The sequence below is a fragment of the Hibiscus syriacus genome, unplaced genomic scaffold (genome assembly GCF_006381635.1).
Source record: "Hibiscus syriacus cultivar Baekdansim isolate YM2019G1 unplaced genomic scaffold, ASM638163v2 tig00117034_pilon, whole genome shotgun sequence".
Lineage (NCBI taxonomy): Eukaryota > Viridiplantae > Streptophyta > Magnoliopsida > Malvales > Malvaceae > Hibiscus > Hibiscus syriacus.
This window is the reverse complement of record NW_024063533.1, coordinates 1,815,595-1,959,773: the sequence shown is the minus strand read 5'-3', so window position 1 is coordinate 1,959,773 and position 144,179 is coordinate 1,815,595. Positions and strand designations below refer to the sequence as shown.

General features: G+C 33.6%; 6 protein-coding genes, 1 long non-coding RNA gene and 2 pseudogenes across 7 annotated transcripts; 5 read left to right on the top strand and 4 right to left on the bottom strand.

Moving 5' to 3' along the window:
• The first annotated feature begins 45,392 nt into the window (after nt 1–45,392).
• LOC120196749 (O-fucosyltransferase 27) lies at nt 45,393–50,763 on the top strand. Its single transcript, XM_039198477.1, is given in 12 exon segments — nt 45,393–45,465; nt 45,468–45,497; nt 45,500–45,600; nt 45,978–46,062; nt 47,035–47,105; nt 47,194–47,282; nt 47,398–47,641; nt 48,393–48,505; nt 48,576–48,666; nt 48,779–48,907; nt 49,222–49,769; nt 49,957–50,763. Coding segments are annotated over 12 exon segments (2,022 nt in total). The 5' UTR covers nt 45,393–45,407; the 3' UTR covers nt 50,420–50,763.
• Nucleotides 50,764–53,649: 2,886 nt separating this feature from the next.
• Nucleotides 53,650–55,874, bottom strand: LOC120196871 (putative disease resistance protein At3g14460). The gene has a single exon (XM_039198563.1). It carries the CDS (start codon nt 55,819–55,821, stop codon nt 53,650–53,652), a length of 2,172 nt encoding a protein of 723 aa, XP_039054494.1. The 5' UTR covers nt 55,822–55,874.
• A 140-nt stretch (nt 55,875–56,014) lies between these two features.
• Nucleotides 56,015–57,299, bottom strand: LOC120196625 (putative disease resistance RPP13-like protein 1). Its single transcript, XM_039198384.1, has one exon. It carries the CDS (start codon nt 57,136–57,138, stop codon nt 56,044–56,046), a length of 1,095 nt encoding a protein of 364 aa, XP_039054315.1. The 5' UTR covers nt 57,139–57,299; the 3' UTR covers nt 56,015–56,043.
• A 29,682-nt stretch (nt 57,300–86,981) lies between these two features.
• LOC120196738 lies at nt 86,982–116,360 on the top strand. The gene is made up of 4 exons (XR_005523208.1): nt 86,982–87,177; nt 115,226–115,235; nt 115,270–115,594; nt 116,322–116,360. It is a non-coding gene; the product is annotated as an uncharacterized LOC120196738 (long non-coding RNA).
• Nucleotides 115,377–116,667, bottom strand: LOC120196737. Its single transcript, XM_039198470.1, has 3 exons — nt 116,463–116,667; nt 116,330–116,385; nt 115,377–115,602 (listed from the first exon to the last, which is right to left on the bottom strand). Exons 1-3 carry the CDS (start codon nt 116,569–116,571, stop codon nt 115,384–115,386), a joined length of 384 nt encoding a protein of 127 aa, XP_039054401.1. The 5' UTR covers nt 116,572–116,667; the 3' UTR covers nt 115,377–115,383.
• Nucleotides 116,668–120,100: 3,433 nt separating this feature from the next.
• On the top strand, nt 120,101–124,626 carry LOC120196870 (annotated as a pseudogene).
• Nucleotides 124,627–128,324: 3,698 nt separating this feature from the next.
• LOC120196869 lies at nt 128,325–129,956 on the bottom strand (annotated as a pseudogene).
• Nucleotides 129,957–138,460: 8,504 nt separating this feature from the next.
• Nucleotides 138,461–139,057, top strand: LOC120196868. Its single transcript, XM_039198562.1, has one exon. The coding sequence runs from the start codon at nt 138,461–138,463 to the stop codon at nt 139,055–139,057; it is 597 nt and encodes a 198-aa protein (XP_039054493.1).
• Nucleotides 139,058–140,573: 1,516 nt separating this feature from the next.
• On the top strand, nt 140,574–140,933 carry LOC120196866 (uncharacterized mitochondrial protein AtMg00310-like). The gene has a single exon (XM_039198561.1). The coding sequence runs from the start codon at nt 140,574–140,576 to the stop codon at nt 140,931–140,933; it is 360 nt and encodes a 119-aa protein (XP_039054492.1).
• The last annotated feature ends 3,246 nt before the right edge of the window (nt 140,934–144,179 follow it).

The following is a 144,179-nucleotide window of genomic DNA, read 5'->3' as shown; positions in this document are numbered from 1 at the left end:
GGGTCGAGTTCGGGTTTAGGGTGAAAAATACCCGACCCAACCCAAAAAATATATAATTTCATCTTATATATTTAGGAATAATTATAATAATACCCCCTATATATAATTTTTTTTCAATTAAGTCATTGTTTTTATTAAATAAAATAATATTTTATTATTATTTCGGGTCGGGTCAGGTCTCGGGTGGAGGATCCTTTGTTCTCGGGTCGGTCGGGTAAACCAAAAACCCGACCCGACCCATGCCCATCCCTAGTTTATGGTCATATGTCCGTATCGTCGACCCTCATCGTATGCTTACGACCATTGTTCTCGCGGTATTTTCGAAGCCCACCTCCAAACATGCTAATCATCATAAAATACCTTCAAATTCTCCAACCTCTGTCAAAATTTGGTCGGCTTAGTTCGTATCATGTTTCATAATATATATATTGTGTTAAAAATCAACTAAAAACCACATAATCAATACATACATGTCGAAAATAAAACTTACCCATGCTACTATCTTACTACGGATGCGGTGTGTTATGAAACTGATCGATACTATTCTTACCAATATGGTGTATAAAAAATGTGGGATATGCATGTGGAGGTATCCAACGAATTCTCAATCATTCAATTGCCACCAAAATGCCTATTCCTCGATCGGATATCAAGCAAACTCCATCTTCTTTAATGACATATTGACGTAGATTGGTCAAAAAGAAATCTCATGCCTCTGTTGTCTCTCCTTCAACAATGACGAATACAATTGGGAAGATATTTCGTTCACCATCTTGTGCAAATACCATCAACAATACTTGTTTATATTGACCATACAACCATGTACCATCTACTTAAATGCCATCAACAATATATGTTTATATTGACCATACAACCACGTACCATCTACTTGGACCATACGTATGCAAAATAAAAATCCTTCTATGCATGACTTCAATGCCCCAAATAGTTTATGAAATATTTTCTTCCCTGCAACAAGTTGACCTTCTTCTGCATATGCAAGCAAGGTTTGAGACTTCACTATGGTTCCCGAGATGAATCACTTCATTACTTGTAACAAATATGGTAGTTCATTGTACGATGTATCCCAATCTCCATATGTCCGCTTCATTGCCTTCATTTTCACATTTCAAACCTTGCCGTATTTTACACGGTATCCAAATTGGCTTCGAATAGATGCAACTAACACTGAACAAGAGATCATTGGATTCTTTTCAACCAACATCTTCAAGTATTCACATATCACATCGGAGTCTAATAGTTGGTGGTCTTGTTCTATTGAGTTTCACAAACATGTGTGAGGACCATTGTATCTTGTGATGACCCAAGAATCGTGCCTCTAAATTTTGGACACTCCGATCTTCCACTTGCACTCTGGGCCATATTTAACACACTTCACATATATGGGTTTTTGGTTGGACTCTGCAACATGGACATCAACATGACCTTTAATGCAATACTCTTTAATCGCTAGCGTAGCTTCATCTTTTCCTTTAAATTGCATCCCAATTGAAAATTCACCAAAATTTTCGAATGATTCAACCATGTGTGTTGAAAACATTTTGATATTTCGATATAACAAATTAAGTTAAATGAATTTTAAGATTTTCCAAAATGATTTTCTAAGTATATTCGATATAATTATTCGAATATCAAAACATTACTCAAAATATTTCAAAAATCATTTTTAATCCTTACTTAAGTGTAAAATTAAGTTTTAATCTTAAAACAATTTCAAAATAATCTTTCAAAGTATTTCGAACCATTTCAAAGCCAAAAATTCTAGATTGCTCAGAGGGAACCGATTCCCCCCCAAAGGGGTACCGATTACCCCCTGAATGGTTTGGCTCCGAGATTTCCAGAATGCTCGGAGGGAATCGATTCCCCCATAGGGGGTACCGATTACCCCTGTTCAACGGTCGAAATATTTGAATTTTACACTTAGGGAACCGATTCCCCATAGGGGGTACCGATTCCCCCCACGCTCCAAACTGTTTTATTAATTATTTTCACACTAAACGGCTATCTGATCTTCACTAATCATCCCCAACATTCAGAAGAGGTGTATTTAAAAAGTTCTGAAGCCCTTGATCAACAAGAAATCATAGAGAAGACAAGAGAGAAAGCATCAAACACCAAGTTGTGCAAATCAAGCCAATTTCCTTTCAATATTCATTTTGCTTTCAAGAACACCATTTGTGCTCATTTGTAATTATCTTTCAGTGTTCTTTTCTTATTCTAGAATTGTGCAAACATCTTACCTTGTGAGGTTTTCTTGTAAGTTTGCAAATTTGTAATCTTCTCTTTGGGAAAAAAGTGTTCTCAAGAGTTGGGGTATACTCTTGAGGGATTTTGTAAGGTTATCTTTGGCCTCAAAAGAAAGAACAAATTAGTGAATTTGTTGGAAAATCCTTAGTGTGGGATAGCTAAGGTAGTGGACGTAGACTTTGTTTGAGAAAGTCGAACCACTGTAAATCGCTGTGCAAATTACTTTCAATTTTCTGCAAAAGCTTCCACGAAATTTTTAATTGCCAATTCACCCCCCTCTTGGCGATTATGTCGATCGATTAACTCAACAATTAGTATCAGAGCCTCACTCATTTGAAGGTTTAATCTCTGAGAGATCCGAGTGAAGAGTTAAATCGATAAAGATGACGAGACCACTTCCGGTTCATTCCATGGAAGAATCTAGACCAATTGGCGTGCCTCCACACTTCAATGGAACAAATTATCGTCGTTGGAAGAGGTTCATGATGAATTTATTCAAGCACATGATATGGAAGCTTGGATGATAATCGAGAACGGATATTCTTTTCCTACGAAGAAGGTAAAAGTGGAGTAATCAAGAACGGAAGGAAGCTCAACAAACACAAAGGCTATGCATATGTTATGTTGCAATTGATCCTAATGTATATAAAGGAGTTTCTTCTTGTTCAAGTGCTAAGGAAATGTGGGATAAGCTTGAGGAGATCTATGGAGACAAGGAAAAGAAGAACCAATAAAGTGATGTCTCTATTAGCTCTCACAGAGCCAAATGTATCTTCTAACTCAAATAGATTAAATTCAAAATCTTTTAGTGAGTTACAAGATGCTTATGATGAATTATTTTCGGAGTTTGAGACCATGAACTCCAAATACAATAAATTGATTTCTAAATTTATTACTAAAAATGATCTTTGAAAGCTAAAAAGGACTTGGAAAATAAAAATGAAATGTTGAAAAAGGAGTTAGAGCTTTCAAAAAAAAATCAGAAAACTTTGAAAAAGAAATTTTCAAATTAACAAACTTCTTCTTGAAACTAAAATGGATTTTGAAAAACAAAATGAAATTTCGAAGAAGAATTTAGAGCTTTCAAAGATAAAATTTGAAAGTATGGAAAAGGAATTTTCGATTTAGAAGTTAAGCTTGAATGTTTAACAAGAAAAAGAGATCATTTTAAATAATTCATCTAGTTCAATAATGACAATATGCTCACATTGTCATTATCATGGTATAGGAACATACTTGTCCTTTAAAGAAAGGAAAACGATTTAAATTAGACAAGTATGGGTTCCAAAAGGAACAAGAGGCATTGAAACTAATGTTCAAGGATCCAAAGCAATTTGGATACCAAATACACTTAAATGTCTCTTGTAGATGTGTGGGAGCAATGGTGATGAGATGATATTCAAGATGCTCTAGCCACACATGAAAAGGAATGGGTAACCTCTAAACTTAATGTTATTATTTATTTGGTTGCTCATTTAGTTTGTGCATACATGAGGTTTTAAATATTGAATAATTTTTGATTTGTATAATTGTTTTATTCTCATGTATGTTAAATATTGTTATGATGAACATTTTAAGTTATATTATTTTCAGAATTTTAGTTCATCATAATAAAAACTTGGTCAAAATTTTAACGTAATTGATATTTATTTTAAACCTTGATATAAATTTTCAAACAATTTGATTTTTGACCTTAAATTTTGTTTTAATGTTTATGCAAGTAATTTCAAAGTTTCAATGATATCTCTCTAAATCGATATCAATCTTTAATGCATAACATCTTTATAAAACTTTATGCATATGCTCTTAATTTTGATAATCACATTGCATAATGGTTTATATGTGAATGGTGTTAAAGCATAATCTTTTGAATAATGAATTTGACAAAAGATACAATGTCTTATTTTCTTTTAAATTAAAAGTTTGCAAAATTGATTGACATTGCATCTATTTCGATTATGCTTATTGGTCATAAATAGGAAAAATACATGATGCATTTATATTTTATTTACATGACTATTTTTGTGCCTAGTTGCTAAGGATGAGCATGATAGTTGGTTATGGCATAGGAGACTAGGACATGCTAGTATGAGTGTTTGCAACGGTTAATTCAAGGTGATTTAGTTCGAGGGTTGCCTAAGCTTAAATTTGATAATGATAAATCTGTGATGCTTGTGCTAAAGGAAAACAAAAGCGTGTTTCTTTTAAATCCATTAATGACGTATCAACTAGTAGAGTATTACAATTGATCCATGTAGATCTTTTTTGGGCCAACTAGGGACTACTAGCTTGGGTGGAAAACAATATGCATTTGTCTTGTAGATGATATTCTAGATATACTTGGGTTCTATTTTTAAGTACTAAAGATGAAGCATTAGAACAGTTCATCACATTTTCAAAAATAATCCAAAATGAAAAAGGTTACTCTATAACTAGTGTTAGGAGTGATCATGGCACTGAATTTGAAAATCTTGGATTTATTGAATTTTGTAATTAGTAGTCATAATTTTTCAGCACCTAGAACCCCTCAACAAAATGGAGTAGTTGAGAGGAAAAATCGAACTTTAGAAGAAATGGCTAGAACTATGCTTTGTGAAAATAATTTTGCCAAATATTTTTGGGCGGAAGCCACAAATACTGCTGTTATGTTGTTAATTGAGTAATGATTAGGCAAATTTTAAAGAAAACTCCATATGAAATTTTCAAAAATAAAAAGCCTAACATTAGCTATTTCCATCCTTTTGGATGTAAATGTTTTGTTTAAAACAACGTAAAGAAAACCTTGGCAAATTTGATGCTAAAAGTGATGAAGGAATCTTTTTTGGGTTACTCCTTAAATTCTAAAGCTTATCGAGTATTTAATAAAAGAACTTTAGTTGTAGAAGAGTCTATACATGTTGTTTTCGATGATAATCCCCTTCCAAGGAAGGATTCTTGTGTGAATGATGATGTAGGTGTTTATAATACAAATGATGTTAGACATGAAGTTGGGAGAACCATCATCAAAGGAAGAAACGAAAAATGAGGAACTCATGATCCTCTTGAGAATCCAACCATTGAAAAAAGGGAAGTATCTTATCCAAGAGAGTACAACTATGTCAAGGATGGTGAAATTATAGGTGATCCATCAAAAGGGTAACAACTCGATCTTCTTAGAAACATTTGTAATTATGTTGCATTTATCTCATGCATAGAGGCTAAGAATATTAAAGAAGCATTAAATGATGAACATTGGATTATGGCTATGCAAGAAGAGTTAAATCAATTTGAGAGAAGTAAAGTATGGACATTAGTTGAAAGCCTATAATAAATCTACTGTAGGTACTAGATGGGTTTTTAGGAATAAGCTTGATGAGTGGTAATATAGTGAGAAACAAGGCTAGACTTGTTGCTCAAGGTATACTCAAGAAGAGGGCATAGACTATGATGAAACATATGCTCCCGTAGCTAGGATGGAAGCAATTAGAATGTTATTAGCATTTGCATGTTTTCATGAATTTAAATTATATCAATGGATGTTAAAGTGCATTTTTAAATGGTTTTATAAAAGAAAAGTGTATGTGGAACAACCTCCAGGTTTTGAAGATTCAAAATCCAGATCTGTTCTTAAATTGACAAAAGCTCTTTATGGTTTAAAACAGCTCCTAGAGCTTAGTATGAAAGATTGTCAAATTTTTTTAATTGAAAAAGGTTTTTCAAAAGGAAAGGTTGACACTACATTGTTTTTAAAGCATAAAGGTAAAATTTATTAGTAGTTCAATTTATGTGATGATATAATATTTGGTTCTACTAATGATGCTCTTTGCCAAGAATTTTCTAAGCTAATGCAAAGTGAGTTTGAGATGAGCATGATGGGGGAGCTCTCATTTTTCTTGGGACTCCAAATCAAGCAAAGAAAAGATGGCATCTTCATTAATCAAGATAAGTACGTCAAAGATATGCTCAAGAAGTTTGGACTGAAAATGGGAAACCTCATGACACTCCAATGAGCTCTTCAACAAAGCTTGACTTAGATGAAGGAGGTAAATGTGTAGATGTTAAATTATATAGGTCAATGATTGGCCCTTTGCTTTATCTAACTGCAAGTAGATCGGATATTATGTTTAGTGTTTGCTTATGTGCTAGATTTCAATCATGTCCTAAGGAATCACATTTACTAGCTGTTAAGAGAATCTTTATATACCTTAAAGACACTCCTAGTCTAGGAATTTGGTATCCTAGAGACTCTAGCTTTAGCTTGCATGCTTTTTCTGATGCGGATTATGGAGGATGCAAATTAGATAGGAAAAGCACCTCCGGTACTTGCCAATTCCTTGGAAAATAGCTAATTTCTTGGTTTTCAAAGAAACAAAATTGTGTTGCATTATCTACCACTAAAGCTGAACACATTTCAGCTAGTAGTTGTTGTGCACAAGTTTTATGGATGAAACAACAACTTTTTTATTATGGAATTAAAGTAGGTACCATTCCTATCAAGTGTGACAATACTAGTGCTATTTGTCTCACTAAAAATCCCATCCAACACTCTAGAACTAAGCATTGAATAAGACATCACTTCATTAGAGACCATGTCACTAAGGAAGATGTAGTTCTAGAATTTGTTGATACTTTGCACCAATTAGCGGATATCTTTACAAAACCTTTAGACAAGAAATGATTTTGAACACTTAAGAGAGAATTAGGTTGACCAATCTATCTTCACTGAGTGTTTAAAATAATTTTAGCACTTTTAATATAAAATGAAAATGCTATATAGCAATTTTTGATTGCATTCATTGCTATTAGTTAGGGGAGTTTATGATTCGTGATGAAATTAATTTTATGTTCAAATATCGTTTAAAGATTAATTGAATTGTTTGAACATAATTAATTTCAATATATGATTGCCAATACCACTAGAGGAATTATTTAGCATTTTGGGTGTTTAAAATCGGATTTTAGCATTTTGGTGCAGAGGGAATCGATCCCCCCTTGAGGGAACCGATTCCCCCTTGAAGGGGAACCGATTCCCCCACAGAGAATCGATACCCCCATGGGGTTCTGGTTATACATGGGCAGAACCCTTACTTTTGTTCAAAACCCTTTTCTTCCTTGCCATCGTTTCCTCTAAACTCTCTCCCTATCTCCATTCTGCCTCAAATCAACATTCTTAATCGGAATTCACTTCAAATATCATCTTCTAAACCTGTTGGAATCATCAAAAATGTGCAAACTTCATCTAATCTCACTCAAATCCGAATCCTTCAAGGTATTTTTCCAAAACTTCTATTTCATCATTTATAAACATAGAACTAGTTTTAATTATTTCTAGGATGAACTTTAGATCGGGCATTAATTGTGTTTGCTTGAATTATGTTGTTGTTATGAAACTATATTGTTTCTCAAAACCGTATTTTTCAAAAGTTTTCAAAACTTTGCCCATTAGGATTGATTTAGAGAACCTTGAAATATTGAGGACTCAATTGAGTTTTGGGATTGATTGAATTACATTCATGTGTTTTTTTTAAATTTGCAGGTTACATATTCTATTCCGATTCTTAAACCATGTCAAATCCTAACGACCTAGGACATTGTCTAGTCGCTCAAGTCAAAACCGACCTCTTATTCCTCCACCAAATCCAAATAACCCAAATATGACCATTATGAACTCTTGTTTCAACGTACCTGGTTATGGACAAGATCTATACCATATGTATCATACGTGTTTTGAGTCATATAAAATTTGGGAAGAGTGTATCCCTTCGATCCAAGCTATAGAAGATATTGACTTCCAATATCTTCCTACTCTTAAATCCTAGAAGTTTGATAAACTCTTTAAACTCAACCTTTGGTTTATCATCAATTAGTCCGTATTTTTCTATTCCAATGTGGTATGTGTCCAAACGAGCTCCGATCTGAACTATAGGAATTTGATCCTATCTTTTAGGACAATTCATTTTATGACTCCGGCACAATCGCTACCCATTTTGACTAGATACCTCAGGTTTAATGAAAAAGAGACTGTGGATTCACCCTATAAGTCTAAGGATAGTGAGAGTACCCTAAGAACTCATCGTGATAGATTCCTTCATTATTTGATGTCTTGGTGGTTTAGACCATTCGGAGGTAGGTACTCCTCCCTTAGGAACATAGATATGTGGATATATTGTATCCAACATAAAAGAAGATTTATCTGCCACATCATTTTTAGTGAGTTTCCATAAACATTGTTTCTTCCAAGAATATAGAAACCTTGGTTTATGGTTGTCTCCTTAGTTATTTGTTTATCAAACTCGGTCTTTGGGTCAATGGGTTTATCGTCCCGAACTCAGAACTTTTAATTGTGAAACATTTTAATGTTCATGGATTGTTTTATTATGGGTGTTTGAATTTGTTGGATAAATGGATAACTTATATGCTTATATTTGGTTTGATTTTCACTTTCTTTTGAGCTTAATGTTTATTTTTGCATCATTTACATATTAGTTGCATTATGACCAATTTTGCCATTTCACATTATTTATGAATATTGATTACGGAACTAATGGCTAACGTTTCTCTTAATTGTGATCTTAGCAGCTTATGCATACATATACCTAATCAATTGGCTTAATATTTTTCACGTTTATTTGAATCTTTTTGATTTAACAAAAAGGGGGAGAAGTGTGTTTTAAGTGTGTTTTTAAAATGATAAATGGGAGAAGTGTTAAAGTAAGGGGAGTATTTCAAAACTTGATTTCAAAATCTTAAAATTACTAAAATGTTTTGTTATATCAAAAAGGGGAGATTGTTGAAAACATTTTGATATTTCGATATAACAAATTAAGTTAAATGAATTTTAAGATTTCCAAAATGATTTTCTAAGTATATTCGGTATAATTATTCGAATATCAAAACATTACTCAAATATTTCAAAATCATTTTTAATCCTTACTTAAGTGTAAAATTAAGTTTTAATCTTAAAACAATTTCAAAATATCTTTCAAAGTATTTCGAACCATTTCAAAGCCAAAAATTCCAGATTGCTCAGAGGGAACCGATTCCCCCCCAAGGGGGTACCGATTCCCCCCTGAATGGTTTGGCTCCGAGATTTCCAGAATGCTCGGAGGGAACTGATTCCCCCATAGGGGGTACCGATTCCCCCCTATTCACGGTCGAAATATTTGAATTTTACACTTAGGGAACCGATTCCCCATAGGGGGTACCGATTCCCCCCACGCTCCAAACGTTTTATTAATTGTTTTCACATAAAAGGGCTATATGATCTTCACTAATCATCCCCAACGTTCAGAAGAGATTCAAGGTGTATTTAAACAAGTTCTGAAGCCTTGATCAACAAGAAATCATAGAGAAACAAGAGAGAAAGCATCAAACACCAAGTTTGTGCAAATCAAGCCAATTTTCCTTTCAATATTCATTTTGCTTTCAAGAACACCATTTGTGCTCATTTGTAATTATCTTTGAGTGTTCTTTTCTTGTTCTAGAATTGTGCAAACATCTTACCTTGTGAGGTTTTCTTGTAAGTTTGCAAATTTGTAATCTTCTCTTTGGGAAAAAGAGTGTTCTCAAGAGTTGGGGTATACTCTTGAGGGATTTTGTAAGGTTATCTCTTTGGCCTCAAAAGAAAGAACAAATTAGTGAATTTGTTGGAAAATCCTTAGTGTGGATAGCTAAGGTAGTGGACGTAGACTTTGTTTGAGAAAGTAGAACCACTGTAAATCGCTGTGCAATTACTTTCAATTTTTCTGCAAAAGCTTCCACGAAATTTTTAATTGCCAATTCACCCCCCTCTTGGCCGATTCCGTCGATCGATTAACTCAACAATGTGGTATGAATGTATATGTGGCATGTCTAGGAATTTTGGTTCCCTCATCGCATCATAGTCTATCTTGTACATGTGAGGGGTAGGTTGATATGGTGCCCAAACTTCATCAGTGGCCATGTTAGGTGCACCACCATAGCCAAAATTATCATCGTCGGCCAAAATCGGTTCCTCAATTTCTTCATACTCTGCTGCTGCGGATGTTCCACCGGCTTCATTTCCACTTTCCAATAGCGACATTAAATTGTTTATCGATTTGTATGTCGGGTCCTCAAACTCACTTCCGAAATCCATTTAAGATGAATCTCCAGCCACATTTCTTGATGACACAAGAGCATCATCTTACGCACATCAACAAATAACTCAATAACTGAAATATTTGTTGACTCGTGTAATCCAATCATGGTTCCAATATCATCATATTCTTCAATTGGTACTGCAACATATCTAACTGGATTGGGACATACCATGAACCTATACCTCAAACCATCAACTGTAGCTCGAATTTTCCTTTATATCATCTGCTTTATTTATACAAATGTGATGTCCCTTATTAACATCATATTTATAGGTCTTTTAGACTGAAAAACAACTCCGACCTCATTTTCCATAATATGTCCATTATAATGGACAATTGTGAAAAACCTGTTGCTCATTTTCTTTACAAATTCAAAATTTGTATTTAGAATAGTAAATTATGGTACACTATGATCATAAATCGTAAAATTGATATTACAATATAAAAATAATATTAACATAACAACAATCGTAAAAATAACAAATATTATAAGAATAAATTAACGTAATAATCAATAGTCAATACCTCAATAAATTTCGAAAGACAATTAACCAGGTTAATTTGTCGAATAATGTAGCACAGACTGACTCTAACTTTCTTATTTTCCTCTTCTTCTTTCTCCCTCTTTTTTTCTTCTTCTTTCCTCTTCTTCTTCTCTCTTCCTCTTTTTTCTTATTCTTCCTCTTTTCTCTTCTTCATTGCTTCCTTCTTCTTTCTTTCTTTCTTCATTCATTCTCCTGCTTTTCTTTTTTTCTCCCCGGTGCCCCCTCCCTCCCATACATCCTATATATATAACAACCGAACCTCATTATTACCCAACCAACCCACTAAACCCGTGATTGCAACTTATTGCAGCTATTATTTCTCATGCATGTTGTATGCAGACTGGTATCAAGCAGGGGAGCGATGCATGGAGTGCAATGCGTCTTAGGGAAAGGGGGAGACGCATGGAGTGCAATGCTCTTCAGGGGAAAGTGGAGACGCATGGAGTGCAATACTTCTTCGAGGGAAAGGGAGAGACGCATGGAGTGCAATGTGTCTTTCATGTGTATTGTAGCAATCACCTTATTTGAAGGAATAATTCCGACATTATATTATTTAACGAAATAAAATTCTCAGCAACATTATTTAGAAAAATCACCGATTTTGGTCACCGAGTTATTAACTCTTACTACTTTAATGATGTGACATATCAATAAATGGTTAAATTTTAACTTTCTACTAAATTTTAGATAAAATAAAATTTAATCTTTAACTTTATATAAAAGTGTTTAATGGTCACCATTAACTTTCGTCATTGATCATCATTGATGACGACTGTTGAATCACAAAATTTTTAACTTCCGAACGGAATCTCGTTTTACTAAAAAATATCCCGAGTTACTTGTGCTTATTACAGTCCAACAACACTACACCGTGTAATCAAGTCTTAAACAAATTAATACATTGGAATGGGAAGAAATTTTCACCTGAAAATCGTGGGAATAGTTGTTACCAGCAACGTAATTGAAGAAAAGAAAGAGTGAAAAAGACTGCATTACATGATAGTTACGATAATGTATTCTTCCCTTTAAATTTAAGGGTAAATTCTCTATTTGGTAACCCATCTATTACTTAGTTTCTGTTTTGATTATCTAATTATATTTTTCAAAATTATGTCTGATATTATGTTTTAGTTCTATTTTGGTTAATACTATTAAAAAATTAATGGTGATATTGACATAGTATTTTTATTATTTTTCAATGTTGATGTGACATTATCTTACAATGACACACCATCATTACCGTTAATTTTTAACTATAGATGCTTAAAATAAAACTAAATATAATATTATTGATTTTCAAGAAAAAAATAATAGTTGGATGACCAAAACAAAAACTAAGTAATAGGTGGTGATCAAATAGTTAGTTACCATTAAATTTATCTTTTGTAATGCATTATCGTAACTGAACTTTGCATAATTTTCACTCAACTTTGTATTTTTAATTACTCTTTTTTGAAAATTATTTTTTGTCTTTTAATTTAGTCACTCAACTTTGCATAATTTTCTTATTTCTTCAACTATTCCTTTATTTTAAGTCCATTTTAAACCAAATTAAAATGACATGCTCCATTAACACTGCAGAAAATCTTTGTAACTTCAATTCTTATTATTAACAACAAATTTATTAGTTTCTCAATTTAATCCTAATTTATTCATTTTGGTCCTTAGTTTATTATTTATTTTGTAATTTATTTCTTCATATCAATTCCTTTGACTCATTTATACCCTCATCAATAAATTATCATAGAAAATCTTTTATTTAAAAAATTATAAATATATTTTATAATTTTAGATATTATTTAATAAATTAAATAGCAATACAATTCTTTCTAGCACATGCGAAAAAGAATATATAGTAATATATATGTATATCTTATAAGTTTAGAGAAAGTTATTTAAATTTATCCAATATGTATCATAATATTGTAAAAAAATTACAATTAAATTTAAAGAGAAACTCAAACAACTCGACTCAAATTTCATACACTTGATTCACTCGAAATTTTTTTAAATAAAATTTGAATAATAAAATAAGACTCATCAACTCGAGTAATTCAAATTTTTAACTCAAATCAATCTAATACTCACTCCTACCCACAACTAACCCAAACTATATATCCACTCTAAGATTCACCTCAAATCCCATTTTTGTTGACACCGTAGCTATCCCCGACTAAGAGCAACAAAGATGTCGATGAAAACATTAAAATCCTCCAACAACAATTTAGAAAAAATTTGAGTTAAAAGAAATCATTTTTCAACCTCAAAACTATATTCTCCATTTTTGTTTCACAAATTAGTGAATCATTTGCAAATAGATAAAAAAAATTAAATTAAAATTAAAATATTTTGGCAACATCTTTCATTAGGCCACAGTTGGCATTTGCGAAAGCAAGGTACTCCTCGTGGGAAATGTAGCCATCGCCATCGGTATCGATCTCATTCATCATCCTCGTAACTTCATCTGGTGTGACTGATCCGATTTGCTTCAATGCTTCCCCGAGCTCTGCCGGCGAGATCCTGCCATCCTCATTGGTATCGAAGCGCTTGAAATTTGGTCTACATCGGCTTTCTCTGCATCATCCATGTCCTTATTTTTAAACTGTTGTATGTGTTGATGAAAGTTGTTTGTTTTGTTTTTTTTTTTTTTTGGCTTTGGTTTTCCAATGAGATTGAGAGAATACAGTAAAGTTGTGGATTTAAAGGGCATATCGTAGAAGGCATGGAGACTGTCCATTGAAACAGGGACTTCGGCATTAAGAACGGATCACCTGTAAAATACGGGCATCTTCCTAACTGTTTTACTGAAATTAAGGTTAAAAAGGAACACTTGTTAAGTGTCATCATTTGTGAAATGACCAAATTTTTACGTTTTAATCAAGAGAATAATAAGAAAATAAAAGATTTTTCTCTTTTTAATATTAGATTGTGCATTTGATTATTGGATTGTATGCAATAACAGTTGCAACTGTAATCACATGCAAAAGGTTATTTGAATGAGATCGATATATTTTATCCAAAGTTTGTGCATTTGATTGTTGGATCGTATGCATGGGAAAGAAAAATAATATGTTTCCATGAGTTATTAATGTAGAATCTATTTCATTAAAGAAACTCAACGTAAACCTATCAAGTGACATCAGTGGTAAAATGAAATATTATTCTTTTTAGAGGTCTTAGACAGGGATACCATGATTGAACTACGAGAGAATTCATGATTTATTAGGTATTTAAACTCAAAATTCAGAAGACAATACCTAATTTGTCTAATATAAATTTACAATGACTTAAATTTTTATTATACCAAAAAATTGAGAACATAAGACTATATTTATTTAGTTCAGCCCTTACATGATTAATTATTTAATAATTCTTATATTCTTTTAATTTGAATATTTATTTTTGTAAAAACTTAAATACTATTAGACCAAAATCTATTAAATCTATAAAATCTTTATAGAAGTCGGTGCTCCATCTCTAATGACAATGGTGAGGCAATACCGCTAATTCGAGTAGGAAAACGAATCATTGGATTTGATTTCGATCAAGACATGAGCCATTGTGCTTGGTTTCACAAATGATTAAGAGCGAACGAATAATAAGTGGGTAAATTATCAAATTATCCATGATCCTATTTAATTATGTTTAAGGCCTAAATCAATAAAATGACAAAAATACCCCTATATACTGAAATGATCAAACTACTTTTGTGTGCTGAAAGGACCAAAGTGTCCTTAAGTATGAAAATGAATAAAAAAAACCTTACGATTTAAAATGACAAAAAATCTCAGATATGTGGAAATTACTAAAATGCCTTTATAGTGAAAAATCATCAAAATATCCACAAAATTAGCTAGTTGGGATTGAAGGGCCTAAGTTGGTTGTAAACACATTTGTTGATCTTGTGTTTATCGTCATATGTATATATTTTGACTTTGTGAGATTAGTATGAAATCTTGGGACCTGAAAGGATTGAATTACCCGTATGCAAAATAAATTTATTACATTTATAACCCTAAATTGAAAATAAGCTAAAGAATGGCATGAGGCAATGGTTTGTGCCTAGATCCATTAATTTTATGTGTATTTTTACGATGATATAATGATTGCTTACCCTTAAGCATAGTACATCACAAGTGAAATAAGTTTCGAATCAATCACAAGACTTGAAATAATTTCAATGATGGCTAGTTCACAGTGTGCGGCTTTGCTTTGCATATTGATGATATCGTGAAAAAGACCATGAACACCTTACAACTTAACTAATCCCTTTATAAGATCTCATTAAGGCTTATTAGGGTTGTAGGCTAGTAAATTACTATTATACCCTTGAATACGACTAAAAAAATAAAGTTATAACCAAGAATGAGTTGTGTGTAGGGGTGTAAAAAACTGACCCGACTTGTAAAACTGACTGAAACCGACTCGAGTTAAAACTGTTTTTTACCTGCGCTGTGACGATCCGAAACCGACTTGAGTCGGAACTGGTGTTGACCTGAACCCGAGTTAGATCTAGAAATTGTAGATCTGAACCCGACCTGCATCTGACCTGAGAACGACCTGAACCCGAATTGAACCGAAAATATGATACCCGAACCCGACCTGCATCCGACTGATATGAACTCGAACCCGAGATTGACCTGGTAAATAACTGGTATTACCCGACCTGTTTTCAACCTGACCTGTTATGAACCTGACCTGTAATTTACTCAACCTGTAAATGATCCGACATGTTGTTAAAGTGATATGATATTATCATGACTTATAAGTAAAGTTACAATTAATATAATTATGTTATTTTAAATTTATAATAAACTTATGATAATTAAATTAATATGATTACTATTTGAAATTTTATCATAAATTATTATGATATTCAAATTAATATAATTACTTTTTTGAAATTTATTTTTATATTAATCATAACTTGTATATTATAAATTTGATTTTTATGTTAATTCCAATTCATAAATTTCTTACTATTTCTTATATTATAAATTTTATTTAAAATCACTAAATTAATTTTAAATATTATCTTATTAAACTTGATTTTATTAAATTATATTAACTAAGTTAAAATATTCATAAATATAATTTACTTTAAATGTGAAAATTGAATAATAATTTAAATAAACTTAACTTGATATTTTAAAATCAAAATATATTAATTGAAATAGACTTATTAAATATTAAAAACTTGAATAACATTACAAATACTAAATAAATATTTATAAATGAATGTAATTTTATTACACTTGAAAACACTAAAAATACAATAAAATCAACTAAACAAAATAAATGTATGTTGAAATAAATGTTCTCAGATATTATAGCTAATCTTTACAAGGCTAAAAAGCCTAACTATACTACCAAAAATGTCATCATCGAGCATATACATAAATGTTGCCAACATATTTAATTATGGGCAACTTTATAGCTTGAAAAGCCAAAATGCCACCAACATAATTAAACATGAGTAACTATTTAAATAAAAATTTATAAGGTTCTAAAATTGATTTAAGTTAGACCAACAACAATAATTTACAAGGCATCAGTGAGTAATAGACAACAGAAATCGACAAGTATCATGTACCTATTTCTTTGTGTCAGCTGCTTAGTTTTTTTTGGGATTAAATATGCATTTGATATTGAATTAGGTGTTTTCTTTCAATTTGGTACTTAAAAGAATTTTAATCTTAGATTAATGTTTAAGTACTTTCTGTTAAATTGGCATGTAAAAATTTGTGTTCTCAAACTAATATCTAAACTTTAATTTCATCTATTATTTTTTATATTTTTATTAATAGTGTTAATGTTGAGTTAATCGATTGATGGAATCGGCCAAGAGGGGGGTGAATTGGCAATTAAAATTTTGGTGGAAGCTTTTGCAGAAAATTAAAAAGATTTGCACAGCGATTTAGAGTGGTTCGACTTTCTCAACCAAAGTCTACATCCACTACCTTAGCTATCCACACTAAGGATTTTCCAACAAATTCACTAATTTGTTCTTTCTTTTGAGGCCAAAGATATAACCTTACAATTCCCTCAAGAATATACCCCAATTCTTGAGAACATTGTTTCTCAAAGAGAAGATTACAAATTTGCAAACTTACAAGGAAAACCTCACAAGGCAATATGTTTGCACAATTCTAGAACAAGATAAGAACACTCAAAAATAATTACAATTGAGCACAAATTGTGTTCTTGAAATCAAAATGAATATTGAAGGAAATTTGGCTTGATTTGCACAAACTTGATGTTTGATGCTTTCTCTCTTGTTTCTCAATGATTTCTTGTTTCTTGTTGTTGATCAATAGCTTCAGAACTTGTTTAAATACTCCTTCAACTGATTCTGAATGTTGGGGATGGTTAGTGGAGTCAATAGAGCCGTTTAAGTGTGAAAATAATTAATTAAAGCAGTTGGGAGCGTCAGTACATTGATGCATGCCCATGGTGCATCAGTGCATCAGTGTAAAATTCAAATATTTTGACCGTTAGACCCTTAGTGAGAGTGCATCGATGCACCAAGTGCATTCGATGTTTCAAAATAGCCAGAGTGCATCGATGCATGGCTGGCATCGATGCATCAAATGCATTCGAAGTTTTCATTAAAACTCTCAGTGCATCGATGCATGATATGTGCATCGATGCATGAAATGCATTCGATGTTCAATTTATTCCATGGTGCATCGATGCATGGATTGGTGCATCGGTGCATCACTATGAAAAATTGATTTTAGGCTTGATTTTGGTTCAAAATACTTTGTGAAAATTGTTTCAAAAATAGTTTAAGTATAAAACACAATTTTACACATTTAGTAAGGTTTAAAATTGATCTTAAAAGACTTGGAGTAATATTTTGATATTCGATTAATTAAATCGAATATACTTAGAAAATCATTTGTAAAATCTTAAATTCATTTAACTTAATTGTTATATCGAAACATCAAAATTGTTGAAAAACAATTTTGATGTTTCGATATAACAAATTAAGTTAAATGAATTTTAAGATTTTCCAAATGATTTTCTAAGTATATTCGATATAACTATTCGAATATCAAAACATTACTCCAAATCTTTCAAAAATCATTTTTAATCCTTACTCAAGTGTAAAATTAAGTTTTAATCTTAAAACAATCTCAAAATAATTTTACAAAGTATTTCGAACCATTTCAAAGCCAAAAATTACAGATTGCTCAGAGGGAACCGATTCCCCCCCAAGGGGTACCGATTCCCCCCTGAATGGTTTGGCTCCGAGAATTCCAGTATGCTCGGAGGGAATCGATTCCCCCCCAGGGGGTACCGATTCCCCCTTGTATAACGGTCGAAATATTTGAATTTTAAACTTAGGGAACCGATTCCCCCCACGCTCCAAGCTGTTTTATTAATTGTTTTCACACTAAAACGGCTATATGATCTTCACTAATCATCCCCAATGTTCAGAAGTGATTCAAGGTGTAATTAAACAAGTTCTGAAGCCTTTGATCGATAAGAAATCATAGAGAAACAAGAGTGAAAGCATCAAACACCAAGTTTGTGCAAATCAAGCCAATTTTCCTTTCAATATTCATTTTGCTTTCAAAGAACACCATTTGTGCTCATTTGTAATTATTTGTGAGTGTTCTTTTCTTGTTCTAGAATTGTGCAAACATCTTACCTTGTGAGGTTTTCCTTGTAGTTGCAAATTTGTAATCTTCTCTTTGGGAAAGATTGTTCTCAAGAATTGGGGTATATCTTGAGGGTGTTTGTAAGGTTATCTCTTTAGCCTCAAAAGAAAGAAAAATTAGTGAATTTGTTGGAAAATCCTTAGTGTGATAGCTAAGGTAGTGGACGTAGACTTTGATTGAGAAAGTCGAACCACTCTAAATCGATGTGCAATTACTTTTAATTTTCTGCAAAAACTTCTACCAAATTTTTTAATTGCCAATTCACCCCCCTTTGGCCAATTCGTCAATCGATTAACTCAACAATTAGTATCAGAGCCTAACTCATTTAAGGTTTAATCACCTCTTGAGTCGATTCGGAAGAGTTATATCGATAATCAAAGTCATCAATGGCTCTGCTTCAAACTTTGACTCCAGTCTCGATTCATGTCCGTTGCCTATTGGAAGAATAGAATGATGTATTTTTCATTCAAGAAAGTGACATAGGAGCAGGAATGTCGTAGTAGAAGGATACATCAAGCCTCTCACTCATCCAAGATAGTGGAGTGAAGGAGAGACAAAAATGTTCCAGCTCAACTCCAAAGCCATTCATATTATTTTTTGTGCTCTTGGACCAGATGAATACGGAAGAGTTTCATCGTGTACAACCGCCAAAGAAATATGGGATAAACTTCAAGTCAATCATGAAGGTACCGATGAGGTAAAGAAAGTTAAAATTAGTATTCTAACGCATAGCTATGAAAATTTCAGGATGAAACCAAATGAAGATATCAAAGCTATGACGGATAGATTTTCACGATTGTCAATGGTCTCAAATCATATGGAGAGATCATTCAAATGAAAAGCTTGTGAGGAAGTTAGTTTACTCCCTCCCAAAATCGTGGCAATCAAAGAAGACGACAATCATCGAGTCTAAGGACTTAATGTCCTAACTATTGAAGAGCTAATTGGGTCACTCCTCACTCATGAAATGATACTTGAGATGAGGTGGACCTTGATAAGATTGAAGAGACACCAAAGGAGAAGGATAAGGAGAAGAAGAAAACATTGGAGTTACTCTCAAATCCACAAAAGATGAGTGATTCAGATGAAGATGAGATGACGAGGAAATGACATTGTTGCCAAACAGGTTCAGAAAAATGATGAGACCTTACCGAGAAAGAAAATTCAAACGAATGAAGGCCTCAAAAATGAACCAAAAGAGAATGACCCAATCATTTGATTATGAATGCAAAAATCTGGGGCATGTCAAATATGATTGCCCACAATTGAAGAGAAAGGGTCAATCAAAGAATAAGCACAAGGCTCATGTGGCTACATGGAGCGACGAAGAAGGTTTGATGAAGAGGAACAAGAAGTAGCAAACTTGTGGTTGATGGCATTCGGGGAAGATTCTAAGGTAACCTCTAACTCATATGATTTTGATGATTTATCTATGATGAGCTATTAGAGAAATATAATGGGTTGACTTCGGATTATGAGAAATTGTTTTTAAAATATAAAAATGATGTTTCAAAATTAAAAAAATGAAAATAAACTCATATCCAAAAACCAACAAGATCTTGAAAGTAAAATCAAAGATTTGCAAATCAAACTGGAAGAGTTTGAAAAGAAAAATTTAGATTTGCAAAATTTACTTTCAAAGGTCAATGATGATCATCAAAATAAAATTGATGATCTTAAAGCTTCTTTTGATAAAGTTGGAACAAAACGTTTTGAAAGTGGAGAAAATCAAAATCCAACTTGTTAGAAAAAGTTTTAAAAACTACAATCATAGAGGTCCCCAAAGAACCTCTAATGAAAATCGTTAGAAGTATATGGGTTCCTAAGGAGCTCATTACTACTAAAGATAAGGATATCCTACACAAATGGATACCTAAGGGGACTAGGATTTTGGAAACTAATGAATATGGAACCCAAAAGAATTTGGGTACCAAAATTAGAAATTAATCTGTTTGTAGGAAAATGAGCATTGCTACAAGGACAGGAAACAAATTCAAACTCATGGTACCTTATAGTGGATGCTCAAGACACATGACCGGAGACAAAAGCAGGTTCATTAAGCTTAACGCCAAAAATGGAGGAGAAGTGACTTTTGGTGATGATCAAAAGGTCACATTGAAGGTATTGGTACTATTGGTAATACTCTTCCATACAAATTAAGAATGTTTATATGTGAATGGATTAAAGCATAATCTATTAAGTATTAGTTATTTTTGTGATAAGGGATCAATGTCATTTGATATTAATGGTTGTAAAGTCATTGACATTGCATCTAATCAGATTATGCTTGTTGGTCATAGAATAGGAAACGTATACATGGTGCATTTAGATTCTATTGATATGACTAATTTGTGCCTAGTTGCTAAGGATGAACATGATAGTGGTTATGGCATAGGAGACTAGGACATGTTAGTATGAGTGTTTGCAACGGCTAATTCAAGGTGATTTAGTTCGAGGGTTGCCTAAGCTTAAATTTGATAATGATAAAATTTGTGATGCTTGTGCTAAAGGAAAACAAAAGCGAATTTCTTTTAAATCCATTAATGACGTATCAACTAATAGAGTATTACAATTTATCCATATAGATCTTTTTGGGCCAACTAGGACTACTAGCTTGGGTGGAAAACAATATGCATTTGTCTTGGTAGATGACTATTCTAGATATACTTGGGTTCTATTTTTAAGTACTAAAGATAAAGCATTAGAACAATTCATCACGTTTTCAAAAGTAATCCAAAATGAAAAAGGTTACTCTATAACTAGTGTTAGGAGTGATCATGGAACTGAATTTGAAAATCTTGGATTTACTGAATTTGTAACTCTAACGGTATTAGCCATAATTTTTCAGCACCTAGAACCCTCAACAAAATGGAGTTGTTGAGAGGAAAAATCAAACTTTAGAAGAAATGGCTAGAACCATGATTTATGAAAATAATTTGCCAAAATATTTTTGGGCGGAAGCCACAAATACCGCTTGTTATGTTATAAATCGAGTAATGATTAGGCCAATTTTAAAGAAAACTCCATATGAAATTTTCAAAAATAAAAAGCCTAACATTAGCTATTTTCATCCTTTTGGATGTAAATGTTTTGTTTTAAACAACAGTAAAGAGAACCTTGATAAATTTGATGCTAAAAGTGATGAAGGAATTTTTCTGGGTTATTCCTTAAATTCTAAAGCTTATCGAGTATTTAATAAAAGAAATTTAGTTGTATAAGAGTCTATACATGTTGTTTTCGATGAATCCCCTTCCGAGGAAGGACTCTTTTATGAATGATGATGTAGGTGTTATAAATACAAATGACGTTAGACATGACGTTGGAGAACCATCATCAAAGGAAGAAACAAAAAATGAGGAAACTCATGATCCTTTTGAGAATCCAACCATTGAAGAAAGGGAAGTATTTTATCCAAGAGAGTACAATTATGTCAAGGATGGTGAAATTATAAGTGATCCATCCAAAGAGGTAACAACTTGATCTTCTCTTAGAAATATTTGTAATTATGTTGCATTTATCTCATGCATGGAGCCTAAGAATATTAAAGAAGCATTAAATGATGAACATTGGATTATGGCTATGCAAGAAGAGTTAAATCAATTTGAGAGAAGTAAAGTATGAACATTAGTTGAAAGGCCTAGTAATAAATCTACTGTAAGTACTAGATGGGTATTTAGGAATAAGCTTGATGAGAGTGGTAATATAGTGAGAAACAAGGCTAGACTTGTTGCTCAAGGGTATACTCAAGAAGAGGGAATAGACTATGATGAAACATACGCTCCCGTAGCTAGGATGGAAGCAATTAGAATGTTATTAGCATTTGCATGTTTTCATGAATTTAAATTATATCAAATGGATGTTAAAAGTGCATTTTTAATTGGTTTTATAAAGAAAGAAGTGTATGTGGAGCAACCTCCAGGTTTTGAAGATTCAAAATTTCCGGACCATGTTCTTAAATTGACAAAAGCTCTTTTTGGTTTAAAACAAGCTCCTAGAGCTTGGTATGAAAGATTGTCAATTTTTTTAATTGAAAAATGTTTTTCAAAAGGGAAGGTTGACACTACATTGTTTTTAAAGCATAAAGGTAAAGATTTATTAGTAGTTCAAATTTATGTTGATGATATAATATTTGGTTCTACTAATAATGTTCTTTCCCAAGAATTTTCTAAGCTAATGCAATGTGAGTTTGAGATGAGCATGATCGGGGAGCCCTCATTTTTCTTGGGACTCCAAATCAAGCAAAGAAAAGATGGCATCTTCATCAATCAAGCTAAGTACGTCAAAGATATGCTCAAGAAGTTTGGACTGGAAAATGGCAAACCTCATGACACTCCAATGAGCTCTTCAACAAAGCTTGACTTAGATGAAGGAGGTAAATGGGTAGATGTTAAATTATATAGGTCAATGATTGGATCTCTACTTTATCTAACTGCAAGTAGACCGGACATTATGTTTAGTGTTTGCTTATTTGCTAGATTTCAATCATGCCCTAAGGAATCACATTTACTAGCTGTTAAGAGAATCTTTAGATACCTTAAAAACACTCCTAGTTTAGGACTTTGGTATCCTAGAGACTCTAGCTTTAGCTTGCATGCTTTTTCTGATGCGGATTATGGAGGATGCAAATTAGATAGGAAAAGCACCTCCGATACTTGCCAATTCCTTAGAAATATGTTGATTTCTTGGTTTTCAAAGAAACAAAATTGTGTTGCATTATCTACCACTGAAGCTGAATACATTTCAGCTGATAGTTGTTGTACACAAGTTTTATGGATGAAACAACAACTTTTTGATTATGGAATTGAAGTCGGTACCATTCCTATCAAGTGTGACAATACTAGTGCTATTTGTCTCACTAAAAATCGCATCCAACACTCTAGAACTAAGCACATTGAAATAAGACATCACTTCATTAGAGACCATGTCACTAAGGAAGATGTAGTTCTAGAATTTGTTGATACTTTGCACCAATTAGCGGATATCTTCACAAAACCTTTAGACAAGGAAAGATTTTGGACACTTAGGAGAGAATTAGGTTTGACCAACCTATATTCACTTAGTGTTTAAAATAATTTTAGCACTTTTAAGAATAAATAAAAAATGCTTATAATAGTAATTTTTGATTGCATTCATTGCTATTAGTTAGGGAGAGTTTATGATTCTTGATGAAAAATTAATTTTATGTTCAAATATCGTTTAAAGATTAATTTAATTGTTTGAACATGATTAATTTTCAATATATGAGTTGCCAATACCACTAGAGGAAATTAATTTAGCATTTTGGGTGTTTAAAATCAGATTTTAGCATTTTGGTGCAAAGGGAATCGATCCCCCCATGAGGGAACCGATTCCCCCTTTGAAGGGGAACCGATTCCCCCCACAGGGGAATCGATACCCCCCTGGGGTTCTGGATATACACGGGCAGAACCCTTCAAAACATCAAACCCTCTTCTCTTCTCTTCCTTACCGTCTATCACTCCTCTACTCTCTCAAATCTCTATTTTTGCCTCAAATCAACGTTCTTAATCAGAATTCACTTCAAATATCATCTTCTAAACCTGTTGGAATCATCAAAAACGTGCAAACTTCATTTAATCTCACTCAAATCCGAAATCCTTCAAGGTATTTTTCCAAAACTTCTATTTCATCAATTTATGAACATAGAACTAGTTTTAATTAGTTCTAGGATGAACTTTAGATTGGGCATTGAGTGTTTAGTGATTAGAAACTAGATATCACAACTAATTTCATCAAAAACACAAGAATTTTCCAAAAAAAATTTAAATTTTCGAAATAAAAAAAATGTTGATTTTCAAATTATTGTGTTTTGATTGAATTATGTTGTTGTTATGAAAACTATACATATATTGTTTCTCAAAACCGTATTTTTCAAAAGTTTTCAAAACTTTGCCCATTAGGATTGATTTAGAGAACCTTCAAATATTGAGGACTCAATTGAGTTTTGGGATTGATTGAATTGCATACATGTGTTTTCTAAATTGCAGGTTATCCATTCTATTCCAATTTCCTAAACCATGTCCAATCCTAAACGTGCTAGGTCATCATCTAATCGCTCACACCGTCAACCAAATCCACCTCCAAATCCTCAAAATCCAATTCCTAATCCTAATCCCATTGATCCTAATTTGACTATCCAAAATTCGTGCTTCAATCATCCTGGTCCTAGAAATCATCGTTTTTGGTATTATCAATATTTTGACTCTTACAAAATTAGAGAAGAACGTATTCCTTCTCGTCAAACTATGTTAGATATTAATTTTAAATATCTTCCTCTTTTACAAGAGTGGAAATTTGACAAAATTTTTGATCTTGAACCCATTGTCTACCATCAACTTGTTCGTATTTTCTATTCTAATGTCGTTTGTGTTAAAAACCAAACTGAAACTGAAACCATAGGAATTCGTTCCTACCTCCTAGGAAAATTATTATATATTGACTCGGCTTACATAGCCAATACATTCGGATTAGATAATGATGATATTTCAAATGAAAAACAAATCTTAGGATCTCGTTATAAAAGAAGGGATAGTGCAAGTGTCTTAGACCTTCATGAACGTTTTCTTCATCTAATGATTTCTTGGTGGTTTCGACCATCCGGAGGTCGTTATTCTACTCTTAGAGCCTTAGATCTTTGGTGGTTACATTGTTTCGAAAACAATATTAAAACAAATCTACCTCAGATTATTTTTGCTGAAATTGTTGAAACCGTAAATCTTGTTCCTAACAAGAAGCTATGTTCATCTCTAGTTTACGGTTGCATTTTGAGTAATCTGTTTTCCAAAGCTGGGCTTAGAGTCGGTCTAGATGTCGTTTTTCCCCTTAAGAAACAAATTAATCTTCTTTCCTTAACGAGAGCGGGATGGATAAAGGATAAGGAAACCGGTGAATGGGTTCGATCCTCTGCAAATACTCCGGGAGCTCGTTCTTCACGAGCTCCACCAGAAGCTGATGACGATCTCGAGCTTGAGCAATTAAAGTGAGACATCGATGAAGCTGAAGATGAGCCTGAGCAGCCCGAGGAGCAGCCCGAGGAGCAAGCACAACAAACGCATCAAATGCCTCCATATTTTTAATCCTTTATGGAGACATTCGATTTCCGATATGCTACCATGAATTCGCGCTTTACTTCTATAGAGTCTCATTTATCAACAATGGGAGCTCAATAATTAGAAATTCTTCGGGAGATGCGTGCAAACAACGAAGCAACCAACGCGCGTATTAATGAACTCACTCACGAAATAGCAGCTATGCAAGCTCGTTTTCCTACTCCTGATCCTGATAAGTGATTCTATGTTTTGCTTTGAACTCCAAACTTATTGTTTTAACATTTTGAATATTTTGGAATGTTTGAATTTGTGGATTGATTGATTTTGAATTTGTTTGGATTTATGAATGGTGAGAACTTATCTATTTGGTGTGATTAAATTTATTCATTATTGCATCATTTACATCATGTTAGATATATGACCAATTTTGCCATGTCACATTAATTATGAATATTGATTATGAAACTAATGGCTAACGTTTCTCTTGCTTGTGATCTTAGCAGCTTATATTATATATAATCAATTGACTATATAATTTCAAAACCTTGTTTAAATTCTTTAAAATGTCTTTTTGATTTAACAAAAAGGGGGAGAAGTGTTAAATGTGTTTTAAATTTAAATGATAAATGGGAGAAGTGTTAAAGTAAGGGAGAGTAATTTCAAAACTTGATTTCAAAATCTTAAAATTACTAAAATGTTTTGTTATATCAAAAAGGGGGAGATTGTTGAAAACATTTTGATATTTCGATATAACAAATTAAGTTAAATGAATTTTAAGCTTTTCCAAATTATTTTCTAAGCATATTCGATATAACTATTCGAATATCAAAACATTACTCCAAATCTTTCAAAAATCATTTTTAATCCTTTCTCAAGTGTAAAATTAAGTTTTAATCTTAAAACAATCTCAAAATAATTTTACAAAGTATTTCGAACCATTTCAAAGCCAAAAATTCCAGATTGCTCAGAGGGAACTGATTCCCCCCCCCAAGGGGTACCGATTCCCCCTGAATGGTTTGGCTCAGAGAATTCCAGTATGCTCGGAGGGAACCGATTCCCCCCTTGTATAACGGTCGAAATATTTGAATTTTACACTTAGGGAACCGATTCCCCATAGGGGGTACCGATTCCCCCAACGCTCCAAGCTGTTTTATTAATTGTTTTCACACTAAAACGACTATATGATATTCACTAATCATCCCCAACGTTCAGAAGTGATTCAAGGTGTATTTAAACAAGTTCTGAAGCCTTTGATCGATAAGAAATCATAGAGAAACAAGAGTGAAAGCATCAAACACCAAGTTTGTGCAAATCAAGCCAATTTTCCTTCCAATATTCATTTTGCTTTCAAAGAACACCATTTGTGCTCATTTGTAATTATTTGTGAGTGTTCTTTTCTTGTTCTAGAATTGTGAAAACATCTTACCTTATGAGGTTTTCCTTGTAAGTTTGCAAATTTGTATTCTTTTCTTTGGGAAAGAGTGTTCTCAAGAATTGGGGTATATTCTTGAGGGTGTTGTAAGGTTATCTCTTTGGCCTCAAAAGAAAGAACAAATTAGTGAATTTGTTGGAAAATCCTTAGTGTGGATAGCTAAGGTAGTGGACGTAGACTTTGATTGAGAAAGTCGAACCACTCTAAATCGTTGTGCAATTACTTTCAATTTTTTGCAAAAGCTTCCACCAAATTTTTAATTGCCAATTCACCCCCCTCTTGGCCAATTCCGTCAATCGATTAACTCAACAAAAATGTTTTCAACAATCTCCCCCTTTTTGATATAACAAAACATTTGTGTAGTTTTAAGATTTTCTTTGACAATCAAGTTTGAAAAATTACTCCCCCTTACTTTAACACTTCTCCCCTAAAACACTTTAACATTTCTCCCCTTTTTGTTAAATCAAAAAGACTCTAAAACGTATTAAACAAGGTTTTGAAAAACATAGCCAATTGATTTTAATTATATATAGCTTAAGCTGCTAAGATCACAATCAAAAGAGATATAAGCCATAAGTTCCATAATCAATATTCATAATCAAATGTGAAATGACATAATTGGTCATATAAGTCTAATATGTAAATGATGCAAAAATAAATTAATAAATTAAGCTCATAATGAAAATACAAACCAAACCGAATATATATATATTAAGTTCAAAATCCAATCATCTAAACCATAACAAATGCAAGCATTTAACAATCCAAAACAAACAATCCAGAAACATCAAAAATAATCCAAGTTTGAAATACTAAGAAAGCATGGAGAAAATTGTCTACTCCATCGGAGGGTCGGGAGGAGGAGGATAATGAGCTCGAACTTCAAGAGTGAGCGCGTCCATACGTTCACGCATCTCCCGCTAAAACTCAGTAATCTGAGACTCCATGGAGGCAAACCTCAGATCAAACGACTCTAAGAAAGATCAAAAATATGGTGGCGTTTGATCTTCTTGTCGTGCTGGTTCCAGTGCAGGCTCATCGTTTGGTACATGATCATCGATATCTTGCATAAGCTGTTGGAGCTCAGGATCATCGTCAGCAGCCGGTGCTGGAGGAGGAGGAGGAGCACGAGAAGAGCTAGGAGCAGCTCGTGAAGAACTCGCTCCCGGAGTTTGCTTACCGGGTCGAAATACCCAAAGACCGGTTTCCTCGTCTTGTTTCCAATCTGCTTTCTTCAAGGAGGTAAGATTGATTTGATTTTGGAGTGGGATAGGATTGTCGAGAGAGACGTTTAGACCGAGTTTGATAAACAGGTTACTAAGAAGACATCCATAAATCAATGTTTCAACATGTTTTGAAGGAACAATGTTTATGATATCCACTAGTTGACTAAAAATAATGTGGGCCAGATTTATTTTGATCTTATTTTTAATACAGTGCATCCATCATAAATCCCTAGCACGAAGAGTGGAGTACCTACCTCCGGATGGTCTAAACCACCAAGAGATCATCAAATGAAGAAAACGATCGTGATGAGATCGTAGAGTACTAACACTAGAGTTTGCAACATAGGGATATTCCACATTTTCATTCTCATTATATATCCCATCATCATCTAACCCAAAATGGAAAGCTATAGTCTCGGGGTCAATATTAATATATTGGCCTAAAAGATAGGATCTAATGGCTATAGTCCCACATTGAGTTTCGTTTTGAATACACACCGCATTGGAGTAGAAGATGCGGACTAATTGTTGATAGACGATAGGTTTGAGATGAAACAATTTATCAAACTTCCAAGTTTTAAGAATCAGAAGGTATTCAAAGTCTATATCTATCATGGCTTGAAGAGAAGGAATACGCTCTTCCCAGATTCTATAAGATTTGAAAGAATTTCTGTACCTAGAGAGCAACTCGTCTCTACGACGCTCAGGCATGTTAAAACAAGATCCTAATAGGCTATTACGTGGAGGAGGAACGGGATTAGGAGGATAGTTTTAACGAGAATTACTCGATGAAGTCCTGGGGCGTTTGGGATTTGACATGTTTTAAAGATTCGAAATAAGGAATGTAACCTGCAATTTGAAACACATGTATACACAATAATCAATCCCAAAACTCAATTGAGACCTCAATAATTCAAGGTTCTCTAAACCGAATCCTAATGGCAAGGTTTTTGAAAACTATTTGAAAACAATTTTTGTAAAATCATAATATGTATAGTTTTCATGAAAACAACATAATTAAATCAAAAACATCAAATTAAAAAATTAAATTCATATTTTTGTTTTTTTCGAAAATTCAAAAAAAATTCTTTGAAAATTTGTGAGTTTTTTTTGATGAAATTAGTTGTAAAATCTAGTTTCTAATCATCAAACAATCAATTCCCGATATAATGTTCATCCTAGAACTAATTAAATCTAGTCCTAAGATCAAAAATCAATGAAATAGAGGTTTTTGAAATATTACCTTGAAAAATTCGGATTTGAGAGGAATGAGATGTTATGTTGCACGATTTAATGATAGTAGCGGGATATAGAGATGAAAAACTCAAAGATTCTGACAAATTTTTGTTGATTTTGAGCAAATGGAGATTTAGAGAATAAGAGAGGTGTACGGCTAGAGAGGGTGTAGTTTTAGGGTTTGAAATAAATGAGAAAATAAGCCTTTTAAACCCCAAAACCCGACTGATGCATCGATGTATGGCCTTGTGCATCGATGCACATTCAAGGCGTGTATCGATGCACCTTCATAATGTATCGAAGCACAATCAAGGATGCATGTGCATCGATGCACTGTTAGGTGTATCGATGCATTAAGCACAAAAATGTCAAAAATGTTTTTAAACACTCAAAATGTTAAATTAATTAGCTCTAGTGGTATTGGCAACTCATATATTGAAAATTAATCATGTTCAATCAATCAAATTAATCCTTAAACTACATTTGAACATAAAGTTAATTTTCACCAAAGAACATAAACTCCCCCTAACTAATAGCAAAGAATGCAATCAAAAATTATTATTATAAGCATTTTCCATTTATTCTTCAAATTGCTAAAAATATTTTAAACACTAAGTGAAGATAGGTCAGTTAAACCTAATTCTTTCCTAAGTGTCCAAAATATTTCCTTGTCTAAAGGCTTTGTAAAGATATCCGCTAATTGGTGCAAAGTATCAACGAATTCTAGAACTACATCTCCCTTAGCGACATGGTCTCTAATGAAGTGATGTCTAATTTCAATATGCTTAGTTCTAGAGTGTTGGATGGGATTTTCAGTGAGACAAATAGCACTATTATTGTCACACTTGATAGGAATGGTACCTACTTCAATTCCATAGTCAAAAAGTTGTTGTTTCATCCATAAAACTTGTGCACAACAACTACCAGCTGAAATGTATTCCGCTTCAGTGGTAGATAATGCTACACAATTTTATTTCTTTGAAAACCAAGAAATTTGCATATTTCCAATGAATTGGCAAGTACCGGAGGTGCTTTTCCTATCAAATTTGCATCCTCCATAATCCGCATCAGAGAAGGCATGCAAGCTAAAGCTAGAGTCTCTAGGATACCAAAATCCTAAACTAGGAGTGTCCTTAAGGTATCTAAAGATCCTCTTAACAGCTAGTAAATGTGATTCCTTAGGGCATGATTAAAATCTAGCACATAAGCAAACACTAAACATAATGTCAAGTCTACTTGCAGTTATATAGAGCAAAGAGCAATCATTGACCTATATATTTTAACATCCACACATTTTCCTCCTTCATCTAAGTCAAGCTTTGTTGATGAGCTCATTGGAGTGTTATGAGGTTTCCCATTTTCCAGTCCAAACTTTTTGAGCATATTTTTGACGTACTTAGCTTGATTGATGAAGATGCCATCTTTTTTGCTTGATTTGGAGTCCCAAGAAAAAATTAGAGCTCCACATCATGCTCATCTCGAATTCACTTTGCATTAGCTTATAAATTCTTGGCAAAGAACATCATTAGTATAACCAAATATTATATCATCAACATAAATTTGAACTACTAATAAATCTTTACCTTTATGCTTTAAAAACAATGTAGTGTCAACCTTCCCTTTTGAAAAACCTTTTTCAATTAAAAAGTTTGACAATCTTTCATACCAAGCTCTAGGAGCTTGTTTTAAACCATAAAGCTTTTGTCAATTTAAGAACATGATTTGGAAATTTTAAATCTTCAAAACCAGGAGGTTGTTCCACATACACTTCTTCCTTTATAAACCATTTAAAAATGCACTTTTAACATCCATTTGATATAATTTAAATTCATGAAAACATGCAAATACTAATAACATTATAATTGCTTCTATCCTAGCTACGGGAGCGTGTTTCATCATAGTCTATGCCTTCTTCTTGAGTATAGCCTTGAGCAACAAGTCTAGCCTTGTTTCTCACTATATTACCACTTTCATCAAGCTTATTCCTAAATACCCATCTAGTACCTACAGTAGATTTATTACTAGGCCTTTCAACTAATGTCCATACTTTACTTCTCTCAAATTGATTTAACTCTTCTTGCATAGCCATAATCCAATGTTCATCATTTAATGCTTCTTTAATATTCTTAGGCTCTATGCATGAGATAAATAAAACATAATTACAAATATTTCTAAGAGAAATTGAGTTGTTACCCCTTTGGATGGATCACCTATAATCTCACCATCCTTGACATAGTTGTACTCTCTTGGATAAGATACTTCCCTTTCTTCAATGGTTGGATTCTCGAGAGGATCATGAGTTTCCTCATCTTTCGTTTCTTCTTCTTTGATGATGGTTCTCCAACGTCATGTCTAACGTCATTTGTATTTATAATGCCTACATCATCATTCACACAAGAATCCTTCCTCGGAAGGAGATTATCATCGAAAACAAAATGTATAGACTTAACTAAATTTCTTTTATTAAATACTCGATAAGCTTTAGAATTTAAGGAATAACCCAGAAAATTCCTTCATCACTTTTAGCATCAAATTTGCCAAGATTGTCTTTACCGTTGTTTAAAACAAAACATTTACATCCAAAAGGATGAAAATAGCTAATGTTAGGCTTTTTATTTTTAAAAAGTTCATATGGAGTTTTCTTCAAAATAGGCCTAATTATTACTCGATTAATAACATAACAAGCGGTATTTGTGGCTTCTGCCCAAAAATATTTTGGCAAATTGTTTTCACAAAGCATAGTTCTAGCCATTTCTTCTAAAGTTCATTTTTCCTCTCAACAACTCCATTTTTTGAGGGGTTCTAGGTGCTGAAAAATATGACTAATACCATTAGAATTACAAAATTCAGTAAATTCAAGATTTTCAAATTCAGTTCCATGATCACTCCTAACACTAGTTATAGAGTAACCTTTTTCATTTTGGATTACTTTTGAAAACGTGATGATTTTTTCTAATGCTTCATCTTTAGTACTTAAGAATAGAACCCAAGCATATCTAGAGTAGTCATCTACCAAGACAAATGCATATTGTTTTCCACCCAAGCTAGTAGTCCTAGGTGGCCCAAAAAGATCTATATGGATCAATTGTAATACTCTACTAGTTGATATATCATTAATGGATTTAAAAGAAATTCGCTTTTGTTTTCCTTTAGCACAAGCATCACAGATTTTATCATTATCAAATTTAAGCTTAGGCAACCCTCGAGCTAAATTTCCTTGAATTAGCCGTTGCAAAACACTCATACTAGCATGTCCTAGTCTCTTATGCCATAACCAACTATCATGTTCATCCTTAGCAATTAGGCATAAATTAGTCATATCAATAGAGTCTAAATGCACCATGTAAATGTTTCCTATTCTATGACCAACAAGCATAATCCGATTAGATGCAATGTCAATAACTTTACAACCATTAGTTTCAAACATGACATTGAATCCCTTATCACATAATTGACTAATACTTAAGAGATTATGCTTTAATACATTCACATATAAAACATTTTTAATTTGTATGGAAGAGGTATTACCTATGGTACCTATACGTTCGATGTGACCTTTTGAATTATCACCAAAAGTCACTTCTCCTCTATTTTTGGCGTTAAGCTCTATGAACCTGCTTTTGTCCCCGGTCATGTGTCTTGAGCATCCATTATCAAGGTACCATGAGTCTGAATTTGTTTCCCGTGCCTTGTAGCAATGCTCCTTTTCCTACAAACATAGATTAATTTCTAATTTTTGGTACCCAAATTCTTTTGGGTCCATATTCATTAGTTTTCAAAATCCTAGTCCCCTTAGGTATCCATTTGTGTAGGATATCTTTATCTTTAGTAGTAATGAGTCCTTTAGGAACCCATATACTTCTAACGATTTTTCGATTAGAGGTTCTTCGGGGACCTCTATGATTGTAGTTTTAAAACTTTTTCTAACAAAGTTGGATTTTGAATTTTCTCCATTTTCAAAACGTTTTGTTCCAATTTTATCAAAAGAAGCTTTAAGATCATCAATTTTCTTTTGATGATCATCATTGATATTTGAAAGTAAATTTTGTAAATCTGAATTTTTCCTTTCAAATCTTCTAGTTTGATTTGCAAATCTTTGATTTTACTTTCAAATCATTGTTGGTCTTGGATATGAGCTTATTTTCATTTTTCAATTTTAAGACATCATTTTTATATTTTAAAAACAATTTCTCATAATCCGAAGCCAACCCATTATATTCATCTAATAACTCATCATGTGATAAATCATCTAATTCAGATGAGTTAGAGGTTACCTTAGAACCTTCCCCGAATGCCATTAAGCACAAGTTTGCTACTTCTTGTTCCTCTTCATCGGAACCTTCTTCATCGCTCCATGTAGCCACATGAGTCTTGTGCTTATTCTTTGATTGACCCTTTCTCTTCAATTGTGGGCAATCATATTTGACATGCCCCGGCTTTTTGCATTTATAGCAAATGATAGGGTCATTCTCTTTTGGTTCATTTTTGAGGCCTTCATTTCGTTTGAACTTTCTTCCTCAGTATGGTCTCATCATTTTTATGAACCGTTTGGAAAATAATATCATTTCCTCATCATCTTCATCTGAATCACTCTCATCTTTTGTGGATTTTAGAGCAACTCCAATGTTTTTCTTCTTCTCCTTTAGTGTCTCATCAATCTTATCGAGGTCCACCTCATCTTCAAGCATCATTTCATGAGTGAGGAGGGAACCAATTAGCTCTTCAAGAGTTAAGGACTTTAGGTTCTTAGCCTCGATGATTGCCGTCTTCTTGGATTGCCACGATTTTGGAAGTGAGTAAACTAACTTCCTCACAAGCTTTTCGTTTGGAATAATCTCTCCATATGATTTGAGACCATTGACAATCGTAGAGAATCTATTCGTCATAGCTTTGATATCTTCATTTGGTTTCATCCAGAAATTTTCATAGCTATGTGTTAGAAGACTAATTTTAGATTTTTTTACCTCGTCGGTGCCTTCATGAGTGACTTGTAGTTTATCCCATATTTCTTTGGCGGTTGTACAAAATGAAACTCTTCCATATTCATCTGGTCCAAGAGCACAAAATATGATATGGATGGCTTTGGAGTTGAGTTGGAACATTCTTGTCTCTCTTTCATTCCACAATCTTGGATGAGTGAGAAGCTTGATATATCCGTCTTCTACAACATTACATGCTCTCATGTCACTTGCTTGAATGAAATACATCATTCTATTCTTCCAATAGGCATAGTTAGCACCATTGAAGAAATGAGGCTTGTTGACGGGCATCGAATCGAGACTGGAGTCGACATTTGAAGTAGAGGCCATTGATGACTTGATAATCGATGTAACTCTTCCCGAATCGACTCAAGAGGTGATTAAACCTTCAAATGAGTAAGGCTCTGATACCAATTGTTGAGTTAATCGATTGATGGAATCGGCCAAGAGGGGGGTGAATTGACAATTAAAATTTTGGTGGAAGCTTTTACAGAAAATTGAAAAGATTTGCACAGCGATTTAGAGTGGTTCGACTTTCTCAACCAAAGTCTACGTCCACTACCTTAGCTATCCACACTAAGGATTTCCCAACAAATTCACTAATTTGTTCTTTTTTTAGGCCAAAGAGATAACCTTACAATTCCCTCAAGAATATACCCCAATTCTTGAGAACACTCTTTCTCAAAGAGAAGATTACAAATTTGCAAACTTACAAGGAAAACCTCACAAGACAATATGTTTGCACAATTCTAGAACAAGATAAGAACACTAAAAAATAATTACAATTGAGCACAAATTGTGTTCTTGAAAGCAAAATGAATATTGAAGGAAATTTGGCTTGATTTGCATAAACTTGATGTTTGATGCTTTCTCTCTTGTTTCTCAATGATTTCTTTTTTCTTGTTGTTGATCAATAGCTTCAAAACTTGTTTAAATACTCCTTCAACTGATTCTGAACGTTGGGGATGGTTAGTGGAGTCAATAGAGACGTTTAAGTGTGAAAACAATTAATTAAAGCAGTTGTGAGCGTCAGTGCATCGATGCATACCCATGGTGCATCGGTGCATCAGTGTAAAATTCAAATATTTTGACCATTGGACCCTTAGTGCATCGGTGCACTAAGAGTGCATCGATGCATCAAGTGCATTCGATGTTTCAAAATAGCCAGAGTGCATCGATGCATGGCTGGTGCATCGATGCATGAAATGCATTCGATGTTCAATTTATTCCATGGTGCATCGATGCCTGGATTGGTGCATCGGTGCATCACTATGAAAAAATTGATTTTAGGCTTGATTTTGGTTCAAAATACTTTGTGAAAATTGTTTCAAAAATAGTTTAAGTATAAAACACAATTTTACACATTTAGTAAGGTTTGAAATTGATCTTAAAAGACTTGGAGTAATATTTTGATATCCGATTAATTAAATCAATATACTTAGAAAATCATTTGTAAAATCTTAAAATTCATTTAACTTAATTTGTTATATCGAAACATCAAAATGTTTTCAACAGTTAATTTTTAATGACCCAAAAATATAAAAAAAATAACAAATATTCTTATTTATTTGATTAGTTTTAAAAAATATATACACTCAAATTAAGTACAAAATAAGGAGAAACAAATAAAAGCGATGAAACAAAGAGTGAAATATCATTATTTTACCCACACAGAAAAAATTGTCTCGTGATAAAATGAAGAATATATTAAACATTCGAATAAAAATAAACAAATGAATAAATCTAGACTAGTCAAGTAGAAGGAAATTTATAAACATAGCCAACTATAGTATATAGTTTATATGGTTTTATATATAGTTCATATGTAAATTATACTATAGTATATAGTTTATATATAATATATAGTATATAAATAAACTATAGTATATATATAGGTCATATGTAAACTATATAATATATAAATATCAACTATAGTATATATATATAGGTCATATGTAAACTATAGTTAGTATATAAACTATATAGTTTATATGTAAACTATAGTTCATATAAATATCAACTTTAGTATATATATAATTCATATGTCAACTATATTTTATATATAGTTCATATGTATATGTATATATATATATATAATATAAACTATAGTTTATATAAATAGTATATAAATATAAATTATAATATGTAGTTTATATAAATATAAATATAAATATACACCATAAACCCTAAACCCTAATACCTAAAGCCTAAACCATATATACTATATATATATAAACTATATAGTTTATATTAATAAACTATATAATTTATACAATATATATTATTTATAATTATACATAATATATAAATATAAATTGTATAGTTTATATATAATTCATATATAATTTATATATAAACTATGTAGGTTCTATATAGTTCAATAGTTCATATATAAACTATATAGTATTATAGTTTATACATGGTATATAGTTTATACATAATATATATATAACTACATAGTTTATATATATACATATACTTTATATAAAACTATATAGTTTATATTATATATATATATTAGTTGTTTTAATTTTTTTCTCAACTTTTAAAATGAATGCAATTTAGTCCATTTTACAATATTTTTCATATTTGATCCCTTTTGTGTTGTTTAATTTATTTAAATTTTTACTTGTAATTTCATATTTGTTCAATTTAGTCCTCCACATTTTATTTGCATTACTTATTTCTATTTATTAATTGGCCCATAACTTTTTAAATGAGTATAATTTAGTACATTTTTGTATTAATTTCAACCTCAAAATTTAAAATTATTTAGATTTGATCCCTTTTGTGTTGTTTAGTTTATTTAAATTTTTATTTTGTAATTTTATTTGTTCAATTTAGTCCTCTAAATTTTATTTGCATGTGAAATTGACCCATACTTATTACTTATTTCTATTTTTAAATTGGCTCATAACTTTTTAAATGGTATAATTTAGTACTTTTTTGTATTAATTTCAACATCACAATTTAAATTTATTTCGATTTGATCCCTCATCAACGTGTGTTGTTTAATTAATTTAAATTTTTATTTGTAATTTCATATTTGTTCAATTTAGTCCTCCAAATTTTATTTGCATATGAAATTGATACATACTTTTTACTTAATTCTATTTTTAATTGGCCCATAACTTTTTAAATGGTAATTTAGTACTTTTTGTATTAATTTCAACATCACAATTTAAAATTATTTTGATTTCATCCCTTTTGTGTTGTTTAATTTATTTAAATTTTTTATTTAATTTCATATTTGCTCAATTTAGTCCTCCAAATTTTATTTGCATCTGAAATTGATCCATACTTTTTCCTTAATTCTATTTTTTAATTGGCCCATAAATTTTTAAATGGGTATACTTTAGTATTTTTGTATTAATTTCAACCTCACAATTTAAAATTATTTCGATTTGATCCCTCATCAATGTGTGTTGTTTAATTTATTTAAATTTTTATTTGTAATTTCATATTTGTTCAATTTAGTCCTCCAAATTTTATTTGCATCTGAAATTGATCCATACTTTTTTTAATTCTATTTTTTAATTGGCCCATAAATTTTTAAATGGGTATACTTTAGTACTTTTTTGTAATAATTTCAACCTCACAATTTAAAATTATTTCGATTTGATCCCTCATCAATGTGTGTTGTTTAATTTATTTAAATTTTTATTTTTAATTTCATATTTGTTCAATTTAATTCTTAAATTGTATTTTTTCATAAATTGAACCATGATTATTTATATTTTACTAATTTACTATAATCATATACAATTACAAATTGCAATTCAACGTTCGCGAAAGACGAAAATAATTAATCCAAAAATAAAAATTAACCCGATTTGAACTCAATCTGTATCTGATAGAGATCGACCTGAATTTTATCTGCCAATGATGTGACCCGATCTGAACGAGATCCGCCTGAAGTCCATCCGAACCTGAATTAATCTGCTTTTTAACTGCTTCGGACCTGAACTGTCTTGACCTGAACTGACAACGATCCGAATTGAAACTACCCGACCTGAACCCGAACTGTATCTGGTGTCAAATCAACCTGAAAATGACTCGATCTGATTTGACTTGCACCCGACCTGATCCGAGTCGAAGCATCAAATTTACCTGGCTTGACCTGTATCCGATTACCCGACCTGTCAGGATCCGACTGAAACCTGAACGATTACTCGATTTTACAACCCTAGTTGTGTGACAATTGTGAGAGATCCACGTGTAGCTCATGAATAATTGTTGTAATTGTGTAGTACGCTATAATGTTTGATCTTAAAAAAATTATGTGTGACATATGAGCACTTATCTATTTATATAATTGCATTTGGTAGGTGATTATCTGAATACCTGAATAGTGTGGTCTAATGCTTAGTACATGTACCTATATATATATATATATAATATATATATATATATGCTATATAGAATGTAGTGTCTGATGCTTAGTGGTTCTAGGTCCAACCCGAATACATGATGCTCAGTGATTGTTTTATACAAATACTACTTGATATAGGGTGTTGTGTGATAGTAGATATTAATAATATTGGATTACCGGGTCGGTCGGATTTTTTGTCAACCGACCCGATAATTATACATTCTTCACCGAATTCGATCCGACTCGAAAAATATACACCCTCCACTCGATCCGAATTGATCTGACTTTTTGAGATAAAGTTGAACCCAACATGAAATATTATATTTATTAAAAGAATATTATTTTTATTCAATAAAAATGGGGATTTAATTGAAAAAAATAATATATAGAGAGACATTATTGTAATTATCCCAAATAAAGGTATAAGTATATGTTTTTCTCGGGTCAGTATTTTTCACCTAACCTGAACCCGGCCCGATCTGAACACAACCTCTAAAAAATGACCTGACCCGACCCAACCCGAACCTAATTTTTTTTTTAAAAGATCTGACCGATCAGATCAAATCTGGTAAAAAACTGGTCGGATTTAGATTCATACCATCCCAAGACTGGACATGTACGGCTAACATACTCTAGTTGCGTGGTCAATAGTACTTCTAAGTTCATGTATGTTCAACTAATGTTATAAATAAGGTAATGTATCATAATTTGATATATTTTAGTCCATAGACTCGTGTAAATATGTGAGCCTTGATAATCAGCTAGAGAAGATAACTGTTTATACTTAATGTCTCTGTACTTATTTGGTTATATATTTATATTTTATGAACCTCGTAAAATATAATAGGATATTTATGTACCACTGAACTTTATAAACTTAACGTTCAAATTGTTTCCGTGCATAAATTACAAGTTTTTTTAGTTCACGATGTGACCCCAACATCATAAAAAAAAGGCACGCCTGCTTAGCAATTTCAAAAAATCAATTTGATTAGTAAAAGTTAGTTTCCTTTTAATTTTCTAAGTATTCAAATTAATTTGAATTTAAAACTTTCAAAATAATTAAAAAAAATAGAAATTAAAATTGCATCATTTGATCTCTTCAATTCATATTTGTTTTAAGTCTATTTTTACAAAAATCGAATCACATGCTCATTAATCACTTTAAATATATGTGTAGCTTCTATTCCTTTTTTTGTCAACATTTTTTAATTTAGTCCCTTAAATTTATATGATATTTTGTTTCTTCAATTTCTAATTCGTTTAAATATTTTAACTAAATTTGAACCACATGATCATCTACGACTATAATCTATAACTATAATATTTTTTGAATATTATTTATAATATTCCTCATTTGTTTTAAATATATTTTGACCAAATTAGATATGAACTACACATTCGTCTTATTATAGTCTAGAACTATCGTTTATGTTAAAAATAAGGACAATATTGAAAAGTTATAAAGTGCTAGAGTAACATTTCAATAACTAGCTACCAAGGGATGTTATTCTAGCACTTTTATAATATTTTTTGAATATTTTTTTATTTTAGCATAAATAATTTTTTTATCCGATTAATATCATAAATTGTAAAGTATTTCTTGATTTATGAAATATCCTACCATAAGAGGAGTCATTCGCAAAACTACATTTGGTTGATAGAAATAACTTTGTTTTATTAATTGTTGGTAATTTCTCTCTTTAGATTTTGACAAAAAATTATAACCGGTGAGAACGATCAACGATATTTTTCAGTAAGAAAAATGAAAGCATAAAGAGAGAAGATGGGAGTGAAGGATGAGAAAAAAGTTGAGAGAATCCCCTTCCAGTTGTGACGAGGGATTTATAATATTATAGTTGATAATGCCAGACATAGGGTCATTATAACTACTCGTAGGTTATGAGACTAAATAGATTTAGTTCGAATTTTGGATTTTATCCTAGTAGGCTATATGAGCCCGTCAGATATATTATCTACGCATTATAGCTTATTTAGAGACTACAATACTCGTGTGCTTGGAGGATATGAACTCCTTAAAGGTTACAATAAGAAAAGGATCTATTAAAAAAATCTTGACCGATGAAGAGTTAGAAATTTTCGAAGATGAACTTCGAACGTATAACATTTTTTATCCTACATAATATTTCAAGCATTATGATTCTTTGTTTAATGTATTTTTTTTAATTATTATACTGTTTGCAGGGATGGATACACTAAATCCCATAGAAAATTACGAATATACTATTATTATGAAAAAAAATCAGTTTAATATATTAAAAGAAGAAAGAAAAAACAAAGAAATTTGCATACAAGTATGACTTCCCAAATTGTGTGTATGTTTGTTTTCCCATACAAGTATGACTTCACAAATTATGATGTAATTGCCATAGATGGTGAGTGTGCATTTTACTTTTCTAAAAGAAACGTTGGAGTTACCGTCGGAGATAGAGATCAGAGGGGCTCACATGCATGTGGCAGCCGCCAGGCCTTTTCAATTATTATAAAATTTGCAACCTCACTTTTTAATATCTTTCTTTTTCATAATCTTCATGGTCTTGCACAAACTTCTCCAAAGCTAAAAGTTACACTTTATTTATTCTTATTAAAAGGGCATCTCTCCACGGTAGCGCGCTCTAACCCTGCGTCACTTCTATCTCTAGTGTAGAGTATTGTTATAGTACCGTGCTACAATTAATGCAGTACTCGTGTTAGATTTAGTTTTTTTTAATTAAATTATAAAATAGATAAAAATATATTAAAATTAGATAAATAATCATATTAATTTTATTTTGGATTTATTTTGGATTTTTTTTATATTTTTTAGATTTTTTTATATTTGTAAAATTAATATTTATAATAGTTAAATATTATGAATAAAGTAGAGTTAGTATAATATAGAGATAGCGCTGAAGATGAATTAATGTTTCATCTCTAGAGTAGAGATAGAAATATACTAGAGTAGAGATGAGGACCGGAGATGGCCTTGGGTTTGCAAAGGGTGGATATGCTCACTGTTTAAGTTGATTTTGTCTAATACTTGAGAGGATGTAACAAATAATATTAAGTTTAAACCAAAAATTTAAATAAAAATATCCCGTTTAAAATTAAATGGGTAAACTACACGAAAGACCACTAAACTATGGTCAAAAATCAATTTGACCACCGAACTTTCAATTAAATCAATTAGACCATCCAACTATTTAATTGGTTCAATCAAACCACCGATCGTTAATTTTTAATAGAGGTGGTGACATATCCGTTAATAAAATTGGTATAATTATATATTTGGTCTTTAATATTTACATATTATATCAATTTAGTCACTATTTTAATTCAGTTAAATAAATTTAACTATCCAATTAGAACGTGACACGTGTCAATATATGATTGGAATATTTTATTTATGAATTTTAAATTATTTAATTAAATAATTTTTTATCCAATCAGGTGGTGACATGTGTCACCGCCAATTGAAATGAAAATAAAGTGACAATCTTGTGCTCAAGGAGAATCAAACTAGGGTCTTGGGAAATAAAGTAACTAGGCGCCCAAACTATTAGGCCAAAGGTCTCGAATGGTTTAAAGTTACAACAATTTGTATTTGTCTTTTAAAGGTTTGTTAAGGATAAAAAATTAAACAAATTATTAAAAAATTAAATAAATTATTCATGACTAATTATTATTTAAATTATTTGTAAACTGTTTTTTTGAATTAAAAAAATTCAATTGTTATATAAATTAAAAAAATTTGGTTAATTTGAAAATTAATCGAATTAACCAAAATTTGTTTGGTTCAGTTAATAATTTTCAAATAAATTTTGGTTCGGTTAACGATTAAAGGTTTGTTAATGATAAAAATTAAACAAATTATTTTCTTTTAAAGTTTACAACTAAGGGTGTTCAAATGTTAATTCGGTCACCGATCGAATGAATTAACCATAACCGAAGTTTTTTCTTTAACAGTTAACCGAACTGAAATTTATTATCTTTTAATTTTTTTTCTTTTAAAGAATATATTATCTTGCCACCAAACTCTTTATGTTGTCATTATTTATCACAATAAATTTTGGTTCGGTTAACAGTTAAAGAAAAAATCGATTAATTCGGTTGTGTTTAATTCGGTTTGGTCGGTGATCGAATTAACCATTTGATCACCCTTAGTTGTAAACTTTAAAAGGAAAATAATTTGTTTATTTTTTTATCATTAACAAACCTTTAACCGTTAACTGAACCGAATTTTATTTGAAAATTATTAACCGAACCGAAAAAATTTTGGTTAATTTTTAAATTAACCAAAATATTTTAATTTATATAACAATTGAATATTTTTTAATTAAAATAGTTTACAAATAATTTAAATAATTAGTCGTTAATTAATTTAATAATTTTTATAATTATTTAAAAATAATTTGTTTAATTTTTTATCCTTAACAAACTTTTAAAAGACAAATACAAATTGTTGTAACTTTACATCATTGAAGACCTTTGGCCTAATAGTTTGGGTGGCTAGTTGTTCTATTCCCCCAAGACCCTAGTTTGATTTCCCTTGAGCACAAGATTGTCCATTTATTTTCATTTCAATTGGTGGTGATTAGATTGGATAAAAAATATTTAATGAAATAATTTAAAATTCATAAATAAAATCTTCCAATCATATATTGACACGTTTCACGTTATAATTGGATAGTTAAATTTATTTAATTGAATTAAAATAGTGACTAAATTGATCGAATATGTAAATATTAAGGACCAAATATATAATTATACCAAATTTATTAACGGGCACATCGCCACCTCTGTTAAAAATTAACGGTCGGTGGTTTGATTGAATCAATTAAATAGTTAGGTTGTCTGATTGATTCAATTGAAAGTTTGGTGGTCAAATTGATTTTCGATCATAGTTTAGTGGTATCTCATGTAGTTTATCCAAATTAAATTTGGTCTTAATCTTATTTTTTAATAGAAATATTGGAAATTATTATGTTAATGGCCAGGCTGGAATTGGACCACAACTTTGACCGGATGAAAAAGAAGTTGTCCATGTTCATTGTTGTTAAACAAAGATGATTTTTACTACTATTACTATACTCGACTCTTTCCCAACTCAAACTTTGGATTTCCTTTTAAAACCAGAGATTGATTGAGTAAAGTTTTAATTTAAGTGCAGTAAAAAAGTATTATTCTTTAATGAGCACTTAAATGACAATTCGTACAATGGTTTCCAGCACCCATTCTTGTCAGTCACCGGTCTCTTTCCTCTGCTCATAAACCCTTTTTACACGACACCCCAACCCCATCCATTTCCCCACTCTCATAATTCAACTCTGCCCACCCTTTTTCCAAATTGTCTAATTCCTATTATAGTTGTTGTAAAAAACAAATCGATTGAAGTATACATTTGACCCACTAATTTATTTATTTTATTTTGGTCACCCTAAAATGAAATTCTAACGCTTTAAAAAACATTTAGTTGTATTGAACAGTCAATAGATAAATACTGATGGGATGGTATAAGCTGAATATTGATTCAGTGGACATAGGAGTAGTCACTGCCCTATTCAATGAATACCTCTGTTTCTGGGGTAGTATAAACTGAATACTGATAGGGTAAAGAAACTGATTTCAGGTTAATATATGGCTCATATGTGATGGATGGATATGGGTTAGGGGGGTTAAAAGCTATAGGAAAATTTGTTCTTGACACAAAACTTTAAGAGTCCTCGAAGGTCTGAATTTGAAAGATATGGTAGTTGAAGTTGAAAACATGGATGTTTGGAATTTGCTGGAGTAAGGTATGGACATGGAGATTGTCTCCCCACTGTTTCACACATTGTAGATTGTTTCCACGAAATTAAGGTTGTAGTTCCATCACACTCTTTGATAAAGAATTGAATTGTTCAACATAATTTTGTTTGTTGTTCGTTTTCTATTGCATTAAAAGAACAAATACAACAAAATAGATCCAACACTACAATCGATCAGAAAGAGTTGCACTACCCTAATCAAATGGAAAAATTCCACTCATCTTCAAAGTTTATAAATAAAAAATGTAAATACTATAAACATTACATATAGAAAATCATATGTTGAAAAGATATCCACAATGACCACGTGACTTTAGTTCAGACCCACACCACGTCACATTATTCACGGGAAACGATAAAGCATCCAAATGCTACTGTTACGGCGTACCTAATTAAGTGCAATTATGAAATGAATTTTTAAAAGAAATAAATTAACTGCAACAATATTTAATCAAGTTTGTAACACACGCGCATACGAAAGAGTGGAACAGTTCTCATGTCAGAGTCTTTCCGTGTAATGGCATGTCGGATCTCTTACAAGTTAAAACCCAATAAAACAACCCATGCTACTGCACTGGCCTCTTCTCTCTTCAAACCATGTTTTCACGTATCATCACCAAGCTCTCTCTCTTGACTTTTCGCACTGACCCTTCTCTTCTCTTCCCATTCTGTTTCCTCTTCTTCAAGCTTTCTTCCATTCTAGAGCAATATGAAAGATGGGAAAGCAATTTTCAAGTCTAAGATGAAATGGATTGGTTTGGTTGGTTTAGTTTATCAGCTTTTTCACTCTTTGTTCACTTTTGCTAGCCAGATTCACTGAAGATGGCTTCTCCGAGTACCAGTCTTCCATAACAATCTTCTCTTGGAGACCTATTTTTGATACTTCGGACCTCTCGAGAACGGTAATATGCAACTTCATGTACTTTCAAGTTCTCATTTTTTTTCTTGTTTCTGAATCTGATTCTTTTGAGTTGACATGTTTTTCAACCTGGGTATTTCTTTGTTTGTTTGCTAGTTTTGAAACTTTTTTGGTTTTTTTCTTCTGATTTACCTTTTCTGTTCTTGGGCATGTGTATTTGGTTTTGTTTGGATCCATTTTGGTTTATGAAAATCCCCAGATTAGTGTTATTTTTCTTTCATTAGGGGGAGGTGAAATTTGTACTCTGGATCCGCTTTAATTTGATTTTGAACTGTTTTGGTAATATTAGAGGCAGTTCTGTTTGTTAATTTTGTTTAACTTATGGATTCTTTCGGTTTCCTCTTCTATCTTTCGGTGCAGAGCTCGTTGTATAGAAGACTATGGGGACCAGTTGGGCAATTGGAATCTTTACACCCACATGCAAATCCTAGAGGATACTATGCAGGTTATTTAATCATTTCCACCTTTGATATTTCACAGTTATGTGTTTCATGAGAACCTGAGTTATTTGGTTCAAAAAACATGAAATTTCATGTTTTCCATCCCAAAATTATAGCTAATAGAGGTTAAAGTTCAGTATATAAAATTGAATGAGTAGGAATTAGGACTTGTTATTTTAAATCCGGAAACCCTTTTGTTCCGTATTAAATTTACTGTGACTACTAATCATCTTCTCTTACTATTCTAATTATAAAAGTTGTAATTTTCTTTAACAGTACTGAGTGATGTAGGAGGACTTATAGTAGCATCAATTGCTTGTGATTAGTCCGCTAGGATGTTTGGAGAGATGAAAATGTAAATCATGAAAGGCTGGCTCTATCATAGCACCTAGAATTTCCCTTGTCTTTTAATTCTTATCCTGACTTGTAACCTATAGAGTTATGTGTTTTGAACATTTTGTTATTTTAAAAGTGGTCATGGGATCTGTGGGTATGATGATCGTTCTGAAATAGTTTATAAGTCATGTATAAGTTATTAAAGTTCATCTTTTGATAATCATAGATGTGCTGTAGCAAACAAGATTTGTTGGGGGTGATATATGTTCAATGTTCTGTCTGAAGGTTTATGTTCTATTTTATGTATCTTTACCAATTGTTCTGTCTATTGTTTTTTATTAACTTCTTTTTCTTAAGGTAGATGTCATGTGATCAATTTATTGGTATATACTCTATGCAAATTGCTAACTATAGATTCTGATTTATATAACGTCTTTGTATCTATTGAATTTGCATTGCTTTTTGTATTTCCCTTTCTAAAAGCATACTGTTTTTTCCTACTAAAATTGTTTTACTTGTAAGAACCTACCTCTGGTTTGTTTTTCGTCATGTTCCTGTAATTATATGTGCATATGCACTCCTTTTTATGATCAACCACATATGCTTATGACAATGCTTATTTATACACATGCCTTTAACAGGCCCTAGTGCTCAGACAAATGGATACATTTTTGTCAGAATACAAGGTGGTTTCCATGAGATTAGGAGCTCGGTAAGGGTGTTGTAATGAAAATTCCTATTTACAGATAAAACTATCTATGTACGTAATTGAATTCTAATACTTTTTTGTAATCCCTTAGATATGTGATGTGGTTGCGGTTTCTCGGTTTCTTAACGCTACCTTAGTTGTTCCAGAGATTCAACAAACGACAAGCAAGAAGGGAATCAGGTAGCTTTTGTATAGTTATTACATCTTTCCATTCTGATTCGGAGTTAGATCATGAACATTTAAGGTATCAGTAATTGTCCTATATCAACTTATTTTTGTAAAATGTTCTACGCAGCTCACAGTTCAAGAGTTTTGCCTACCTATATAATGAGGAAGCGTTCATGGCAGCTTTAGCAAAAGATGTTAATATTGTGAAAACCCTTCCTAAAAGCCTTAAATCGGCAAGGAGAAATAAGGAGATTCCAGTGTTTAGAGTGCCATATGCAGCTTCGCCGTATTATTATTTGCATAATGTGCTCCCTATTTTAATCAAGCATTCCGTAGTTGAACTAGTTGTTTCCGATGGTGGATGCTTGCAGGTGATTGCAGTTTCCTTTTTCACGTGGACCTGCGACTTGAACTTTAAACCTTTTCATTTTACTTAGAATATCACCTTCTGAAATTGTATATCAATATATAGCAGTTAAGGAGCACATTCCCTATTTCCAACGATGCTTATTTTTATTTTTTGCACTAAATTGGGTATGGGTTTCTTAGTTTGCATGTATGCTAGTTCAATTTGTATCAATTTTATTCTTTAGTTAAAATTCATAAACATAGATTAAGGGCATGCATTCTTGTACAAAGGTTAATAGTATCTTGCTGGTTTCAATTCGATTAAATATATTGTTAAGCATTTGGTGGTTCTCTAATATGCTTGGTTTGGAGCTCATGTTTGACACTTGGGTACTTGCATTCTTACCAATGCATGACCTACATTTATGTCATGCACTAAGTCTATATCGAGACCATAGTTCTCTTTCGAATGCCTGAATTATTGAAAAGACTTGGGTAAAATTCTCTACTGGTGCCTTAAACAATTCCAAATGACTTGTACCAAGTTGGATGCTTGGATTTTTTTATTTAGTGAAGGATGGCATATCTTTCTTTTCATGTCAGATTTCTGAAACCTGAAGTGTGCTGGTTATACCGCTCTTTAGGTGATCATGTTAATATTCACCCTTTTGTGTTTCTGCATTTCTACGGTCTCTTAATATTTTGTGCTTCTGGTAACTTGTGATTAGTTAAGACTAATGTGAATGTTGCTAATGTTTTCTGTATACGATCCAGTCAATTCTTCCTCCACATCTTGAGGAGTATCAAAGTCTCAGATGTAGGGTTGCTTTTCATGCTCTGAAGTTCCGACAGGATGTTCAAGACCTGGCAACTAATGTCTTGCATAGGTGAATAACCGACTGTGATTGTATATCTCCTTTCCTTATTTTTCCAACTAATATTTTGTTTTCAATTAAGGCTAAGGGCACCTGGAAGGCCGTTTATTGTTTTTGATCCTGGGATGACGAGAGACTCTTTAGCTTATCATGGTTGTTCTGAACTCTTCCAGGTACCTGCTTTAAACTCGGTAGGGCACAGTTGGTGCTTTTAGTCGCTGAATCTTTTGTTTCAAATGTTGTCCATCATTTGACGCATTTATTCTCTCTTGGAGCTTACCCAAGGATGTGCATGCTGAACTTATTCAACACAGAAGAGCTTGGATGAGAAAACGTGGGATAATAAAGGGACAGCTCTCTGTAAATTCTGCTAAGCAACGCCTCAAGGGTTCATGTCCACTGACGCCGGAAGAGGTAGTCATTTTCAATCGGTGAACTTCATTTGCTTATGAAGCTTCAGTTACATGCTTGTCTTATTCTTTGAAACCATATATGTAAATTTACCATCCAAAGATGGGGCTGTTGCCTCTTGCATTTCATTTAGGTAGAGCTTACATTAATGCAATATGAATATCAAAGTGGATATGTCATTCGAACTAGGTTAAAATAGCCTGTGCTAATTGGCCCACGCCTCATAAAAGGTTAATTAATGTAGTCATTCCATTGGATAAGGAGAAACAATTTGAGAAAATTTGAGACGTGAAATGAAGTTACTTGTCTTTCTGCAGGTTGGTATTCTTCTTCGGGCATATGGATACTCATGGGATACAATTATATATGTGTCTGGGGGAGAAGTTTTTGGAGGCCAAAGGACATTGATCCCGCTTCATGGAATGTTCGAAAACGTTGTTGATAGGACTTCCCTCAGCACAAGTTGGGAGCTGAGTAGAATTTATGGTCGTGAGGCTAACCTTGATGAAAATTATCCAAGGGCTCCACCTGCTCAGGTTGAAATGAAGCTCGATGCATGGAAAAACTCTGGTCCTCATCCCCGTCCTCTCCCACCTCCTCCCGCCAGACCCAAAACTTATAATGTCGAAGGGTGGTGGGGTTGGGTGGCTGAGAGTGACAATGAGCCTGAAAGTACAGTTGTAGAGTTGAGGACAAATGCTCATAAATTACTATGGGAAGCCATAGACTATACGGTTGCTGTTGAAGCTGATGTTTTCATTCCTGGATTCGACCGTGATGGCAAGGGACATCCAAATTTTGCCAGTCTGGTTATGGGACACAGGTTGTATCAATCCGCTGCATCTAAAACATACAGGCCAAACAGGTAAACATCTCTCTGACTGGACATTTTTGCTTGAATACAATTATTTTTATAGATTGATGGTTTAGTTTCGAGTTAATGACAGTGGTGGAGTAAATTTGTTTTTAAACTTCAATCTATGTCCTTGAGATAATTCATGGAAGGTTACAATCTCTCACCATGTTCTGATTGTATGCTTCTTCCAACACAGGAAACAAGTTGTCAGGCTTTTGGACGAAATCCGTGGCCACATATATCATGCAAACCATTCCTGGTTAACATCGATACGAAGGCATCTGAGGAGCTCTTTAATCGATGGACTGATCGAAGCATCAAATAAGTCAAAGTCTTTATCTTTTCTTTCACATCCAGTCCCCGAATGTTCTTGCTTGAGGCCTGTCTCTAGTGAAACATCATCCAATGCTTCAACTCCTTCAGCGCACTCAGAAGTTCATGCTGCTGTTGGGGTGGTACATCGTTGCCCTGCTTGGATGGACGGTGAAAAGGACTTAAGCTCTAAAGAAAAAGACAACGAAGAGGATATTGATGAAAATGATCCGGTATCATCTAGATTGTTCTTTCAGCATACTGGAAGTCACGAAGTCGGAGGTGAAGATATAACCCTCAAAGAAGAATCTGTATTCGAGGATCAAGAAGAAGATGGTGGGGATTGACAACGGAGCTTGTATATTTTGTTCAGTTTTGGAAATGCAACACCAGCATTGCAGTGTCGATGTACATATAGATAGTTTCTTCTGCTAATTTGGAGCAAGCGACAACTTTTGTTGAAATCTGATTTAAGACGAAGCAAGCAACAACTCCATCGACTTGGACCTCTAATCGAACCGTGGGATGAGATGTTAATCTCTTTTAGATAGTGATGTATGGTATGATTCAAGCTTTGCAGGGAAAGGCAATCATGCGTTTCTGCAAGTAAAGCCTGAAATCAATTTTGACTAGTGTTCTTAATGGGAAAACATTATTCTTTTGTTGATCTATTTGGGGACATTCCCGATTGGTTCTAGGCATTTTCATGCATGACGTATAACATGATTTAGAAAAGAATGAGGGAGATGTTCCATTACTATATTATTTATTTAAATTTATTATTATATCATTTATATTTGGGAAAAAAATCAAAATTTGATATAGAAAAAAGACTTGCTTTGGTTTAAACTTTATTATATTAATTTTTAAATGCGGGAAGGAAATAAAAAACAATTTTTACTTGAATGCAATGTAAATTTCAGTCATGGGAGCATAAGTTGGAGGAGGTGAAGCTGAATTTGGATTAGATTTGATTTGATTTTTGGTCAAGAGATGAGACGGTGAGAAATTCATAGTTATTTAAGCATTCATGAATCGCAATTTTAAGCTTTAAAAACTGTGATTCAAGTGAAATTTTAGTAACCATCCAGTTAGTTGGTAGAGCACAAGGTTTTAACTTGAGGTCGTGGGATCGAGTCCCATGGAAGGCATTTCATAATTTGGAAGTCTCCTACGAAAGCTGTTCTCAACCTAGTGTTGGGACAGCCTACTATCTTACCTCCCTCTTATCCCATTACATATGGGAACAAGAGAACCATTTTTTTTTGGAAGCCAAAGAAGTTAAGAAAAGAAGAGCAAGCAAAAAGGGAAGCCGAGATGAGGATTTATAAGCTTTGGTGTTAGTGAAGTGTTCATTAATGTAGGTGCATCTCTGATTGAAGCCAGCAACAATGGAACTTGTATGAACAAAACGAACAAAATAAACAATCCCACACCACTGATTCATATTAAGTAGAAGCCATTTAGATAGATGATTGAGGCAGTATCTGCTTGTTGGGTGGGGTAACGCTTGCTTGTAACCCAAGTGGTTTCAGTAAAGTGGTTGAACTTTGGGTGGATCCATTGTGTAAAAATTTTGAGTTGTTCAATTTTTATTTCATAACTCAAATTTTATTTTAAAAAATTTCTAGTCAAGTTTATAAAATCACTAGTCGAGTCAAGTCAAGTAAAATTTTTTAAAGTCGAGTTGAGTAAAAAATCTCAATATTTTTAAATAAAATCGAGACGAATCAAATTTTGATAAAAAAGTTCTGAATCCTCCACCCCTATTCAAAAACAAGGACAAAGCTGTGGATTATGATAAAATCCGGTGTAGATTAATTCGTTAATGATTCATCACTAATGTGATGCATAATTCCACAGATTTACCGACTGTTAATAGAATAAAACATTAAAGAATAAAATCCGGTGTAGATTAAGTCGTGATTTACCAACTGTTAATAGAATAATATATCCCAATAAACATCAATTTATGATCAAGTTGCTCTCATATTGAATTTTCAACAACCTTGGAAGCTAAGCATGGTGTTTATATTCAACACGTGTTGTCAAGCACACAGTAATCCTAGCAAGTTCATTTTGACCACTGAGAAAGCAGCAACGAAATTAGCTTCATCTCCAAGAAACCATATGGTTTAAGAATCCCCAGAATACGGCATGGAAATTGAAAAACCATAGGGCAACCACTTAAATCTTCTGTACATTGAAGAACAAGATGAGCAAGGGCAAGGAGAAGCATTTGCGTGGATCATTTTTAAGATTTCTACTGTCTTTAATAACCTGCCAATTATCCTCAGCAAAAGCTGCACAGCCAAGTGGACCTGAGGCTGCCATTGTTACTGCAACTAAACATTTTAGTCATAAGGTGAATTTTGGGTAGTTTTCTTTCTACCATCTCTCAAAGTGTTGTCTATGTCTATCTCATTTTGTAATTAACAGACTTTTGTAAAATATGAAAACTACACAGATATATTAATCTTTTGTAGGTGGTTCCTTTAAGTTTTATATTTATCTTTTTTTGTTTCCTTTATAAGCTGATCAAAGTGAGAGGCAACAGTTGGGTTATCCAGGAAAAAGGAGCAGAATAGTTAGATAAATGATTTCTCTATGTGTTGTTCCGATTATTGAGCAGTTGGTTGAAAACGGAGAATACAATACTCTACACCAGACTCGAGATCACTAATCATAAATTAGTTGTTTTGATTCAACTAATTAAGATTCTAAGTTTAGAGCAAGGGTAGAAATTTAAATAACGATATGTTATTAGAATAATGCTAGTTGTATAACGAAAATAGGATTCAAAATTATTATTGTACGATTGTGATATCTGTAATCATAATAGTATTATGTTATATTTATAATCACGATGAGGGCAACATAATCGCATCCTTAATTTAAATCCATGGGTGAGGGCTTGTCATGATCATCATTTTTGTTGACTGGTTGCTGTTGGCTTGTTTATTATGTAGATCAGGCTTCACTAATATACTCTCATTGCTCAACAGATCCAAACATTTACATTGATTGAATACCAAAAAAAAGGGCCGGAATCATATTCATTTGAGATTTCAGGCGCACTCCTGGATAATAAAATGGGAGATTTTGCAGAAACTTCAGATCATTTATTATATATAGTACAATGATTGCACATTTAATCACTCTACAAACAACCAAGAGAACTGATTTTGGTAGATTATGTGACTGTATATAATATATAATCATCGGCAAATGGAAAAGAAACAAATAAAGAGTGATTAGAGTGTATAATATTCAACTATGGAGAAGATCTCTGTGGTGAAGTAGACGCAGAAGCAGGGGATACCAAGGACTGCCGTCAATTTTTTAACGGAAAAAGATTTGAAACATATCGATAATTGAATGATCATTTTGTAATTTTTAATTGTCAAGGAACTCAACAAAGCAATATTCTATAGTCGGAGGACCATTTTATAACTTTTAACAGTCGAGAATTCAACAAAATAATATACTATGGTCAGGGAATATTTCTATACTTTAACCAAAAAAAAATCATGTGAAGCATAAACATAACATTAGGGCCTCACAGCTTTTACCTCCTTTAACTTGAAATGCTAACGAAAGGTACGTGGGATATATTATCCCCCTTACACCGTTCTTCTAGCACTCCAGAGGATATATATAGACGCAAAAGCGAAGAAAGCATGTTCTTTTCCGGAAGAAACCTGAGGTTTGGGCAATCTATGATGATCAAGCTCTCGACAGAGGTGAGGTTACGAAAGCCATTGGAGGATAAGACTTCCAGCTTGGGGAAATTCCAAACTTCGAGACGGGTGAGAGAGGAGGGCAGTGTCATTCCTATCTCGTCTTGTGGAAATGACACTGCCTCTGCACATCCATTTGATACCCACAGAGATCTCAGAGAGGTGAGTCTATGCAATCCCCACTCCATTATTGGCTTACAGATATTTGGTCCTCTAATTTTAAGTGACCTGAGATTGGTAGGAATACCTTGTTCCGGTAAAGATGTAACATTTGGACAATCTGATATTTCTAATTCCTCAAGAGAGTTGAGGCAGTGCATATTCTGGGGTAGAGCTTGGAGTTGTTCACAATTTGCAAGGCGGAACACTTTGAGGCTTGTGGTGGGCAAACCACTCTCTGGAAAGGAAACTAAATTCGAGCAATGCTCTATGTATATGCATTGGAGGTGCCTTAGCTTGTTCAATCGTTGAGGTAAATCCTTGATCATATCACACCAGAATATACTGATAGATTCGAGAGAGGAGTTATCTTGAAGTTGTTGTGCTATGGACTCTAGCTTTGAACACCCATTTATTCCAAGTTCTTTAAGCGTGGAGGGTAACTCACTTCTGTTTATTCTCTTCAAAGAACGGCAACTGTAAATATCCAACTGCTGAAGAACACATGCATTCTTAGAGTTGACATTCTCTTCTTCATCCAACAACAAAGATTGCAAATTTCTGCAAGTGTAAACCTTTAGCACTTTCAGGTTCAAAGGCAAGTTGCTCCTTCCAAGAGAAATTAGTTTTGGACAAGAGTAAAGCTCTATCATCCAAACTGATCTGAGGCAGTGCAACGTCAATGATAGCTTTTCTAGCCTTTCGCAACTCTTTATCGTCATCTGTTCAATGTTGTAAGGGATCTTCAGTTGCATCGATACTTCTGTTTCATCATCTGCTCCAATGGAGACAAGTCGTTGAAATTTTCTAATCTTCAAAATGCGGAGGGACATGGACTGAGTTAGCCATCTCCAATTATTCTCATGAAAAGAGCACAACTCTTCACAGTTATCAATCTCAAGGGATTCTACTTTTATGGATCTTAACCTCAGGCTTTCTGGTGCACAGCTGAACTTGGAAATGCCTGAAAACGACACCCTTTTTAATGAGCTATCTCCTCCAAAACCTTTGTACACTACTTCATGGCACCTTTGAATTTTTATTTCTGACAGCACCGGAAAACTTTGAATTGAAATTGTCAATTTCTCACAGTCATGAATCATAAGTTTCTCCAAAGAAGGAAGATGTTCTGGTATACTCCCCGACAACAAAGGACATTTTTGAATAACAAGTTCACCAAGTCTTGGAAATTTCTTAGCTTTCTCGTCAACTTCACGCAAGTTCCACTTCTCCCATTTAGGCATGTCCTCAAACTGTAAAATCTCCAATGAAGGAAACGCACACGGAGCATTTTCTCCAAATAACTCGGCTCCCACACTAGTTACCCTTTCCAATCCCTTTATACGCACCTTTTTCAACAATGGCAATTTCCCAATCGATGGCAATGACAATAGATTTGGACAATCATCAAGGAATAAAGATTGTAAATCATTGAGGAATGAATCTCCTACCCAAGTTGCCAACGTTGCACCACAGTAGAAGCTAATGGTGAGCTCTTTAAGCATTTTAGAAGGTTGAAGCCCGTCCAACACCTTTCTCTCGTCTTCTTGTGTTCTTTTTTTAAAGTCTTTACTCCAGCTTAGTTCTAGTTTCTCGATTCTTGACTTATCATGTAACTTAGCCATCCATGCATCTCGAGGTTCAACAACGTTCTGTAACCCTGAAATATGAAGTTGGCCCTTGAGATTTGACAAATCCTTTAGCTCCCTTATCTGATATCCCTTCTCTTTACCCAAAACAAAAAGGGCAAGTGTTTGAAGATTAGTTAGGGTGCTAAAATTATTTTCCATGCCTTGTAATCTATCTGCACCGCTGATATCAAGATGACATAGGTTGACTAGATTTTCCATCTCTGAAGGTAACTTCTCGAGGTCATGACATCCCTTTAATAAAAGGGTTTCTAAATTGTAGAGGGTACTAATCGATTCTGGCAAGCTTTTAATAATTTTATTGTTGGAAATATTGAAGTACCTTAAGTGTTTAAAATCTCCAACAAAATCTGACAAACTCTTCGATTTGGTATCCTTCCAAAGAAAGCACCCTTAACCATCGCAACTTTGGCAACAAACATGTCAAGACATGACTGTCACATAGCCTGGTCCACTTTTTGACAACCTCAATGGCAAAAAAGTTCGCAATTGTTGCGCTGCAGAAATGCCTTGAAATTTTTTGATGCCATCATATTTGTCAGCAATGTAAGATAAGTGGCGAGCCTGCTTCGAAATTTGTTGACTACCCTCTAACTTAAAGCATAATTCTCCAGCAACTGATTGAGCCAAATCATTAATGAGGTCATGCATAACAAAGCGATAATTATCTTTGATGGACATTTGCAGAAGGGACCGTGATACTAGATCTGTGAAGTACTTGCGACCCAAATCATCAATGCATTGTTTATCTGGTGCTTCTTTCAGGAAGCCTTGTGCCCTCCATAGCAAGATCATTTCGTCCTCCTCAAACTCATAGTCTTTCGGAATAATGGCGCAATACGCAAAACATTGCTTCAAATGCGGAGGAAGATGATGATAACTCAATTGTAGAGCTGGGATCAAACTAGACTGATGTTCTGATAGCTTCCATATCTCACTCTCTAAAATATCTTCCCAAGCATCAAGGTCAACATTAGTGTGCAGAAGGCCACCAAGGGTTTTAGCAGCCAAAGGCAAACCGTTGCATTTTCTCACTATTTTCTTAGCAACTTCCTTTAGTCTTGGATATCCTCCAAAGTCCCTTGCTCCCAATGCATGTTGAGCAAATACAGAAAAACAATCATCATTTGACAAGACCTCTAAAGAATGAGCATGGAAGGCACCCATTGTTGATGAAACACCAAGATTTCTTGTTGTGACAACAATTTTGCTTCCCTTAGTCCTTGTTAGAAAGGGAGATTGTAAGATGGTCCAGTTATGATAATTCTCATTCCAGACATCATCTAAAACAATCAAGAATCTTTTCTGTGACAACACCATTTTTAACTTTTCCTGAAGTGTATTCAAATCATTATCATGGCATGGTTGGGAAGTGATTGATTGCAAGATTTCTTTTGTTATTCTCATGACATCAAAGTTGTCAGAAACACAAACCCACGCTTTGAGTTCAAAATGGTTTTGAATGGAAGCATCATTGTAAACAAGCTGAGCAAGGGTCGTCTTACCAATACCACCCATCCCAACGATGGGAATCACAAAATTTCCTTCATCATCACTCTTCAACAATAAATCAAGTATTTCATCTTTGTCTTTGTCTCTGCCATACACATGAGTTTCGATCACCAAAGACGTAGGTTGCAGTCTTTCTTCTAGTCTTTTGGGTCTCTCGCAATCATTAATTTTGAACTGTAACTGTTTTTTTTGAGGTTCCAAATCATTCAGTTGGCAGTGATATCTCTTATTCTGGACATCATATTTCTGTTGAACATAACAGCATCATATGAATCAGGAATGAGTCTGGGTCTCTTACTTGAGCTGCCTCGACGTTCCATCATCAGATTGCGGCTGCCAATTTCGGTTGCAAACTCGTCCAAAACGTCCTCCACATCGTATGCCAAGTTTTGGAGATGAATCAGCCACTCTTTCACCAGCTGCTCTTTAATCTGTCTCTCTTCAGCAGTATCAAGCACCGCACGGATCTCCTTTAGCTCCTTGTTCAACTTGTGGATCTCTTCCAAAACCTCTTTCTCAGTAACGAATTGCAGTAGCTCAGACGAGGCCAACTTGTCAAGGAAAAAGTCGATGACCTTAGAGATAACAACTTCTCGTATAGCGGACAAGGCTTCAAGCAAAGGCATGATTGCGTTCTTGCAAGAAAATTGAGGAAGAAACGGGAGTTAAATTCCGAAAAGTGTGTAGAGCTAAGATAGATCGGAATGGATGTAGTTTGACGAAGGCAAACTCTTTACCGTACGTACTTAAAATCACATTTATTGCTCTTGCTTTGCCAGTTGATTTCGGGACCTACTCAATAATTTCCAAAGAAAAAACGCGACCTTTTTCCTTTGAAATTTCTACCGAGGATAGGCCGTTTTTTATATCCAAATATATTTTTTAAATTATTTATTAAATTGAAATTCAAAATTAATTATTTATCAAAATTTTATCTTTTTACTGTAGACCGGGTGAGAAGTTTTTTCGATCAAACGTGTGTTTTTAAAAACTTTTTTTTTCACTAATACCGAACGACGAAAGAAATTTAGTTACTAATTTCAGTCTCATGAATAATCAACGCATCCATTTCAGCTAGTGGTTCTGCAAAAAAAGAACTCTCCAACCTGTCTTTCGCCACCTATCGCTGCAAATATATCAGTCACCGGATTTAATTTTCTCCTCAAAAGAATTCTGATTCATTCAACAAGGACAGTACCCGCTAACGCATTCGAGGAAGACGTCAGGATTTTTATAACCTCTGGATTGTTAGTTTCCACATGCACATTGTGATAGCCTAGTTTTCATGCATGTGTCAGCATGTCGTGCACTACCTATAAATCCGCTAACATGATAGAATAATCTTCGAGACTCTTAGGCAACCCAAACAGAAAATTTCCCTCTTCACTTCGTAGGACTCCCCGCAACAGCCGCCATATTGCGACAACGTACTGCTTCATCAATGTTCGCCTTAACCCAACCCTCTCGTGGTCACTGCCACCTTGATGTTGTCGTATCATGGTTAACATTCCTTTGTTGGGTTGTTCTACCAAAAGATGTCCCCTTCATCAATCTTCTAATTCGAATTAGGATGTTGTCATGCTTCATGGAATCAACATTAAAGAGAATGAAATTTCGTTGCTTCCATAAATTCCAGGAGGCTACCGAAAATAGAATACCTCAGTTTTGGTTATCAAAAGTAGGATTGCCTTGATTACGCAGATTGTCACAAAACTATATATTCAATGGCTTCAACATAAAGTTGAATATCTTATCCGGGTGGGTCAGACTAGTCCAGTTTGAGTGAGCCTTGGTGCAATAACAAAGGATGAGATCTACATTCTCATCATCAGCATTGCAAATGCAATAAACACTCTTTGTGGTCATATCATATGTCGATGAAACATTTCTTATTCGTTAATAATCTTCAACTCAAAGTCAACCGAAGGAACTGCTGGAAACGAGAATGGACACTAAGTAATTTTATAACTCACATGTTATTATTAATACAAACCAAAATACAAATTCGATACAAATACTAGCTGCGGTTAGTTTACAAACACAACCCCGCTATAAAAGCTTTTCTAAGCTTCATTATCTCTCGTATTTTTCTTCGGTTTTACTCACTTACATATAAACTAATGCTAAGGACACATATATTTACAAGGGTAGTTAGCCGTCTAAATGAAAGATCTAGACATTGCCAAATTCTTCTTGTATTGCGGCATGGAGTTGCTTGTCTTAATGAAATTCCATTTTCTTTAATTTGATGCCATGTTGCCTCCATCATCAACTCAATTGCCAAATGTTTGCTTTCCATTCTTATTTCTTAAGTAATTCAAGATCTTGCTTCATTAATCAAGAAACATCTAGTCTTTGCCACCTTAATCTTACCGACGTATTGAGTCAAAAATCATGTTTGACTTCTAAAACTCCTCCTCAAACCTGATTTTTCATTCTAAGCTCTTCTTTGCGTTTGTTGAATACATTTGGTTTCAATGGCTTCGTGAAAATGTATGCTAATTGTTTTTCGGTTCGACAATAGATTAACTCCACAATTTTGTTCTTCACATGCTCTTGTATAAAATGATACTTTGTATCGATATGCTTCGACTATGAGAGATTGGATTCTTGGCAAGTGATATTTTAGACTTGTTGTCGACATAAATTGTAGTTGGTTATTTTTGTTCCAAATTTAACTCGTTGAAAATATTCTTTAACCACATTGCTTGGTAATTGCATGCTGTTGCGGCCATGTATTCAATTTCACATGTCGAAAGAGCTACCGTTTGTTGCTTCTCTGAAGACCATGAAAATGTTGCTAAGCCAATGTCGAATAAATATCCTGAAGTGTTTTTTTAATCATCTAGGTCTCCCCCATAATCACTAAGAATAACAACTAATTTCAAATTTTATGAATGCATGTAGAATAAACCATGATCTATCGTATCTTTGACATATCTCAAAATTCTCTTTGCTGCGATCCAATGATCTTATTTCGGATTCTCCATGAATCTGCTTACCAATCCTACAGCGTATGTAATATCTGGTCGTGTGATAGTCAAATACCTTAAACTTCCAACGATGTTTTTAAACAACGTCAAATTCATTGGCTCTATTATTGAATTCACACTTAATTTCATGTCTGGTTTTGCTGGAGTGGCTACCATCTTGTATCATCATCCATTTTATCCGGGTAGTGACATACACATGGCGTTTCATTTTTTTATAATATATAGTATAATAAATAATATGGGCATAGTATATATAGTATAGTTTAGGTATTAAAATGTATTTCATCATAAAATGTCATTTTTGCATATGGTAGTTACACATTATTAGTGTTAGTTGCATTGCATACTAAATAATTACATGTGTTAGATATTAGATATTATATTATTAAATAGTTGCATGGCATATTTTAGTATTGCATGTTCATGTTATTAATCCATGTGGCATTCCATATTAATTAGTTACGTCGCATATTATTAATAATAGTCCATATTAGAATGTTAGCCAATTTATAATTTTCTTTTAATAATAAAACCCCAAAAAAAGAGTCCATTTGCATTTAATAGCCCATTTACATAATTTTTTAGGCCCACATGGTTAGCCCACATTTGTTTACAATACATGCATTAAGTAATAATAAAAAAGAAAAAAATCCTAAATCTACAAGCCTAGCCACTTTTGGGGTATTTTTTTGGGGGGGGGAAGTTGCTTTGGAAAGTCAAAGATGGAACTTTAATTGGTGGTTCATTTTTTTCGGTGATGATGTCACCTATCCAAGGCAAAAAACACAAATCAATCTCCACTCTTGATAGGATCCCATCCAATGGCCATGGATGCTTCAATCCAAGTGAAGCAAACACAAATGGATGAGAGCTATTGATAAGGAAAAGGATATGAGGGCCCCGGTTGCGCCACATCATCAATTCATACCAAGAAAACACAAATGCATCTCAACCATTGGATCTAGATTTGATTCAATGGCCAAGATTTTATAATCCAAGGAGGCTTGGCTCCCCCATCGGCACGTCCCACAGTCGAAGAGCTCATCGGTGCGTCACCGACACGTGTGTCTCACGCATCGGTTCATTCATCTTCCCAGACAAACTACCTTCGTCTCATCGTCGTCACGCCATCGTCGTGCACCGCCGTCGAAGGTCAAGTTCGAAGCATGCAAAAAATCACAAAAAAATTTAGAAAAAAAATCAAAAGCTTCTAAGCTTCTAGGTTCGAGGCCGTTGCAACCGTTTCCTAACGGTTTTGGGCGGGAGTAGTTAATTCGAGCTAAAAATCTATACTATAAATATGCTTCCATTCATTATCATTAAACACACCAAGATTAAGCAAAGAAAAGCACTAGGAGAGGAAAGATTTTACCTTTTGTCAGAGGAAGCCATCATCACCTTAGAAGGCTCGGTGTAATATCCCAAAAGTCAGGTTAGTTACCAAAATGGAAGTTTTTGAAATTTAGTGATTAATTTTAGAAAAGATTAAAAGGTCAAGGATTTAATTGGAAAAATTTTGGTGTTGGAGTTAATAGTGAAGTTTGTAAGTAGAAAGAGTATAATGGTAATTTGATATGAAAGATTTTTATTTTCCCTTTATAAGGGATTTAACCATGTGGAAAGGAAGGAAAAATGAAGAAAAGTCTGGATACTTGGTGGAATTCTCTTCTTCTTCTTCTTCCTGTCCCACCATGAATAAGGTAAGTTGGTCTCAAGTGAAGATTTTCTTTCATTTTTAAGTTGGTTTTAATTCTTGAGATGATAAGAAAGCTTAAGGGAAACTTAAAACTCTAAGATGATTAAGTTAGAAAGGATTAAAGATGAGAGGTTTATAAATAAAATCTTGGAAAAGAGTTAGTAATTGAAGTTGGAAGTTAAATTTAACTTGTCATAAGTCAGAATAAGACATTCAAAGTGTTAGAATTGGAATTAGAACATTTTGAAAATTTGATATGATTCATGATTTTCATTTGGAGGATGAGATTTTGAAGATAAAGAGGTATTAAATTCATATGATTGATTTGGGTATGCATATTTGAGTTAAGGATATTAAAGGGGTTAAAACATGAAGGATTTGAGTTAGAATGAGTGAAGTTTCGGGTTCTAAAAGTGACATCTGGGCTTTGGGTATCGGTACAGCTTCAATAGGTACCGATACTTCAAGTCTGGAATTATCAAAGGCATTCAAAGGGTATCGATACCTGGGAAGGTAGTATCGATACCATAGGTACCAATAAAATAAGGAAGGTATCGATGCTAGGAAATATCGAATGCAATTTAGGTATCGATACCAAAGCTTGGTATAGCTAGGGAAGTATCGGTACCATGCTTTGGGGTACCGATACTACTCAAGGAGGAAATTGTATTTAGCATTTCGATTAGCTTGAATTATTAAGGATCAGATTATGATAATTAGAATGCTGATATGTATATTATATGTATGATTGTGTAGATATCAATCTATAACAAAGTCCAGACCAATCGACAAGTATTAGGTATTGAGGAAAAGATAAGAGAACGATATTGACTAGTGAGGTCAGGTCGGTGCATATTAGTTAGTATATGATGATGAATGGAAATAAGACTTGCGATAAGTCTATTTCATATATTAGGTTGTATGAAATAATGTATAAAAACATGTTATTGATATGAGTATATGTGTTGTTGTACATGTTATTTAATTTGTGTAAATTCATGTTATGTGCTTATGATATCAATATTGTGATGCTAAACTATATGAGTATATGAAAGGTGAACCAAGCTACATAATATTGACCTATGTGACTCTGTGTAAAAGGTATAAGTTATTTTATTATAAAGTATGTGAAAATATGCATATGAGATAAGCCATGTGAATGTCAGCTATGCGTTTATAAGTGATATGATCACATGATATGATAAAAAGCGATGAAAATATGTGTTTATGTGATATGATTATGTGAAATAAGATAAATGATAATGCCCATGTCATGTGTCATGAGAGCTAGAGGTATAGTTGGCATGCCAAGAGTCGAGGGTTCTATGTGGTCTTTCGAGACATATATGTAATTCTGTGGAACATATATGTGGTACTTCGGTACACTTATTTGGTCCATTGTATTATGTATATGGTTCTTAAGGAGTGGTCCTTTGAGACATATGTGATATGTGGTTCGTCAGGACATAATGGTCATTCGGGACAAATTCTAAGTGCCCTAGTGGGAATTATACGAGCTATGGTGACAACATATGTGCACAACCTCAATGTACTCGCATATCTTTAGTTCTCCAAAATGTACACGGGCTAATAAAATAAATAACACAAAGAAACTCTTGTAACATTATATGCTTTGTTTATGAAAGGTATGGTTTGAAGTGCTACAAAAGTTAACTATCAAGATTATATTGTTCTAAATGGATTAATGATAATGATAATGACAATAATGTGATTAGGATAATGATGATATGTGTGTATGTATATAAATAGTTAAATGAATTGTATGATAGTTAAGAAAATTAAGTGTAAGAATAAATAATTAAAAGATATGAATGAATATAACATTGCTATTAATGACATGATTTGTATATGTGTACATTTGATTATATGTATTGTTATATTATTTTGGGTGATAACATTGTCTGATATGTTAATGCATGGTTAAGTAGTTAGAGTTTCCTTTATAAGTTAATGCATCATTAAGTCATCGACTTAGCGTGTGAGTGTTTCACACGTAGGTTTTTAGAAGCAAAATGAAGAGCAAAACAATGATAGGCAAGGCAAGACAGGTCAGATTCTCCTTTCCATTTATCAGATCAGAATTGTAGTTGAGTATATATATTTTGTTGTATATAGTGTAGTTGGCATGTAGTCTAAAGATGTAAATTGTATAAGCTCTGATATGTTTTGTAAAACCAATTGATTTTAAATAAATGAAAAGTAAGCATTTTCTTGAATTGAGAATTTAACTTTTAGTCATTTTCTAAAAGAAAAATGTTTGAAAAGTCAATGTGACATCTCGGACTCGGATCCGGGTCGGATACGGGTTGGGGGTGTTACATTTAATGGTATCAAAGCTAAGGTTTAGCATGTTATAGGCTTAAACCGAAGTCAAAGAAGTTTTAGAATGTGTACATGCCAACTTAAAGTGGAAAATTTCTGATCTGATAGTGTAAGGAGTATGTTGTCTTGCTAATAAAATAAGATTTGTATGATATGTAGAAATTGATTATAAGAATTGTAACATCCTCAATAATGGGTTAGTGATCATATTGTAAAGTTTTAGAATTTGGTGACTAGAGTAGAACCATGAATTAGTTCAATGATTTATTTGGAAATAAATCATAAAAGTTGTTAGTAATTATAAGATGAATTGAAGGGCAAAATGGTCATTTGACAAGGAAGATTTTTTATTTTCCTTATAAGATAAGGAAATCACGTGGGAAGAGAGAAAAGGTTCCAGAGTTCTCTTCTCTTTTTCCTTCTTCATACGTGAAGGCTTGACTCAAAGGTGAGTTTCTTTGTTTGTTGATTAATTATTGATTTTAAGGTTGGGTTATGATCATTAGATGATAATTAAGCTTAAGGAAAGCTTAATTTGTTCTAAAACAATAAAATGAAAGATTTAGAAGAGATTAAAGAAAATGAGTTTTTAGATGAATTTCTGAAAAATATTTAATAAGTGAAATTTGAGAAGGAATTTGACTTGTCATCACTAAGAATAAGAGATATATGAAGTTAGAAATGATTAATAACAAAGTTGAAAGTTTAGTAAGATTCTTAAATCTTAAGAATCATGATGAGATATGGAAGATAAAGATGGTTTACATGGATATAAGTTGGTTTAAGTAATGGTAGTTGAATTCAATGACATAATAGGGGCTTAAAATAGAAGAATTGAATGAAGAATTGATGGTTTTCGGGCTTAAAATGCAAATTATGGGCAAGGTGTATCGATGCACATTCAATGTGCATCGATGCACTCTTTAAAAAAGAAACATCGAATGCAATTGGTGCATCGATGCATAAGGAGTGCATCGATGCATCCCCTTAAAATGAAAACATCGAAGGTAATTTGTGTATCGATGCATATGTAGTGCATCGATACACATGTTAAAGAATGCATCGATGCACTGTAGAATGCTTCAATGCACTTCAAGGGGAAATTGAAATAGACATTTCTTTTGGTCTAAGAAATGATAGATTAGAATATATCAATTGGATACTGATATGTATCAATGTATGATTATATAGATATCGAGCATGAACAAGTTCTGGAGCGATTATCAAGTCAAGATTTGATCGAAAGAAAAAAGAAAGGAAATCATAAAAGTGAATTGGAACTTAGTGAGGCCCATGTGAGTGCATATTAGTTAGTCTATGGTGCTAAATAGAAACAAGACTTGCGACAAGTCTATTTCATATATTAGAATGCATGAATATATGATTATATGTATATGAATGACATGAATTGTATGTATGCATGATTATATGTGTTAACATGCTTTTGAATGTAATGATATGAGAATTATGTGTTATATGACTGCATGAGAAAGATATGAGCCATATGACATGATATATGTGAACATGAGAAAACAAGGTATAAGACATGAACTATGTAGATAACAAAGATTTAAGTAATAAAAGAGAAAGTGGTATACACTTGGTGGTATAAATACTCATAATTATATGGACATGTAATATAGGTTAGGTAATGAGGAATTATGGGTCTATATACTAGGAGAAGATATAAGAACCATGGGTAAAATATATAATAAGTGTACACAAACTCTAGGGTATGTTATAAGTGGAAGGGAACTATATGACATATAGTATATTGTAGGGCAATGATTTATGTGAAATATGATAACCAAGTACAAGTTATGTAAGTTAGATTCTATGTAACTAATATGATGGACTCATATGATTAAATGCAGACTGAAATAAGTTGAGTAACATTGATGTATAAATATTATAGAAAATGAGAATCAGATGTAACTAAGAAACACTGCATAAGTTATTATACTAACATTTAATAGTAGTTATATAAGAATTATATAGGAAATCATATGTGAATATATGTTTAGATAATAAAATTATATGAGATGAATTGTGAAGCTATGTGATATGTTATGAGAAATGACCCATGTGAATACATGAGCTTATATGAATTAATGATGTGAATGTATATGTGAATATAAGTAATATGAGCTACGTGCTTATGAGATATGAATATGGAACATGAGCTATGTGAAAATAAGTTAAGTAATTACATGTGCAAATGGAAATGTTATATGAAACGCTATGTGGATATGTGAAGATGTGTAACGGTATAAAAGAAAATGCCCATGTTATGTGATATGAAAGCTAGGGGTATAGTTGGTATGCCAAGATTCGAGGGATTAACAGTGGTCCTTCGGGATATAGTGGTTCTTCGGAACAACCAGTGGTCCTTCGGGACAAATATTCAGTGCCCCTTGAGGGAATTATATGAGCTGTGGTGACAGCATAGTGCACAACCTCTATGTACTCGTATATCTTTAGTTCTCACATGTGTACATGGGATAATAAAGAGATAATATAAATAAAATTGATATGATGATATGTTTGTTTCCTTGTGAAATGTTATGTGTGATATATGATTGTACAAATGGTAATTATAAGATCATATGATAAAAGGAATCTATGATAGTGATAAAAATGAACATAATGATATAGTTGCTTGATTGTATATGTTATATGATATAAGTGAGTACATGTTAAGATATATGATATGAACATGAGAGATTATATAAACAAGAGAATAAGAGATATGAATGATAATGACATGTATGTATGTATGTAGTGTATTTGTTACATGAATAAGGATATGAGTGGTATGATATAATAGTAGTAATTATTCATGCATGATTACAAGTTATAGTTTACATTATATGTTTATTTGCCTCACTAAGTCATAGACTTAGCTTGTGATTATTTCACACGTATGTTATAGAAGCGAGAAGAGAAGCGAAGATGAGCAAGACAGGTCAGCATCTCCCTTACAAAATTTCAGATTAGAAAGTAGATGATTTAAATGTGTTTGGTTATTTTGAATATAGTTGGCATGTACTAATTGATTGAGTTAAATATGTTATGGTGGTCAATTTATGTAAATAAACTGCTTTCACTTTAATGAAAGTTTTAAATTTTCTTTGAATTTTTGTCAAGAGTCAAAGATTGAAAAGTCAATGTGACACCTCAGACTCGTATCTGGGTCGGGTACGGGTTGGGGGTGTTACATTTAATGGTATCAGAGCTAAGGTTTAGCCGATTCTCGGCATAAACCGAAGTCCAAAGTGTCATAAAATGTGTATATGCCAACACATAGTGAAAAAAATTTCTGATCTAATAGAGTAAGGAGTATGTTGTCTTGCTAATAGAATAAGATTTGTATGATATAGTAGAAATTGATTATAGAAATTATTAAAGTGAATCGATAGCTGACAAATATGATGGTGATAGCAATTCACCTACCCTGGCCAGGCAGGATGAAGAGCAGAAACCTCAGAAAGTGTCTTATAAGATTAAAGGTTAATTTCAGAAAGTTGAAATCATATTAGAATAGTGATAGAATATATTCCTAGTTTTGAATCAGAAAAGTGATGTGAAGTATTCTTATTATTCCTTGGATAAGATAGAATATGGTGAACAAGTGTCACCATAAGAGCGTTAAAAGATTAAATGATGTAGTGAGAATTGGTAGAAAAGCTCAAGAATAAGTGCATCAGTGACAAGAGTATAAGATATAGAAAGCCAGAGTTTATGAGTTGAAACAAAGAATAATGTTGTACATAAGAAAAAATATGGATATGATAAGAGATTGCATTTTAGAAAGAAAAAGTTAGCGTTGGCTAACAAGAATATGTGATGGGAATGTACTGGAAGTATAAGATTGTAAGATATTATTAGGATATGATAACCAAATATGAAATGGATCTGGATACAGTTGTATATTTGAGTAAAGCTGAGGATTGATAAGAAGAGTTTGGAGAATGTGTATATCGATAATTAGTTTATAAGACAAAGAAAGTTATAATGTTGAGTTGAACAACGGAAATTTCAGTATGTATGAGAATAGAGGTGAAATTGACAAGTTAAGTAAACGAATTTTGAGATAATTTCGATTGGAAAGGATGTATATGGTTGGTTGACTAGGGCTTGTGCTCTAGATTGAACATATGTTATTGATTAGATATCAGTGTAAAAGTGATAGAGTTATAAGATTAGAGGAAAATAAAGTTGAGTCAATCAATTATGATGTGAATCTGAATATAGTTGTGTATTCTGATAAGATAGCTATGATGTAGAAATGGAGATAATTATTTGCATGAAACCTTAAGGAAGGAAAGATATGATTTGTGTATAAGGAATAAATAAATGAATAATGGAATAAAGAAATGAAAGGGATTGAATTAAAGGATCAGATACGATAAAGGTTATATGGAAGTGTAGATGATAATTTTGATATATAAGTAAGAAAAGTGTGCAAGGTGATGTGAAAATATTCTTTAAAGTGTATGTTGAATCGTATTTAAAGAAGATTTAATGTCGTGTTCTTGGTTAAATGATGATGGAAAACAAATTTGGTTATTATAAGGTAGTTAGAGATAGATTTATGATGTTGAGTGATGAAAATGAATGTTATTGTCTATATAATGAGTGACATTATATGGATTTTGGAAATGTCAAAGGAAAATGCAGAATCGAAGGAGATAAAAGACATAAATGGATTGAGGTTATGGGTTACTGTGTATATGATAAGTGACAGTAGATAAATGTATAAAGGAAATCGACAATTGAAGAAATAAAGGAAGGAAAGATTAAGTAAAGGAAGTAGCATGAGAATATTAGAAGATATGTTCTTATTGATATGTTCAGTGAAAATTCGAGGACGAATTTTCTTTGAAGGAGGGGAGATTTGTAACATCCTCAATACCGGGTTAGTGATCAAATTGTAAAGTTTTAGAATTTGGTGACAAGAGTAGAACCATGGATTAGTTCAATAATTTATTTGGAAATAAATCATAAAAGTTGTTAGTAATTATAAGATGAATTGAAGGGTAAAATGGTCATTTGACAAGGAAGATTTTTTATTTTCCTTATAAGATAAGGAAATCACGTGGGAAGAGAGAAAAGGTTCCAGAGTTCTCTTCTCTTCTTCCTTCTTCATACGTGAAGGCTTGACTCAAAGGTGAGTTTCTTTGTTTGTTGATTAATTATTGATTTTAAGGTTGGGTTATGATCATTAGATGATAATTAAGCTTAAGGAAAGCTTAATTTATTCTAAAACAACAAAATGAAAGATTTAGAAGAGATTAAAGAAAATGAGTTTTTAGATGAATTTCTAGAAAGGAGTTAATAAGTGAAATTTGAGAAGGAATTTGACTTGTCATAACTAAGAATAAGAGATATATGAAGTTAGAAATGATTAATAACAAAATTGAAAGTTTAGTAAGATTCTTAAATCTTAAGAATCATGATGAGATACGGAAGATAAAGATGGTTTACATGGATATAAGTTGGTTTAGGTAATGGTAGTTGAATTTAATGGCATAATAGGGGCTTAAAATAGAAGAATTGAATGAAGAATTGATGGTTTTCGGGCTTAAAATGAAAATTCTGGGCAAGGTGTATCGATACACATTCAATGTGCATCGATGCACTCTTTAAAGAAGAAACATCGAATGCAATTGGTGCATCGATGCATAAGGAGTGCATCGATGCATCCCCTTAAAATGAAAACATCGAAGGTAATTTGTGTATCGATGCATGAGTAGTGCATCGATGCACATGTTAAAGAATGCATCGATGCACTGTAGAATGCATCGATGCACTTCAAGGGGAAATTGAAATAGACATTTCTTTTGGTCTAAGAAATGATAGATTAGAATATATCAATTGGATACTGATATGTATCAATGCATGATTATATAGATATCGAGCACGAACAAGTTCCAGAGCGATTATCAAGTCAAGATTTGATCGAAAGAAAAAAGAAAGGAAATCATAAAAGTGAATTGGAACTTAGTGAGGCCCAAGTGAGTGCATATTAGTTAGTCTATGGTGCTAAATGGAAACAAGACTTGCGACAAGTCTATTTCCTATATTAGAATGCATGAATATATAAATATATGTATATGAATGACATGAATTGTATGTATGCATGATTATATGTGTTAACATGCTTTTGAATGTAATTATATGAGAATTATGTGCTATGTGACTGCATGAGAAAGATATAAGCCATATGACATGATATATGTGAACATGAGAAAACAAGGTATAAGACATGAACTATGTAGATAACAAAGATTTAAGTAATAACAAGAGAAAATGGTATAAACTTGGTGGTATAAATACTCAAAATTATATGGACATGTAATATAGGTTAGGTATTGAGGAATTATGGGTCTATATGACTAGGAGAAGATAAGAACCATGGGTAAAATATATAATAAGTGTACACAAACTCTAGGGAATGTTATAAGTGGAAGGGAACTATATGACATATAGTATATTGTAGGGCAATGATTTATGTGAAATATGATAACCAAGTATAAGTTATGTAAGTTAGATTCTATGTAACTAATATGATGGACTCATATGATTAAATGAAGACTGAAATAAGTTGAGTAACATTGATGTATAAATATGATAGAAAATGAGAATAAGATGTAACTAAGAAACACTGGCATAAGTTATTATACTAACATTTAATAGTAGTTATATAAGAAATATATAGGAAATCATATGTGAATATATGTTTAGATAATAAAATTATATGAGATGAATTGTGAAGCTATGTGATATATTATGAGAAATGACCCATATGAATACATGAGCTTATATGAATTAGTGATGTGAATGTATATGTGAATATAAGTAATATGAGCTACGTGCTTATGAGATATGAATATGGAACATGAGATATGTGAAAATAAGTTAAGTAATTACATGTGTAAATGGAATGTTATGTGAAACGCTATGTGGATATGTGAAGATGTGTAATGGTATAAAAGATAATGCCCATGTTATGTGATATGAGAGCTAGGGGTATAGTTGGCATGCCAAGAGTCGAGGGATTAACAGTGGTCCTTCGGGACATAGTGGTTCTTCGGAACAACCAGTGGTCCTTCGGGACACAGTGGTTCTTCGGGACAAATATTCAGTGCCCCTTGAGGGAATTATATGAGCTGTGGTGACAGCATAGTGCACAACCTCTATGTACTCGCATATCTTTAGTCCTCATATGTGTATATGGGATAATAAAGAGATAATATAAAATAAATTTGATATGATGATATGTTTGTTTCCTTGTGAAATGTTATGTGTGATATATGATTGTACAAATGGTAATTATAAGATCATATGATAAAAGGAATCTGTGATAGTGATAAAAATGAACATAATGATATAGTTGCTTGATTATATATGTTATATGATATAAGTGAGTACATGTTAAGATATATGATATGAACATGAGAGATTATATAAACAAGAGAATAAGAGATATGAATGATAATGACATGTATGTATGTAGTGTATTTGTTACATGAATAAGGATATGAGTGGTATGATATAATAGTAGTAATTATTCATGCATGATTACAAGTTATAGTTTACATTATATGTTTATTTGTCTCACTAAGCCATAGAATTAGTGTGTGATTGTTTCACACGTAGGTTACAGAAGCGAGAAGAGAAGCGAAGATGAGCAAGACAGGTCAGCATCTCCCTTACAAAATTTCAGATTAGAAAATAGATGATTTAAATGTGTTTGGTTATTTTGAATATAGTTGGCATGTACTAATTAATTGAGTTAAATATGCTCTGATCGATTTTGGTTATGGTGGTCAATTTATGTAAATAAACCGCTTTCACTTTAATGAAAGTTTTAAATTTTCTTTGAATTTTTGTCAAGAGTCAAAGTTTGAAAAGTCAATGTGACACCTCAGACTCGTATTCGGGTTGGGTACGGGTAGAGGTGTTACAAGAATTGTCGAAGTGAATTGATAGTTGATAAACCTGATGGTGGTAGTAATTCACCTCCCCTGGCCAGGCAGGATGAAGAGCGGAGACCTTAGGAAATGTTTTGGAAAAGCAAATGTTGTTTTCAGAAAGTTGAAAACATGTTTGAATAATGTTATATGGTCTCCACAGTTATGAAGTGGAGAAGTTGGATGAAGTAGTTTAGTTACTATACATGAGTTGAAGTATAGTGAACAGATGTTATCATGAGAATGATAGAAGAGTCAGTGATGTGGATATTAGTTTAGAAAAGTTCAAGAATAAGTATTTGATGATAAGTTATTAGATATATGAAGCCAGAGTTTATGAATTTGAAATAGATGAATCATAACGTGTATGGATAAGAGTGTAGTTTGATAAGTTGAATGAATTGTAGTTAGGTTAATCTAAAGGAAAATGATGTGTAAGTGATGCATGGAGGGCTTATGCCTAAACTAAAAGAATATTATTAGTGTTGTAATTGTTCCTTTTTCAAGAAGTGGTTAATTGTGTTAAAGATCTAGAGAGAGCTCAGAATGATTAAGAGAATTGGTATTTTATAAAGATTATCACTATCAAAGAGATATATATTTTGGGTTTCAAATACAATCATGGTTGGAATTAGTAGTATTCAATGTTAAAAGATCAAATCTGATAGAAATCAGAAACGCTTGAGTAGTAGGATCTGATACTGGAAGATAACGTAAAGAGTTAAGAATGAATATGAAGTTAAGTGGTGGATTGGATTGAGAGTTCTGTTAGAAATTATGTAAAGTGAAGTTGGAATGTTTAAGTTGGCAAAGTAAGAATGCAGGTTTAATAAGTTAAGTAAATTATTGTTGAGTTATGTCCGAATGGAAGAATGTATATGAATGGCTCAATGAAAGTTATGCTCTAGATTGAAAGTACTGATGTTAACTAGCAAAATTATATGATCGTAAGTGCGTTAGAGTTAAAGGATTAGAAAATGATGTCAAGTTAAGCTAACCAAGAATAACATAGATTTGGACATGGTTAGTTATGTATCTTGATCATGTAAAGGTGATGTAGTGATGGAGATAAGGATTCATATGTTTAATGGAAGTTAGGGAGTGAGAGAAAAGTAAAGCTGATGAAAAAAACTAATATGTGTATTGTGATTCGAATAAGGATTTCATAAAGAACAAGGTTTGCGCAAATAATGTTAACTATCAGAGTTATGAAAATGCAATAAAAAGTGTTGATCAGGAATAAGTATAAGTGATATGAAAGGAGTATGAGAGCATAAGGGAAAAAGATATAATCTATGATACAAGGAGATCTTGATTTGTGAAGGAATAAATAGATAAGGAAATTAAATGAAAAAGGGAATTTAAAGGAACAAGTATGACAAAGGTTATATGGATGTGTAGATAATAAGTTTGATATAGAAGTATGAAAAGTGTGAAAGGTGTTGTGGAAAGATTGTTTGATTCAGTAAAGTATATGTTTACTCATATTTGAATAAGATTTAAGGTTGTGTTTCTTGGTCAAATAGATGTAATCAGAGAGATAAGAATTTAGTTATATGTATTAAGGAAGTTTAAGATACAGTTGAATGATTATATTCTTTTGATCCAGTTGTCAAGGATAAGCCTGTTATTTTGAATGATAATAGGAGAAAGATTTGGTTTATGTTGCAAAGCAATTAGAGAATGATGAAAGAAACCAATTGACTCATAAATTGTGAATGGTGAGGATTAGGGTTTCTGTCTATATGATTGGTGACATTATATGGATCTATAAGTATGAATGTAAATGAAGAAGTGAGTGAGTAAAAGGTAAGTCTTCTAGCGGTAAATAGGAAAGATTAAGTAAATGAAGCAACATGAGAACAATAGAAAATATGTTCTTATCGATGTGTACAATGAAAATTCGAGGACGAATTTTCTTAAAAGGAGGGGAGATTTGTAACATCCCAAAAGTAAGGTTAGTGACCAAAATAGAAGTTTTTGAAATATAGTGATTAATTTCAGAAAAGATTAAAAGTTTAGGGACTTAATTGGAAAAATTTTGGTGTTGGAGTTAATAGTGAAGTTTGAAAGTAGAAAGGGTATAATGGTCATTTGATATGAAAGATTTTTATTTTCCCTTTATAAAGGATTTAACCACGTGGAAATGAAGGAAAATAAAGAAAAGTCTGGATACTTGGTGGAGTTCTCTTCTTCTTCTTCCAGTGCCACCATAAATAAGGTAAGTGTAACACCCATCTCCTATATACCCATACGTATACGAGGCACATATGTCACATTACTAATATTAATGTTCCTAATAAGAAAACACGTAAAATTTTGTTTCATTTTTATAAAAACATTTAACTTTCTTAAAACAAAACATATCTTAACTTAAATAAACAACAAAAGAGATGTTTAAACACTTCATCATTTTACAATTGTTTAATCTAAATACTTATCAGAGTGTTTTTACTAAATCATATTACATGCCAACTAAAATATAACAAAAAGTAGACAAGTATGTCATACGGTTACTGATGAGGCAACTCTGACTGGATATCCAAAAGATCTCTTTACTTAGTTGTATTTAACCTACACGTGAAATGAACACACGTTAAGTATTACATAGTGAGGCATGACTAATCACAAGTAAAACAAGTTATTAGATTATACTTCTCATTCCAAAGAAACTTTAAATACCATGAGTAAGTCTATAATTTGTATCACTGATGCTTTTAACCTCATTTTTCAAACATTACTATCATTTATAAATTTAATTGGAATTTCATACAAGCAATATGATTTCCTTATCATTTTAGCACACAGAGTGCCCTATCTGGAAATTCATACACTTAGTATGATTTTCTTACTCTTTTAGCACACAAAGTGCCCTATCTGGAAATTCATACCCTTTGTATGATTTCCTTACCATTTTAGCACACAAAGTGCCCTATCTGGAAATTCATACACATAGTATGATTTCCTTACCATTTTAGCACACAAAGTGCCCTATCTGGAAATTCATACACATAGTATGTTTTCCTCACCGTTTTAACTCATAAAGTGCTCTATCTGGAAATTCATAAACATAGTATGATTTCCTTACCATTTTAGCACACAAAGTGCCCTATATGGAAATTCATTCACATAGTATGATTTCCTTACCATTTTAACACACAAAGTGCCCTATCAGAAAATTCATACACATGGTATAATTTCCTTACCATTTTAGCACACAAAGTGCCCTATCAGGAAATTTATACACATAGTATGATTTCCTTACCATTTTAGCACACAAAGTATCCTATTTGGAAATTCATACACATAGTATGATTTCCTTACCATTTTAACACACAAAGTGCCCTATCTAGAAATTCACTATACATACATCAATAAATCATACTATCATGACTACTATAGTATATACATACATAATTAAATACACTCACTTGGCTCACCTTGCTTAGATATCCAAAATAAGAAGATAATTATTCCGGAGCTTGGGCCTTGCCTTTCAACTTACTCGACTCAAGAGCTTGTTTTGGATCTATTTCACATTCATTAAAGACATGCATAATGTCAATTGTTAGTATGTTTCCTAACAATTATAACTTAACATTAATCAAAATATTTATTATCAACTTCCTATAACATTTCAGCCCTAACTTAACATTTCTAGCCCTTAGGTATCGATACCCCTGCTTATGGTATCGATACTACCCTATTAGGGTATTGATACCCCCTTCATATATCAATACCAAAATTAGCTTCGAAGTAACCTGTATCGATACCCTCATCATGGTATCGATACCCCTAAGCTATGGTATTGATACCCCCTCTAGGTATCGATACCCAAATTAGATTCGAAATTTACTGGTATCGATACACTTACCATGGTATCTATACCTCATTGCTCGAGTACAGATACTGGTTGAATCAATATCGATACCTCTTATGTAATTTAACCTAATTCTTGCCTAGGGTATCGGTACTGTTCCATAGGATACTGATACCCCTACCTAGATTTTCCAGTTTTCCACTCAAAAATTACTCATATTTGGGTAATTTTCATCTCCTTTACCCCTAACAATACCATATAACACTTCTCTACTTAACCTTACAAACTTTCCTTCATTTAGTCTCTTAGAACATCTAAAACCATTCAAGAACATTCTATTCTAAGAATCAAACCATTTTTTCTAATAGTTTTTAATCAAAACCAAGGCTTTTAATCTCTTACATATCTTTTTGACAAGTCAAATTTACCAATAAACATCCATAAACATTCCTATTTAGACATATCCCTCAAAAACCCATTTTGTTCAATCTCTAATATTTCCTTCATAACTTAGTTTTGATCACTTTTTATCCTTCCATAAGCTTCTAGTATACTCACTGCATCAAAACCCCTACAAAAACAAATGAGTAAACTAATAAATTGAAACTCACATTTGAGCTATGGAGGAAAATTAAGCACTGGAAAAAGAAGAAGAAGAAATGAAGTTGACCAAGTATTTTTTTCTCCCCTTTTTCCCTACTCTATACTTTAATACCTTAAAAGAATGAATTTAAAATTCATCTATTCCCATTTGACTAAAATGTCCCTTTATTCCTCTATTATTACAATTTAGCTTTAATTATTATTCCCAAATCATTCTTATTTTTATAAATTACTCAAATAAATTCTAAAATATTAAATCCTTTCAATAAAGTCCCTAATTCAACATTTTGGGGCATTACAGTAAGTTAGTCTCAAGTGAAGATTTTCTTTCATTTTTAAGTTAGGTTTAATTCTTGAGATGATAAGAAAGCTTAAGGTAGCTTAAAACTCTAAGATGATTAAGTTAGAAAGGATTAAAGATGAGAGGTTTATAAGTGAAATCTTAGAAAAGTGTTAGTAATTGAAGTTGGAAGTTAAATTTGATTTGCCATCAGTCATAATAAGAAATTCAAAGTGTTAGAATTGGAATTAGAACATGTTGAAAATTTGGTATGATTCTTGATTTTCATTTGGAAGATGAGATTTTGAAGATAAAGAGGTATTAAATGCACAGGAATTGGTTTGGGTATGCATATTTGAGTTAAGAATATTAAAGGGGTTAAAACATGAAGGATTTGAGTTAGAATGAGTGAATTTTTGGGTTCTAAAAGTGAAATATGGGCTTTGAGTATCGGTACTGCATCAATAGGTACCGATACTTCAAGTCTGGAATTATCAAAGCCATTTAAAAGGTATCGATACCTAGGAAGGTAGTATCGATACCATAAGGAAGGTATTAATACCAGGAAATATCGAATGAAATTTGGGTATTGATACCCAGGCTTGGTATCGATACCCTAGCTAGGGAAGTATCAGTACCATGCTTTGGGGTACCGATACTACTCAAAGAGGAAATTGTATTTAACATTTCAATTAGCTTGAATTATTAAGGATCGAATTATGATAATTGGAATGTTGATATGTATATTATATGTATGATTTTGTAGATATCAATCGAGAGCAAAGTCCAGACCAATCGACAAGTATTAGGCATCGAGGAAAAAAATAAGAGAACGATATTGACTAGTGAGGCCAGGTGAGTGTATATTAGTTAGTATATGATGATGAATGTAAATAAGACTTGTGATAAGTCTATTTCCTATATTAGGATGCATGAAATAATGTATATAAGCATGTTAATGATATGAGTATGTATGTTGTTGTACATGTTATTTAATTTGTGTAAATGCATGTCATGTGCTTATGATATCAATACTGTGATGATAAACTATATGAATATATGAAAGGTGAACTAAGCTATATAATATTGACTTATGTGACTATGTGTAAAAAGGTATAAGTTATTTTATTATAAAGTGTGTGAAAATATGCATATGAGATAAGCCATGTTAATGTGAGCTATGCGTTTATAAGTGATATGATCACATGATATGATAAGAAGTGATGAAAATATGTGTTTATGTGATATGATTATGTGAAATAAGATAAATAATAATATCCATGTCACGTTTCATGAGAGCTAGATGTATAGGTTGCATGCCAAGAGTCAAGGGTTCTACGTGATCCTTCGGGACATATATGTAATTCTGTGGAACATATATATGGTACTTAGGTGAACTTATTTGGTCTATTTATTATGTATATGGTTCTTAATGAGTGGTCCTTTGGGACATATGTGATATGTGGTCCTTTGGGACATAGTGGTCCTTCGGGACAAATTCTAAGTGCCCCTAGTGGGAATTATACGAGCTGTGATGACAGCATATGTGCACAACCTCAATGTACTCACATATCTTTAGTTCTCCAAAATGTACATGGGATAATAAAAGAAATAACATAAAGAAACCTCTTGTAATGTTATATGTTTTGTTTATGAAAGGTATGATTTGAAGTGCTACAAAAGTTAACTATCAAGATTATATGTTCTAAATGGATTAATGATAGTGATATTGACAATAATGTGATTAGGATAATGATGATATGTGTGCATGTATATAAATAGTTAAATGAATCGTATGATAGTTAAGAGAGTTAAGTGTAAGAATAAATAATTAAAAGATATGAATAAATATAACATTGCTATTAATGACATGATTTGTATATGTGTACATTTGTTTATATGTAATGTTATATTGTTTTGGGTGATAGCATTGTATGATATGTTCATGCATGGTTAAGTAGTTAGAGATTCCTTTATAAGTTAATGCCTCACTAAGTCATCGACTTAGCGTGTGAGTGTTTCACACGTAGGTTCCTGGAAGTAAAAAGAAGAGCAAAGCAATGATAGGAAAGGCAAGACAAGTCAGATTCTCCTTTCCACAGATCAGATCAGAATTGTAGTTGAGTAGGTAAATTGTATAAGCTCTGATATGTTTTGTAAAACCAATTGATTTTAAATAAATGAAAAGTAAGCATTTTTTTGAATTGTGAATTTAACTTTTTGTCATTTTCTAAAAGAAAAATGTTTGAAAAGTCAATGTGACATCTCGGACTCGGATCCGGGTCGAATACGAGTTGGGGGTGTTACACTCAGTTTTTCTATTAGAGCTAAGGTTTTTTTTATATTTTTGAGATTTTTTTAGCTTATTTTGGGGAGTTTGGATGGTCGACCGGAGGTGGCTGACGGTTGGAGGTGTCGGCCAGCGGCGGGTTATGATGAGTGGAGGAGGTTTTCCAGCGACGAGTTTCGGTGAGTGGAGGAGGTTTTCGACCGCTGGTTTTGGTTTTAGGGTGTTTGATGAATGAGTTTTGGTTTAAAGGTTAGGAAGATTTGGGTTGGTTTTTGAAGTGTTCTTGGTGTTCTTGTTGGTTTAAGGTGAAAAAGTTGATTTTTATCCTAAAATAACAAGTTTGGATGGCTTTTGAGTGTCGCTGGAGAATCAAAATTTGTTATTTGGGATGAATATTTGATATTTCATAAGAAAAATGAGTGTTTGATCAGGAAAAAAAGTTTTGGTTGACTTTTGGTGTTTATATTGGATCTAGACTTGGTTTTGGCTTGAATATTTGAAGAACATGAACTTGACAAGAGCATGGTGAATTTAGAGGATTTTCGGTTGAGAGGTTTTTTAGGAGAGTAGAAATTTTTGGAGGAATAAAAATGAGCTCTCTCTTAATATTTTTGGGTCTTATAGTGTTTAATGTTTGGGATATTTGCTTCATTAAATCACCATAGTGTTGGCGTGTTTTACTTTAGGGAAGTGGCTTTTCATTTATTTTATTTTAGTCACTATTTATTTGTAATTTGTACTCTGAATTTTAATTGAATGCAATTTAGTCATTAATTTCTTTTTAATTGCTTTGAATCTTTTATTAAAAGTGTTTAATTCATAATATCAATTATTAATTTGTAATATTTTAAAATAGTCCCTTGTTTAATTATAAAATAGTACATTTAGATTTTTCAATATTTTAATTTGATCATTAAATATTAATTAGTCTTTAGATTCTTTAATTAAGCCTTAGATTTTTATGTTCTTTTAGCTTTAATTAAAATCTTATTTTGGGTTCCTTAATTAGAAATCAATAAGTTTAGTAATTTACTTTTAGGATTATTTCCTTAATAAAATTAATTAGAAACACATAAATATAAATTCATAATTAATTAAAAAGAATGTTTTTTAGTCTTAAATATTAAAAAGGGTGGTCTTAAAGTAATTAGACATCCTTGTTTAATATTTTTTGAATAAACAAATATTCTTTAAAGTGGCCACCACGAAAATTAAATAGGTTCATTAATTCTAAACAAAATGGTAGATGTTTGTTTCTACGTTTAAATTGCTAAGGACAAGTTGTTCGATTAACGTTGAAGGATTGGCCTTCGTTCTTTAAATCAAGAAACATCCTTATTCTTTTAATAATTAATTTGGGTTAATTGTCCTTTTAATATTCTTTTTAAGGTTTAATAATTGGTTAATTCTTAAGTTTTTAAAGATGACAATATTTTATTATTTCGATTAAAACATAAGAAATAATCGCCTTAATTCCAATTAGGAGGTTAGTTTATTCTTTAATTGGAAATATATGAATATTGTGTGTCTTTCTAAAATTTTAAAATGTTTTTAGGGAATAAAAGGATAATTAATTAAATAAATATTCAAATTTCTTAATTTTTCAATATAGAGATAAAATAATAATTGAAGGTACAAATTTTAGGCTTTGTGGGAGTAGTAATCTTCCCTAAGCGTAACCGACTCCCAAACCCAAAATCTCTAAAAAGTATACCAAATCACGCATTTTTAATTTTTTTATTTTTAAAGGGTGTATTCCAGTTTTTTAACCTACCTAATCTCAAAGGTTGATGGTGACTCCAAACTTTTTAAATCTTTTCTAAAATTTAAATATATTATGATTTTCGTATTTCGAAAAATAATCGTCGCGACAACTTGCAATCTTCCATTATGAATTTTCTTAAAATTCCCTCTGCATACTTCTTTTTAGATATAAATATTATATCTTGCATTTGCTTCATTTCGACTTCAAGGAAGTATGAAATTTCACCAGTATATGTCATTTAAAATTCTTTAGTCATAGCTTTCTTGAAATCATTAGACATACCTGAATTATTTCCCGTGAAAATCATGTCATTCATATATAAGCACACGATCATGATATCACCATTTTGGTTTTTCTTTGTGTATAAAACATGCTCGTACGGATTCTTTGTGAACCCATTTCTCTAGAAGTATTCATCTATTCTCGTGTTCCACACTCTTTGAACTTGTTTCAGTCCATATAGATATTTCTTCAATCGATAAACTTTATCTTCTTGCCCTTTTTTAATGTACCCAGGTGGTTGCTCAATATAAACTTCTTCTTCTAGGTAGTCATTACGAAATGCTGACTTCACATCCATCTGATAAATCTTTCATTTTTTTGTGTTGCAATTGATGTGAGAAGTTTGGTAGTCTCGATTCTTGCTACTGGAGCAAATACTTCATCATAGTCTATTCATTATATTTGTTTGTAGCCTTGGCAACTAGTCTCGCTTTATATTTATTCACTTTTCCTTCCTTATCTTGTACACCCATTTGACTCCAATTTTGTTGTGATCTTCTGATCGAGTTGTTAGCTCCCACATATCATTTTTTTTATCAATGAAATTTCTTCATCCATTGTATTCTTCCATTTGTCATATTCAACCATTTTTTTGTATGTTATTGGATCAATATTCACAAGTAAGCAGAAAAGTGAAACATTTTGTAATTCATAATCATTGTATCTTTCTGGTATTCTTCTCTCCCTCATAGATCTTTGAACTTCTGTGGAAGGTACGCCATAACTTTCTATTCCACTGATGTTGTTGTTTGGTGGCGGTGATGCAGTTGGATTTTGTTGAGTACCTTGATCATCATCTTGTTTTTCTTGATTGATAAGATCATCATTATCTTCATTAAAAAATAGTCCTTCAACTTTCTTTTCTTCTTTGCTCCATCTCTAGTTTTCTGCTTCATCGAACTCAATATTTCTTGAAATTATTACCTTTTTGGTAAGAGGATTATACAGTATGTAGGCTTTACTTATCTCATCATAGCTGATGAAAATACATTTCTCTCCTCATCATCAAGCTTCTTTCTGATCTATTCAGGAACGTGGGCGTAAGCAATATACACAAAAGTCTTAAGGTGTCCAACTCTTGGTTTTTGACCATTCCATGCTTCATTTGGTGTCATGTACACACTTTTTGTTGGACATTAGTTCAACAGGTAAATTCCACATTGAACTGCTTTTGCCCAGAAATTTCTAGGTAGATGCTTGCCCGTTATCATGTTTCTTGCCATGTCAAGGATAGTGCGATTTTTTCTTTCTTCTACTCAATTTTATTAGGGTGTGAATCTTACTTTAGCTGATGGATAATTCCATGTTTTTTGCAAAAGTTTTCAAATAAATTTGATGTATACTCGCATTCTCTATCTAATATAAGTATCTTCAAATATTTGTTATTTTGCTTTTCCTCTATTGTTTTAAATTCTTTCAAACTTTCCAACGCTTCTTACTTCTTTCAAAATATAAACCCAACTTTTTATGCTAAAATCATCAATAAAAGTTAAGTAGTACATGTTACCTCCAAGTGATGGGATGTCAAAAGGACTAGCTATGTTAGTGTGCACAATTTCCAATTATCTTCCGGCTCTCCAAGATTTACCAACATCAAAACTTTGTTTATGTTGCTTTCCTTTAATACAATTCTCGCATAGTTGATTTGGAGGGTTAATTTGTGGCAGTCCTTTTCCCATACTTGTTTTCGATAATAACTTCAAGTCCGAAAATCCAAGATGTCCATATCTTAGGTGCCAGAGCCACAAATCATCTTTAATTACAGTCTTCATGCACTTGACTTCTCTTGACTCGATATCAATATTACAAAGGCGATTTTGAGTCATATCGACTTTGGCAATTAATTCTCCATCTTTTTTATGGAGATGGAGGGATTCTTCATCTCCACCTCCTATCCTTTTTCCAGAAGCTGTCCAATGTTGATGATATTGTTTTTCAAAGCAAGTACATAATAAACATAGAATATGTACTTTTTTCATCATTTTTTGAGTAATCATGACTTCGCCTTTTCATTTGATTTCTACATGCGAGTTATCACCAAAAGTTACTCGACCATGGATTGTTTCATTTAATTTCACGAACAGCTCCATTCGACCACACATGTGGTTGCTAACACAATTATCGAGATATTAAATATTTTTCAACTCTTTATTTCCTTTGTAAGTGAGGAATACTTGAGATTTTCAATTTTCTCTTCTTCAGTTGTTGCTACATTATTTCTTTCTTCTTGTTTGGGAGCTGATTTACACTCATAATTATAGCGACCATACTTTTTGTAATTATAACATTGTATCTTTGATTTATTTCCTTGTTGATATCTACCTCGACCTCAGCCTCTAAATTCTCGTCCACTATCTGATGTTTGGTCATTTTTACTTTTTTTAGCGATGACATATGATCGACCACCACATCCTCGTGCTCCTTGTCCGCCTTTATTTCTTCCACTGTAATTGCCACGATTTTATCGACCTTATGTGTAGTTGATGTTGTCTTTACCTTCGTTGACATTCATCTTACTTTGCAAGATTTGCTCTAAATTTTCAGTATCTTCATTTTGTTTAATCTTCTGCACATGGGCTTGAAGTGAACCCACAAGCTCGTTGATCGATATTTGAGATAAATCTTTCAATTCTTCGATTGCCACGACCACAACCACATAACCAAATTTTTGCATTAACGACCATAAAATCTTTTCAATTACTATAACCTTATTGAGCTATTTACCATTTCTTTTCATTTCTATTACCATCACTTTTACACGATTAACGTAGTCATCGATATTTTTCGTATTTTTCATTTTCAACATTTCAAACACAACTCACATTTTTCGCTTTTTCTGCACCTTAAAGAGATTTTTACAAAATCTCTCACGCTTGCTTTGCGGTGTTCGCATCAAATTTTCTTTCGAAAGTAGATTCATCTACTCCTTGAAAAATAAAAAACAATGCTCTTTTGTCTTTTTTAGGGATTCCTTCAATGCCCTATTTTCTTCATTGGTCAAAATTCCTTCTGTTGCTACATTTTCGGGCTTGACATAACCTTCCTCAATGATGTCCTAACAAAAGTCTTGGAAACCAAGTAACATCTTCACTTGAATACTCCAATTCTCATAATTCGTCTTTGTCAATTTTTGGATTTATGGTTGAATCATGTTGACCATCTTCTCCACCACGTTAAACTTGAACCAAACTCTGATATCACTTGTTGGAAGTGTGAATGTCACTCAGTAATTTTATAACTCACACACTATTATTAATATGAACCAAAATACAAATACGTTACAAACATTAGTTGCGGCTAGTTTACAAACACAACCCCGCTATCAAAGTTTTTATAAGCTTCACTATCTCTCGCATTTTTCTTCGTTTTCACTCACTTACTTATAAACCAATGCTAAGGACATATATTTATAAGGGTAATTAACCACCTAAATGAAAGATCTAGACATTGCCAAATTCTTCTTGTATTGCCGCATGAAGTTGCATGTCTTAATGAAATTCCATTTTCTTTAATTTGATGCCACGTTGCCTCTACCATCAACTCAATTGCCACATATTTGCTTTCCATTCTTACTTCTTAAGTAATTCAAGATCTTGCTTCATTAATCAAGAAACATATAGTTTTTGCCACCTTAATCTTGTCGACATATTGAGTCAAAAATCAAGTTTTACTTCTAATAGGAACACTCTTACTGTGTCGAGGGACATCAAGTTTTCAATAATCTTCATTCTCACTCTCCTTTGTTGTATCTAAAATCTAATACACACACCTCGTAGTAAAAATCTTTCTCTCGTCTCAACACAAACCTAATGAATCATTCCCTAAATTTTTTTCTCAAGTGGTCTAATAGTTGCAATCTTCCTCAAAGTCGTCTTCAGTAAAATGTCATTTAGCTAATTCTGATTGAGTTCCCTTTTTTATTTATTCGATTGGAGTGCTCATTTTTCTTCACTCTTGTACTTTTTCTTGTTTTATATCCAAATCTTAGACATCTTTTATCTTTCATTTTTTATGTCTCTCTTAGACATCTTTAATCAAGTAATCTTTATCAAAATTATACGATTCATTTTGATTTTTTTGGCTTTGAAAATAACTGATCCCTAATATTACTTGACAACTATATTCAGAGACTGATGCAAAATTTTATGTTAAAGGGAACAAACTTAAAATTTTAGGAGAGGGATAAATTTATAACATTTTAGAGAGGAGAAACTAGATTATCAATTAAAAATATAAAAAAAATTAAAATATATATTAATTTAAAATTTTCAAACAAAAAAATTACCCTAAGGGCGGATGCACTTGTATACCCATTATTGTTTTTTAGTATAACCACTGGTATCGATCTATGATCAACTAATCCAGATTGGATATTACAAAGGCGAGAGCGACCTTCCGGATTTAGTTGATCAACATTTCTATTGAGTATATTTTATTTTTACAACGAGAACAAGGCATATATGATCTATTGATTAGGTTATCGATATTAACTTAAAATGCACTTTTTATAAAGTTATTTTGTCTCAGGAGTCTCTTTTTTTCTGAAGCCCGTAAAGCAGCTAGAAATTCTTTCAAGAATATATTAAAAAGATCTTTAGAATTTTTAAAAATTATATATTTTTTAATCAGAAACTGAAACTTTTTTACCGAACATTCTCACCCTATCTGAAATTGTGAGAAGTTCAGCGTATCCTTTTCCTAAATCATAACATTCGACATATGTATACCAGAAAACTGTATAATCATAGTATCTTCCATTTGCTATAATCAATTTTCTTCTAAATATTTATTTTACCTTTTAATCAAAATTTAAAATTTAATACACAAGATAAAATAATATTTTTTTTCATAAAAAAACAATTGTTGCAGTTATAATTTGTTAAGGTATATGTACCTCTGTAGTCTGTCTCAAATCTGTCCCCCTCTGCACTATTCTCTGTGTTGTCTTCATTATTGAGCGGTTGGTTGACAATGGAGAATATACATATAATATATAACAATATTCAGCACCAGAGTCGAGACCATTAATCATAAATTAGTTGTTTTCATTCAACTAATTAAGATTCCAGCTTTAGAGTGAGGACACATATTTAAATAGCGAATCGTTATTCTAATAATGCCCGCTATATAATGAAAATTATTATTGTACGATTATGATATATGTAGTGATCATCATAATATATTGTATCTATTATGTCTGTAGTCGTAATAAACCTAATCGAAATCGTATTTACAATCCTAATTTAAATCTCTGAGTGAGGGCTTGTCATGATCATCACTTTTATTGAATGGTCGCTTTTGGCTTGTTTATTTTGTAGATCATTCACTAATCTACTCATTGCTCAACAAATCCAAACATTTTCCATTCAAAACAGAAAAAAATATGCATGAATCATATTCGTCAGTGATTCCAGCCACACTCCTGGATAATAAAATGGGAGATTTTGCAGAAACTCCAGATCATTTATTATATATATAGTACAATAATTGTGCCAGTCACGGGGGCTTCTTATTGACAATGCCACAGTCAATCATTCCACAAACAACCAAGAGAACTGATTTAGGTAGATTATGTAACTATATATTATACATAATCATAAAAAAAATGGAAAAGAAACAAATAAAGAGTGACTAGAGTGTATAGCATTCAACTAAGGAGAAGATTTCTGTGGTGAAGTAGATGCAGAAGCGGGGGGATACCAGGGAAAGGTGGGAAATGGATTGGGGGAAGAGGAAAAGGGAAGGCTGGTGGAGGTGGTGGTGACAGTGGAGTTAGTCCTGGAATTGGTGGAAGATGAAACCATGGTGCTGGTGGTGTAAAAGGTACTGGAGGAGGCTGGAAAGGGTTTGGAAATAGTGGTGCTGGAGGTGTTGGAGGAGGCTGGAAGGGGTTTGGAATTAGTGGAGCTGGAGGTGTATGAGGAGGCTGAAATGGATTTGGAATAAGAGGAGCTGATGGAGGCTGAAAGGGGTTTGGAATTAGTGGAGCTGGTGGAAGTTGAAAAAGATTTGGAATTAACGGAGCGGGTCGAAAAAATATTATTATTATTATTATTATTATTATTATTATTTATTATTATTATTATTAATTATCTTACATTTGTTTTTTGCAGTCCAACTACAAGCAATCCCCAACCCAAACCCAGATTACAGCTCGGGTAAAGCCCAACACCCAGATCTGACCCGAACCGGCCACCAACCCACTGCCAACACCTTGTTGTAGCCATCCCGTCCCCATGCCCTGCCACCAGCAGTAGCACCATTCCCTGCCATCACCAAATGCATCAACAAAATCAGTAGAGATTTTTTTTGTTGTTTATAATTTGTAACAGGGTATAAAACCCAATGAACCAAGCATGTAAAAAGAAGTTTTGATCAGCAATCAAAACAAGAATTCTCAGCAATAAATTTTTTTCAGCAATTGAAAATACAAAGAGAAAGAGACATTTTATTTTTTCGGTTTATCAGTTCAATTAATTGGATTACTATAAAAAAAAGTATAGTTTAGTTTCTAGTTTAGTTTTTAGTGTTATTTGAATTTCAGAGTTTTAAAAATTAAAAGATAAGGGAGTTAGAAACTTAGCTTGTTGTCGGGGTTCAACCAGTACCAAGGTGTCGTTTGGAGGTAAATCAGAGTCGGACTAGTTCGGTTTAGGTTGAACGACCATCGCGTATGGTGGTCGTTCGTTACCCGGTTCTAGATCGAAGAAAAGAGATGGCTAAGAAAGATGAGGGGCTGTCCTCGTGTGTTCCCTACGCCGTTTGTTGGTCTAGGCCGGAGTGGAATGGCCACCCATATAGGGCGGCCGAGGCGTCGCTGACTCCGCTGCATCAGAGGGTCAGCTGTCGTGATGGTCTCTGCACGAGTGTAGAGAAGGGAAGAGTGTTTGGAGGGCATAATGAAGAAAAGAGGGGAGAAGTTATCTCATTTTGAGATTGTTGGGAAAACCACGCTAAGGTCCTTGAACCTTTAGCATGTTTTGTGTTTCAGTAACCAAATAGTGGGTTTATTACGTATAGGTCCCCTACTTTAGGAACCCCATAGTGTCCTGGTCACTAAATTAAGGTATAACTGTGTTTAGGTCCTCACATTTCTGGTGCATTTTGCATTTTAGTAATCTGTTGCAGGGGAAAATCATTTTTAGGTCCCCAAGATTAGTTGTGTTCTCATTTTTTAGTCACTAGACATGTCATTTTGGTATTTCTTTGATTTATGTATCTTATTTCTATTTTATTTTAGTTTAGTCACATTCTGATATGCCATTTATTCGAATATAGCTAATGAACTTTACTTTATTTTGTTGTAGTCACTAATGGAATTTATTTTCTTGTGATTTGGGCATGTAATTGTTATTTTATTTATTTTGGTCCTCGCTACTGACATGTATATGATTATATTCTTGCTCTTCAATATATGTTTCCTATTTTAATTAGTTTTAATTCCCAGTAAAATATGTTTATTTATTTATTTTATTTATTTTATTTTAATGCCTATATTTCAGAATAGATATTTATGTATGTATAGGATTATATACCTTTTTTTTACGATTCTTTTCTCTTGTTTACATTAAGGCTATGTAATTTATCTTTTGTTATTTAATCACTTTACAAGGCATGTTTTAAATCTATGAGAACTTTGGTTTGTCCTGATTGTAAATTAGTCTTTTTTATCCCTCATATTTTGTACGTTTTTATATACGTTATATTACTATAAAGTATTTGCTATAGTTTTAAGTAGATATATGTATGTAATAATATATTCTATTTACTACACGTATGTTCCCTTTTTGCATTGGTATTTATTTTATTTATTTTATAATTAAATATTTGTTGATTTATAAAATACTTATTTTTCTTCAATTATATTCTAAATTTTATTCGAATATTTTCAAGAACAACGATTTGTAGAATGAGCGTGGAAAGTATCACTTGATCGAAGTGGTACAATCTAATACGACATTCGAACAAATACCAACTTGAAATAAATCAATTTTATTCTACTAATTAATTAATTTATTTTACTGATACAATAAGTGTTATTTTTATTCACAATTTATTTCATTGTATGCGAATGCAAATTGTCAATTTTTATTTATATTCGATTCGTATATTTATTAATGAGGGAATATTATTTTATTGATAAAAAATAGTCGAGTTAGCTTTCTCGATGGAGGATTGCTAATGTCGATATTTCTTTTCAAGTTAAAGAATTTTTTGTAATTAATTAATTCGAAGCAAATTAAACAATGTTCAATAAACATATCATCTTTTAACTTTATATTTGATTTGTAATTTCCACCATTACGACAATGTGTAAGCGACACAGTACCAGTTTTTTAGGCATTCTGGGGGTGCTAATCCTTCCCCACACGTAACCGACTTATGAACTCGTTTTAATCGAATCTTTGATGATGCAGACCGATTTTGTCTTATAAAATGATTTTTCTTAAAGTTATTTTAAAAGACCTTTTTAGGTATTCGACCTACCTAACACAAAGGTCGATGACGACTCATTTTTCAATTTAATTCAAATTAAGTCCAAATCACCAATTTTTCCAAATAAAAGTCATTATCGTTTTTAAAATATATTTAATTGTTTTATCAAAAAAATGGTTATGATAGCTTGGCGACTCCATTGAGAATTTTTTAAGAGAGTCAGGTTGTAAGTCGCTTACACATTGTCGACTTCGTGGAAATTATTAATTCGAGTCTTTAGTTAACTTGTGATCCGTTTATTGAGGTTTTAAATTGCTTCATTTTTAATTATCATACTAACATTTTTTGCTTTCAAATATGTTTAAGTTTTTGTCGAGTTTTTTTCTCTTTTCCGTTTTTGAGTTAAAGGTAGGTACGATCCTCCCACACACATTACTGGCATTGGCATAACATGAGCTCTAGACACGTGCTTCGATCCAAATTAGTCTGGGTGAATACTTTACTCTCGTAAGAATTTATTCTTCATATGAGTTTTAGCAAATAACCCATGGGATACATACCATATACCTTCGTAGGGATTTATTCCTCGTATGGGTATAAGGCAGTGAATCCCCTCGAATTGAACTCGTTCCGTTCTAAACCTATAATGGGTTAGGATCGACGGTCTGGCAGCCCAATGGGACACCAACATCAAGGACAATTCGAGCACACTTTTCTTGTTAAAGTCGAAACCATGCATATAGTGAACCATAGAAAGGTCACCCTATGTATAGTTATACCGAACCTCTATCAGTCAGTAGGTACCCAAAATAAGTGTATATAAAGGAGGAGTGTTTCTGAACCTTTCCTTTTTGCTTTAAATTATGTTAAATAAAAGCATGTGAACTAGATATTATACGGTTAGGACCATTTTTTTGAAAATAGATCATTGTGGGTAGAAAGCATGTCCGGGTAGGATTGTTATCTATTGAAAGCATTTTCGGGTAGATATCATGACGGGGTAGGTGTTATATTCATCTCTGAATAAAATTTTTATCTGTATCAATTATTTTACATGTACTAACTCATTTTTCTTTTTTGTTTGTGTTACTAACTCATTTTTTTCCTCTCTTTTGTTTATGTCATTTTGTTATCATTTTTTTTCATTGCATTGCATCGTCATAATGCAAAAGTGTTGATCAGCAAGGGGATATTCATGAGAAAATTTTCACAAGAAGAGGTAAAAGTTTTCAATCAAACAATCGCATACACGGACATGCACCGAGGGCTAAAAGAAATCCAAAATACAAGAATGAGACTTGCTCGAAGATCGTGCAACATTCAAGACTAAAATAATGATCCACTGATTCGAGGAGTAATCCAACAGTGGAGTCTTATCTATAATCATGTCATCGCTAGTCATCAAGGATCGACTCACTGGCTTCAACACCGTCGAGGTATTAACGGAGTTAGTTTACAGAGCATTGAGGGGCATCAGTTCCACATACGAAGATACGAGATGAAGCAGTGAGCTCGAAGATCGTACAACATTCGAGACTGAAATGATGATCCATTGAGCCAAAAAGTAGGCTAGTAGTAGATTTTCATCTATAATCATTTTATCGCTAGTCATCAAGGAGCGACGCACCGACGGGGCATTAACGGAGTCAGGTTATAGAGCGCTTAAGGGGCATCAGTTCCAAGGAAGAAGATCCGAGACGAAAGAGTGATCTACTTCAGACTCAATACCGAAGCGTAAGTCATGTCTGTAAAGTGGACTGTCTTGTAATGTGAACTTTTTTATCTCTGGTGAAAATTGTTCTAAAATATTCATCGTTGGGATCAACATTTTTGCATTTGCATTTTCATCATTGCATTTTACACAACATTCATTTAAGCATTTTTACATGCATTAATCATATATTATGGGAAACTTTGAGGAAACACCTCTAATTGTGCAACTGTATTCACACAGTACTGATAATTGATGCAAAATTTGAGCAACTGAAGAAAGAGCTGGAAGAGAGTTTGCAAAAGATGCAAGTAGAATGGGAAGTTAAAATGGAGCAGGCGCAAAAGGCCACTATGGATCGTATCTTGCAAAATCAAAGCAACCTAATGTATCAAATGGTAGAAAAATTGGATGGGCTCAACCAAGAAAGAGGCAAAGAGAAGATTTCCTCGACTAGAGGAACCTCCGAATGTGTGATAGCCCGTGCTAATCCCTAAATAATTATTTCACCCCATAAGCTTCCAATCCGCCAAGTAGGCTTCTCAGCTACTAAAGCTCGTATAAATGTGATAAATCCTAAGGGTAATTTTAATAATCACAACATGCCAAATTCTGATAAGATGAGAGGAGCCAATAACGAGATCCCAGAGAATCTAAAATAGTGGTACAGAGAGACATTCCAGGGAATGAGAGGACAGAGCTATCACTACGAAATGGATGCAAGATAATTAGTACTAGTTCCTAACTTGGTGTTTCCGCCCAAATTCAAGATGCCCAACTTTGAAAAATATAGTGGAATCAATTACCTTAATGTCCATCTTATGATGTTTATTCGAAGAATAAATAGGTATAGAAACAATGATCAGATGTTGATCCACAGCTTCCAAGCCAGTTCAATTAGACCCGCTTCAAGGTGGTACAATCAACTGAGTCGTACTCAAATCTACTCTTGGAACGATTTGGCTAGTGCCTTTATGAGTCAATACAAGGAGATGATCGACATGGCCCCTTATCGAATAACGCTGCAGAATAGGGAGATAAGGAAAGTTGAGAGCTTTCGACAATATGCTCAATGATAGAGAGATGTCGCATCTCAAGTACATCTACCAATGACTGAAAGAGAGTTCATCACTCTATTCATTGATACGTTGAAGTCTCTATATATCAACTACATGATAGGAGCTGCCACCAAGAGTTTCTCTAACATCGTCATATGTGGAGAAATGATCGAAATAGCAATCAAGAATGGCCAGATAGGAGACACTAGCCATACCGACAATGAGGAAAGAGCTGAGATTAACATTGAGGGATCTTATCTAGCTAGTCTGGGGACCAACCCTCATAAGGTATTCTATGAAAAACTCACATCAGTACAATTCTAATGACATATGAGGAGTTGCTACCAACGCTAGTTGAGATGAATCTGGTGTCTCCAGTTCAATCCAAACCAAGAGAAGCCTCATATCCTGGAGACCATGATATTAACGCCATATTCAGCTATCACATTGGGAGCTCAGGGCACACCACCGAGAAGTATAGGGCATTGAAACGCAAGGTCCAAGATCTAATCGATTCAAGGGCATTGACTTTTAATAAATAACAGGGCATTCTGATCAGTAGTCGGTTGGGGCATCCATCAGGCGTTTTGTTGCATTCTCATGCATATCATCTTGTTTGAATTTGTTTTTCTTTTGTACCTCTTACGTTTAAATGTTTGTAAATCACTTGACTTTCAAACATTTTCAATAAAATGCTTCATTCTTAGGAAATGAACAATGATCAAATTTTAATTTTGAATTCTTTGAATACCATTTTAATTAAAAGCTTTTTAATAATTGAGGTTGTAAATCTTTATCAAATGACAAGATTGAACCCTGTAAAACAAGGACCCTTGATCTTACTCCATAGATATACCAGACTATATACCTTTCTCTTGCAGGGACCTAGCTAAATTTCTCTTCTCATGAAGAGTCCATCGAACGAACGTTTTGGCATTCAGGTATGTGTTAGGAGAAGACAAAATGGAGCAACTAGCACATAAGATTGTAAAACTAATTGGTTTCTACTTCTGTTGATGACGTTCAATGATGATCATAATCTTCTCAGATGGAATGGTCAAGTAGATGAATCTAGTTTAGGCCAGTTGCTTGGAAATTGAACTCTAACGATGAAATTTTTCTGACCTTCAACAAACACCGAGATTATAATAGGTTTTCCTCAGCAAGCTTAAGAAATTGAATTTGTATACCCAATATATATATATATGCATACATATGTATACAATAAAGATGAGCTCGTCCGCTAAAGCAATTGGTTATATAGCAAACTCGAAAGCCTTGGCTTTATGAATATATTACATTCAAACCATGACATTGATAGGGTACTTGGCAATCCGATGTTTGCTCCACTATGGTTGTCAAGTCGAAGACTTTGTGACGACATGAATCCTTCAGCTATCTTGACAAATGCAATTATAAAAATCTATATGCACAATAAAACTAAATTCGGCTAGCCAAACATTGGCAAATTAAAATCAAATTTACTAAATAAGGAGTTTCAGTGAATATGAACTAAGGGAGCTGAGGAACACATGTTATAGTCAAACTCACACGAGCACTCAGAAATCTCATTTTTAGACCAATATTTTTTTGCACTACCTTAACTTGAGGAGTCTACAAAGCTTGAACAAATGAAAGATTTCAGAGAACTAAAACAGAAGTGTTATGAAAAGTGTATCTATTGACTGTGCTAGTTGTGTCATTTTGTTCGCCTCTGATCAAAATGCTAAACCACTAAAAAAGACATACCATGATCTTCACGATGACCAAATCTATGAAACAAACCTTAGAATTTAGGTAGCTAACCTCGAAACCAACCTTTCGATCTTGATATTTGTCAAAGATTTTCAGCTATCAAAGATTAAAAGAGTAGTTGATTTTTGATATTCAATGAATTCATATTTTGTGATTTGCTCCAACTGTGAGGTAGAAGAAGGGGCATTATTTTAGTTCATTTGACAATGAAAATTCACATATTTTTTCTTTGTCAAGTGGTTTTCAAAAGAAGAAAAATATTTTCAAACAAGATAATCTCTCTGGAGGCATATCTTGGAATTCAACAAATATCTCTATGAAGCTCAAGATCGAAGCTGGGGCAAGAGAAGAAAAATTTTATGGGCAAAATTTGATGGGGCAAGGAAAACAAATTGTCTCAGGTCGAGGTTTGCAAGAGTACACCCTAGTGGAAATGCAGACAAACTAAATCAATGATAAAGTGAAGACTGCTCTAGCAACCATTCTCATTCCAGATCGAGAAAAACATACATACATACAGATATACACATACATATATGATACATAAAATTTGCATCAAACATTTATCATCATGTGTATTAAAGACATTTTCTCCTCACTTGAGGACAAATTCAAAAAAATCAAATAAATTTCATTTTTTGACATCCATCATAACATCCAAAATAGTCAGCTAAAAATGCATCATTTTGATATCTCAGGAAATCAAAGCTCGAAAATGACCAGATATCTCTAACTTGAAGAAGCAATGATTTGACTTCCTGAAGTCGACAATCAAGACATTTCCTCAACATGCAAGAACAAGCAGACTATCAATATCCTTTGATGTTGTTTTTCTCGAAACAAAATGTCGTCTCGTTAGAGACAGTTTCTTTTGAAAAACAAATTTTGTCTAGCTTGAGACAATTTCTTTCAAAACAAATTTCGTCTCACTTGAGACATTTTTCCTTTGAGATACAAATTTCGAATTTGTTTCACATTAAACAAAGTTTATCTCACTTGATATCGTTTTCTCAAAAACACATTTGTCTCGCTTGAGACAATTTCTCTCAAAACAAATTTCGTTTCGCTTGAGACATTTTTTTATAAGATACAAATTTAAATTTATTGTACTTGAAACAAAATTAATCTCACTTGAGATTTTCAAAATCGATTCATCTCATGTGAGACAGTTTCCTCTTTAAACACAAATCCTGAAATTGTTTCCCTTGAAACAAAAATAAACACCTTTGAAGATTGTTTCCCTAGAAACAAAATCGACCATCTTTGAATCTTTTTCTCTTAAAACGAATTTTATCTCTCTTGAGATAGTTTCTCTTGAAACAAATCTTTGAGTCTGTTCCTTTTGAAAAAAATCTTTGAGTATGTTTCTCTTAACAAAATCATCTGTGAGTCTATTTCTTTAAAAAAAATTGTCTCTCTTGAGACAATTTCTAATGAAAAACCAACCTTGAAGATTGTTTCCTGTGAAACAAATTTCTTCTTACTTAAGACGTAACCCATCTTTGAGTATGTTTCTTTGGAAACAAAAATTTGTCTCTCTTGAGACAATTTCTTTTGAGAAAAATCTTTGAGTTTGTTTCTTTGGAAACAAAATTTACCATCTTTGAGTATGTTTCCCTTGAAACAAAACAAACATCTTTGAGATTGTTTCCCTTGAAACAAATTTTGTCTCAATTGAGATAGTTTCCCATGAAACACCGATATTTGAGAACATTTCCCTTAAAAACAAATTTTGTCTCACTTGAGACAGTTTCCTTTAAACGTCATTTTTGAGTCGTTTCTCTTGAAACGAATTTTGTCTCTTTCGAGACAGTTGCTTTTGAAACACATTATCTTTGAGTTTATTTTTCTTGAAACAAATTTGAGTCTGTTTCTTTTGAAACAAATCTTTGAGTCGGTTTCTCTTGAAACCATTATCCCTAAAGATGGCATGTCATCCTCATCACGTAGGAACCATGTCATCCCTTGACCAGCCATCCTCATCACGTAGGAGTCGTGTCAACCATAGATAACCAGCCATCCTCATCACATAGTGTAGACATCATTTTTTTCATTTAAATTTATTATTATTATTAAATTTATTATTATTATTATTATTAAATATTATTATTAGTATATTATTATTAAATAATTATTACAAGCCCAAATACATCAGAAGCCCATAACCCTAAACCCATTTACAAAGCCCAAACAATAACCCTAAACCCAACTAAGGTTTCTCAGCTCATGCCCCAGCCGCCAAAGCTCTCCAACTTGAAACCCTAGGGTATCATAACCCTAGGGACCACACGGCCGCCGCCGTTGCTTCCAGACGTTCCAGCTGCCAGCGCTACAGCCACGAAGCCGCCGCCTCGCCAGAAGCCTCCAGAAGGCCAGCTGCTCCCCAAATGTCACGGCTATGGGGTGAGTCACCACATAGCTCGGTGACTCACCGAACTTCCCCCTCTAGACCGGTCCGAGCATGGCTCGGTGGTGGCTATAAAAGCCACCGGATCCTGCAAAACAAAAAAAACAGAAAAATAAAAGAGACAGAGAAAGAGATATGAACAACCAGAGCAAGAACTACAGACACAAGAGTAAATCAACACCCAACAGCAACCAAATAAAGAAGAAAAAGAGGAAAGAAGACTTACCAAGGGAACTGTCGTCATCAGAGCCTCCCTACGTCTTTGAAACCGAAAGGTTGAAGGTAAAGAACCTTAGATCTACATATTTTGGTAATGATCTAGGTTAAAATACCCTCAGATTTGGCTTTAGGGAAAGCAGGGCTTCGATTTAAGGTATATATGTAATTTTCCGGCCACCATTAACGGTGGCCGGTGGTGGAGACCGACACCGGAGTACGGTGTCCGGCGACTGCCGGAATTCTCTCAGTTAGAGAGAGGCGAGAGAGTTTTATAAACTCTCTCAGTTAGAGAGAGACGAAGAATAGAGGAAATGAGGGATGCTGGCCCTACGGGCCAGCCATTTGGTCTTATATACCCCTCCCAAACGACGCCGTTTTGGGCAGGGGTATATCTATAATTTCGCGCACGGGTCAAACCTCTCGCGTAGTCATCCTAGATTTGTAAATTTCTATTTTTGTCACTAAAATCAATTCTTATATGTTTTAATTTAGTCTCGTAATTTTATTTTATTTCATTTTAGTCCTAGCCTGTATGTTTAAATATTTAGGATAAATAATAAATTTAGTCCCTTAATTTTAATAATTAATATTTTAATTCCGAGTAAATATTTTTAATTTATTCTAATATGATATTTGAATTTTATATAGTTTTATTTTAGTCATTAAATTAATAAAATAAAAAAATAGTATGTTTAATCCCTATAATTTTGATTAATTATGAATTAGGTTTTTAATCTTAATTTTACTATATTTTAGTCACTAATTTTAAATGTTTTCATTTATTTTACTGCTTTTAAATATATCGTTCTAATTGTATTTTTATTTGTTTATATATTTAAATACTTTTATTATTATTATATAGTTATAAATATATATAATAAATAATTATTTATATATATTTTTAAAAAAATTATTTTAATATTTATTTTTCAATATCGAAGAAAAGGGCAGTCTTAATACAACTGGATGTCCTATTCTGGTATTTTAAAATTAAATATTATAAAAAATATTATTTAATTAAATATCAAAGAAAAGAACTGTCTTAAGGCACCTAGAAGTCCTTTTCCAATATTTTTAAATAAATAAATATTTTTATAATTTTGAAATAATAAGATTATAAATTAAATATATTTTGAAATTTTTAATAGATACAATTTATAATTAAAAAGTACCAATTTTGGGCGTTGTAGGGGTGCTAATCCTTCCCTAAACGTAACCGACCACGAATCCCTTTTTATTATTAAAAAGAACGAATTTTTGGTTATAATGCAAATCAGTTCATTTTTAATTGATGTTTTCTTAAAACTCTTTTAAAAATAATTTTTAGGTATTCGACCTACCTGACCCAAAAGGCCGATGGCGACTCCCAAATTATTTTCAAAACCATTTACTCACATCAATTTTCCCGCCAAGTATAATATTTAAGTTTGTCTCTATTAATTATAAATTAAAAATTCATATATTTAATTTTTAATTCTTTATTTTCAAAATTTTTATATATACTTATTATTTTCATAGTATTATATATTTTCTTATTAATATTTCATTTTATTTGCAAATATTTATTTCATTATTTTTTCTGTTAGAGGTTTGAACATTCTCCTCACACACAACACTTGCATTGCATAACATAAAGCTCTATAATTGAGTTTGTCCCTTTTAAGTGGGAGTGAAAGCAACGTCTTCGTGAGAATTTATTCTCCGTGTCAGACCTAGCAAGTAACTTTCGGGGTTCATATGCTCTATGTCTTCGTGAGAATTTATTCTTCGTGTCAGGTATAGAGAAATGTATCCCCTCGAATTGAACTCGATCCGCTTAAGTCTGTGATGGACTAGGATTGAGGGTTTGACAGCCCAAGGGGACATCAACAATGACAGTTCGAGTACCTTTACTCCTAGAACTGAAAACCTGCATATAATAAACCCTAGAAACTCTCCCGATCTGAAACCATGCCGAAATTTTGTTAGTAGGTATACACAAAGGAGAAATAAACTCTAGCTTTTAATCTATTTCTTTTTCCTGAATAAATGCATGCGAACTAAAAATCATGCGGTTAGGTTAAATTTTCCAAACAAAGCATGGAACTAGAAAGCATGAGGTTAAGATTTATACCTTGATAGATAGATTTTTTAGTTGGTACTAACTATTTTATTTTTTCTCATTTCTTTTGTTTGCATTGCATGATCATAGCATAACCAAAAGTTTTTTACTTGAAAGACTGCTCATCATATTGGAAAGAAATTGTAAATGGACAAAAAGTTTTATGATCAAACAAAATATGATGCGGCCAAAGAAAGACATCCTGAGGAAACTCTGAGGATAGAAGCAAGCTATGCACCCAAAGATCGTATGACCATTGAAGAGCAAAAGGAGATACGAGAAATAAGAGAGCAGATGACCAAAATGATGGATAGAATATCTGTTTTGGCCAAAGGAAAAGAGATTCCAGCACAGAAAGAGAGAGAGCTCAATGAACTTAACTCTGCAGTTTCAGATACGCAAGGGACTTCGATTCTTAACCAATTTTGAGAATTTACAGACAGTCATCATTCGTATTCACAAATCGTCTGGAGATACCAATGAAATGATGACAACTGTAAAAGCTCCCAGAGATGAGAAGAAATCATTCAATTTGAAATCGTTAAAGTTTGGTCTGCTCCCGATGTCTAAAACTCAGGTTCAATCCAAGACAAAAGGTGGCTCTCATCTTGATACTATCCCCATATCATATAAAGAGTTGTATAAGAAGCTACTTGAAGCACGAGAAGTGGATCCATATTATATAAAACCATTCCAACCTCCGTATCCAAATTGGTATGACATCAACGTTCATTGTGAATATCATGCCGGAGCTCAAGGATATACCATCGAGAATTGTTTTGCCTTCAAACGCCGAGTCCAAAGTCTTTTGGATCATGGAACCTTACAATTTATGGTAAATGATCGACCTAGTTTGGTAACCGAGGGTCCTAATAGATTAATACCAAAAGTTTTCAAAGGTAAGAATATCAGTAGGGGCGCCCAGAGAGAAGAAGATTTGCTGAGGTTTGAAGCTCAAATACGTCATTTGAAGATTGAAAACGATAAATTGAGCACCAAAATGGAAACCATACATGAAGACTTCCAGAAGGTCAATCAAGCCTTTCAAAATGCTGGTATAGGAAACACCCCAGAAGAATGGATAGCATGGGTCACCAAACTGAAAAAGAGTTGCAACATACATGAAGATCTTGTCCAAAAACTTTTTTGAACACAAATGTTCTCTCACAAAGGAAAATAATCAACTCCAAAAATTGACATAGGAGATGAAAGAACACCATAATGTCATGGAAGAAGCTGCAGTCCATACAAGCAATATGGCCCATAAGCTGATAAACTAACTTGGTTTTATAGAAGAAAATGGGAAAGTTATTCCCTATATGTAAAGTTTTGTTAGGACTGAAAGTTGTCCCCTACATGTAAAAGTTTTGTTTGATGTACTGAAGCTTTTGTGTTCAATGAAATCTGTTCTAAGATGATCACTCTTAAGTAACACCTTTTCATACATGCATTTACATTTTGTATCTGTGCATTTTCATTTTGTATTTTACTTTTTATATCTTGAATTGCACATTTTGCATTCTTATTTTTCCATTTATGCATTTTCACATTTTTATTTAAGTAATGTCATGTATTTTAATTAAAAACATGTTAATAATTAATGAAAGGTTTTGTAACAGTAAAACCAAGGTCATTCATTCATATTACTTTACTGTCATCATGAAAATAATGGAGCAATCTTATAAGGGACTACAAGACCAGTGGCCAGAACAATTGACAGGGTTACCTCCGGATATAAGGAAAGAAACATCAGATTCAGTACCAGATGGATCAAATCAAATTATTCAGTATGTGACATCTGATAAAGAAGAGATAATTGATAAAGAGCAACCATGCTGTCAGATTGAAGAGTCGAAAATGGTAAAACCCTCTGGCGCATCCCAATTGAACCCAAAGAATAGCCTTGTTCATTATTCGCAATATGAGGAAAGATTCAAGAAGATGGATGAAGCAATCAAAAATATGAAATGTGTTGATACTTCCCACAAAGAATTAGAAGCAAGAGAGCTTAGCTTGGTTCCAAATTTGATTATTCCCCATGAATTCAAAATGCCTGATTTTGAGAAATATGATGGCACAAGTTGTCCCCTAATCCACCTGAGAATGTTTTGCAGAAAAATGGGAGGATATTTAAATTCCGATGACCTGTTAATTCACTCTTTCTATGATAGCCTTGTTAACCCAGCAGTAGTCTGGTACAATCAGTTGACCCAAGAACAGATCAAGAGATGGGTAGATTTAGCTGATGCATTTTTAGGACAATATTGGTACGTTAAAGGCTTAGCTCCAACACGTATGGATCTTCGAAAGAAGAAAACCAATGAAAGATTTCAAGAATATGCCTTAAGATGGAGAGGAGTGGCAGCACAAGTTCAACCTCCCATGTTAGAAGAAGAAATATCACGTATGTTTCGTGATTCCCTTCCATTGCCTTTCTTCGAATTGATGCAGGCAAATCCGACAAAGGAATTCGAGAATCTTGTGACAAGTGGAGATTTAATTGAGAATGTAATCAATGAAGAAAACTCAAAAGTCACATCCAAGAGCCCAACGGATCAAAAAGAGAAAGCTGATGATGTGAATGTAAGTCGCATCCAGAATCCCCGCAACTGCAAAAGAAAAAGAGCAAGTAACTGTTTGGATCGACCAAAGAAAGTCAGGCGATCAAAGAAAAACTTTAGAAGTGTTCCAAACTTCTATTTCAGACTTATACCCTCATTTGGTTAAAGGTCAGTACATCACACCAAGACCAATGAAAATGTCACCAAACCCTTCTGCTCATAGCTATGATCAAAGTAGTGTTTGTGATTTTCACTTGAGAGTATTTGGACATTCCACGGGCAATTGTAGGCAACTGTTAAAAGAAATAGAGATGCTTGTTGACAAAAGAATATTGACACAAAAAATGATCAAGAAATGGGGGGCAAATGAAGACAATGACTCTGATCTTATTACACAACCGACATTAAAGGAGTGATGATGCATAAACAAGTGGAAGTGTTATCTACCACTATAATACCTTTCTATTTTCAGCATCTTGTTTGAACTTGTTTTTTGTTCCTTTATCCGCTTTTTGTGCAATAAATAAATGTGTGTTGCTTTTATGGTTATGAGCAAAGAATCAAGTTTTAATCTTGAGATTATTGAGTATCAAGTAGATTAAATATTCTTTTAAATTTGCAAGAGTTATAGATCTATTGGCAAGTGATAAAATTATATCTTCCATATCCCATCCAACACCAATTACTCAAGCCTTACCAAAACCAAATCCTGACACTACATTTATCTTAGACTCTGAAGTAATGTCTCTACCTGTTTTTACACCTACTCCAGATGTTTACCTTTTCAGGTATAGTTGATTGATGATACTACATTCCACCATATACGACTTCAAAAGTCACACATTGGTCCTTCCAAACACAAAACCATCATAAACCAAAAGACCTCAAAAAAACCAAACTTTCAATTATCCGTGAATCTTACTACAAGAAGAGACGAGATGAGGCATCATGGACCAACTCATTGATAATAATTTCGAGTGATTAGGGCATACTCAAAGAAGAAGGGGAAAGTGATTGATTGAAATAAATATATCATGCATTAATTACATTTTTTTCATGTAAATAAAGTTAATCTTGAATATTCATCCCCCTATGGATACCTCTTTTTACAAAGGTTTCTGTGTTTGAGATGATGAACGGCATTGTTTCATTTATCCTTTAATATATATATATATATATCCTTTGTTGTCCCCATTTGAGCCTGAATAATATTTCTTCTAATTCAACCCTAACCAAGGATCACCCTCTACGTTGGGGGGCAAGGTAAAGGATATTGGCTCACAAGAATAAAGATTGTCAATACAGTTTTATTACGAAGACAAGTTTCCATGAAGTCATGAAAGTTTTGAACTACAAAGTATGTCAAATACAGAGTGCTTGAAGATCAATCAAATCAAGAATAATGGAAAACCTCCAAAATGCAAAAGGAAAAGGAGGTGCTCAAAGCAATTGAAGTATTATACTCATCCAACAAAGAAAGAAAAAAGAAAAGAAGAAAAAGGAAAATTGAATCAAGATGGGTGACTTATTGAGCCTCAAGTTACAAGGTTGATCAAGTACAAACAAGAAAAGCAAGAAATGCTGAAGATATGAGAAAATGGAAATGAATCCAAAATTTGGCAGTTTAGAGGGATCCAAATGATGGAAAAATCCCCAACAAAGCAGATCCAAGTTAAGCAAGGCAAGATTGATGGCATCAAAATGAATTGATCCTTGGTTTGATTACCCTTAAACATTTATTTGGGCCTTTTTATCCCTTTCTTTCATAACTATAAGCCATGGCCTATGTTACGTACCTGAAAAGTCCATTCTAATCATACATGGATTTCTAAGTAAAAGAGGATATCTTTAGAATTCATTCCGCCTCCCAAGATTGATTTTTATTTGTAAAAGTTGGTTTTTAAAATTTTTAATACATGATATGAAAAATGATAAAAGGGGGGTTCAAGATGTAAATTTTTAAATAACATCTTAGAACCAAAGGAAGATTTGAGTTGAAAACCTGAAAAGGTGGCTCAAAATATTGAATGGTGCAACAACGACATAAGAGACAATTTTAAGCTCTTAAAAGAAGCACCGCACATCCCAAAGACGTTCCTGAGATTTTGGAAATGAGAAGCATCTTTACAAGATGAGCATAACAACCTTTTCTTCAAGTTAGTGGAAGCCCGAAGCGACATACTGAACCAACTTGAAAAAAACCTACTTTACCAGAATCCACCCACACCTTAAAACAGTCAATAGTTTTGACACTTGCTATATGACTATGATTTTTGAATGATTTAAAAGTGTAATTGATTTATTTGATATTCACTAAACTCATTGTTTATGATTTGATTATATTATGAACCTGAAAGGGGTAATACTTTACAAAATTCTTTTATTCTTCAATAAAGAAAGGAGAAAAAAAACATTTTCAAACAGGACAGTCTCAAATGGAGAAGGTCCTTGAAGCAAATTGTTGCTTATTCTACCTCTGTTGAAGAAAAAGAATGAACGAGGCCAGAATAATGAAGCACTTCACATTTTTTAAAGCCAGTGGTCCAAAAAGCCAGAAAGTCTGGAGAATTGAACTTGTGATACTCTCCTATGACATTATTAGTAGCTCATCAAGAAAGATTATCATTTATCTCATGATGAGGGCGATAAGCATCACCAGACATATTATTTTCCCCAACCATCAATTCATGTTCTCTAGAAGATTACATCATAAAGCCATGAACAAGTCACTACCTGCACTCTGGTTATACCGTGATGCTGGCTCAAGTCTTGATACATTATTGCTACTTCTTCTATGCTGATCATTTTCTTTGTCAAGATGATATTCATTATGTCCTTCAGAAGATTGCTGAATTTGAATTTGAGGACTTATGGCACAAAATAAGGCATTGGAACAGAATCTACCCTTATAGGCCTTTTATATAGGGTAACATTGGTTACAGGATTCCAAAAGTTGAAGATGACAAATTTTACTGTCAACTAAACCATTCCATAATTCGAAAAGAGTGGGATATATTGAAGCAGCAGAAGAGACAGTTTGTTGTAGCAATCATTGCAAGTAAATGCACCAACAAAAATCTTCAAGCCCATCACAATGATGTTTATTTCTTCCAGTAAGGTTGTTACGCTGGATGCCACTTACAACAAGGTCGAATTCGACAAAACTACTCATCAATTGCTCCAACCGATCATCATTCAGTTCTTGCACATCTGTTTTCAAAAGTATGCCAAGACAGTAAAAGGCAACTTCTGCATCATTGATCCCAGAGAAAAGAGACAGGACATTGATACCACCATTGAACATGTCTCTATACAGATCCTTGTGTATGGTTTTTAGGGAAACCTAGAAGCATTTCCACCTCATCAGATTCAAGTGGAACAATTTTATTCTTTTCAACCCATACCAGATTCCATTTTCAGCACTCATCAAGAATATACTTCTGGACACTCGAAGGTGGCTCATTGTCATAAGCTTCAAGAGCCTTACAGATCCTTCTGTCAATTGGCACTTCCTGTACATGTTTATAAACAGTTCAACTTTGTTCTTGGATCCCATGAAGGCCATCATTTCTTTGTCAATGGAAAAGCATCAGCACATGGAGGAAGCAGAATAAGAGAAAATCTGTTCTCAATTGGCAGAATTATGAATATAGCCCTTTTCAGTGTAGTAGCATGAAAATGCTTCGAATCTACAAATTCTGGCTCTACATCGAATAAGTATTGTGATATTCCAGTCCAAACATTAACTGGAGCAAGTGCCATGTGCTCATAGTAGAAATAAGAAGACTCAATAGCATCTTCTGGAAGTATTCTTTGAGTTATCTAATCTGGTTTGGTATGAACCCCAAAAACCAATCATTGGATTTTAAAGATGAATTTGCTCATAGTAGAAATAAGAAGACTCAATAGCATCTTCTGGAAGTTTTCTTTGAGTTATCTGATCAGGTTTGGTATGAACCCCAAAACCAATCATTGGATTTAAAAGATGAATTTGCTCATAGTAGAAATAAGGAGACCCAATAGCATCTTCTGGAAGTGTTCTTTGAGTTATCTGATCTGGGTTGGTAGGAACCACAAAACCAATCATTGGAATTAAAAGATGAATTGCATGATCGTCTTCATTAAGAAGCTTCTTTTCAAGCTTCTTCTGTTTATTCCTTTCCCAAAAATCATAGCCCAAGTTTTGCCTTTTCTTGTAATTGGGGTCATTACATAATGAATTCCTATCTTCTACTGAAAGAAGTGTGTCAGCAGCCTTAGCCATTTGAGCAGCACATATAAAATCTGTCAACTCTGCAATTGATGAATCTGAACCACATCTCTCCATGGTTATTGAAGCTTCAGCCTCTGAGAATCCCATTTTTGTCAAGTATAACAGTTCACTCTCCTCATCAGAATCAGAATTCAGGATTTCCTCAATATCAGAAGAACTATCAATATCTGTGAAATCATCTTGAAAGATCATTTCATAATCAGATGAGTTGTTATCAGAATCAACATGTTGCATGGGTGTGGATTTTTGATGAGCCTATACCACTGTATATGTAGTCTTGCTATTGTATCAGATTACTGTTTGCATAAATTGATTTCTCTCCCACAGAAAAATATAATTCAGAGATGGTCTTCACTGAAAGATGATAAGCCACTGTGTCAGCCTGGAACGGATTACCAAGCTATTTTTACTACTCTGTCTGATTCAATCCCTCTATATACAGAAAATGGTCACTTCATTCAAAAGAGGCACATATCTCAGACGTTTTTGTCAAAATGATTGATTGTTTCTTAAGTCTGTGACAACGTGAAGAGGATTCCTCCAGTTACTTGACAACACTATTGTTTAGTGACACCATAATGAGAGCATTCAAGATAAACAGATTTGGGGCACGAATAAAGCCACAAGTACCTACAACAATGCATTGTCAAAATTGGACCTCATAGGGATCATGAGATTCAAGGCAAACAGACATTGAAAATAAACCAGAATTAAAAATGTTGGGGGAATTTTGAAGGTCCAAATCAGACAGATCCATGTGGGACCTTTAGAGCCAATTTCAACCAGTATGAATATTGGGGGGCATTTTGAAGGCTCACAACAATATGAATATTTGGGCATTTTGAAGGTTCATCTCAACAAGAAGTAATGACTAAACATACTTTTAACATCTGTATCAGACAATGTTGGGGCATTTTAAAGGTTCCTTCAGACAGATCCATATGGGGCATTTTGAAGGCTCAGATTAACAAGAAGCAAATGTCGAGGCATGCTGAAAGCCCATTTCAATCAAAATTAGGACTGTTGATGCATTTTTTGAACGATCGTATCAGCAAATATTGGGGCATACTGAAGGCCCACATCATCATTGACTTGAACAAATATTTCCAATGAGACAGAAAGATATGAAAAATGAAAATGATAAAACAGTGGCAGTCGAGCTGACTATACATAATTGCTTCATCAGGCAGTTGCATTAGAATATTGTTGTTGAACAAATATATACTCATCAAGTATGGTTTCAAATACAATCTTCTTAAACCATATATCACAAGACAGTGTGTTAAACTACATCATGAACAAAGATGGTCCCTTTGTAGACCATTCAATCCAAGGATCAGTTCCTCGAGACCTCGAAATCTGAATTTGGCCTTTTGAGTGTCGGTGATAATTGAAAATATTTCTTTGACATTCCTGTCAGTTAGTTTCAACCATACTGTTGAGGTTACGAAGCTATTTTTCACATCAGTTTTGTTTAATTGATGACATTGAAGAGAGAAGCTCATGTATATTTCTCTTTCCCGATTGTTACTGGGGTTATCATTGCCAGCTAGAATAAACCGAGTTTTCATCTATTTGGTTTATCATGTGCGTTTCATCCCCAGCATCAAGAATTCTACGAATATCGTTCTGTACATGGATCCTATAACTGAAGTGTTTCTATTTTCTACCATGCTCATTACGGAATAAAATGTGATCTGTATCACACTTTGCCTTTGCCCGAAATGATATCAAGATCAGTTGGTGTCTCTTATTCAATTCATCACTAGCATATCTTGTGGATTTGACTAACTTTTTGGTCATACCAACATCACACTTGAATCCCCATGGAGTTTTGTTCTCAAAATGGTCTAAGGACATCATACAAAAGCTTTGAACACTAGACAATGAGTTTCAATGATTGAGAAACCTTGGCAGAAGCCACAGGAAACGATGAAGTGTTTTCAAATGTTTTACATCTGAGCTGAAACCACATGAGATGAAGAATGTATTGTCAAATGTTTTACGAACCAGTAATTATGATGCTGAACCAATACTGCATATCATATGGTTTTCCTTTATTAATACAAGAAGAAGTTTGTCTTCTTCAATTTCAAGATCAGAAATGAGATATAATGAAGATTTCTTTCCACAGAAAAAGAGCTGAAATTTTAACAACAAGAAACTATTGGAAACTAATGGGGTCAACTAAGGTTGAACGACAGGTTGATTGTTAAGCATCTCGACATGATATGGTCCAAGTTGCCTTATTCGAGATCTGATTATATGTGGAAACATGAAAGGAATTGGAATAAATCTTCCTTGTGATGTGTTTCAAAAGTCAAATTAGAACAAACTCTACTCTCCTAATTAATCCCTGCTGAGTCAGATGATAGATTCTCTTTTCAAAGATGAAAGCTTTATGGGATTTCTACACAAGTCTAAGCAAAGAAGGTTGGTTTTATCCAAGACAAGATGGGGCATCAAAGTCATAGCTCTGACTATAGCAAGAGTTCCACAAATGAAACATTTCTTCTGAGACTTTCATGAAGCAAAGAAGACAGCAAAGATACAAGTTGATCAGATGATTCTACAGAAATGCAAGCTTGATAGCATAAGTTTCTACACTGATATCTAGAGGTAACCCTGGCAATAAATGATGAAGTGAAGGAAGACCAAGTTCACCACTTTGAAGTCAAATGAAGATTGCATCAATATTCATGCATTCATAAGAACATCATTTGCACAATAGACAATGCATTACATAGATACATCTGAGTGCATTCAAACATGAAGTTTTATAGATCTTCGGAAGAACAAGAAGATTCATGGTAAGAAATACCTTACAAGAAGAAGGTATTCAAAACTGTAAATACATGAATCACGCAAACATCTGAAGAATAGATGGACGTAATCCACAAAAATGAGCATTATCTTGAGATTGGGGCATGTTACCCAATCAACATGTTATTTCAAAAAAAAACATAATGAAAAAACGATTTTCATAGTTTCTCATTCTTTTCTAAAATGAAATGAAAATAAGAAACGTTTTCTTAGTTTTTTACTTAGTAACTATTTCCAACAACCTTATCTTGAGATTGGGCATGTTACCCATCAATGTTATTTTGAAAAATAATGAGAAAACGATTTCCATAGTTTCTCATTCATCTTTTCTAAAAATGAATTGTTGAAAAGTAAAAACGATTTCCTTAGTTTTTACTTAATAACTATTTCCCACATCTGTAAGTCCTTCAGTGCATGATGTTTCCAAAAAAGCCTTCGGAGCTTTTTGATGTTTTCAAAACCTTCGGGTCATCTGTAAGCCCTTCAGTGCATGATGTTTCCAAAAGCCTTCGGGAGCTTTTTGATGTTTTCAAACCTTAGGGTCATCTGTAAGTCCTTCAGTGCATGATGTTCCAAAAAGCCTTCGGGAGCTTTTTGATGTTTTCAAACCTTGGGTCATCTGTAAGCCCTTCAGTGCAGGTGTTTCCAAAAAGCCTTCGGGAGCTTTTTGATGTTTTCAAAACCTTGGGTCATCTGTAAGCCCTTCAGTGCATGATGTTTCCAAAAGCCTTCGGAGCTTTTTGATGTTTTCAAAAACCTTAGGGTCATCTGTAAGCCCTTCAGTGCATGATGTTTCCAAAAAGCCTTCGGGAGCTTTTTGATGTTTTCAAACCTTCGGGTCATCTGTAAGCCCTTCAGTGCATGATGTTTCCAAAAGCCTTCGGGAGCTTTTTGATGTTTTCAAAGCCTTCGGGTCATCGTAAGCCCTTCAGTGCATGATGTTTCCAAAAAGCCTCGGGAGCTTTTGATGTTTTCAAAGCCTCGGGTCATCTGTAAGCCCTTCAGTGCATGATGTTTCCAAAAAGCCTTCGGGAGCTTTTTGATGTTTTCAAAGCCTTCGGGTCATCTGTAAGCCCTTCAGTGCATGATGTTCCAAAAAGCCTTCGGGAGTTTTTGATGTTTTCAAAGCCTTCGGGTCATCTGTAAGTCCTACAGTGCATGATGTTTCCAAAAGCCTTCGGAGCTTTTTGATGTTTTCAAAAAACCTTCGGGTCATCTGTAAGCCCTTCAGTGCATGATGTTTTCAAACATTTCCATCCTACTCAAAAGAAGCCAAATGAAAAAAATATTGTCTTTTTCGTCTTTACTCTATTCTTGTTACACAAGGATGAGCAAAGAGGGGCATGTAGACATCATTTTTTCATTTAAATTTATTATTATTAAATTATTATTATTATTATTATTAAATATTATTAGTATATTATTATTAAATATTATTACAAGCCCAAATACATCAGAAGCCCATAACCCTAACCCATTTACAAAGCCCAAACAATAACCCTAAACCCAACTAGGGTTTCTTATCTCATGCCCCAGCCGCCAATGATCTCCACCATTGGATCTGGCAAGATCCAACGATCCAAAGCTCTCCAACTTGAAACCCTAGGGTATCATAACCCTAGGGACCACACGGCCGCCGCCGTTGCTTCCAGACGTTCCAGCTGCCAGCGCTACAGCCACGAAGCCGTCGCCTCGCCAGAAGCCTCCAGAAGGCCAACTGCTCCCCAGATGTCACGGCTATGGGGTGAGTCACCACATAGCTCGGTGACTCACCGAACTTCCCCTCTAGACCGGTCCGAGCATGGCTCGGTGGTGGCTATAAAAGCCCCGGATCCTGCAAAACAAAAAAAAAAAAAAAAAAAAAAGACAGAGAAAGAGATACGAACAACCAGAGCAAGAACTACAGACACAAGAGTAAATCAACACCCAACAGCAACCAAATAAAGAAGGAAAAGAGGAAAGAAGACTTACCAAGGGAACTGTCGTCATCAGAGCCTCTCTACGTCTTTGAAACCGAAAGGTCGAAGGTAAAGAACCTTAGATCTACATATTTTGGTAATGATCTAGGTTAAAATACCCTCAGATTTGGCTTTAGGGAAAGCAGGGCTTCGATTTAAGGTATATATGTAATTTTTCGGCCACCATTAACGGTGGCCAGCGGTGGAGACCGACACCGGAGTACGGTGTCCGCGACTGCCGGAATTCTCTCAGTTAGAGAGAGAGAGTTTTATAAACTCTCTCAGTTAGAGAGACGAAGAAGAAGGAAATGAGGGATGCTGGCCCTACGGGCCAGCCATTTGGTCTTATACCCCTCCCAAACGACGCCGTTTTGGGTAGGGGTATATCTGTAATTTCGCGCACGGGTCAAACCTCTCGCGTAGTCATCCTAGATTTGTAAATTTCTATTTTTGTCACTGAAATCAATTCTTATACGTTTTAATTTAGTCTCGTAATTTTATTTTATTTTAGTCCTAGCCTGTATGTTTAAATATTTAGGATAATAATATTTAGTCCCTTAATTTTAATAATTAATATTTTAATTCTGAGTAAATATTTTAATTTATTCTAATATGATATTTGAATTTATATAGTTTATTTTAGTCATTAAATAATAAAATAAAAAATTATGTTTAATCCCTATAATTTGATTAATTATGAATTAGGTTTTTAATCTTAATTTTACTATATTTTAGTCACTAATTTTAAATTTTCATTATTTTACTGCTTTTAAATATATCGCTCTAATTGTATTTTATTGTTTATATATTTAATACTTATTATTATTATATAGTTTAAATATATATAATAAATAATATATATATATTTTTAATAAATTATTTAATATTTATTTTTCAATATCGAAGAAAGGGCAGTCTTAATACAACTGGATGTCCTATTCTGGTATTTTAAAATTAAATTTAAAAAATATTATTTAATTAAATATCAAAGAAAAGAACTGTCTTAAGGCACCTAGAAGTCCTTTTCCAATATTTTTAAATAAATAATATTTTTATAATTTGAAATAATAAGATTATAAATAAATATATTTTGAAATTTTAATAGAGACATTTATAATTAAAAAGTACCAATTTTGGGCGTGTAGGGTGTAATCCTTCCCTAAACGTAACCGACTACGAATCCCTTTTTATTATTAAAAAAACGAATTGTGTTATAAATGCAGATCAGTTCATTTTTAATTGATGTTTTCTTAAAACTCTTTTAAAAAATAATTTTTAGGTATTCGACCTACCTGACCCAAAAGGCCGATGGCGACTCCCAAATTATTTTCAAAACCATTTACTCACATCAATTTTCCCGCCAAGTATAATATTTCGTGCCCGGACTAAAACCGGTGACGACACATAGGAATCGAGTTATCACTACTCCTAAAGATGGCCAGTCGTCCTCATCACGTAGAAACCGTGTCATCCCCGACCAGACCTCCTAACCACGTATGGCCGTATCATCCCCTGACAAGATCTCTCATCACGTAGGAGTCGTGTCAACCTAGATAATCAGCCGTCCTCATCGCGAGAAATCGAGTTATCACTCTTTCTAAAGAGGGCCACGAACTCTTCATCACGTATGAGCAGTGTCATCCCCTAACCAGATCTCATCATCACATAGGAGCCGAGTCACCCTTAAACGACCAGAACTCTTCATTGCGGATGAGTCGTGTCGCCCCCCAAATCAAATAAATCAAATTTTAAACCAAAAAAATTAGAACTGGACAAAAACTTGTTGTCTTTTCGTCTTTGCCCTATTCTGTTAACAGAAGAATGTGCAAAGAAGGGCAACTGTAGACACCTGTTTTTTCCGGGTCAAAAAAAATATTATTATTATTATTATTATTATTATTAATTATCTTACATTTGTTTTTGTAGCTCAACTACAAGCAAGCCCCAACCCAAACCCAGATTATAGCCGGGTCAAGCCCAACACCCAGATCCGACCCGAACCGACCACCAACCCTTGGCAACACCTTGTTGTAGCCACCCGTCCCCATGCCCTGCCACCAGCAGTAGCACCATTCTTTGCCATCACCAATGCATCAACAAAATCAGTAGAGATTTTTTGTTATTTATAATTTGTAACAGGGTATAAACCTAATGAACCAAGCATGTAAAAAGAAGTTTTGATAAGCAATCAAAACAGAATTCTCAGCAATAAATTTTTTTCAGCAATTGAAAATACAAAGAGAAAGAGGTATTTATTTTTCGATTTATCAGTTCAATTATGGATTGCTATAAAAAAGTATAGTTTAATTTCTAGTTTAGTTTTAGTGTTATGTGAATTCCAGAGTTAAAAAAAAATTAAAAGATAAGGGGTTAGAAACTTAGCTTGTTGTCGGGGTTCGACCAGTGCCAAAGGTGTCGTCCGGAGGTAAATCGGAGTCGGACTAGGTCGGTTTAGGTTGAACGGCCACCGCGTATGATGGTCGTCGTTGTCCGATTCTAGGTCGAAGAAAAGAGATGGCTAAGAAGGATGAGGGGTGTCCTCGTGTGTTCCCTGTGCTGTTTGTTGGTCTAGGCCGGAGTGGAATAACCACCATATAGGGTAGCCGAGGCGTCGCTGACTCCGCGAGGGTCGGCTGCGTGATGGTCGTTGCACAAGTGTAGAGAAGGGAAGAGTGTTTGGAGGCTAGGATATGGTAGTTTCGGGCATAATGAAGAAAAGAGGGAGAAGTGATCTCATTTGAGATTGTTGGGAAAACCACGCTAAGGTCCTTGAACCTTTAGGTGTTTGTGTTTCAGTAACAATAGTGGGTATTCGTTGTCCTCTTAGGAACCCATAGTGTCCTGGTCCTATGGTGTTGTCTAGGCCGGAGTGGAATACCACCCATATGGGTAGTCGAGGCGTCGCTGACTCCGCGAGGGTCGGCTGCCGTGATGGTCTTGCACAGTGTAGAGAAGGGAAGAGTGTTTGGAGGCTAGGGATATGGTAGTTTCGGGCATAATGAAGAAAAGAGGGAGAAGTGGTCTCATTTTGAGATTGTTGGAAAACCACGCTAAGGTCCTTGAACCTTTAGCGTGTTTTGTGTTTCAGTAACCAAATAGTGGTTTATTACGTATATGTCCCCTACTTTAGGAACCCATAGTGTCCTGGTCACTAAATTAAGGTATACTGAATTTAGGTCCTCACGTTCTGGTGCATTTTTGCATTTTAGTCATTTGTTGCAGGGGAAATCATATTTAGGTCCCCAAGCTTAGCTGTGTTCTCATTTTTTAGTCACTAGACCTGTCGTTTTGGTATTTCTTTTGATTTATGTATCTTATTTCTATTTTATTTTAGTTTAGTCACATTCTGATATGCCATTTATTCGAATATAGCTAATGAACTTTACTTTATTTTGTTGTAGTCACTTTGTGATTGGACATGTAATTGTTATTTTATTTATTTTGGTCCTCGCTACTGACATGTATGTGATTATATTATTTCTCTTCAATATACGTTTCCTATTTTAATTAGTTTTAATTCCCAGTAAAATATGTTTATTTATTTTATTTATTTATTTTATTTTAATGCCTATATTTCAGAATAGATATTTATGTATGTATAGGATTATATACCTTTTTTTACGATTCTTTTCTCTTGTTTACATTAAGGCTATGTAATTTATCTTTTGCTATTTAATCACTTTACAAGGCATGTTTTAAATCTATGAGAACTTTTGTTGTCCTGATGTTACTCATTCTTTTTTATCCCTCATATTTTGTACGTGTATATACGTTATATTACTATAAAGTATTACTATAGTTTTATGTAGATACATGTATGTAATAAATATTGTATTTACTACACGTATGTTCCCTTTTTGCATTGGTATTTATTTTATTTCTTTTATAATTAAATATTGTTGATTTATAAAATACTTTTTTTTCTTCAATTATATTCTAAATTTTTATTCGAATATTTTCAAGAATAACGATTTGTAGAATAAGCGTGGAAGTATCACTTGTTCGAAGTGGTACAATTCAATACGACATTCGAACAAATACAAACTTGAAATAAATCAATTTTATTCTACTAATTAATTTATTTATTTTACTGATACAATAAGTGTTATTTTTATTCACAATTATTTCATGTATGCGAATGCAAATTGTCAATTTTCATTTATATTCGATTCGTATATTTATTAATGAGGGAATATTCTTTTATTGATAAGAAATAGTCGAGTTAGCTTTCTCGATGGAGGATTGCTAATGTCGATATTTCCTTTCAAGTTAAGAATTTTCTGTAATTAATTAATTCGAAGCAAATTAAACAATGTTCATAAACAAATCATCTTTTAACTTTATATTTGATTTTAATTTCCACCATTACGGCAACGTGTAAGCGACACAATATCAGTGTTTTTGGCGTTGTGGGGTGCTAATCCTTCCCCACATGTAACCGACTCCGAACCTATTTTATCGAATCTTTGATGAGACCAATTTTGTCTTTTAAAATGATTTTTCTTAAAGTTAATTTAAAAGACGTTTTTGGTATTCGACCTACCTAACCAAAAGTCAATGGCGACTCCTTTTTCAATTTCATTCAAATTAATTCCAAATCACCCCATTTTTCTAAATAAAAGTCATAATCGTTTTAAAAAATATATTTAATTTTTTATAAAAAAATGGTTATGACAGGAATTAGTGAAGCTGGAGGTGCAGGAGGAGGCTGAAATGGATTTGGAGTAAGAGGAGCTGGTGGAGGCTGAAAGGGGTTTGGAATTGGGAGCTGGTGGATGTTGAAAAAGATTTGGAATTAACGGAGCGGGAGGCGGCAGTATGGGAGGAAGCAACGGTGGAGGCTGTAAGGGGTTAGAAAACAGTGGCGGAGGAAAAAAAGTGTTTGGAGGGAAGAAAAAGATTCAATGGCTTGAAGCTGAAAACTCCAGTTGAAATAACATGAATTCCATGCTTTCTCGACACCAGACAGAGTGCATACGAAGATGATATTCAGGCCATCGCATAGCAATCCGGCTCACCGCTTCTAACCAATTTAACCGAACATCGTTGATCCTCTTCACCCTTTTGCTAACCGAGAAAGGAAGCTGAACTTCGAATTCACCATGCTCATTGGTTTTCACCTAAGAAGCACAGGGACGGCAAGGGAGGCCTGTTTCAAGTACTTGATATGTTTTTGGTTCGGGGACGACTAGGATACCTATCGGGGACGTGCCACGGTGGCAGGGTACGGCTGACCAAATTGGAGGACGGTAAAAGCTTATCCGTGGACGTCCCCGGGGTAATTTTGATTGCAACACGACCCATGACGACAACAGATGAGAGCCAATCGATGGCTAGGGTTGGGGTCACAACATAGAAGCTTTTGGACAATGACTGGTGACCTACTTACCTTAGATCAGTAAGAACGGTGGCGGAGCGACGATTGTGGACGAGCATTCGTGAAACAACAAAGGAAGAAGGGAAAACGAAGGAAGAAGAAGGAAAAGAAATAAGGGAGGCTCGTCTGAATGTTGGAATAAAGGTAGGGATTTGTGATTATAATAAAATGGAATAATCTCATAGATAGTCCTCAAATATTATATGTTTACTGAAAAGGCTACATAATTTACAATATTATAATTTGGTCAGAGAAATAATTTAGGGGTTTTACTGTTCTAAATTTAATATTGTGGTTTGAGCCTTGATATTTGACTTATTTATGATTTTTTATATATATTTATAATTTTAAAATTATTTTATATGTCGTATTTTGTGGTCCACGTACCTTATAATTTTAAAAATTATCGTTTCTTGTCCCTATCTCCATATCTATCTCCGTATCCATATCAATGCAACATAGGTTTTCACTTCCTGCACAAAACTCGGCCTTGAACTCGTCGTCCCATCTTTGCATTCTACAGCACCTGCACGTAAAACTACATCAATCAAGAAAGAAAATGAAGATGGAAGCTTTTAGACATGTTCGGAAATGGAATTAAACCTGAAATGAAATCGCTGCTACGCATGGGAAACATCCTCATGGAAACATGTAGTATCACAGTAAACAGTTCCAACAACGACAGCAGATTTCTTCTTCTGATGATGGCCATGGCTACCCTCTGAGAAGTCAATAGCTATAGAATTCGACAATATTATCAAAAGGAAGAACCAACACATTTTTAAAGTCTCTTACTTCCCAGGAAGTTTGTCAATAACAATTATTTTCAAGGATACGCTGTTTATAAATAAGTTATTTCCCGCAATCAAACAGGTCCAAATCAAGTTAATTTTCAGATTTAAAGCTCCTAGAAATGACATTTTCTAGTTTTGTTATATTATTACAAAATGTAAAGATTTGGATGTTGGATAGGGTAAACCAGAATTCCCTGCTGGTTCACGAGACCCTTTAAGACGACCGCAAAGAATTTCACGTGCCCTCGGTCTCAGAAGTCAGTGCCATGCCAAAAATGTCTGTCAACTCGAAAATGAAAGTCTAGGAGATTGGATTTCACATCTGATTTCTTTACCTTTTCTCGCAAAACAAAACAAAACGTATCTTCTTCACGGGCATCGAAAACAAAAACACATTATATTGTTGTCTTTTCTTACAAGACAAGCTCTAGAAAGTATCTTATAAATATTATAATTGTATGTGAATGCATATATATCTCGTGCTTTTCGTTTGCCAAGGATGTTTTGCAACACCATCGATAAGTTTTCCTTCTCGAATAAGATACCTATTTTAAAAGCAAAAAGTTCGTCTTCCATTCGTTTCCCCTTCTTAACCCATGATGGATAAAAGCGTTCACATTCTAGTGGTCTGTGTTGAAACTCGTGGTTGATCGGTAGGTAGTGAACGCCGGCGATCGATGAGGTAGCTCATGGCTGAAAGGACTAGGGGCGTCTGAAACTTAGAAGGCTGATGATGAAAGAGAGTAGAAAGGTTTAAGAAATATGGGCTGAAAAGAGTTGATGGACATTCCCAAATAAAAGCATTGTATAGCCCAATGAATGGGCTTAACTTCCTTAACACTACAACCGTCCAACCGAATGTGGTCGGGCTAACAGAATCAGTTGTCAAACCGTCACTTAACATTCACCTCGTTTTTGTTAACGAGTTGAAAGACAAACATGAAGATTGTTAGATTGTGGTAGTGTCCTTCGAACTGTTGAAGGATGAGAGGCTTAGTGAGAGCATCCGCAACCTGTCAATTAGTTGGGGCATAGTTGACTTGCAGTTATTGAGCCAGAACCTTACGAGATGCACATCTAAATCTACATGTATGCATTTAATATGAAGAATCCGATTCGCTGCCATGACTGTGACACTATACAACATGTTCATTCAGTAAATCAACTCTCAGATCATCTAAAACTGTTCTAAGCCACATGATTTCAAAAGTAACATCGGCCAAACTTCGGTATTAAACTTTCAGAGTAGATTGTGACACACTGTATTGCTTTTTGGTTGGCTTGAAATATATGCAATATCCTGATATAAAGCGGTGATCATCGTCATTACTTTCCAATCTGCATCAACAAATGCAACAAGAAGCTAAACAAATATCAATTGTTGGCATGCTTAAAACATTACGTGTGTTTCATGATCTGAAGAAAAAATAATCAAAGTTATTTGTTTCTGTAGTATTCCAATAATACCAATGGACTTTTTTTCATGTTTGCTATTTGCAGGAAAAATATAGACTTTTTTTTTAACTATAGATGTTAGTTTGGTGTATATTTTCATTCATTTTATTTGGATAAACTATATAAATTGTCTTGAAGTATGAGTAAGTTTCTTTTTCTAGCATTGAAATTTCAAAAGTAATGAAATAGTCACTAACATTATTGTTTTTGACAAATCGGTCACTAAGCCGTTAATAGGTATTACCACAATCATAGAAGTATGATGTGGTACTTTTGGTTGCTGAGTTAGCACCGTTTAACCACGTTGGCACCCTTTTTAATAGAAAATATTAAGAAACAAGAGGAAACTAGCCTACATGTTCTTGTTTCTAGAATGTCGATCCTCAGTCAAACATTTGTGCAACTTCTGTCGGGGAGTACGGAAGACAAGTAATCCAGCTGAACATTGTCGAGCCACCTAGCCATAACTTCTCTTCTCTGTTACACTCTCGAAGGGCAAAGGAAAATTGCACCATCCACGTACGGGCAACCAAATCAGCAATATGGGGCACCCTGGATGAACCGCCACCCAAGTCGGAAGTAGAACCAATGGCAAATATTGCCTCCCTGCTATCTATTTCTACAACCATACGTTGCACTTCCAAAGTCCATGAAAGGGAGAGGCCCTCGAATACCCCATAGCTCTGCTTCTAGTGCTGAGCAAACTCCAATTGCCTTTGTAAAATCCCAAATCTAGCGCCCTTCGTGGTCACGTAATACACCTCCACAAGTCGCTAATCTCGTTTGCAGCTGATGACCTCCAACCGAATAATCTTGATCCAATCAACGAGGAGACTTCCTCCCTGCAATGCCAGCTGAGAATCAGTGCATGGCTTACTTCCCCTTAAGTGCTTTGTCGTAACACAGTCTCATTTTGTCGTGACTAGAAAACGAAACAACCTTCAGAAATCCATGCTCATTCATCTGTCAATGTCTGCACCAATCTTATCAAATATTTTCATTTTGTCTCTGTTTATGTTCACCCCTACAAGATGGATACACAAACCTTGTCTTTTTCAGACCCACCCTAACATTTTTGTTTTTTAACTCCATAGTTAAAGGTTACTCCCTTAATGGTCCCTTTGAAGAACCTATAGCCTTGTTTCTTTAATGAAAAACATGAACTTTTCTTTTTGACGCGTACACAATTTGCCTTATCTAAGACATATCCGGGAAGCCTGTTTCATAAAAAAAAATGTATTATATGATAGGACCTAACTGGTATATGACTTCTCTGGCATTAATCGCTCGAGCTCATGTGCCTAACTGGTACATATGTAAACTAATTTAATGAATTAAATTAAAATTAGATTTAAATTGATAGAATATGTAAATATTGATAAATAAATGTATAATTATACTAAGTTTGTTAATGATACGTCAACACTTTCTTTTAATGTTAACGACATGTAACTTGATTGTTATTATTTAAATAAATTAATATGATTGATAAAATTAAAAGATGGATAATCAAAATTAAAAGAGATAATATTAATTGAAATAAATATAGTTTATCCTTACATATCATCCTTTAACCAATCAAATTAAACATGAATATATTTATTAAAAATAAAATGAAAAGGAAAAAAATATCTAATTGCATCATTGAAAAGTTAAATAATATTACATTGTTTATAAAAAATAAAATAAAAGGAAAATAAATACAATATCTTGTGTGTACAAGATTCTGGTACAGACGAAACGCATTTTTCATAGACATTTTTGTAGACGATTACTTTGGTCTAGAATGTTCGGGTCATTTATAATTTGGGAACTTGACTAGATCCGACCGATTCCCAGGTTCCTGGAACACCCCCGGTTTTACTTGTTAATCAATAAAAGAAACTGTCTTTGCCTCGTTTTGTCTTGTAATAAATCGCTGTTTACTAATTATTTTCTTCTTTTTAATCGAAGGAATCCAATTCCAATTTCATTCTCAAAACTGAGGTGCGTTCTTCAAATTTTCTCCATTCGTTCTCTCTCTCCTTTTGAAAACAATCAACGTTTGGTCGAATTGGTGAATTGATTCTAGGGGAAAAAATCAGATTCTTTCTTTCCAAAGTCCCCTTTCCTTCCTCCATTTTCACGTTAACGCATATTGTATCATCAACATTTGCTTTATTAATTGAAAAGCACTTGACTTTTCGTCTGGGATTTTCTTGCTTTTGTTTCCTTTCTTCCATTTTTCCTCCTTCCAAACAAGGGTAAGAAACGTCATGAAGCTCGATTGAAAAAAGAACCCTTTAATTTTAATTTTAATTTTTGGCTAAATTTATAGAAATTTCATATCATAGGCAAATGTTGTGAGCTTCTTCTCATTTTTTTGCATCTATTTTTATTTTGTGTAAATAGGATGGATATTGATGCAATTATGGTGAAAACAATGACCCGTTCTGTGAATATTCCAACAAAGAGTGCAATTTATGTGGGATAATCATAGCGGCCAGACTGGTAGGGGAGGGAAAGAGCAACACCTGAGGATTCCTAAACAGCTATCGCCCGAGCTTTTTGGGTGTCCGGCGGGGGTAAATTCCCGCTGGTTGGATATCGCTTGCGGCCGTGAGCATCTGCGGCGGTGGCCTCAGATGGGTCATTATTCACGTGGGGGTTTGTTTTTTGATTTTTTGTTTTCCATTTGAAATGATCTGCGTTCTTGTTATTTGTCCTGCCATTTGAATTCTGTTCTTGATGGCTTGAAATTGTGGAGGATATTGAGAATTGTTCTGGTCCAATCACATACTTTTTTTTTTGTTGTTCACTTGTTTGGTTTCCATTGAGACGGTTTGGTTGTATGTATTGCTTGAATTATATTCGTATAGCTAATTTGCTTCTGGACTGTCTCCTTGTTAATGAGAATTTATTTAGTGTGAATGATCAATTGATCATATATGATATTCTGTCATTGGTATAGATCTATGTATCTAGACTTGTGTGTCTGATACAGATACATATTCAAGAGAGATATGTTCAATCATTTTCATGCGTCTAGAGACTTCTTTAAGGGTCTAACCTCATACGCATGTTCATATATGGACACTGTACTTCAAGGAAATGAAGCGTTGGAGAAATATATGTGTAGATTGTTTGAATCTTTGATAGTAAATCTTTGAAGGTTTTGTCCTACTGACTATTGGAACATAAATGAAGTAGTCTTTGCCAAAGAATGTAGATGTTCTTGTTGTTTTTGTGTGTTCATATCAGGAAAAGAAGAAGAAATGAAGAATTATATTTTGATGCATCTTAGGTGCTAATGAGTTTGGGCAGCTAGGAGATGGCACTGAGAATGGTAGGAAACACCCAAAGAAGGTAAACAATTGCAGACAGAGTTTGTGAAATCTGTATCTTGTGGGGCACATTGCACTGCTGCTATTGCAGAACCTCGTGAAAATGATGGGACCATTTCAACAAGTAGACTCTGGATTTGGGGACAAAATCAGTAATGAAATTTATGGTTAGAATCATTGTTGCCGTTTTAGATTTTTAATTGATATTGATCTCACTTCCCAATAACATCTCCACATTTGATTACAGGATCAAATTTACCTCGTTTATTTTGGGGTGCATTTGCCCCTAACACGGTATTGTCTTGAACTCCTGATTTCTTCAACCCAAGAGATGTTGCTTGTATTGCTGTTTTATTGCTTTTTTTTTTACCTTTCTTTATTTTCCATGGTCCTATATATGAAGTTTGATGCTTTTTATATTTAAAGTTGTTTCCCATCAAGGGGAGGTTACTGCCATCTCCTTCATAAACAAATGAGCTGAAGATTGCTTTGCTTCAATCAGTCACGACCTAACATGTATGAGATTTTGCTGTATCATTTGCTTCTAATTTTATCGGGCTTCTATTAGCTATATTGACATGCTATCTAGCTCATGACCTAGCAGAGAAATAAGTAACTTTTCCAGTCGATTTTCAGGCTGGCAGGTTGTTCCTTCAATCAATCGACTAACTAACCACACATGGAGAAACTCTACTTTGTTGAAATATGTACAAATAAGAGGGAAAGAAAGAGAGAAGTTAACTTTATTAGTCGATTAACTTCAATCAAATTCTGCAACATGGAGTTTCCATTTCATTTTTAGTTTCTGTTTGAGGAATATATTTGGCTTGTAGCTTTCTCTTTATTTAACTTGCTTATGTGGCCTGATCGTAAGCAGACTAATCTTTCATAATCCATCACTATTGTGTCTCCCATTGAATTTGCCAAAACTTTCCACTTTTTTTTTACTGGTCATATACTTCATAAACTTTGATCATGATTTATAACCAAGGATCAGGTTCTGTACAATTGTTTGTTGAATGCTCTATCATATAAGACTAATAAGAATTTGATTTATCACAGATCATCCGTCAAGTATCCTGTGGAGCAGCACATGTAGTTGCTTTATCAGAGGAAGGCCTACTACAAGCTTGGGGTAAGGCTTACTATTTCACATTTTCATGATTTATTTCCTGACTAGAGTTCGCAAGTATATTGAAGGTTTATGGGTAATAGTTAATGTGCCTATGTACCTCATTCTTGACAGAACCTAGATTTAGGAAAGCAAACTTAACTCATGCCAGTTCCGTGCCATCTATTAATTGATATTTATCACTGATCTGATAACCAGGCTATAATGAGTATGGTCAGCTAGGCAGAGGCGTCACTTCCGAAGGATTACAGGGGGCTCGTGATAAATGCATATGCAAAATTCCTTGATGAGGCTCCTGAGCTTGTGAAGATTGCCCAAGTGTCATGTGGAGAGTACCACACTGCAGTTGTTTCTGAAAAGGGCGAGGTGTTTATCCATATCATTTTGGTTACTAGGTTCTAATGGAGGGGAATCGTTTGTTGAAAGTGTTTACATGCTTGTACAGATTGGAGAAAAAATATTGATTTTATTCCATTCCATAATTTTGGCTTTCTAGGAGGAAAAGAAGTAGAAGAGCCTTTTAGGGTATAGAATTTCCATTATCAAGCACTGTGAGACATAATTCGTAGCTTATACATTCCCAGTTTACCAGGCATTGCATCTTAGCAGGCCTACTATATCTTGATGAATTTTTTAAACATTTACCAGAAAAGGAGAGAGAAAAAAGAAGGGGATGGGAAAGTCAGTTGTGTTCTTTAGACAAGTTAGTTACTTGGTATAAAGGCTTGGATGTAGTTACTTGTGTGAAACTCACATTAGCCAAGAGGAGACGGGGGCGATAAATGATATGGACTGTGATATGCAAGTCTCTGTTAATTTACTTTGGTTATATCATGAAATGCGGGGTTGTACTTTAGAGAATGTAAAAAAAAAAAAAATCAATGACTTCACACGTTCATTGTATGAGTTCGTTTTCATGCTCTTCAACTATGGTGGACTGTATAATTTGAGATAACTGATACTTGAGTCTCATTTTAGTTAGGCTTTTATTGGAGCTTGGTATCTCCACTAGTTCCTTCAGTGATACTTTCACTTATCAACAAAGATTTTATCATAGATGATTATCTGCTTCGTCTTTTGCAGCTATACTTGGGGTCTAGGAAGCATGGGTCAACTTGGACACAGTTCCCTCCAATCTGCTGATAAAGAGCTATTGCCGAGGAGAGTAGTTGCACTTGATGGTATATGCATAAAGGATGTTGCTTGTGGTGGGGTACATACTTGTGCTTTGACTTCAAAGGGAGCACTTTATGCTTGGGGTGGTGGTCAGTAGGACAGCTAGGCCTTGGTCCTCAAACGGGGATTTTTTCATGTAACCCTAATGATTCATTCTTTCGTAATATCCCTGCTTTGGTTGTCCCTACCGGTGTCCAGCTCGTGCTTGTGGACATTCTCACACACTTATTCGCTTGAGAGATGGAAGAATTAATGGATGGGGTTATAATAGTTACGGTCAGGCAGCGAATCATAAATCTATTTATTCATGGTATCCATCACCTGTTGATTGGTATGAACAGCCTGATTGTCGTGTCTGATTTGCAATATGTTATGGTGCCTGTTTTGATGACAATATATATTGTAGGTGTGTTGGTGAGGTGCGCAAACTAGCTGCTGGTGGTGGTCATCTGCTGTATTGGCTGATGCATGTTCCTTGAAAGAACTTTGCGAGTTTAGGCTCGCAGAGAGTGTGACCTTATCAAATGCTGTGCAGATCGAGGATGTTGCTTCTCGAACTGGAGCAGATTCTTTAGCACGTCTTTGTGAGAGACTGAGGTACCGTTTCCATATTCCGGCTTCATTCTTGGGATTCCATGTTCAATGCTCAACCTGTCGTCCGGTTCTTTGTATCTGCAGGGAACATTATCTTCATGGCGGTGATTACAACGATCAAGATGGCATCGGCAATCGCAAGAATTGATTGCAACACCCATCAGGTCGCTAAGAACTCGCTATCATGACATTCGTTACCAATGTTAGAATTGTAGGATAATTGTTAATCAATTCAAAATCCATTTTATTGGTTATCTTGATGACCGAGTTGGTTAGGACAGTACATTATATATAAAACCCTCAAACTATGCAATGAAATCAAATGTAAAACATGTTTCAATGACTTGCCGGAACTTGAATGTTGTATGGCTTGAAACTTGAAAGCTTGCAAACAGAAGTCACCGTAACCATCATTTTCTTTCCTTTTTGTATTTTGAGCTTTATAAAACTCTTGCCTTAGAACTGCAGCATACAGTTGTATGGAGAAGCAATTGTTATATTATTTTGGGTAAACTACTTGGTTAGTCACCCAATTACTAGGCACTTTTATTTTGGTTATCTGGGGAAAAAATTCAATTGACCGCTGATTTAGTCATTAGAGGAACATACTTTTATATTTTTATATAAATTTTTTCAATATATTGTAATTTTTGTATTTGTAAGTGATTTGATCAATCAAATGAAATATGCCTAGAGGGATAAATTTAACTTTAAAAACATTTGGCATGGAAGTAATAAAAGATAGAAATTTCGCGCACTGATTTATAGTGGTTCGACCCTCTCAATTGAGTCTACATTTATTACTTTAGCATTCACACTAAGGAATTCTAACAAATCACTAATTGTTATTACTTTTAGAGATGTAATCTTCACAACACTATCTTTTCAAGGTTAAGATAGAATATCTTCCCCCTTTTACAAGGTTTGCTACGTGCAAACAAGAAAAAAATTTAGGTAGGTGTTTACAAATATTTAAGCTCACAAAGAATGAATACAAAGATTTTCAATAAAGCTCGATATACTATGTATAAGAGAAAATGAAGAATTAAAGAATTGAACATTTTTTCTCTTAATCTTTAAGCTTGGATAGGTGTGTGACCTTCTTAAAGTGTTCTTGAGGTGCTTATAAGATGAGAAATGAGTTTGTTGCCGTTTATAGTTGTTGGGATGAATTATAGGCGTTTGGAGACCTTTATCAGCATTGAAAAGTATTCTGGAGTTCAAGTTCTAAAGTTTCGATACTTTTAACATGAGTTACGGAACTTTACTAAAAATATGATCGTTGGAGAAAAAATGGTCGTCGAAGTTGTTCCAGGGGTCAAAGTTTCGAAATTTTATCAGAAGTTTCAAACTTACTATTTATGAACAACTCGTGTATGATATTGTCGTGAACAACGTCAAATAATAACTGAATAATGTTTTTCATATTTTAAAAACTTTAAACACATTTTAAACATATTAATCAACTCAAAAATATTTGATGCATAAAAATAATTCATAACTCATATTTTTCAAGTTAATTTAGACTTTAAATTGTTTTTGAGAAATTTTAATAAATTCAATCAAGTCAAAAATCAATTTTATAATATTTATTATATTAAATATAGATTCAACAAATCTTATAAGAATAATATTGATACTGAAGTACATAAATAACATCCTAAAATATGAGAATTCTCCTTAATATGACTCTAAACATCTATTTAACCCCTAAATCTCCTAAGGCCACTAGCACTAACAATAAATCATTTGAAATTATTTATAATAATTTCTAACGTCAAATTCATCTTAAGTTAAATCATGCATTTGACTATAGTACACATCAAACATACATTTCAACCTACAGAACACTATATTTTAACCTTGCATAAAAACACCCAAATAAGGTTCCTTGATCACTCAAAGGAGGATGTAACCTCACCATGACGAACAAACGATGTATGGACAAAAACAATGATCTTATGCGACAGGATTTAAGAACGACGCATGACAACATGCGATTGTAGGTGATGGCGTACGACGGTAAAAGAATGATCGACCAATGAAAATCTGATGATAGAAAGGGTGATCAGTGGTGGCCGATTCAATGGTGGCATATAAGAAATAATTTTTAATTTTAAAAAAATAAAATTGAAAGAAATTAAAAATATATACTATGTATCAAATATTGAACGGATAACCATTTTTTTTATCAATTATTCAAATAACTTAAATAATAACTTTGGAAATGTTAGACAATAACATTAATAAAAAAGGATAAACTACATCAATGATCATTATTGTTTGAGGAAGCTTTCGTTTTTTTCACTAAAGTTTTAAAAGTAAGAAACTAGTCACTATGTTACTGATTTGTAACAAAATGGTCACTCTACTGTCATCTTCGTTAAATTGATAATGTGGTAACATTAAAAAAATGTTAATATATAGTTTTATCCCTAAAACTACTACTAAAACATCAAATAGATCCATGTACAAAGATTTATATCTAATTTACCCCAAATTTTTCAATTTTTTTCCAAATACCCTACCACCTCCATTGTATTTGAATCACCCATTTTATGTCGGAAGAGTAGAATTTGCTCAAGGTGTCGAGCATAATATTTTTCGAGGATATTTTTGTAGTTGATAAGCTTGACCCATATGGTAAAAAGTTTGATAAATGTCAAATCTAATATTTCCTTAATCCTCCATCAGTTAAATCGTTTTAGGGTTAATAGAGGCTGTCGAACTGCATCAAACATTAATTTACATAAAATTAAAGAGACCGATATTGTATGAAATTCTAAGAACAAGGAAACTATAACAGCGCTAGAAGATCAGATAATATAATATAATGATCCGCTTTAGACCATTACAAAGTACGTCAATTGGGAACACAGGAAAACAATCTAAATTCCATAACCAAAACTCACAATAAAAAAACTCTCGTGCTAAAAAAATTAGCTTTTCACAACGAAAGTAAGTTGACAACACATAAATATACTTGCAAAATACTACAAAGAAAAAGGGGAAACTTCAAAACGAGTAAACTGATGAAGGATGAAGGAAAGATTAGAGATTTGACCTTTATCAAACATTTTACCATCTGGGTCAAGCTTATCAATTACAAAAATATCCTCGAAAAGTATTATGCTCGACATCTTCATCAAATTCTACTCTCCCGGCACATAATGGGTGGTTCGAATATAATGGAGGTGGTTGGGTGTGGAAAAAATGAAAATTAGAAAACAATATATTAACCCTTTTGTTAACGTTGACACATCATCAATTTAAGAAAGATGACGGTGGAGTGACTATTTTGTTACACATCTATAACATTAGTGACTGATTTGTTACTTTTAAAACTTCAGTAGAGAAAATGAAAACTTACTTAAACATCAGTGACCGTTGGTATAGTTTACCCTAAAAAATAGACACTAAGAGGCTGTTTGTTTACCTCTTAATGGAATAATTCAGAGCTGAATACTGAACCGTTCAGCATTCAGCGCGTTTGTTTCGCACCTCTGAATGATTCAGTGCTGACTGATTCAGCAAAACAATGTTGAATGTTCAGCACAGAAGTACATTCTAAATGATTCAGAGCCAGTAAACAAACATGTCACATTCAGAGCTAATTCATTCAGAGTCTCTAAATCATTCAACTTAATTATTCTGAAATACAACAACCCCTAAGTCTCAATTTGCAAAATCTTTTGAAGATAAAACTGACCAAGGTGCAAGCATAATGGGGCACATCTTGATCTTAAATTCTTTTTAGTACGATAAAAGCCAAACGGAAGCAATTCTGAATCAACTAAAACATATTTTTATTGGTGTTTGTAACTTCATAACATAATAAAATTACTGATATATCTAATGAACATGATGAATAAATAACGAACAAAAATTTATTAAACTTGATTTAAACTGTAGGGGAATAATTGTGCTGCTGCTGTGTTGAAAATCATTTGAAATAGCATATAAATAATCAATGCGATTGTTGGGGAAAAAATCTAAGCTGCTTTACCATTGGACACAGAAGATTCCGCAGTAGGCGGAGGCGGGTTGAGCTCATCCCAGGCTTTAACCCAAGTGACCATGGCATCAGCCAGCTTGTCAAAGTAGGGATCAATTTTGCTAAGCTTCTCTTTCACTTGCTTAGCCAGTTCAATATAGCACTTTTGAACGGTGGTGCAGTCTTTTGGAAGGACAACTTGTTGAAGAAGGGGATGATCTCTTCCTGCCAGAAATGCCTTTGTATTCCTTCCTTAGGTTCACAAAGGGTTGCTGGCTTTGCTGTGATAGATGTAAGGTAGACCCGTTTTCACCCCCAGTCCCAAATGGTCACATATCACCTACCATAAAACAATCATCAAGTGCAATAGACATAAAGCGTATCGTCATGGGGCTAGAGTTTCAACTAAGTGATCTGTGTTGTCTTAAATACTACTTAATCAGTTGGACACCTAGGTCAGCCTTAAAACTTTAAGCGAAAGTGCTTAGTCGAAAGCAGAAGGAAAAACAACAAAGGGAAATGCAAACAAAACAGAGAGAAGTCTGTGAATACAAGTGAGAGCGTTCACTTAAACGTCTGTCTTCCTTTGTTGTTTTTGCTTCGATCCTCTTATGCACTTCTGCTTAGAATTTTAAAGTCGACTTAGACCTTACCCAACCGATCAAGAAGTGTCTAATTAAGGGTGTACGAACCTATTAGTCAAAACTTTAACACCATGACAATATGCACAAGGAGACTGCTAATGACTTAACTCCAATGGCAATGTATACCTTGATGCACCAGCCAGCCCACATGTCGTCGTAGCGACCGATTGGCTGACCATCACCCATGAGTCCAAAGTACATGGCAGGGCCGATCAAGTCGCGGTCGAAAGCCAGATTCATACCGCACATGGGGAACAAGGTGCCCTTTGGGATCGTGAGGACCGCGTCGACAAACCTTTTGTTCCTCTCGAGAGGCTTCACGAGTTGGGGGGGCGCATAGTCCGGGATGTTGAGCCAAAGCCCGTGAGAAACAGCAGTCGGGACACCCTCACGGAGACTGAACGGGTACCACGGACGAAATCGGCACCATCTCGAAAGGGATCATACAAGGTGTTGAAGAAGAAGGGAGTTGATGGAGATAGCAGGTTCCTGATGTGCTGCTCAAGTGCATTCACTGCTTTGCCCGATGGATCCTTGGCAACCTAATCAAAGAATTCAACTGAAATAACAAAAACCCAGATTCTAAAACATCTCAAAAGAAGATTAAAACAATAAAAGAAACTTACAAAGCAGTCATCATCGATAGTGAAAATGTACTTCTTCTTAGACACCATGTAACCAAAGCAACGACAAGCAGAGTCCTTGAAGGAAATGCAAGAAGCCTTAGGGCCCAGAATCTTGTTAATATCGTTCCTGTTATAAAGCTCATAGTCAAAGCCAGGAGGGACTTTGATGGTCTTCGAAGGATCACCATCTTGAACAATGATGAGATGGTAGGGCTGAAAGAACGGCCTCCACATCTCAAGGAAGTCCAAATTTCTTATAGTGGGTATAACAATGTCAAGCTCATCTTTCAGCTGAGGCATCGCCGGTGTGCGGCTGCCTGAGTTGCTGTTGCTGGCTCAATCATTATTACTTGAAAAGAAGAAGCAACAGAATAGAAGGGAGGGCTTTGTTTTGCTTCGTGGTTGAAAGGGAGAGGTAGTATGGGAGTATATATGGAGAGAGTGGGGTTCGGCATGTGAAACGAGTGAGGCGCCATGAGTGAAGGAAGACAGACGATAGACGTGTAAGGAATTTGCAGGTAATGACGACTTTTTCCATGCCTAAAACTTGAGCTTTTGTCAAATCTAACAAATTGAGATTTATAAGGCCCTTAAATCATTTTACTAAATAAATACTTTCCATTTAAGTTTTATTTCAGAAAAATATTGAACGTTCATTAAGGTATGAATTGATAGCATCGAGTGGAGGGATTTATATTCTATCTATAGGATATATGTTATCAATAATTAAAAAATTATAAATTGAAGGTTAGTTTTTACATATGAATCATACATCAAGAATTTATTTATGTATATATTAACATTTTAAAAGTTGATTTAAATACAAAGATAAAGTTTTAAGGCATTTCCAATATTTTAACTAAATTTTAAATGGACTGATAAAGTTTATTGTAAAAGTTTATTTAAATACAAAAAATGGGAGTGAAATAAAAATTTATAGAAGTACACCTAAAATATGATCCTAAATAATTGAAGGATTTAAGAGTGTCGTATTAGACCACTAAAGCAATTGGTAAATTTAAAATTAACGTATTCATGTGGAATCCATTGTAATTTTTATAAATATTTTAAATTGAAAGTGTGATCATAATCAATCAAATTTAAAAGAGTTAATAAAAAAAATCGAATCTCTAATATTTAAAAATAGGGTAAAGTATACAAATGGTCCCCCGACTATAGGATAATGCTTTGTTGAGTCTCTCGACTATTAAAAGTTAATAACTAGTCCTTCGATTATAGGGTGTTGCTTTGTTGAGTCCCTCAACTGTTAAAAATTACAAAATAGTCACCGACCATTTAGTATGTTCTAAACTCGTCATTTTTCGTTAAAAAATTGACTGTCGTCTGAAGTTGGATGTTAACCTAATGACTGACATATGATAAAATTTGATCTCATAATCTAAAAAATATCATATCTCAGTCAACAGTTTAACATCCAGCTCAGATTATTGTCAATTTTTTAACGTAAAAAGACGAGTTTATAACCTACACTACAACAAAATTCTCAATTTATGACAAATTTTCTACATGACGTTGTGTAAAACGTCACAAAATATACTATAAAGGTGACATTTTTTTTTGTTTTTGTCACATTTAGTGATTGATGATATATCTATTATGACAATTTTAAAAATTGTATTTGTTTTCCGTCACCATATGTTTGGAGCTAAAATTTACCTCTAAAACAAATTTGGTGGGAAACATTTCAATGACGTTTAAACAAAATTGTGACGTTGTAAAATCATCACTAATGAAATGAAAGTATTAGTGACAATTTATTATTATGACGATCCAATTTGAATTATTAACATTGCAAATTTATCACTAATAAATTTTATTTGTGACACTTTGATTCGTCATATTTTATAAGATATTAAAGGTGATGATTTATTTTTGTCACAAAAATAGGTTTAATGTGATAAAATCAATTATTTATCATTAATTTTAATGTCTCTTTTTTATATGACGATTTTAAAAGATATTGTTAAATTGTGCCACTCAATATTTGCTGCCAAAAATTAACATAAAAAAAGATGGGAGAAGTTTTTAGCGACATCTTTTATGCGCCACTAATTCAATACAAATAGTAAATAATATTATTTTTTATCAATATAACATCTTAATAGGAGTATTATTTAAAAAATATTAAGTACTAAAATATTTACACACTACTTTGCATAATAATAAATAATTAATTTATATGTTAACACGATTTTTATTAAAATAAACATATTTTTACTTTTTGATACAACACAATTTTTAATAAAATAAATATTTTATAACACAAAGAATATGATGAAAACCTAGGTTAATTTTCAAGCTATATATATTCTTTTTGGTTGGGGGAATGTGAGATTCCCATGGGAATGGAATCCACATTCTCCTGTTTGGTTGGTCGGGAATGTCATTCCCGGTAATCTTACATTACTAATAGTAGATTTTTTGGGGTATATTACCGGGAATGTCATTACCTCACTTTCCTTAGGTATTGTTGGATTACCGACGTTTTGGACTAAAATGCCCTTAAAAAAATTTCTTTAAAAAATATCATTATTCTGTCATTGAATAATAAAAATTTTATGAAAGTTAAATTATAAATTTATCCTTAAACTATTTTAAATTTACAACAAAAAAACAATAATTAAAATTTTATATGAAGTTCAGGGGTAAAATAAATTTTTTTCCTTTCATTAAACCTTTTTATATTTTCAATTTTGTAAAAATTTATATAAATTTTATGAATTTAAATTTTTTAAAAAAATATAAATATTTTCCAACTTGTTAAAAACAAATATATAATAAGGACAATTTGGTCAAATATACATTCCAATAATATTTTATTCTTTTAACCAAACACGATAATCTTACATTCCTGCTAAACCAACCAAAAACAAAATACAACATTCCCAGTAATTCTATTTTCTGGTAATCTTTTATTCCAACTGATAATCTTACATTCAGTGAACCAAACGCACTTTAAGGAATAAGAATACGTTTATATAATAAATAATTAATAGATGCCTGACAGAAATTTGATAATGATTACATTTTTATTATTTATCATTTTTTCTTTTTTAAATTTTTTTAACAATAATAATAATGTTACTTAATAATGGTTCAAAAATATTCAACCTAAATTACTTGACTCATTGATTCGTCAATTCATTTAAAAACTTATTCGGTGTTTATAATAAATATGATTGAATTTATGGACCGTGTACCTGATCCGCTATTTTTCTTGAACTTTTAAATTTGACTCGAGTCACAAATTTTCTTTTAATAGAGTAGTTTTTTATTTTATTTTTTTATTTCAAAAAATAACGTTATTTCCCTATTTCCCAAATCAGATATCCAAAGCCCTACTTTTCCCTCCCCTTAGTTACTCTCAGTCTCTCTTGGGACCCTCCCCTTAGTCGCTCTCTCTTAGGAGAATCGCCCAATCTCACCGGTCACTGCATGCACCGTCCACCCATCGACATATGTCGTCTCCATTCGCCAATGACTCTTCATTCATCATGGGTAATATCTTTTCAATTTCCAGAGCTTGATAAAGTCACATTACTTGCGTGTTGAAAGGCTAGTTTCATATTCTCATTTCACTCTATTTTTATCCCCTTATACACAAACTAAATTGAAATTATGATTTTGATTTTGGATCTCTGAATCAGTTTCGATAGCTTTAAGTCTGAATTTTAGGTTTGTATGGTGTGTTAACTAATATAAATTTTTTGATATTTTTTTTAATTTAGATTAAGGTCAAAGCTTTTGACTTGGGTGATCATCAGATTGTTTGTCGAGAATCGAAAAGTTTTCTATATTAAGGTAGCTTTTTACAAATATTTTCCGTCTTAAGTTCTTGTATTTTTTAGTATATTGTTTTACCATATGCATTGCATCCACCGTCGAACTGATTTTTCAATAAAGAGATAAAATGACTAAATGATGTTCCAATCATTCTTTCGATAGAATTATTGAAATTAGCTAAGGTATTATTTCTCTATCATATGAATATGTATCTATGTGTATGGAATTAGAGATATCATAATTAATCCTAAACTTTTATTTCAATCTTTTAATGAAAGTTGATCTCAAATTTCACATACGCATATTAAACTTAGTAATGGAAAAACATGTAAGCGCATTGATAATAATAAGGAATTCTATTTTTATAAAGCTAAGAAAAAGCATGTATATAGGAATGAAAGAAAAACATCCTGTCTTTATTCTTTACAACCATCAATAATACATTTTGTGCGCATTAGTTGGTTGGAATTGAATGATGAAAATGAATGTAATGACATGGTAAATGCTTGTCTCAACAATGTTTTTCCTATATATGGTCCTTTTCAATTATTTCCATTAGATGTATATGAAATAAGAAAACTATTTGTATTTATATATGATACCCTTTCTATGTAATTTGTATATCTATATATAGCAGAATTTATTGTTTTGTTAAAAAACAAAATTGATTGTTTTTATTTGATTTTTTCCTTCTAATTTGTATCTTTTTATTTGCTAATGCCTAACGAGTTTGCATGCTTATTGCTATCATTTTCAGCATACAGAAGATGGTTTCTCAGTAAAGAACTGATCAGATAGGTAAACTTCAGATCCTGATACTTTTTTAGCTCATTTTGCATTTGGTTATTTTCCCCTACCTTGTAAGTAGTTTGTGATGTAAAAATGTGCTGGATAGTTTTCAGGTAATTTCTGAATCATTTGCAATTTTGTGTGCTCTGTCCTTTGGCTTCTTTGTTTTTACAATTCCAAAATGTAATTTTTAAATCAAAGCATTTGCAAGTAAATCTATAATATTTATATTATGTCATTTTAACATTTTACGTATTATCTATTTAATTGGAGTGTAAGAGTGAAGAGGGTGACAGTAGCTATATTTTTGGTTTTAATGGTTTTGGTTATCAAAGCTCACAAGAAATATTCTAACTTTGTAATGATGGCAGGTGGCAGTGGCGACCGAGAGGCAGTGGTGACCGTGTTCTAGATCCGGGACTCGGGTTGAATATACTAGAGGGAAGGATCAAAATGTAATGATTTTACAATTTTGGATTGTTGTTGTAATTTGTAAAATGTATCATTATGATTTATGAGTAGTTTTGACGTTCATTGTAATTTATAAAAAAAGTTTGTCTTATATTGTAATTTATAAAAGGTTCTGTCATTTATTATAATTTATAAAAAGTTTTATCCTTTAATGCAATTTATAAAAGATTTATTCCTTATTGTAATAAAATTTTGAAATTTATTGTAATTTATAAAAAAATAGAATTTTCTTGTAATTTTGATTTTAAAATTTTTAATTAAATATTAAAAATTTTCAATAAAGACATTGTGACGATATTATTTTTGTCATTTATACAATAAAATTATTATATTATTGGTGACGATATAAATAATTATTAACAAAATTTCAAATTATTTGATGACATAATTAATTGTCACTAAATACAAATTATAAAGTAACGTTATTCATTAATGTCACAATATGTTTAACAATATGTGACGAAAAATATATACATCGTCACGTTTGAAATTTAGTGACACACTTAGGGTGACATTCGTCGTGACGTAAACTTTACGTCGTAAAATACAATTAGTGACATAAATACAAGTTTCAGTGACAATTTTAGATGCCACAAATAAGCAAATTTGGTGTAGTGATAATAAATAGTCGAAAGACTCAAAAAATACCATCTTATAATTGAGAGACTATTATGTACTTTAACCTTAAAAATAATGTATGACCCAAAGTATCACAAAGTAAGTTAATAGACATACATTTCAATGTCTAATGAACGTAGTATTTTAGTGAGAGATTTTGCTCTCCCTTATCTCTAGGTTTTCTTCTTTGTGATGGGTCAATGGTCGGTTTCAATGGTTTCTTCCATGGTTTTCTATGGATCCCTGGTTCTCGAGATCCTTTTTTGGAGCTCAAAACGATCATGTTTACTCAAAGTTCGGTCGATTATTCATCAAGTTCCTAGATTATTAGGATTTGATAGTTGTTCTATAGTCAAAAGTCTTTCTCGTGTTCTTCTTTAGCGAGGAAGTTGAAGGTAAAAGTTGTCTTTGTTATCATTGTAGTCTCTTACCCGAGATTTATGTTTTGCAGGATCTTCTTAAGGGATGTTGGCGATGGAATGATGTTGAGAGAGGGAATGTAGCTTATGGGAACATTCGATATTGGTTTGCTGGGAAGGGGATCTTTAAGGAAGAAGAGGAAGTGTGGAAGAAGGAATGGGGAGGGTTTCGGTGTACGTGAGGTATGGGAAAATTGGTAACAGGTAAAGAATTCGGGTGTAGTTTCGAGCTGAAAAGAAGTAAGTTTCGATCAAGGGAAAGAAGAAGATGATCGGAGCCGGGTTTCCAAAAGCACAAGGGGAGAAATTGGAAATATTAGAGGACATTACAAGTAATTACTGTTAGTGTACAGAATCACAACCAGATTTGGGGGGTGGTTTGTTAAAGTTCACAGGACATTAAAGGAGATAGCGTGGGGTGGTTTGAGTTTGAGGTGAATTGTTGTGGAAGGAATCATCATTCAAGGGAAGTTTGAAAATTTTTGTTTGAAGAGTCAAATCAAGAACCCATCATTGTTTGGATATTAGGTTGGATTCGGAGATCTCTTTGGAAGTATTTTAAATGGATGTATCTAAGGAGATTCAAGTATGATATAGGGTCTTGTCATGTGGGAGAAAAATTTTATTATTTGTTTCGTTGGAAGCATAATGTTCAGCATGAAGGTATTTCTCAATATAGTATGGGGCTAGACTACTCGATATACTGTTTGGTACAGACAGCAGGTGAGATTAGCTGGGATCAGGTATGGGGCGGGTGTTTGAAGTCATATCGAGCAGAGCAGGTTGAAAGTTGTGGCGGCTACAGTACGGACAGGTCATGCGATCACTGTACGGACATGTCTAAAGGTTGGAAAATATGTGGGAGATTGATTGTTTTTGGGGAAATGGTTTATTCATATATGTCTATGTTGGGTGATATAATAGTTATATATCTTATTTTAAAGAGTCTATTTAGAGTAGGTAGAGGGTGTAAGAGGGGAAAGTCACATCGGAGAGCTCATAGTCAATTCGGTGGGGTTGTTAGACGGAAAAGGGAAAGAAGGTTACGGGGAGAGAAGGTTGTTCTTTCCTACTACACTCGCTATAGAAAGTTTTATGCCATTATCTTTGTTCTTCGAAGTAACTCTAACAAAAAGGGAGCAGTAGTGGTAATTTATTTTCTCACTCGTTTTCTCATTCTACTATCACAATGTCTGAAGAGGTTGCGGATCTTATGAAGCATTTGTGATTCACTGAAGAGGAACCGGAGGATATCTCTCCACCAAGGGTTATTACTGAAGATGACGTGGTGGAAATGGATAAATGGATCGTAGCAAAGATAATTGGATTTAAGAGAGTGGATAGTGAGGTTGTGTTGAGGGTCTTTCGTTTGATTTGGGGCCATGCTAGACTCATGGACTCAAGCATTTTGAAAGATAATATGTTCGTGTTTAAGTTCAAAACGCTCTCGAATAAGCAAGCGATTTTGAAACGTACCCCATGGAGTTTTGAAGGAACTCTTTTTGCAATTGCTCACTTTGATCCTACTTTAAGTCTTGAAGAATTCGATTTTAGGCCCCTTGTTGTGTGGGTTAGAATTTATGAGCTCCCTTTGGGGTTAATGAGGATTGAGACAGCAGAAAAGATCGGTAATAAGATTGGAAAGACCATTGCTACCGATACAAGGTCAGGAGAAGGAAGAATGGGCGACTACCTTCGCGTAAGGGTGGAAATTGATTGCACCAAGCCGTTACGTAGATGTGCCAAGATGGGGGTGCTTGCTAATGGGCAACTAAGGAAATGCTTACTAAAGTATGAACGACTGCCGGCATTTTGTCATAGATGTGGTGTTATTGGCCATGTGCTTACGGAATGTCCGGGTTTTTCGGAGCATCTACAGCAGCCGCTCCAGTTCGGAGAATGGCTCAGAGTGTCGCCTATGAAGCGGGCAGAAGTTAGCAGCAATAGAAGAAGAGAAGGGATTATTTATGTTGAAGGGGAAAATGATGATAGGTCGAGGACAAGTTCGGCGAATAGTCCGCTATCGAATCGTGTTGTAAGGAGTCCCCGAGATAGACAGTGGTTGCTAGGAAGAGATCTGCTACATTCTTCCAACTCTAATCAGGAGGATAACTCTGATCCGAATGAACCCACAGGATCGGATAACTCCCTTCCTCGAACGTTTCTGGAGGTATTTATGGTTTGTGAGCGCGAGTTTTTGGAGGAGCAGCAGTCGGACCAAGAACCAAGTGTGAGGGCCATAGTAGGTTCATCTAGCTCAGGAAAAAAAAGAACGGGGAGCCGAGTAAAGGGAAAAGAAAGATTAAAAGGGTGAACCAGCAGACGGTGCATATTTCTGACTTTACTTTAAATTCTAAAGTAGGTGTTAGTGTGGAGGAGGACCCAAGCGAATTACCAGAGGAAGATGCGGGAGTTGCTTTAGTTACGACGGAGGCTGAGGTTCAGCCCCACCACGAGCCATGACGATCCTGTGCTAGAACTGTCGGGGGCTTGGGAACCCTGCGACAGTTCGAGAGCTTAGGAGATTGATCTCCGAAAAGGACCCAATATTGATTTTTGTTTATGAAACTAAGTTGCGGAAAAATAAGACGGAGGCTATAAGACTAGCTACAAAGATGTTTGGCTGTTTTTCATTGGAAAGAAGGGAGGATTGCGTGGGCTTAATGATGCTTTGGAATGAGGGTTTTGATGTCTCGCTTCAAAGCTTCTCCAATTTGCATATTGATGTGAAAGTTCTATGGATGGAGCAGAAATTTTGATTTATGGGGTTTTATGGGCATAGTGCGTGGTCAGATAAAAAGCATAATTGTGAGGTGATTTCTCATTTGGCTTCTACCTCTTCACTTCCTTGGTGTTTGGGAGGAGATTTTAATGAAATTATTCATCCGGACGAGAAGAGAGGAGGTCAGAAACCGGTGAGGTTTCATATGGAGGAGTTCCAACATTGTCTTCGTGGAGCCGATTTGTGGGACATTCGACCTAAGATTGGATGGTTTTCTTGGGCAAGTGGTACTCGAGCTAAGTCGTTTGTGTACGAGAGAATTGACAGATTTGTTGCGAAAAATGACTGGCGGCTCTTGTTTTCGGAGTGTTATGTGGAAACGATTCCGACGGCTTTGTCCGACCATTCTACGATCTCGTTGAGCTTGGATGGTGCTATCACGAGTTGCTCTCCTATGAAGGACTATTTTAAATTTGATGTATGTTGGGCTAATGAAGATCAATGCCGGAATATTGTGCATCGGGTTTGGGAGAATAATGAAGATTCTTTCTCGGTTAAAGTGGGAAAGATAGGGGTTAAGCTTGGTGATTGGCAAAGAGCGAGAAGAAGTCAAGCAAGAGGGACGAGAGGCGCTTAAGGAGTAAGATTCTTAGGCTTGATTCGGGTATGGTTTCTGATGAGTCTTGTGAACAACGTAGGAAAGCACTTGTGGATCTTAAGGATATTATGGATAAAGATGAGAAGTTTTGGCTTCAAAGATCCCGTGTTGCGTGGCTTAAGGATGGGGATCGTAATTCTTCTTTTTTCCATGCAAGAGCTAATGGCCGACACAAAAAGAATTGGATCGAGGGGTTGGAGAGTGAAGGGGGGGTTGGTGTGACAAGCTGGAGGACATTTTTTGTGTTGCTACAAACTACTTTTCCTCTCTCTTTCGTTCTTCCGAAGAGGCTCCCGACGAGGAGATTCTTCAAGCCATTGTTCGATGTGTTTTGCCTAGTGATAATGAGTTGATTTGCCGAGACTTCTCTGCCGAGGAGGTCACCATTGCTTTTTCTCAAGTTAATCCCTCGAAAGCTCCAGGATTCGATGGCCTTTCAGGTCAATTTTTTCGTTATTTTTGGAATATTGTTGGATGTGATTTTGTTAATCTTTGTCTTAGCCTTTTGAATGCTACGATGGATTTTAATTATGTTAACCGTACTATTATTGTTCTTATTCCCAAGGTTACTAGTCCAAAATTAATGAAGCAATTTAGACCGATTAGCTTATGCTCAGTCATCTATAAAGTTGTGTCAAAAGCTATTGTTAACCGCCTTAAACCATTGATGCATGTTTGTATTGTCGAAAACCAATGCGCGTTTGTCCCTGGTCGTCGTATCTCCGACAATTTTTTAGTGGCTCATGAACTTATCCATTATCTTAAGGGGTCTAAAAATGGCCCTAATAAGGGCGCTGCTATTAAGTTAGATATGGAGAAAGCTTATGATAGAGTGGAATGGGGATTTTTGTTGGATGTTATGCTTTGTATGGGTTTTAGTTGTTCCTTTGTCAATCTTATTCGAAAGTGTATTTCCACGGTCTCTTTCCAAGTGCGTATTAATGGTGTGTTATCTGACTCTTTCATTCCTCAGAGGGGTCTCCGACAAGGAGATCCCTTATCTCCATATCTATTTCTGTTTTGCGCTCAGGGACTTTCTGCTTTACTTCTTAAGGCCCAAAGGAGGAATGAGATTAAGGGCATTAGAGCGAGCATGAGAGGGCTGAGGATTACTCATTTGCTGTATGCAGATGATAGTTTGTTGTTCGTGAAGAATTCGGTTGCGGAGGTGCACAAAGTAAAGAGTATGTTGGCCCAGTATGAGAAGACTTCAGGGCAGAAGGTGAACTATGAGAAGTCCAGCATTTTCTTCAGCCCGAATACCCCCGGTGTGGATAGGAGGATCTTCTTAAGTGAGTTAGGAGTCGTTGAGGCCCCGGACCCGGGGAATTACCTTGGTCTTCCTCTTGCAGTAGGGAAAGGCAAATGGGTGGCTTTCAATTTTATCAGAGATAAGACAGAGAAGAGGATTCAAGGATAGACTAATAGACTCATTTCTTTTGGAGGAAGAGAAATCTTCATCAAGTCTGTGGTTCAGGTTCTTCCCGCATATGCCATGACATGTTATCTTCTCCGGGAGGGTGTTATTGATGATATTAAGTCTCAAGCTAGATCTTATTGGTGGTCTGGAAAACAGAATACCAGAGGTTGGGCGATGGTTGCATGGGATAAGATTTGTCGTTCCAAAAAATTTGGAGGGATGGGCTTCAGGGACCTTAGTCTGTTTAATGTTGCGCTTCTTGGGAATCAGATTTGGAGACTTATTCAGGATGAACATTCTTTGGTTTTCAAGGTCCTTAAAGCTAAATACTTCTTGCGCTCTTCATTTTTTGAGGCAAAACTTGGGGCTAGATATTCTTATGCTTGGGCGAGTCTCATGAAGGCCAAAGAAGTGCTCAATGATGGTTTTTTCTGAAGAGTGGGCATGAAGAGCAAGGCTCGTATGTTCGAGGATAAATGAGGGGACTCTTGCCCTATTCATTGGAACAAAAGATATATGGATCATGCTGAACAGCTTGTTAGAGTTGCGGATTTTATGATTCCAGGGTGTGCGAGGTGGGATGAACATAAGGTGGTTAGAGTGCTACGGATGGAGGATGCATCGCAAGTTCTTAATACGTTGATTGCTCCAACCTGGGGTGATAGATTACTGTGGGTCCATCATAGTTCGGGATGTTATTCTGCTAAGTCGAACTATAATAGGTTGAAAATTCAAAATAGCCCGTCTTTGATTGCGGAAGGCATTTGGAACGATGTGGCTAAAGCGAAGGTTCTCCTAAAAATCAGAATTTTTGGTTGGCGCATTTGTCATGAAGCCATTCCCGTGAGATCCAAAATTAAACAAGAAAAACTTGGAGATGGCGTTTGCCCTCTTTGTCTTAGTGATCTGGAATCGATTATGCATGCGATTAAAGATTGCCCCAAATCAAAGACGGTTCTTTTATTGTCGGGTCTTCCCCCCGAGATTGTTGATTGGTGTGGAAACTCTCCTCTCCTTTAGTTGTCATTTGTTAAGTCCAAGATGAATGGTGAAGGATTTGATTTGTTTCTTGCTTTGCTTTGGAACATTTGGAACCGACGCAATAATTTTTGTTCATAATGGGGAATTGTAATCGGATAGGGACATCATTATCAATTCTTCGAATTTGATTGGGGAGTATAAACTTGCTTCAAATCCTATATGGAGTTCAAATGATGATTTAGTTCTTCGAAGACCGCGTTTCTGGAGTAAGCCTACCCAGGATGAGGTTAAAATTAATGTTAATGGGGCTTATTGTAAGGTTTCTCGAGTTGCGGCGGTTGGCATAGTGGCTCAGGATTCGCATAGAATGGTTATCGGGGGAATGGATAAGAAGATTGATCCTCCGTTTACGGCCGAGTCCACTGAAGCAGTTGCTTTTGCTGAGGGTATTCACTTCGCTTCCGAGAACGGTTTGAACAATGTTATTATCGAAGGCGATGCCATTTCGATTGTTTACAGGTTGTCTAATCAGGTCACTAAAAAGACCCAGGACATCTCTACAATTGGATTGTTGCTCAATGAGGCAAGACTGATTTTAGCTGACCTCCCTTCTTTTAAAGTGCACTATGTGTGTAGGGAAGCTAACCATGTTGCCCATTCTTTAGCTTAATGGGCCTTATCAACCACAATCCAATTTGGTTTTTCTTGGATGAACCTGATTGTATTAAGCAATTTGTAATTGATGATGCTATTGGAATATAAGCTTTTATTCCTTCAAAAAAAATAAGTTAATAGACGAAAATAAAAGATAAGGACCTTATGTAAACATAGGCCCGCTATAAGAATAAATTATTATACTCTAAATGATGGTTCTAAAACTCCATTAGATTTAAAACGGGTTGATCTAAGTGGTAAGTAATTTGATGTCGCTTAAGTAAGTTTTGAATTCAAGTCATTGTGTATGCAGAAAATTTTCGTTGGGAGACTCACCTGCCACAACCAGATATACGACTTGGATTGATTCAAATTAATCAAGGCAAAACATTGGAAATCAGAAGAGTAAAAAAAATACTCCATTAAGTATGTTACATCCCTAACTCTAACATAAAATCTAACAATCTACTCACAAATAATGTTGAGCATTATAAAATTTAGTGGTGCAAAATTACTTTACTATACTACAGGAATTATATAAACATAGTAGACAAATTTTATCATATAACATGCAATTTTGCCATTTATTATAACGTTGAATACAAACAAGTCATCAATTTACCATAACTATAATGAAAGTTTACTACTATAAGTGTGTTGAAAACATTTTGATGTTTTGATATAACAAATTAAATGTTATTGGATTTCAAGATTTTCTAATCATTTTCAAATATATATTCGATCAATCTATTCGAATATCAAAATATTACTCCAAGTTTTTTCAAAATGTCTATTTAAAATCCTTACTCAAGTGTAAAAATGTGTTTTAATCTTTTAAACAATTTTACAAAGTATTTCAAGCCTTAATCGAGCCAAAAGTATTTTCTTAATAAATCTTAAACTGAAAAACCAGATTGCCCAGATGGTACTGATACCCGCCAATGAGGGCACCGATACCCCCATGTAAGATTTGGCTCCGAGAAATAACAGATTGCTCGGAGGGTACCGATACCTCCCAGGAGGTACCGATACCCCCTATCTCATAACGGTTCGAAATATTTAAATTTTACACAGCAAGGAACCGATACCCTATGCAGGGGTACCGATACCCCCCAATGCTCCAAGTTGTTTTATTAATTGTTTTCACACACTAACGGCTCTATTAACTCCACTAATGATCCCCAATGTTTAGAAATGATCCAAGGATTATTTAAACAAGATTAGAAGCCATTGATCAACAACAAGAAACAACAATCAACAAGAATTGAGAGAGAATCAAAGAGAAAACATCAAACTCATTGTTTGAGCACTTCAAACCTATTTTCCATTCAATATTCATTTTGCTTTCAAGAACACCACTTGTACTCAATTGTATTCATTCTTGAGTGTTCTTTCTTTGTTCTAGAATTGTGTAAACAATCTACCTTGTGAGGTTTTCCTTGTAAGTTTACAAATTTGTGTATTTCTCTTTGAAAAAGAGTGTGCTCAAGAATTTGAGGTATAATTCTTGAGGGAGTTATAAGATTACTCTTTGTCCTGAAAAGAAAGAACAAATTAGTAAATTTGTTGGAAAATCCTTAGTGTGGATAGCTAAGGTAGTGGACGTAGACTTTGGTTGAGAAAGTCGAACCACTTTAAATCGATGTGCAAATATTTTCAATTTTCTGCAAAAACTTCCACCGAAATTTTTATTGCCAATTCACCCCCTCTTGGCATATTTCGTCAATCGATTAACTCAACAATTGGTATCAGAGCCTCACTTATTTGAAGGTTTAACCACCTCTTGAATCAATTCAGGAAGAGTTAAATCGATAAAGATGGTGTCCACTTCCGGTTCATTCTCCATGGAAGAATCCAGACCAATTGACGTGCCTCCACACTTCAATGGAACAAATTATCGTCATTGAAAGAAGTTTATGATGATATTTATCCAAGCATTTGATATGGAAACTTGGATGATGATCGAGAAAGGATATTCTTCTCCTACGAAGAAGGCAAAGAAGTGGAGTAATCAAGAACGGAAGAAAGCTCAACAAAATACAAAGG

What these genes read in the sequence shown, in the direction of transcription:
- LOC120196868 (XM_039198562.1), top strand. Translation starts at nt 138,461, where the DNA reads ATGGGGTTTTATGGGCATAGTGCGTGGTCAGATAAAAAGCATAATTGT.
- LOC120196737 (XM_039198470.1), bottom strand. Translation starts at nt 116,571, where the DNA reads ATGGCCATCATCAGAAGAAGAAATCTGCTGTCGTTGTTGGAACTGTTT. An exon ending in TAGCAGCGATTTCATTTCAG is followed by an intron (nt 116,386 to 116,462) that starts GTTTAATTCCAT and finishes TTTTACGTGCAG; the next exon opens with GTGCTGTAGAATGCAAAGAT. An exon ending in GGCCGAGTTTTGTGCAGGAA is followed by an intron (nt 115,603 to 116,329) that starts GTGAAAACCTAT and finishes TGTGCTTCTTAG; the next exon opens with GTGAAAACCAATGAGCATGG.
- LOC120196871 (XM_039198563.1), bottom strand. Translation starts at nt 55,821, where the DNA reads ATGGAAAATCTAGTCAACCTATGTCATCTTGATATCAGCGGTGCAGAT.
- LOC120196625 (XM_039198384.1), bottom strand. Translation starts at nt 57,138, where the DNA reads ATGGGTGGTATTGGTAAGACGACCCTTGCTCAGCTTGTTTACAATGAT.
- LOC120196866 (XM_039198561.1), top strand. Translation starts at nt 140,574, where the DNA reads ATGACATGTTATCTTCTCCGGGAGGGTGTTATTGATGATATTAAGTCT.